Source organism: Scleropages formosus, chromosome 9 (assembly GCF_900964775.1).
Source record: "Scleropages formosus chromosome 9, fSclFor1.1, whole genome shotgun sequence".
Taxonomy (NCBI): domain Eukaryota; kingdom Metazoa; phylum Chordata; class Actinopteri; order Osteoglossiformes; family Osteoglossidae; genus Scleropages; species Scleropages formosus.
The window spans coordinates 6,890,859-7,035,037 of record NC_041814.1 but is presented as its reverse complement, the minus strand read 5'-3'; the positions used below and the strand labels follow the sequence as shown (position 1 = coordinate 7,035,037).

The 144,179-nt window shown below is 42.3% G+C and overlaps 4 protein-coding genes across 5 annotated transcripts; 1 reads left to right on the top strand and 3 right to left on the bottom strand.

Moving 5' to 3' along the window:
• Positions 1-21,216: 21,216 nt before the first annotated feature.
• plppr3b (phospholipid phosphatase related 3b) lies at positions 21,217-29,647 on the bottom strand. The gene is made up of 8 exons (XM_018745804.2): positions 29,194-29,647; positions 26,221-26,324; positions 25,783-25,968; positions 25,549-25,678; positions 24,997-25,192; positions 24,606-24,663; positions 23,929-24,102; positions 21,217-22,999 (listed from the first exon to the last, which is right to left on the bottom strand). The coding sequence occupies exons 2-8, from the start codon at positions 26,299-26,301 to the stop codon at positions 21,710-21,712; spliced, it is 2,115 nt and encodes a 704-aa protein (XP_018601320.1). The 5' UTR covers positions 26,302-26,324; positions 29,194-29,647; the 3' UTR covers positions 21,217-21,709.
• A 2,406-nt stretch (positions 29,648-32,053) lies between these two features.
• Positions 32,054-45,367, bottom strand: med16 (mediator complex subunit 16). Its single transcript, XM_018745767.2, has 15 exons — positions 45,286-45,367; positions 44,530-44,715; positions 44,272-44,379; positions 42,690-42,859; positions 42,119-42,550; positions 41,887-41,992; positions 39,740-39,895; positions 38,967-39,190; positions 38,512-38,718; positions 37,381-37,591; positions 35,457-35,590; positions 35,106-35,298; positions 34,698-34,914; positions 34,164-34,247; positions 32,054-33,858 (listed from the first exon to the last, which is right to left on the bottom strand). Exons 2-15 carry the CDS (start codon positions 44,669-44,671, stop codon positions 33,732-33,734), a joined length of 2,511 nt encoding a protein of 836 aa, XP_018601283.1. The 5' UTR covers positions 44,672-44,715; positions 45,286-45,367; the 3' UTR covers positions 32,054-33,731.
• A 1,722-nt stretch (positions 45,368-47,089) lies between these two features.
• tmem259 (transmembrane protein 259) lies at positions 47,090-56,196 on the top strand. Of its 2 annotated transcripts, none has more exons than XM_029254967.1 (11): positions 47,090-48,125; positions 49,809-50,096; positions 50,296-50,407; positions 51,538-51,648; positions 52,537-52,659; positions 53,159-53,259; positions 53,456-53,513; positions 53,717-53,800; positions 54,017-54,149; positions 54,510-54,609; positions 54,860-56,196. In XM_029254967.1, exons 1-11 carry the CDS (start codon positions 47,838-47,840, stop codon positions 55,562-55,564), a joined length of 2,103 nt encoding a protein of 700 aa, XP_029110800.1. In that variant the 5' UTR covers positions 47,090-47,837; the 3' UTR covers positions 55,565-56,196. The 2 variants fall into 2 exon arrangements, with proteins under 2 accessions (XP_029110800.1, XP_029110799.1); XM_029254966.1 differs by having other exon boundaries at positions 50,296-50,461.
• A 2,525-nt stretch (positions 56,197-58,721) lies between these two features.
• On the bottom strand, positions 58,722-137,373 carry grin3bb (glutamate receptor, ionotropic, N-methyl-D-aspartate 3Bb). The gene is made up of 9 exons (XM_018745794.2): positions 136,784-137,373; positions 76,503-77,131; positions 72,931-74,023; positions 72,662-72,807; positions 71,334-71,449; positions 67,173-67,324; positions 64,345-64,509; positions 60,061-60,128; positions 58,722-59,949 (listed from the first exon to the last, which is right to left on the bottom strand). The coding sequence occupies exons 1-9, from the start codon at positions 137,234-137,236 to the stop codon at positions 59,433-59,435; spliced, it is 3,339 nt and encodes a 1,112-aa protein (XP_018601310.2). The 5' UTR covers positions 137,237-137,373; the 3' UTR covers positions 58,722-59,432.
• Between the last annotated feature and the right edge of the window lie 6,806 nt (positions 137,374-144,179).

Genomic DNA, 144,179 nt, shown 5'->3' with positions numbered 1-144,179 from the left:
TTTTTTTTCTGCTTGATTTTGGTGAGGAGCTACTGGACATAGTTGTGGAGGGCTGATGAACAAGGAATGTGTACAGACAGGTGTAAAATTATGCTACACTTTAATATTAAAATTAAATAAGAAAAGTCTATTCTGCCATTCCCCTGACTTTCTAGGACAGTCTGCATCGTCTGCTGTGTTGCATCAGTTAACCAGCTCAGCGGTTGCCATACTGAGGGTCACTAATCTTAAGCAGCAGATCCTGCAAGAATTAAAGTATGTTTATAAATACAGCATTCCGTGGTGGCGCAGTGGGTTGGCCCGGTCCTGCTCTCTAGTGGGTCTGGGGTTCGAGTCCCGCTTGGGGTGCCTTGTGACAGACTGGCGTCCTGTCCTGGGTGTGTCCCCTCCTCCTCTGGCCTTATGCCCTGTGTTGCCGGGTAGGCTCCGGTTTCCCGCGACCTAGTATGGGACAAGTGGTTCTGAAAGTGTGTGTGTATTCCCCCTTTATGAAAGTAATATGTTTCTGAAAAATCCTTCATAAGGTGAACTCTCATAACTGAAAGACATAATGGCCAGTAGTTTCACTGGTGAAGGTTTTTTACATTCTGTAATCCCATTAAAATGGCCACAGTTATTTCAATAGTTAACATTAGTTATCAAAACACAGCATAACAAGGCAGTTTCCCTTCATAAATTACTTTATAATACTGTATGGCTGTGTACCTACACTCATTTGGCTCTTTCATGATTGTTATACTGTATACTGTACGTGTGTGTGCTACATTGCTGTACTTTTTAAATGTATAGCTGAATATAGGTTGTTTACTTTGGTGTATTAATTTATTTATTATTTGATTAAGGTATCAGCTGAAATCATGCCAATAACTATTGTCGCTTTGGAGAAAAGTGTCTGCTGAACGATTAAATATAAATGTAAATGTCTTATGCTGCTCAGTTTTTGGGAGGCCCACAAAATCCAAATTCGGCCCTCATAATTATAATCAAATTGTATGTTGGAATGTAGATACAGAAAAGATCATAATCTTGTGATCAAAATCAAATTCTCATAACTCTGGCATATCTCGGAGAATGATTATGGAATTTTAATGGAAAAGATACTTATGAAAGTTGACAAGGATGAAAGCATCAAAGCAGATCTGGTGAGCCTACATTCTTTCATAGGATATACCATATGTCAGCATTTATATCTTTGTATCACAAACCTTACATAATCAGTATCAACAAGCAGTTAAACTAATCTTAATCTCTAATGAAGGTTGATGTATTCATGCATTTCATGTTTGTATACTTTCAGCTGTACATCACATTGGAGAAAAGCATCTGCCAAATGCATAAATCTAAATGCAAATGTGTTTATTGAAATAATACAGATTTGTATTGTGGCCACATTCAATTCAGTTTATTTTTATAGAGCGCTCTTCTCACACAGTGACACAAAGCGCTTTAGCACAGACATAAAGCAAGAAAAACAGATACAAATAAAGAAGACAGTAGACTAATGGCTACCATAATGAAGAACTTATTATAGAGCTATAAGTATACCTACTGGCCCCTGGGGAAAGGAACAAAAACTCCCAACTGAAGGTTGAGGGAGAAAAAAACCTCTGGGGGTCCACGGGCCAGTGGTTGCCCACCCCTCCTGGTCATTCTAGAAAGTAACCATTTGTAAGCCAGTGTGTAACAAGTAATAATGATATTGTTGGTAAATGGCATCTTGGATCCCCAGCTCGGCATGGAACATCTCGATCGTCATGGCAGATGGATATCACCCTCTGTCAGGACAGGACACATGTCTCCATATAGTAAGAAATATATTGACTAATGGGACAGTAAGTAGTGTAGTGGTTAGAGCTGATGCCTTTGGACCCAAAAGGTTGGTGGTTCAATCCCCACCTCTGAATATAGTACCCTTGAGAAAGGTTTTCTTCTTCTTATGCCTTCCATCCCTTCTGGGACATAGGCTGCCAACAAGAGTTCTCCAGACATCCCCAAGAGCTGAGATGTCATGAGGTCTCCTTGCTGGTGTTTCTGTAGCTGGCAAGGTTTTTACGATGTGGGGTAGCTAGCCCCACGCCCAGCCCTCCTCCTTTCTCAACCGGGCTTGGGTCCATACATGGCGGAGTTCTTGAACAAGGTGCTTGCCCTAAATTGCTCCAGTAACATTACCCAGATGTGTAAATGGATAAATAATTGTAAGTAGCTTAACACTGTAAGTCACTTTGGAGAAAAACATCAACTAAATAAATAAATGTAAATATTTTGAAAATTTCTCATCTTTCAGCAGTTTGAATTGTATGTAAGATGGGAGGTGGGATCATGACACAGGGCAGGGCTGAGCTTACCTGCCCCATACCAGTTATTTTGAATGAAGGAAACCATCTCCCTCTAGTTAACTGTATAAATAAGACTAGTTAGTACAGTATACCAGGCAGCTAGTCTGAAGATGCCAAAGCTCAGGTTAGGTTTTAATATCAGACTCTGCATGGCTCTCATGGCAATTTTGGCATAAGCCTTTCCAGCAGTGTATATTCTGTTTTATGAAAGGAGCTGAAGGTTGAAAGAAGTTTTCTGTTTGTGTTTTTCCTTCAGTTTTGTATCAAAAGCCCTACTGTAGTGTGGATGTATTCCATGTTTTTGATTACTTTCATCTTGGAGTCACAGGTACCGTTTTTGGGCAATTTCACATTTTTTTCATGCATATTCTTATCTTGGTATGTAAAACCACATTTAATGAAAATTTTTTTACATGTTAATGATATTTATATTATTTGACTTGTGAGCCACTTACATGGCAGTTAAAATGTCTTAGGGGAAAAAAACTACTCAGAACACAATTTCCTAATTCAGAGGAGGATATACACACACACATTTTCAGAACCACTTGTCCCATACAGGGTCGTGGGGAACCAGAGCCAACCCAGTAACACAGGGCGTAAGGCCAGAGGGGGAGGGGACATACCCAGGACAGGATGCCAGTCCGTCGCAAGGCACCCCAAGCAGGACTTGAACCCCAGACCTACCGGAGAGCAGGACTGTGGTCCAACCCACTGCACCACCACACCCCCCTTGAGGAGGATATAATGAATGTGTAATCAAAACTGCCACAAGAGTCCCTTTCTCATTGTTATAAGTGTTGATTTCTCAAATGACCACATGTAACCTTTCCCTAAGAGGTTTCTGTTGTGTATTTCCTTCATGCATTTCTTTTTTATTAAACTTCCAAAAGCATATTATACCCATGGTTTCCGTCAATGCTCAAATTTAATTCATCCAATGTCACTGACTTGTCCAATATAGGGTTGCAGTGTTCTGAAGTGTATCCCAGAAGCATGAAGCATAAGGCAGAGTACAGAGTGGGTGGGTTGCCAGTCCTCGCATGGGATGCAGTTCATAATGATTACTATTCTCTTCTCAAAATCATACTTCAAGAAATATAAGAAGAATGACAAGTTAAGATCCTCATAAGGTATTTTAGCTAAGAGAACTCTCACACACACACACACACCCACTCCCTGAAGGCACTTGTCCCAAGCAGGGGTTGCAGCAAGCCAGAGCCTAACCCAACAATACAGGGTGCAAGGCTGGAGGGGACACACTCAGGACAGGACGCCAGTCCATCACAAGGTACCCCATACAGGACTTGAACCCCGACCCTCCAGAGAGCAGGACACGGTCAAGCCCACTGTGCCTCCACACCCCCCAGACTAATTGAAATGGTTTAGACTAAGATGTGTTATGGCTAGTGTTACATATTGAAGTGAATTTATCCTTTTTTATATAAAAAGGTGACAACTGAGTAGGAGGAGTGAGATTTGTGTGTGTGTGTGTGTGCTTTCAGATTACAAGGCCACTACACTACCACACAACTGCCCATCTCTATGGGGCATAAAGCATGGCATTCTTATCTACTGGCGGAGAAGGCTCTTGCTTCTGGAAAGGTAGATGGTCTGCAAAGAAAACAATAGATGGATTTGTAATCTATCATTTAAACACACCTTTTCTTAAGATGCACTTAAAAGTATCATAAAATTATGTAATATTGTATCATTAAATACAGATGCCTAGGTATTGTTTTGATTAGCTGCCAGTTTTATAATCTGTATGTAGGGTATATACATTTTGCCATTACTTTAAAATTTACTTATTTAGCAAATGCTTAAATGCAAAGTGACTTACCTGGCCAAAGCTTAAAGATACAGTAAATACATAATATAAAAAAAGAAGATAAACACGTATCAAGAAAAACAGATACAAGAGTACAATCAGCCAAGTATGTTTATACCCTATTATTTGCAACAGTTTTAGGTTAAATACCTCATTGACACTTCATGTAAATTATTTATTTACACTGCATGCAATTATATAAAAATTTGATGTAATAACATAAAATGTAAAAAGTACACTGCAAATCTGCACTTCTTTGTGTTTCATGTTAATTATTTTTTAATTGACTAAAACATGCATAGAATAACTTTTTTGATAACTAGGTTCGATGTGATCCTTTTAAGTTTCTTCTCAGATTTTGTTGTAGTTTACCTGAAGATTGTACCTTTCCTCCAGTGTTCAAATGTAAATGATGGATGAATCAAAACAACGGTGGGGGGGTGCATTATGGAGACAGTTACATGCCTGCCAGGTTTCCACCAAACATCCGCTTTGTATCAGTTCAGTAAAGACATGAATGCTCTTATATGTACAAAACATTTTTTAAGGATGCAAAATTATGTAAATTTTTTTGTTTTGATGCGTTTTCCCTTCTTACAGGTGAATTAGCGGCTTAGAAAAAATAATTCATTCCTGTTGGCCTTCTGTGATACCTGTCAAAGCAAATTGCACAGTGTATTTGTAAGTCCAGCTGTGATAAACTGAGACTTGCAGGAAAATTTGAGGCGCGTAACCCTATGTGATACTTGTGCGTGGATGCAGTGAGTTGACACTGAAGCTGGTTGTACCAGCACCGCGGCCTGGGAGCTAGGGGACTCTTGACATGCAATTCTCACGGCACCTGTAGATGGCGTGTGTCGCCGCTTCGTTCCAGCCCTGCATCCTCAGGGGACTGTGATGCCGTCGCTGTCCTCGGTAATGCTGTGCAGCAGCAGACATAAGGCAGCACAGGCAAAGGCAGGCTGAACGTATGCCCTGCATAGTGGTGTATGCTAGAGGACTGACCATAACAGCTGGGGCAGGCCAAGAAGAATGAGATAATGAATCCTCATGCAGCTTTTGGAAAAAAAAGATATTGGCTCGCTTAAGTCTGCCCTGCTTTTAGTGAATTATATATACAGTATTATAAAATCATTTACATTAAATTATTATTATTTTTTTTTTAATATGTACACTTTCTCTCAGTCTCGCTATCTGCATGGTGCAGTCTGCTGGTGTGTCCATGACAATGGCAGTGGCACGGCAAATCGGCCAGTTGGCACAGCCACATTAATGATCTTGTCAAAGAGATCCATCCTCTCGAGGGGTGATGGAAAGCTGCTTATTAGGCAAAGCTGGAGACCGGGCAGCCGAGCAGTTCAAAGCGTCAGGGATAAACCGGAATCGCAAGATTTCAGGCTCGCTGGCTGGTGGGGCTGCACTGCTGGTTTGGGTCGAACGTTGAACATTTCTTTGTGCAGAAGCTCTTTGCCATTGATGAAGGCCAATGCTCTCATTTGTTTATTGTCCGGCAGGAGTGGAAAGCTTGATGGTTGTGTGTGAGAGCCAGACGAAAATAGTCCAGTTATGCGCTGTGAAAGCAGGGGGCCCAGCGTGTCCAGGAAATCGGTCAAAACAAGTTGGCATCTCTTATTTCTGTAATGATTCCAACTGAGTAAAGCATAATCGAAACAAGAACAATGTTGAGTGAAAATGTTTGATTTTTCTGTTACATTTCAACAGGCCTCATAATTATGTGCCAAGAACACAGTGGACAGCTATAACAGTTTTAACTGTGTTGCGTTAAGGTGTTCAATGACAGTTCTCCATATTAAAAAGCTGTCCTCAGTGATTGTAGTGTCTCCCATTTCCTCCCAGCCACCTCGCCATCACCCCAAGTCCATTGCTCACGCATTTCTCACAGCTTGTGCACAGCCCCCAAGTTGGAAAGGCAGTTGCCGTGGTAACTCGACACATCTCCTCTTACTGTGATCAATGGGAATGTTCACATCAGCTCCTGGAACGGAGCCCATGAATTGGGGCTTCTTGATTTAAACTATGCCGACATAAAGGAAGGGCCTTAACTGCGAGTGGAGATTAAGGAGGTAATCCTCAGCCTAATTCTCTATTCACGCTGTAACTAGACCACCTTTTTTCATTTTAAGAAACAGCATTTGCACAAAGCTTAGGTGTAACGTGGCAGGATTATATTGGTTCAGTTACAGCACTCCCAGCATAGAGGAAACATCACTGAAAAAACTAATATTCTTGATTTATTTACCTTAAATTATATAGTTTTCATTTTGTGTATTTGAAACACGGTGGCATACATTATCCATGTACCACACTGTACTATATTTAGGACATCAGTACACCTGATATGTTTTTTTTTCCATAAGAGTAGGCAAAGAACTGGGGCAGTATAATGCAGTGACCATTCCTAAAGATCAGCAAAAATAACACATGCAGCACTCTAATGACTGAGCCCCAGCTGTAAGAGGAAAATGAGAAAGCCTTCCAACACTTGGGGAAGCAGGAGGTTGGAAGTCATTGTAAGAACATACCCAAAGGGGCCCTCTGCACCAAAGAGCTGGAGGCCAGCATGTGACTGCGTTACCATGAGCTTTTGTGCTGGGATCAATTTCAACTGTCGATACGAGGCCGCAAGTGAGTGAAAAAAAAAAAAACGGAGAGGAGCAATGATTTAATTATGTTAAGTCTTCTGAAGAACTCTGTAAGCCTTTTTAAGAGGAACTGACACTTATTTGTTGGTTTTGCCTTAACATTTAAGGCTCAAAGGAGGTAAACAAACAGGTTAAAGTTTACCACTTGAAATGTGAATTAAATAGCCAAGGACTCCTCCTGATTGAGCACTTCTGTGGGCAGAAGGAAAAGACTTTTTTTCAGTAAATCACAGACACATACTCAAGGGATTTATGCCTGCAAAGAAACCTCACAATATTCAGGCAATATTTGGATGATGCAGGCATTCATTATTTGTGTCAGGCGAAGGCTTGTCCCACTTGAGATTGATAAGGTATGGAAATTGTGAGGCAAGGTAAAAAGAAAGGCATCCTCAGAACTGCTGGAAATGATCTTTTTCAGACAATTCAAGGTTCTCTGGAGTCTCAGTGATGAGTCGCAACAAAGCTGCAGAATTTCACCAGGTGTTACCCATCAGAAATATACGCGCACGCAAAAGGACATACAGCCGCACTGATGTTCATGTGCCCATGTGTGTCCTATGTATGTCCTGTGTGTGAGCTGTGTGCTTGCAGCCCCCTCCAGCATGTATCTATTATGTTTTTTGACACAGCACGAAACTTACAGTACTGTGCAAAAGTTCTAGGCGCTTGGTTGGGGAAAAAAGCTGTAAAGTGAGAATGCTTCCAAAAATAATGCTCTTAATTAATAAACTTCCTACAAAGCTTAGTAACCATCCATCATCAACAAACACTTGTCCCGAGGATGACCGTCTTGTGTCTTGTTGCTATACTCACTCTTGCCATGGTGTAAGATCTGAGAGTTGAACTGCCACATCTGACAAAACCTCACATTTTCAGTGTGGTTTTCCCTCGCCCAGTTTTATTGCCTCTATACAGCTGTTTCTGCTTAATCGGTGTGCAATACAAAGACCTCAAGTTCTCTGTTTGCAAAGTGGTTTATGACTATTTTAGTTTCTGTTTTTAATGACATACAAAACCCTTACTGTAATAGGAAGCACGGTAGCACAATGTCTAGCACTGCTGTCTCACAGAGCCTTGTTGTTTCAAGAACATACGCTACTCAAGGCCTTACAGCCTCTATCCCTGGTCTGTGGAAAATAACCAAATAACAGAGGAATTCTCTAACTCTATTATGATTCAACACAGTCATTTGTATCTGAAACAAAAGATATCGTCACGTCCACGCCCACAACTCAACCGATAGTACCTGACTCTGGTCCAGCACCTGACTAACTGCTTTAAAAGACCCTCCTCAGCTCCCATTCCTTTGCGGAATCTCATCAGAGACAACCACCCTCCTTCATGACGTCCAGTGCACACACGACACTTATTCTCCGTTCTCGTCTTCCTATTTTTGTCCCTTCGCTTTGTTTCCCGACCTTTCACTTCATCCCCTGACCTCGTCCATGGATCCTCACTCTGCCTCCGACCGCCGATCGACCAATCATTCACCTGTCCTCGACTCCGAGAACTTGCCTTATCCCCTGAGTCCAGACAAACGACTCCGCACTTAAGTCCTGCCTTCCAGGTTCTCTCAGATACCATGCTGTAATAAATCTGTTTTAAATCTGAAAAGCAAGGTATGACCGAGTGAGTGGTGATTCCATGGAAGACAGCACTCTAACTATCTGCATGCAATGCTTGGTTTGGCTGAAGGTTTTTTGTTGATAGTTTTGGTGCCCAATACTTTCTTTGGTTGTGACTTGTATCTTGAAGGCAGTGTGAACCCTTCTTTATTGTTGAATTTTCTTGATAATTCTATAACAGGAATATATACGTAGATGGCTTCATAATAGGCTAAATTAAGTGGTCACTCTTAGGGAAAGAAAATGTGTTATTTTCTCTGGCACTGAGATTGTGTGGAGGAAAGAGTAGAGTACAGAGTGAAATGATCTGAAAAAACAAGGGTGGAAGGGAAAAGCAGACTTGCAGTTCTGCTTTAAAATGTGTGTGTGTTAAAAGGGGATTACAACGATTAAGTGGATAAGTGTCAGACCAATAAAAAGGCTCAGGTTTTTAGTAGCGTCACAATTCAGCTGGCTGTATTCTTTTTTCTGGAGAGACAACTGAATATCTCCTTTTCAGTACCCTCCGTTCTTGCGTTTTTTTTTTTTTTTTCCGTCCTGGCATCGGTACACTGCCTTTCGCTCTTGGGCCCTGTTGGAAAAGATACTCCATGCCCTGTCGCACCCAGGAGTCCTCTGCTCTGCCCAATTGTTCTTGGCCTCCATTCCCTTGTCGCATGGACATCGCCTTCTGCTGTTCTGCCCAGTGGCCCTGTTCTACTGCAGAGCTCGGAGTGTTAACCCTGTTCCTTGTAGCCCCCGCCTGAATGTGATGTGGACCTGAAATGCACAACTGCTGTTGCAAAAATAACGCTCTTTTGCAGCCATGAAAACACACTGAATAATATAGTGGTAAGTAGCAAGACAATCAGCTACATGAATTTTGTTTTTTTTTCAGTTAAATTCTCCAGTTTTTAGGCTACATCAAATGTTTTGTTAATCTGGAAAGCTACTGAAATTAAATTTACTTCCAAAAAGAGCTAAGGTGTTTCCTTACGGTATCTTACCAGTGGATAAGATTGTTTCCCAAAGCTACTATGGATATATTAAAACGGATACAAAAGCTGAAATGTTTATACCAATTTACAGAGAAAATACTGAAAACACCATATGAAAAAGGAGTTTAATTCTGAAGTAACAAAATCACAATTACAAATGAAACTGCAATGAATAAGCAGTACGCGTCAGCTATGAAAGAGGTTTGACTATTAGGACTTTGATTTGGGAGTTTTCAAAGCAACATGAAGCAATTTAAGAGAGTTTCAATGAGGCCAAATAGTCAGTGCACAGACTTCTACTCTTCCAGTCCAAAAAACTGCAAAATTATTTAATGTGTCAAAGCAAATGGTCTCAAAAATAATCACAGCATATGCCAAACATAGATAAATTGCATCCAAAAGGAAAACTGGTCACAAGTCAAAGCTCACCAATAGGGATAGATTGACAGGACAGCTGCCAAATGCCACAAAAGAAAAGCCTCAAAAATTACCACAGAATAGAATCAGCACCTCAGTGACTCTATGTCTCAAGAAATACTGTAGGCTGATTTCCTACAGCCAGATGGGTTTATTTTTGGAGAAAGACAAAGGAGACCTTCAAACCACAATGTTTGTTGTCAGGTGTTAAGCAGGGGTACCCGTAGTGTCATGGGCAGTCCCTTGTGGGAGTCGTTTGGTCTAATGGTTGCTCAGCATGGTTGTATGACAGAGAAGGAAAATGAAGCAATTTTACGAGACTAGGTACACCATATGGTGCAAACACTGCTCCCTCATGATGTTCCTATATCCCTGGATGACATACCCACACCAACACCAAGATGAAGTGCCTTCCATGGCCTCCCTAATCGCCAGATCGAAACATCATTGAACCTTTATGGGAAGTTCTGGAGTGCACAGGAGATTTCCAATTTCTTCATCTCCCAAAGATTTGGAGGCTTTTCTTCTTGAACAATGGTGTAATATTGGACTACACACAGTTCAGGACTTGCATGACAGCCTTCCAGGATTCTAAGCTGTTCTTGAAGGAAACTGTTTTGAAGGCAAAGAGTGGCTCTACTCTTTATTGGGTCCTTTATATTAATATATTTTTACATGTTTCCATTGTTTTGACCATCCCTGTTTCCTCATTACTTTTACAAAACCAAGTGAAGTTTTAGTTCTTAGCTGCAGTTTGCCACAGCACTTTGAGGGAGCTTCACCCTAGGCAGCTTGTAGGAAACAAAAACATATTGCTATATACTCTAAAATATACTGTAATTTAGAGAATACACAGAGAAGTAGGTAAATGTCAAGTTTTATGTCAAGCTGTGATGGAGCAATTGCTCACCATATATATTAAAGGTTATGTTTTTTACAAGAATATGTAGAAGTAAAGAGAATATTATGGAAAACATGTAATGCTGTTAGGGGGGTGCGGTGGTGCACTGGGTTGGACTGGGTCCTGCTCTCCAGTGGGTCTGGGGTTCAAGTCCCACTTGGGGTGCCTTGTGATGGACTGGCATCCTGTCCTGGGTGTGTCCCCTCCCCCTCTGGCCCTGTGTTACTGGGTAGGCTCTGGTTCCCTGTGACCCTGTATGGGACAAGCGGTTCAGAAAGTGTGTGTGTGTGTGTGTGTGTGTGTGTGTGTGTGTGTGTGTAATGCTGTTATGTTACAGAATATATATATTGTAACTCAATATGTATAGAAATGTGTTTATTACAGGGGGGAAACAAAGCATGTTTTAGCTTGGGTAAAATGGAACCAATTCCAAGATGGCAAAGAGGTATTACAGGAGTTCTTTATATCATGAAGAGTCCATTTGAAAATGGACGATATTATCAGATATTGCTTTATGGTACCTGAATTAAGTTGAAGAACATATGAAATACTGTCTTTGTAAAATGTCATTGAAGTGTTATACTGGTATAATTTAAAGGTAAGGTGGATATTTGCTACTGTAAACTGTTCAATGGAAAGAAAGAAAGAAAGAAAGAAAGAAAGGACCTTCGATATAGTCTTTGTCGGGACATTTTCCCTGTAAACGTCCATTGGGACGTTTGCTGAAGAAAATAAACCTTTGTGGATCCACTGTGAGCATGCGTTCACCTTGTTACTAGGGCAGCTGGACTACACAAGGATGAAATATTTTTCTTAAACCTGGATAAGACATCTTACATACGTAGGTACGTCTTCACAATACTATTTCATGATGAAAATATTTGTAATAATCACAAAAATCAGTGTCTGGAATGTGTCTTTCAATATCTTGAAAATCCGTGTGTGTGTGTGTGTGTATGTGTGTGTGTGTGTGTGTGTGTGTGTGTGCGCGCGCGCGCTGGCAATCCATATATAGTTATTTACAAGTGTGCATGTCACACAGGAATAGAGGCAGAGGATCTTGGCTGTACTGAACGGTAATCCCTATTGTTTTTTCCACAGGGTAGCAGTAGGGTATAAATTGTCAAGGACAATTAGGCTGCCGGCTGCAACAGCGCTTGGTAGTGGATCTGCTGGAGTTGTAAATGACGAAAGTGGATGGAAAACTCTGGAAAGCGAAGCCTCCAGGTCGAGTAGTTCTTAAAATCTATGGTCAGACTTAACTGCAGATTTGGAATTTTAATGATAGCAAATTCATGTAACTATTCAGAAACACTAAGGAAATTTTTTTGAGGCTGACAGGTGTGACTGCAAACATCGTTCTCCAAAAGAAAAGGAATTCTGTGAGGGCTTCCAAGAAGCTCAGTAATCTTTGAATAAATGTCATTAGTTGCCTCATTCAAAGCTCTTTCTTTTCCCATTTAGAGGAAACGTAGCATTCAGTTCATTTGCGGCACAAATAATATGTCTAAAGGTTAGATACAATGTACTACAAAACATAATAGAGAGTATATAAACGACACGGCTGTCTCAATTTGCAATGAGACTTTTGCCTTTATTAGTTATTTTTATGTAGATTGTTTTAAAAAAAGAAATATCACAGTCAGCATCCTCAAACAATGAGAGTCAAAAGAAAATATTATATGCAAAACCATGCAAAAGCTTGATTTGTTTGCATCATGCAAATTTAATTATTGCCACGAGCTGTGTTTGATTTGCCAATGTGCTCCCATGTATCTCCTCTACTCATTTCTCTGCACTGGCTTCCTATAGCTGCCCGAATCAAATTCAAAACCCTGGTTACTGTCTACAAATGTATCAATAGAACTGTTCCCAGCTATTTACAAGACTTAATCAACCGCTACACCCCAGCCAGACCCCTTCGCTCGTCTACTTCTGCTCGTTTGGTGGTCCCGCGCACGAAAGGTAAAGCTCAGAGGTTCTCGGTTCTGGGTCCATTGTGGTGGAATGACCTTCCCCTGTCACTCAGAACTGCGGAAACTCTGTCTACATTCAAGAAGGGTCTAAAAACTCAACTTTTCTGGACCCATTTTGCCCAAGATCTCTCTAGCTCATGTATGGTGTAAATGTTCATCCACCGTAACTTCATGAGCATCACCAGATAAAGCCTTTATTCAGCTACTACTCCGGAATTGTTTTTGTTTGCTTATGTATCTTCTAATTTTTTTTTTTTTTTTTTAAAAATTGGTAGGAAGGTATCAGGATTTGTCTATCCTGTGTTTTATGCACCTACTTGAACAATGAACATCAGCGCAGCAAGTGGTAGGTAACAAACCAGGTTTACTTGAGACTTTCATGTCTGCAGCCATGTCTCTCTCTCTTAATGTAATGCATAAATTGTACTTTTGCTGTGATGTACATCGCTCTGGACAAAGGCGTCTGCTAAATAAATGTAAATGTAAATGTAAGCCTCACCTACACTCCCCTAATAAAAAAAATTCCCTCAAAAATACAAACAAATCTTCTTTTTAAACTGACACATTACAAAAGAGTCAGAACAGTCCTCCACTACCACTTAGCCCAGGGTGCAAAAGCCCATCTGCAAACCATCATTCATAATTCAAACGCTGCTGTATCCAAACCCTTCGCATGGGCTTGCTATCATATGTCATTGTCACTGCCAATAGCCTCCAGCAAGTGGTGCTACTGACAGGATTCACAGGAAAAGTAATGCCTTGCATGTTTTAGAGTTTCGGCAGAGATGGGAGACAGTATTCACATTTACGGTTTTGAGTTCTAGTCCCAACTAATCTGTTTTTCCAATAGCAGGTCCAGAAGAATCTCTGAAAAAGATTGGTTGTAACTCTGGCTGCTGAACAACACAGTCAAATGTTCTGTCTCTAAAACATAGAAATATTGCTCCACAATGGAGGTTAGTGAAAACATGTATTTCACCTAATTCAGTAGGGATTCAATTTTTAAATTGAATCACGCCTGGTTGATTTAGAAAGAGTATGCGTTCATTATATATGTACAAAAAGCTCCAGTAAATGGGCTCAGATCATAAGTTAATCTCTGCATTTGACTCACAGAAATGTACATCCCTAAAGAATAAAAATTGCAATGTTTTTAAACAGTCAAAAATGATTGCAGTACTTTCTCATTTATACACTTAAGGCCATCATATGTTGTATGACAGTGTTATTTGCTGTTCTGTGAAAAGATACTTTCCTGGGAACCAAAATTTCCCCGGATCATTAATCACAGTGAATAGATATAGATCAATACCAAAACTTGATAGAAGAATTTAGATTGGGGTTTCACCACAGGACATAAACAGGTGTATTGTGCAGTGTAACAGCTGATGCAAAAAGTTTAAATGAATCTAGCTTTCGTTTGGTAACTGCAGAGCTGGTTCGATACTGTAAAGTAAAAATCTGGGTATTTTGCTGGCAGAGCTCTAATGCATCTTGGCTATCAGTGTGTTCCGCTAAAAAATTTCACACAAAAGAATTTAAAGATTTAGCTGATGTTTTTCGTCAAAGCGACTTACAATGTTAAGCTTCTTTACAAATTGGACCCATTTATACAACTGGGTAATTTTACTAGAGCGATTAAGGGTAAGTACATTGCTCAAGGGCACTACAGTTGGGAGGTGGGAACTGAACCTGCAAACTTTGGGTCTGCTATGCTACCAGTTGCCCAACTGCGGAAACAGGGAGTGGGACTCAAACCCACAACCTCGATATCATAGAGCTGTATCTTTAATCACTAGCCAAGCTGTTCAGAGAAATATCTGAATATGAATTTGAATAAACTGATCATTTGAATAAGGCTTAGCGTCCTAATTTAGGAAATAATGAAACAGTTTGCAATTTTTAGGTTAAATGATACTTTCTAAACGTCCATGTCCACAATCAGGTTTATGGGTTTCTTCTGCCAGGAGAGCGTTATTTTAAAATGCACTTTGAAAACTGGTAACCATTGCACCTGAAGATCAAACAGGCCTGAGACCTAATTAAAACATTTTGAAATTAAAAAAAGGTAATGAAATGCTGACATGCACAGAAATGGAAGCTGAGTGTAATTCTGCATAATGTATAAGTTGAATGTATTTCACTCCTGATAAGAAAATGAGGTTAATTATTTTTAAAACAGTAGATATGGGAATTTAAACAGTTGAAACATTAAACTGAAATCATTAATTTCTTTTTTTGCACCGTTTGGAGTAAAAAACTGATTGTGATGTACAAAAATACAGTACTTTCAGAAATCATGCTGAATCATGAAATGCCACAGTTCTGCCTAGCAAGCATGTTCAGCTTGCAGTTGTGGGAGTTTTTTGTCTACAAAACTGGATGATAAAACAAGTTCATGTCACTAAAAACAGCACAAAGGCGAATGGTTTGCACTCAGCTGATTGAACAACAAACATAAAAAAATGCCTACAAAAATGTCTTCAGCCACTGACTGACTTGAACATGTTTTTCTCTGCTCTGCAGAAATTATGGTGAAAATGAGTTTATTATGAAGATTCTAAATGCCCTAGAAAATGTTTGGAATGAAGAAGGTATTTTGTAAATTTTATCTGTAATGTCGATATGACTCAGTTTTTACAATTCATAATTTTTAGCTACTTGAAGCATTTTTTAGAGTTTTAAAGAGTCAGCATATGGTAAAGGTATTCAAATAAATAAGGTGCTGTGTACCATTTACATTATTTCATGGTATTTCCTCTCTAATGATAAAAAACAAATAAGTGGTTTATTCAATGAGAAAAGCAATCCTAGCAATTGCTTGATGATCAATATTATAATACAAATAAGATGGTATATATCATGTACAGTTTTTTACACAACCTTTGCAAATGAGGCATTGCACTAATATCTCAACTGAAATGGTGAATTGTAATACTGAATTTACTGAAACTTTTAAGACTGAAATAATAAATTATTTCAATAATTAAAATAAGTAACCGCAAAAATTACAATGTCACTTGGTCCTTAGAGATGAATGTGAAATTCTAGTTTCCATGGAATTGTACAGAATAATCAAAGGGATTGATTTTTTTGCATACTGTGTACCCTTTACCACCCCCAGTAGTCCCCCTCCCTTCCCACGCTCATGATCCTCATTAAAATGATAAATTGCTTCACACTCCAGGCACACACTGCTCAGCCACGGTCACCATGGCAACAACTGGGGTTGTGCTTGCCTGGGGGAGATATATAAAAATATATACATATATAAATATATATATATATGTATTAAAAGCAGACAGTCAGTTTTGCCTTTCTCTCATCTGTTCTTTCACATTCTCTAGGCCTTTGTCCTGCAGGGTAAATGAGCAGGCCCCTACGACGCGACATAAAACAAAGAGGTAGGGATGATCAAAAGACCAGCCCAGAGGGGGTCGTGGGCCCAATGCATCTGCTGTGAGAATCATACGCCAAAAGCTTAAAAACTGTAAGTTGCTCCAGGTTTTCGTCATCTGTGTTCTTGTTGTTGGCTGTAACTGGGGGCGGAATAATTCAAGTCAGTAATATCAATTTGGAAGCATCCACAAAGTTTCCTTTAACCATAGACAGCATAACAGAGATTTATTTGTTGTGATGTTTGTTCCTAAAACTTGCCCATGGCACTGACTAAGGTTAAATGTCTATTCAAAGCCTTAAACTTTCCAAGAAGAGCACGGTATACAATATAGGATTTTAAAAACGTTCTTCAGAAAAAATCTTTGATCCTCAAATGAATCTATACACATGTTCCAGTTGCTTGCCGTTAGTTCAAATTTTGGTCTTTATGTAAATTACCCCTTCTTTAAGTGGGATGGTAATGTGTGCTTTTCAGTCCCCATCAGTTTAATTTTGTTTCTTGCAATTTTCATCTCAAATTAATTGTTCCCTGTCAAGCCATCTGTAATGTCCCTGTATCAACCACAGTAACCCCAAAGGCCAGCATGCTGCGCCAGCTGCGTTCCTTGCTTTCAACTGTGTAACCCTGCTGACTTCCCGTAACAATAATGTCTCAACTGTAAGAGATAGACCCCACCCCCACACACAGAGACTGAAACAGCTTGTCCCGAGCAAGCCAAAGCCTAACCCGGCAAAACAAGGCACAAGGCTGGAGGAGGAGGGGACACACCCAGGATGGGACGCCAGTCCATTGCAAGGGGGGCTTGTACCCCAGACCCACCAGAGAGCAGGACTCAGCCAAACCCACTGCGCCACCGCGCCCCCTTAGACCCCACCCATGTTATATTATTTACTTTAAATTCTACATCATGCTGTTTACGTTTTGACGATGTTAACCTCATCTAAATCTGAAAAACAACCTTAAAAAGTCTTGAACCCAGCTGCCAAATTATCATCACATTTAAAATTGTTGACTCATCTAGAAAGTTAAACTGATATCAAAACTGGCAGCTTTTCAACTGCAAACCCCTAAGATAATCGAATGAGACATAAATACTCACAAATACACAAATTCATCTAAGAAAATGACCAGGTTACTATGTGATTGTGCATTTTTATGGTTCACACGCTTAAGGCAGCGTCTAGTGTGGCACGACCTTAAAAACGCCTCGCTCATTTGTACCAGCAAATTGTTTTATGCCCAAGTCAATTGCAATACTGGCAAACTCCAAAACACTGATAACGTGTTTGGAAAAACAGATTGAGAAGGAGAGACAGAGAAGGAAGAGCAGGTCACGACTGATTTGGGATCACATACGGATTGCTTTTCGCCTCAGCTTCAGCAGTTGCACCCTAACAAGCCTCATGTCTGATGTGTGATGATCAAGCCAGTGAAATTTCTAGTCCATCACAGAACTTAGAATTTCCCTTATCTACCTGCGTTTTGCTTCGAGTTCAAGTGCCTTTCATCCGCATCAACAAAAGCATGAGGAAACATCTAACATAGTCTCTGAGATACTTATCCATTTACACGGCTGATTAGGTGCTCTCCTATGACCCGCTAAACCTTTTCAATGTCAGTTTATTTATGATTTTTAGTAATTATTACCCTCAAATTTAGTACATCAATTTTAATTGTTCTGGCTCTTTGCTTGTCAGATTTCGTGTGAAAGTTTGTGCCGCTCCCAGAAAATGAATGCTTTTCATTCACAAGATTTGATTACAAGAAGCACGGGGTGAATTGAATGGATGCCAAGTGTGTTGTACGTGGTAAGTCTTTGAACAACCATCACATCAAATGAGTTGGTTGTTCGAAATCATCTACGGTCACTAACTGTACAGTATATGAAGTTCCACCAACAAAGGAGTCATCTTGCGGTAGTCTAGAGAAGAAGATATGGGCTAACACCATTCCCTCAAACCGCACCTAGTCTCCTCCTTCAGCCACATCCAAAGTAGTACCAGAAAGTTTGATTCTGAAATGTCCAGATGTTTCTAGATGATATTATCATATTATTATGTTATCTATCAGTTCCTTACTTACACTGAAATCTTGAGTGTAAGAACAGGAGACAAAAGATTGCTTGGCATTTCACAGAAACATGAAGGGTGCATGTTTAATTCCCGTGAGGGACCATTGCTGGGTGAGCAAGACACTTAATCTGAATTTCTTCACCAAATTATCTCGCTGAATAAACAATCGTAGCTGCCTGATTGGATGTTCCAAATACATACAAAATTAAAGGAGTGGTAATAATTTCTCACAAAGCAAGAAAGCCTCTCGACCAACTCTGTCACTCACACCACTTATCCTTCATTGGTGTTGCTGGCATAATTGCACTTTTTATGTGTGTTTTTCATTTCTCTCTACACATCTAACCTCTTTGAAGCACATCTGTGAATAACCATCCCCAATGAACTGAACTGAATTTTTTTTCCAGAATCTATGAAGACAATATGTCACACCTTTTTAATTACATTTAGCTGATCCAACATTTGTACTTGTGCCAAATCTCAGTGGAGGTTCTGAAATTTCTCAAATCTTTAATTATGACACATTTCCTATGAAAATCCTGCGACTGTACCTTGGCTCTCTAGTGCCTGACGATCTGAAACATTCTGTCTATAGTTCTTTGTTAAAATGTAACAAATAAAGATATAAATTAATATAACTATAAATATAACCCCAAAAAATATTACCAGCTTTTTTTTTGCAGTAATCGTCTACTGTTATTCCTGTACTATAGCATTCAAAAGGTGCAGCTTTTTGTTTACATTTAGCTGATGCTTTTCTCCAAAGCCACTTTTATTGTTTTATAATAAATAGTATTTATTCACCCCTTTATACAGCTGGGAAATTTTATTGGAGAACTTGAGGGTAAACATCTTAGTCAAGGTGGGGATCAAACCTATAACCTTCAGAGCCCCATGCAGCACCTCTAACCACTACACTATCAGCTCTCTCTTTTACTACTTGCCTCCATCCAGGTATTCCAGCAAGTGTCTGATGCAATACCCCCTTGGTTGTCTTTGCACATTCAGTGGAAGTGATTCAAAACCTACATATCAAAGTGGTCATTTTGCAGTAGGAGAAATATTGAATCTCATTGTTGTGACAGGAGCTCTTCAATCTCAGATCTTGCAACTCTGATTTATTTCTCTGTAAAGCAATGTGTCACGGTGCAGTCCTTATACTATCAGGTCACCCCGGTAAATTCTCATTTCCCCTTCAGCACATTATGCTTCCGTTTTACATGCAATAATATCAGCATATGTGATTAAAATTAAAACTCATCTTCTACATGTTCAGCTCCTTACTTCGTTATTCTCCAGTTTTTTCCTACTGCTAGTCACACACTTTCAGAAATGTACTTTAAATGTTTTGGATGGCAATCTGAGGTGGCATCTTATACTGTTCAGAAAGGCCAACAAATACATAGCTCCCATTTTTTCCCTTACGTTCATTCTTGATTAACATAATTCTTACTGGCGTACACCACAGTTCTGTTTTAGGTTCAGTCTCATTTCCCTTCTGCTTTAAAATGTCTTATTCCTATGAAAATGTCACAGTTAATTCTCTAATCCCTTTTCTGCATCCAGTTTTTTCTTGTGGTATTTTTGTATTAGAAGTCTCCTTTGCAATCTAAATATTTCTTTTCCTTTCAGTGTGGATTTCTTTTTTCTATTTAGTTTAAATCCTGCTATCATTCCAGATTATCCATAATGCATTTTTACCAGTATTTATCATTAGGTTCCGTCTTATTACCTCTTTTATATAAGATTCATAACCTTTTTGACAATGCATCATACAAAGCTCTCTGTTCAGTCCTCAACTGCTATAATTTCGCTTTTACTCAATTGCTGCAATTTTGCAACCACTTAAAATAATTTAGCCGACTGCTTTGAGGATGTTCTTGCTTCTTCCTTGAATCACTCTTGCAGATTCAGTGATTTCTGCTCTGTTCATCATCTCCCTATAGCTGCATAAAAATTCAATGTGCAGATCTGTATCTTCAGTCATTTCTGTTTTTCCAGTCACCAGTGTCTTTATAATCTCTGTTGGTTTGTCAGATCTTTCTTACCTTTTTTCATTTCCCGTGCTGTAAAGCAAATAGTTCACAGACACCAAAACACAATTTACCTTTTCTTATGAGGCCTAATTTCTTATAAAAATGCTGCTAAATTTCCTCTGTTTTGGTTTCTTACAAATACGCTCAAATTCACTTTGCTTGGCTACTATGATAACAACCCATGCATGGAATTATTCGTTGCCTTGCGTTTTGAAGATTTTTTTACTGCATGTATTCAAATGATCTTTCTAATTATTATTCAAGGTATTTTTATAGTGCAGTTTTTAAATTAAATCGCTATCTTTATAAGCTAGATGTTGGGTTGCTTAATTAACATTTTCGCTTCCCATGCTAAAACTCTCTTGGCTTACTGTCATTACATTATGAAATGATTGTGTAGTCAAGCACAGACAGGTGTTGCCATATTACGTTTCTCTTAGGATTTTTTACTGACAGACTTCCAACTTTCACAACCATGTACATAACATGCAAGAATCCAGTTGTATGTTTGGAACTGATTTGTATATACATACATTGCAGGCTTCACAGATCAGTACAAATGTTAAGAAAATTAAAAGGTCTGTGAACAACCATATCACAAAAGTTATTATATCCCTATTGCTCTGAAAATGTTATCCAAACTGAAAACTGCATTTCAGTCTTATATATTTTGTTTTTTAATTTTAATACTAAGAACAATCAAAACAGGCAGCAGGCTTTAGTCACACTGAAAATGAAAAATATTATTCCTTTTTCCAGATAGCATAAAATACAACTGATCACATTTTAAGTGTGTGACTCAAAGCCACTTTAACTTAAATCTGTTCATTCAGATTGGCTTAGCACAGAAGACAAATACTGATGAAACTTGTTTTTTGTTTGTTTTATAGTCGAAATCTGGATTTCAATTACAAATGTAAACCCAGTAGTCCATCTGAAAACAATCCTATACAAAAGCCATTCGTAAAGATGTGTGCACACACAGATGTGTTACTGAACAAATACAGTAAGTATTAAAAAGGAAAGGCCACAAAAAATTCCATCCATCAAATCATAATAACCAGACATAAAATGGTTGATAAACTGTGTTCAGGTTTTAAAAACTGCCTTAATAGCATGGCTCAGTAAATGGTGCTGTCACATTTTGCTCTCAATGTGAAGGCATTGATGTTCATTTTTCCTGTTTTTGGTATTGCTGTTTGGTTTCATTTTCTATATTTAGAGCCATGGCAATCTCTGCCTCTCATCCTTGTGGATGCTTAAGTCTCTCACTTCACCTACTTTCCACGTAAACCTGTGCTGTCACATTTATCCAGAAAAAACTAAAATACACGTCTCCCAGTCATGCTGCTTGGTCCAAAGTAGTCTTTCATTATGTTGTCATTCAGTGTACTTTCCTCTGTCCTTTAAAAAAAAAAACTAGAAATTATGGTCCCTCCAAGCTTTTTTTTGGATGTACGATTAATTCCCTGTTAGTTTTGATCTTTAAATCGTCGGTTAGTATGCAGTTTCTTGTAATAAGGATCTTGTTCAGTCTGGGTCTGACCGCCTTCCCTTTCCTGTACAGACACATGGGGCTTGCGACGTAGGGTGGAATCACGACTACGGCCATCCAAGGGGTGTTCTGGAAGAGGGAGAGGCAGTGGCTCCTGGTCAGGATCACTAATGGAGGAGCCAGGGGAAGTGCTTTTGACGGGGCGGTAGCCTCGGGCACAGTCACGGTTCAGATCATTGAGCTCATAAGACTCCTGTGCATTGCCATTGGCAGTACCCTTCCATTCCCAATGGCTCCCATTGCCTGAGGACACATGGACCACTGGGTGATGGGGAGCGTGGGCATCCACCGTTATAATGCTGGCGCTTTCACGCTCAGAAGGAGGCCGATAGAGGGGCGACTCAGTGCTTGCCGTCGAGGAGGTACACGAGGAGGACGTCTCTGAGGTCTTGGGTGTCACGGCGATGAGGCCTTGCTGTTTAGACATGGCGATGACCTGCATGATACGGGGCTGGTTAGGTGGCCTCATGGATGTAGGCACGGTACCTCCACTCTTCTCGGCGATGGACAGCCACTTGGCCCGTGTGCTAGCACTCTTGGGTGACACTGGTGGAGGTCCAGTGGACTCCTCTGGGATGTGCACCAATTGTGGAGCTCCTGGCCTCGGTGGCACAACAACTCTGGCACCCCCTGTAACCACACTGCTGCGGTTTGCCTGTACCGCGGGGTACAGTGAGGATGGCATCACCAGATCCTCATCAGCACACTCCTCCCCAACATCAGAGCCCTCCTCCTCGCTACCCTCCTGCCCTTCTTCCCCTCTTAGGCTGGCACTGCGCAGCTCCATGGACTTTTGCTTCCATTCAGATACAAGCTGCTTGGAACGCAGGGGGTCCAGTGGCACATGAACACTCATGTGGCGGCGAACGGGATCCTCAGCCGCCACATTGTTGGTACGGGGCAGCGTGTTGCTGAAGGTCACCATAGTCTCCTTGCCCATGGGGCTGCGAGGAGCAAGGAGCTCCACATCTACGCTGGCCCGCTTCAGACTGCCCAGGGAGGCCTTCTCACGTTGTACTTGGCGATTCAGCCCATCCAGGCGCTGGGAAGCCGACAGCTCATCGTTACTCTCAGATGTAGGACCTTTGTGGTAGACCGAGTCATGCCCCCTCTGGGTCAGAGCCCGCAAAGCATCCTTCTGGGGTGGAGGAGGGGGCCTTGGGACAACATCCTCTGAGGATTTAAAATTGGCCACAGCATGGAAAGCCTGTGACAAAAAAGAGCAATTAGAATGCAAATACAATTCTCCTCAGCCTTATCCAGTTTCCACCTTCATCCTAATGTTCTTCCTCTTGGTTATCATCTGCCTATGTCCACATTCCCCCAACCATAATCACACCTTCAGGTACATACAGAACCCAACGGCATCTGCAATTGTAAATTAATGCAATGTGGCTTAAAAGACGAGCATGAGCGTAGCCGTTTTGCCCGCAATTCTCCTGGAAGGCACTATGGGCAAACCACAAATCTTATGACCAATCTTACACACGTTCTTTGCAGAGCAAATTTGCAATAATCAACCCACTAAGTTATTTCCCGTGTATGTTCTTACTCTGGAAGAAAAAGTTTTATGAAAATATGCCGAGTCATCCCTGCCTCTCACTCTTCTTCAGAGTTAATGAAAGGAGAGACAGATGGAAGGATCACATACAGAAATAGAACCAAATGGAAAAGACCAGACAGATTTTCAGAAAAAAAAAAAAATGGAAAAGAGGAAAGCTACTTGCAGAACTTGATAAGATATTTATTCAACCTGTCCCTGTCAGAGACAAACAAAGAGCAGGGAGATGACTGGCATCCCAATAATTCAAGTTTATCCCAGGGGTTCTCTGAAGGGAGATACTTTTCCCAGGGCACTGATGTATGCAGTGCATGAGTGAGAGAGAGTGTGTATGTGGGTGTGCAGTCAAACGCATCTAGACTTCAGCAAAAGCAAATACTCCCTGGAATGAAATGTAAAGAAAACAAAGACAAAAGGAGAAGATTCGGCCGAGCTGGAGAGAGAGAGCAGAGAACTGCAGACTACTGAGATGCCGAGAGAGGAAGGAAGGTCTTCTAATTTAGATAATGTACACAAAGTAGGAAAAGTTGTATCCCGCTCTATGTTCGTCCCTAACAACCCGGTCATAAACTCACAAGGTAAGCGGCAATGCCCGCCCCGATGAGGAAGCCCACATAGACGTCAATAGGGTGGCTGCGGTACTGGGTGATTTGGGTCAGGCCAGTTACCGCGGCAGCGATGGCAAACGCAAACACCAGCACCGGTTTGAGGAGTTTGGTGCTGTCTGAGATGGTGGAATTGAAGTACATCTAGAGGATGGAGAGAAAACTGCGATCAGCTAAAAGAATCAACAGGGATGCCAGTAATCACTTTAACAAAACCTTTAAACAGAGCTTTAAAAAGCATCTTTGTACCTTATTATTGTTTTAAGTTTGCTTCATGCAAAGATTATTTTTTTATTTAATCCATCCCTGTGTGGTGATATTTTATTCATACATTTCATATATTTTGATATATTTTATACATATTTCATACATATTCATATATTTTATTAATATATTTCTTTGAATCCTCATGCCCAACTAAGTACATTTAATTGTATACAGTAAATTCAGTTTAATTCATTCATCGAATCAATACAATTCATTGTTTCATCACATGACATGCTGTCAGTAATGTTTCACTATCTCTTTCTAGTATGTACTATACACGTATCAACCTGCTACTGGTCCTCTGCAGTTTCTATGTCCGTGTGTAAAATTTTACAAAAATCGCTGCGAGGAACACACAGAAATAGGGACAGAACACTTACAGATATATACACTGCAGCAAAGGCAGACAGGGTTGCATGTTGGGAAGGAAACGTTTTCCTAATGTGAAAAAGGGGGAAAAAAATATCGAGTGAAACTATAAAAAAGATGTTTTAAAATGTCAAACCTTGCACAAGTTTTCATTTAGCACATGGAGCGCACCTTCACCAGCACAATCGATGAGAATGCAGAGGAATGGAAGAGGATCAGAAGGGCAAACTGAGGAAATGGTATCACACAGACTGTCAGCAGCAGCGCTACATCGCTTCAGCAAAGTACAGAAGGGATAGCTTGAAAACGGAGCTACTGTATCTGCCATAACTGGCAAAGAATGCCGTGTAACATCTGCTGACAGAACGTGATCTCTGCATACTATTTTTGTCATGCGGTTACCTGGCAGAGAGAATGGCATGTTGATCTGGGCCCGAACAAATATCTCGGGTGATGTAGGGATTTTTTTCGCAGGAAACGCCAGGGAGGGTGTAGTTGGGCTTGCAAACAGTAAGAAAGAAGGGAGCATGATATCCCGTAGCCAGCTGGATCACATCCGTAACCACAGCTGTGGCACAGAGTCCAAAGACATGAACACCTTGAGAGGGAGGAGAGGATAAGAGATGCTGGTCATGGCAGGTTTGTCCTGCTGCAAATCCTGGATGCTAAAAATATCTGGTATAACTTCTAATCTAATCTACAAAATCCCATCTCTTAGAACATCTAGTGATAAAAGACTAAATGTTCGGTTCTATCTCATAGCTAATTCTACATCTACATTCATTGACTTTTCCATCGATGACCATATGCAACAGACCGTAATGCCAGAAAAAAATGTAGTTTTCTTATGCCTGCTTTTGAACTGACATCATCTCTCTACTTGCGTGGCGTTGTATTTAATATGTTACAACTGAAGCCATCATGGAAGACATGGAAAGAGGAGGGTAAGCATACCTACGAAGCGAACAGTTCTACGCAGGAATGAGTTGAAGTTGCAGCCTCCAGCGTTGATGCTGCCTTCAGCGCCTGGGCGGATCTTTAGCCTGGACTGCATGCAATACACCAGGCCCTCTCCCATCATGATCTGGCCGAAAAAAAAACGTAACGCCGCATCATTTACCGAGCCCCTCACCGCAGGCACACTCACAGGTTCCATTCCTCCCCGCTCACATAGTACTCAGTACTCACGGAGGCGGCCGGACCGGCGAAGGCCAAGCTAAGCAGCATCAACAGCGGGATGAGCTCGTCACCACTGTCCACATATGGCATGCTGAGCGAGCGGTCGTGGCAACGGAATCCAACCTGCGCCGGCTGCAGAACATCCGTTAGCTCCAGGAAGTACAGGGACACCATGGAGGAGGCCACGATCGGCAGCTGCAAAGGAAGAAGAATCAGAGGTGTCAGGAAGGGATGAGAGCAAGAGGAAGCCGCAGATAACACTGTTAATAATAAGTATTCATAATTCAGTCTTTACTCCAGCGATGCCATCCATTCTCAAAACGCAGCGGACCTCAGAGATGTCAGAACAAGGAAAAGGAACAGCCAAAATCTATTTGCAGGGCACTAACACCGCTTTTATGTTTTATTTACAAGATGTCCATATTTAACAATTCCTTCACTACCCACCTCCACAAAATAGAAACAGGGCAACAGTGTCAAGCTGTCTTTGGGCGGCTTCTTCTTCGGCTTTTCCTTTGAAGACATCATACTGCCGTCTGACCGGAGCCAACCTGAAAGCATGCAGTCAACGAATTGGGAACTTCTGAAAAGCTTGTGATGCGAACAGCTCTGTGGGCTTTGAAGACATTATACAGAGAGGAGCGCACAAACCAGGTAGGAGAGAACGCGTGTTAAGAGCAGTTCAGCTCGTGGACATACGGATGAACACGATGTAATGGATATAGTTTGACCCTGTCGCTTCCTCTCAACACACAGGCCTGATCTGTGGGCAGCAGTTAAGATTGTACTCTAAGGCTGAAACAAAAGTAATCCGTTTGATTAAACAGATGGAAATAAAATATAGTGTCTTTTGCTGATTTAACAGATTCAATAACTGTTAAATTGCTGTTTTTTTTATCCCACAATTTTCGACAAGGCTGTGCAAAATGTGAAGGGAGGTGAGGGACAACATGCTGTTTGTCAAAATCCCTGCTAAAGACAAGAACAAAAGCCTTCAGTCTAGAGGTGACAAGAAATCAAGAAGACAGATAGCCTAGAAAGTCGGGAGTCCTCATCTGCATTGTGACAAAAGTTCTTGGCTCCTTGGGTAGGATGTACTGGCAGAGATTTTCCCTACTGAAAGGGATTACACATAAAGGGCTTGTGGTAGGAGATGACAGATTACCAAATGTATATATTCTTAATAAAAGGAGAAGATTTAACCTTGGCAGTATTAATTCATAATAGCATACTTTGCTCAAACTTGCTAAGCTTCAACTCTCCCTGGACAGTCAGACTCCCGCTGTGTTTAGTGTGGACCTGCTTGGCTGCCATAATGAGGTCCTTCGCTTGAAAAGTTTAAACAGAAAGGTCAGGGTTACACATCATCGACTCTTATCTTGAGCTCGGCTATGAAAACTACACAGACTAGGCTCAACGGTGTGGACAGCATAATTAAACTGCTTTTGTATGGAGCTGGGAGGATTGTCTGAAGGCCTGGTCACTGTTAGACTGGGGAATCACTCAAGCTATTCAAGCGAAATGGCAGCAGTCACTTCTTATACAAGAATTAGGAACGACACACTATATGTTGGACTGAATTCATTCATTAACGTGACAGTGAACTTATGCATGAAAGAAACATGTTGTTGAATTGAACACAAAGACCTTGTCAGTCGGAATAAAATCGTGCAACATGTATGCGAAATGAGTTTGAATGAGTTTTTGAATTAACATGTGCATTTATTCATTTAGGAGATACTTTTTGCCAAAGTGACACATTTCACAGAAAATACAGTTTGTGCATTACATTAGGAGAAAGAGACATAGCTGCAGATGTGTGATTCTTAAGGACAGTGAGTTTATTTCTTTCCACTATATGACCAATGTTCATCACACGAGCCGCTGCATAAAACTCAGAATATCGACGATTCCTGATCACCTTCCTAATAATTTTTTTTTTTTTTTTGAGAAACACATAAAAATTTACGTGGCATTACAGGAGCAGCTGCGTAAAGGCTTATCCGGACATGATCTTAAAGTTATGGTGCATGAACATTTACACTACAACTTTAAGATCATGCCCAGATAAGCCTTTACGCAGCTACTCCTGTAATTTACCTAAATTTTTATATGTTTCTCAAAAAAAAAAAAAAAAAAAAATTAGGAAGATATGAATGAGGTTTAAATTGGAGTAAGGAAGCAGCCTGCTCTCCTTGGAGCAATACGTGACCAACAGGGCACCTTTATTTGGCCTTTGGGGTGACAGGACACACCGCTCTGATTTCTTCCACCCGTACATTTACGTCGATTTATTTAGTCAACGCTTTTCTCTCAAGAAACTTACAGTGTTGAGGTTACAATTATTTACCCATTTATACAGCTGAGTAATTTTATTGGAGCAATTTAGGGTAAGTACCTTTCTCAAGGGTACTACAGCTGGAGGTGAGGCTCAAACCTGCAACCTTTGTATCCAAAGGCAGCAGCTCTAACCACTGCACCGCCAGCTGTCCCACGTATTTCGGAACATGTCAAACCCATGGTGTATCAGCTTGTCAAGTGTTAGGGGGAGCAAAAACATTATCAGTAGTATTCAGAGAGTCACACGTAATTATCAGGCTTGCTTGGACACCGGGGAAACCGATCCCTCCCCCACCCGAGCCTGACACAGCCCGTGGAGCAGGTTCCTCAAACACTGTACAGCGGTCAACGCAACAACGGCCTTGATTGATTTGTCTTCATTCATCGGTCGGCCAGCTGCGCCCATTCGCCGGGTGCTTCGAGCGCAGGTGAGAAGGGGCTGCCGCTCTGAACGTGTGGAGATTGCAGATCACATGTGGTATGTGGAAGAGGCTGTGGAATGGCAGGGTTTTGTCAAATAAAATAAAGAGGGTGCTAAAATTAACCGCAGATCAAAGGGAAGAGAAGAGCCCACAGCAAGGCGAGAACCTGGATGGCAATTCCACAAAGGAGCACTGTGACTGACACACAGGTTCTCCAGTGATAACTGACACAGTTACAGTGGCTGGAACAAAGTGGCCCCCCGCAGAGTCACGTGCAGTGCAATTACACACGTCTTCTCGCGCATTCCCACTCACTTCCTCTCATTGCGGGGATATTTGGCACGGAAATCGGAGACGTGCTTTTAAAATGTGTTTTTCCTCCTCTGTCTGGGATCAGAACTGTTTTGACAAAGCGGTACGAGTGCGGTTGAAAGACGCCGGGAAACATGAATCCGGCCAAAGAACCACGAATTGCTAATAATAATAATAATAATAATAATAATAATAAAGGAATAAGTGGAATTAATACTGACTGGAGCCATTTAGAATGAGTGCTACTTGCGACAAATCAATGTAAATATGAATCGATTAGCGCAGGAGCTCACGTTCATCTGCAGGATGATGATGATGATGGTGATGATGAGGACGAAGCGCTCACCTTTGGGGATGCGCGCGACCAGCCGGCCTCTTCCCTTCTCCTCCGCTCTCTTTCACCTGTTCTGGGAGGCAGGGCGCGATGCCGCGGTGCCGCGATGCGGGGGATGTTGCGCGATGCCGCGAAGCTGCGCGCGTCCCCGTCTCTGCGGCGCCTCGTCGGTCCGTTCGGAGCGGGATCGCCGAAGACGACGCCGGTGTGTGTGTGTGTGTGTCCGTCCGTGTACTGTGATGTGTGAATCTGTGTGGGGGTGCTGAGCACGATCTCCGAAAGCAGCCGAACGCGCGCACGTGTGTGAAGACGGAGCCGCCGAGGAGCGCTGTGCCGTGGCTGCGAATCGGGCGGCCGTGTGTGTGTGTGTGTGTGTGTGTGTGTATTGCACTGTACTGTGAACACAAAGACGGTGTGAAAGGAAGGGTGGAGGAGCTGGGGGAGCCGGAGGAGGACGAACCAACCCCCCTTCTCACACACACACACACACAGATCACTGCGGAGCAGAAGACAAAGACACGGGGCCGTGGGGGCGTGGTGGGGGGGGGCGGTCCACAGGGAACTGGGGGGGTGATGGGGGGGTGGGGGCCCAGGGTGGAGGGCTGTTTTTGTCTCACTCATAGGGGAATCTCTCAATGAGCAGTGATGCTGATGAGATACATTGTTGAATTTAAGTGCACATTTATTTAAACTGTTTATCTTTGTCTATTTGCTACTACAGCACACCACTCAAAGTATCATCTATGTTTTTCTTGCCTTTTTTTTTTTTTTAAACATTTAAATTATTCCTTCCAGTTCGTACAGCATGTGCAGTATGTTCCAGTGTCACTAGTGAGGAGTAACACAGCGCTTTCTCCGCCCGTATGCATATGAATGTTGGGTATGTAAAAGTACTGGGACTTTGTCACTTTGCTCATGGCATCAGTCAGGCCAAGGAGATTCAGATGACTTTAGAAAGTTTTTTCTTACCTGTCACAGAAAAAAAAAATTACCAGGAAAAAGGATTTTCCTAACAATCTAGGAGGGCATTGATTCAGAAACCCAGCAAAGCATTGGCTCTTCGTTTTCCTCTCGCCGTGAGGACAAAACACCTCCCCGAAGGCAGTCGGCCGCTCTCGACCGTACAGGGAGGCAGGCTGCCCTGCACGCACGAGCGACACCGCGATCGCACCGGCCACAGCCAACTTAGAAGCGTGTTACTGCTCGGACAGACTGCAGCAAACGGTCTTGTCACAACACTGCTGCATCTGTGAAACTGGGGCCAAGAGCAGACAGGATGGCCTCGATGCAATCGCACTGTTATGCCATTGCCCACGTGCGGCACGACCGTGCTCGAACCACAGCTGCAGAGCGGTGACAGAACCGTGCTTCGTTGAGTAGCTTTTCAACTAGGGTACAAAAACAGCCCCAGTCATAGAGTAGTGCCATTTCAGAGCATCTTCAGGTTCTTAGGCAAGAGAGACCCCCCCGAGTCAATTAATTCATTTTCTATACTGTCATCCCAATGTCTTTGGCAACCATACAAAGTTAAAGTGAACTGACATGGTAGTCCCTTGGAAGTCGCTTTGGAGAAAAGAGTCTGCTAAATGAATAGATGTAAATGACGGAATAGTATAAAGCGAGGAGGGGCGGCACAAAGACCAGAGTGAATAGCGCGTCCCATTCTTTGTGGGGGTGGTGGGTGCTCTCAGCTACAGCCATTGCTGACTCTGCGCACGCCTTTGTGCGAGTGTCCTGCACCGCTGCAAAGCAGCCGGTGAACAACCGGTAAAGGAGAAGCGATCAGTGGTCACCAAGGCCTACGTCTCCCCCGCCGCCTTGTAGCCGTTCTCAGCGCAGAACTATGACGCAAAAAAAGCTTCGCTTCCGTAATCCTGTTCATTTCGGAGGATGTCTCCATCCTGTGAAGTGGTAGCTTGGGCCGATTCTGCGTGTTTCTCTCGAAGATAACATTTACAGGTTTTATTAATTCCTGTGATTTGTCATCTGGGTGAGCATATTAAATATTCCCATGGAAAAACCCTTAGATGATCAAAACTCTTTTTTTCTCCCAAGCCTGCTTCCCATGGATATGTAGTGTGTTGGTACAGACACAAAATCTCAGCCAAGGTGTCTCAATCCCATCAGACACGGGGGACGCAGCAGCTCCCACACCTTTGTGCATTCCATCGGCATCATTATTTATCCCGGAATTGTACTGAAGACATTTTATACAATTCCCCACATGAGCTGCAATAGGAAAAACCCCTGGGGAAGAATCTCCATCTTCAGTTGATTAAAATGCTTTCTGACACGATTTTCCCGCGGCTGACCAAATTAGAGCCCAAATGCACTTCGCTTCTGTTTTTATGGTCTAATAGTGACTGATCGTTTTGTCATTGATTTTTTTTGTTTTTTTTTTTTTTGGTGCCACTGTAGTGCTCCTTAGCCAGGCTGAATGTGAGCTCTGTGCAATAAGGAGGGGAAACAGCTGTCTCTCACGCTTCTGTGGCTCATCCGCAAGCTTCCGATGGAAGAGCGCCAGCCACTGTTCACTGAGAGCAGTGAGCCTGCCCCTCTTCTCTGCCCACCCGGTTAGCGAGGAGCAAGAGAATAGCTGAGCCAGCTAAGCAATAAATGAGCAAACTTTCCTAGAAATTCTGACATATATATGATCAGTATACATAGAATCCATACATGTCACTGGAGGTTGTCTGATGAGGACTACACTGAAAATTTGTTTAAAAAAAAAAAAAAGGTTTCATTCACCACAGGCTGTCACAGACCGCCGCCTCCTGTAACGTACCTTCACCCACTAACTGACCTGAGACAGTGAAAAGAAAGTCACTCCATCAGATCATTTAAATTTTCATTATAGTTTTTATGTGTTTCAGTGGACATATTCCATGCATCATATTTCAATAACTGCTTGTGCTGAGCAGGGTCGCGGTTGGTGGACATACCATATGCTGCAATAACCACCACAGTTGCCCGGCCTGCTAAGATTATAGAGGCGCAGTAAATTATCCTATTGTATTTCCTACAACCCTACCTGTGTATGACCTTTGCAAACTTGCAGAAAGGGTAATTATACTGAGAAAGGTATAATTAGTGCAAAGAACCAAAAAGATTAAACAAACTTCCACTTTGTTGTACAATCTGATTTACACAGTATATAAACGAGACTCAATAACAGATCCTGCAAAAATTCCCAGCTGACAATCAGAAGTCTGGTTAGATGACATTCTTTTTTTTCCCCTCAGTGATGTAAACAAATAGGAAAACATCTTGCGTCTATCTTTCTGGCAGTAAGGAAAGCTACTGCAGCTTCAATTTATACACTAAAATTAAGGGTAATATTACGCAGTCAAACTGTAGCTTTACTGCATTTCTTCTGTGACTGTGTGTCACGAGGCAGTGATCCAGAGAAGCACTCAAGGCAGAATGATGCGATGCCAGGCGTAGACCGAGATGCGGTTCAGCTGCTTTTGGTAATGAGGACAGAATTAAAAAGCTACACATATCAGTATGAAAACTACACAAGTCCCAGTTACTGTACTTGCTTGTTTGTAGATGCTGGTTGCAACATTTGTATTTCAGACAAATTCATAAAATCCAGTAATAAAAATTTGGTTAAAAAAATATAGATATATAACTCCTCACTTAAGTGCCCCAAAATGTTGTAAAATGTCACCAGTAAAGAGTACTGTAAGAGGGATCACAACATTTTTTCAGAATAAGGCACAAACCAGAGGTATGTTTGAGAGATCCTTTCTTGCATAATGATCCCAAATCAGTGAGCCATTAAGACTGTGCTGTAGCTGTCTCACCAATCACAAAACCATCCACAGATTAGCACTACAGGTTAGACAACCACTTTCTCACACTGCATTTTGTCTTCGAGTACTGATCTGCTTCGACATTGAATTTAACACGGTCACGGGCATCATGTTCCAACTGTGATCGCGTGTACGGCTCAGTGTATTTCCTGTAAGTCCACAAATTAAATTAAAACTTCAAATCTCAATTTAATCAATTCTTCTTCACACTACGTCACTCAGGATGTAGGATTAAGATGTTCAAAAGCCCAGTCCTGTGTAGCCTTCATTCACAATCTTGAGAGGTGGAGCCTCCTTGTGGCTCCCAGTCCTCATTACATTAAAGGAAAAAGACAATTTCACAGAAGTACTGTATCTCGTTTCATTTTAGATCACCATTGGACTTGCGCTGAACTCGACACATTTGACACAAAATATAAAAAATTAAAATTATGTACTCAGGTAAAAAAGTTACATAATTACAGTCTTTCTGAAGTGTAACTGATGCATTTTAAATAATACAAGAGTTCTGTCTGCTTGTTCCTCCAAAACCTAAACGGAACAGATATTCCATTTTCCTTGTTTTCCAGTTCACCCATTCTTGTTTACCTATGCAGCATGATACCCTTTGAAGTGGTCCATTTCTAAAACTCCCAAAGCAAGACTATGATACAGACTATAGAAAAGATTAATTCAGCTGCAGAAGATCCCCCACACTCGCCATTTGACACCACAGTGCTGGTGCTCTATCTTTCAGGACACAGTGCTGGGGATCCTTCTCCACAGCCCTCCACAAAGGCAGTTTTTGATCCAGCGCTGCTCCCACTGCTTCACAGCGGTGGTCTTGTTGGGTGAGCGCAGCATGGTGACACAGCCACACCTGAGGACAGTGGAATACAGAAGACAGCTGTCATGACCACACCTGATGTGGTCCCTTTTCCTGCATTTCTGCCAAACAAAACAGCAAAGAAAAAGCTGCAGAACTTGAGACCATGAGGTTGTTGTTTGGAACCCTGGGATTAGAAGTGCACAACAGGAAATGTCATCTGAAAACAATTCTCTTCACATCTGTAATGCTGATGTGTCAGAACAAGAAAATTTGTGAGGTAACATCAACGGTACACAAGATCAATAACTACTAGTATTGGAAGCATAACAAGGGTGCATGGAAGAAAGTTCCCCTACCTGGTGCAGGCTTTGCTGTCCTCCGTGGGGCTGACGCCCATGTGAAGGCACCGCAGGTGGTCCATCCGCTGAGCGCCAGGACTCCTGTTAGGGAGGCACATAAAGTGCTAAAGGAATGGAATAAATTTACGTGTAAAGAACAGCTCCATAAATCATTACATGAAGGACTGCATACAAAACCAATAATATTGGTTTTTGGACAAGGCCAAAGGAAGTACTCACTGGACAAGCATGCAATGCTGGAAAGGCTTTGAAAAGCTCTGTATTTAACAGACCAAAATAAAAGTAGCTACAGGCTGAAATCACAGCTTGAGCTCCTCAAAGCGGCACATGAATTAGCAGCTAATAGAGGGAGCGGAAGAAAACAGTGGTTAATCAGTCCTTCCAAATGAACGTGAGTACTCACAAAGGAATTGTGAGTGAGTCAGAAGTGAGCGTTTAACTCGAAAAGAAGACAAAACCATGGTTAATTCAGGGAACTAAATGAGCTAGCAGTGCTGAAGGAAATGCAGCCGAGACCCCACATAGTCTCACCTGGAGAAGATCTCCACCTGAGGGCTGCTGCTCAAGCCCGGCAGGCTATACGGTTTGCCAAACTGCAGGCGGAGGGCATGCTTGCTTTGGAGCTTACAGATGACACCATCATTGATGGGCAGCCAGTCTAGGGTGGGCACCAGCAGCTGGCTGGGGAGCAGGCAGCACTCGTCTATGAGGGGCTCGTCTGGCTCCTGGGGGTGGCTCTCATCCCGCGCTGTGGTGGGGCAAGTGGTGGTCATGCTTGTAAGTGGAGGACACACTTTCCAGCAGCACTGTGGAGTAGTACTACCACTACAGACTAGGACTTTTTTATTGTGCGTGTAATTCCAAACTGCACTTTAATTTGATGCAGAGGGAAAAGCTCATCTAGAGATACACTTGGTAAAGCAAAAACTGCCCACGTACAGCAGAGCCACAGCTTGGTGAGCAAGCGGAAGAGCAACGACATGCTGTCCTGGTTGTCCGACGTAGCCGTGTAGATGGGCAGGCATCCAGGCTTCAGCAGGCCCCAGATGCGGATCACTACCATCATCTCACGCAGCATGCCCAGCGAAGCACCGTCCCGCAAGAAGCCAAACCCGGGTCGCACCACGGAACCCTGAAGGGAGGATGTGATTAGAAAAATAAAAAAATTACAGAAACTAATTTACTACATAATTCTCCTCTCAGGATGAAGGACCAAAACAAAAGATGTGTTGGGGAAATTACATTAAAATATGAAAACTAAGTGTTAAGATGAGGACAGGGATCACTCACCAGGTTGGGCAGGTTGGCAAGTAGGTAGAGCACAAAGTCACCCACCCACTGGATGAGTTGCTGCAGAGACTGCAAAGTAGAGGCATCCAGCACAAACTCTTCTGTCTTTAAGTTGATCATCACCTTGTCAATATCTGGGAAAAAAAACAAGAATTTTACATGGAATGGACTAGTAATAAGTAACACAGAGGACATGAGGGTGAGTCACTACTACAGATGTTAATGACTTTCTGCTATATGACCATTCATAAACAGAACCCACTTAAAGTCAGCAGGTAAAATTTTTATTTATATAAATATACTGTATATTTATTAAATATGAATATTTATATATTAACATTTATTAATTTAGCTGACGCTTTCTCCTAAATAATTTAAAATGTCAAGCTACTGATAATTATTTACCCATTTATGCAGCTGGGTAATTTTTTTTTTTTTTTTTACATTTACTCATTTAGCAAACACTTTTCTGGGAAGCAACATCCAGTAAACTTTATGTACCATTATCAGTCAACACGCCTTATTCACCAAGGTCACTTACACTGCTAGATACACTACTTACAATGGGTCACTCATCCATACATCAGTGGAACAGATGCTGTCTGTCACACACTACGGGTGAACCCGAACAGCATGTCTTTGGACTGTGGGAGGAAACCAGAGCACCAGAGGAAACCCATGCAAACATGGGGGAAAACATGTAAACTCCACACAGACCAAGCAAGGTTCGAACCCATGTCCTCTCGCATCACCCAGGAGCCATGAGACAGCAGTGCTACTCACTGTGCCACCGTGCCACCCCAATTTTTAGGATAAGCACCTTGCTCTACGGTACTACAGCTGGAGGTGAGATTAAAACCGGCAACCTTTGAGTCCAACGGCATCAGCTCTAACCGCTATGCTACCAGCTGCCCAACAACGCAAAAGGTTAGTCTGACAGTAAAAACTTACTACAAAATACTCCTGGGGCTCTGTTCTAAGCACAAGGCTTTTCCTTAGCATTTACCTAAAATTAATTAGGTACAGCTCTGCAACTCTTGTCTTAAGTCTGCAGGATAAAGAAATTTAATTCCTTCTCAGTGCAGACAATACGCGTCTTTTGTAAAGCACAGAACAAAGGATTAAAGCCGAGTGTGTAGCCGTTAGAGCGGTACTGTCAGAACAGGCCATTGACAGTCCACCTGAGCAAGACATGATGTATGGTATTCCTGCAAAAGCTGTATCTCAGAGAAACAGGTACTGGGTAACTCACTGTGTATTTCACTGAGAATTTTAATAATGCCACACACAGTGGTGGAAAAGGAAGAAAACCTCCCAGCTGACATCACCAGGTGACTGCCAGAATGACAGGAATTAGAGAATAATTGCAGGCATTGTTCAGTACAAGTGGAGGCAATAATCATATTTTGTGCAGCATAGATACTGGGGTGTAACAAAAGCCACTACTATTTAAACCCAAATCGAAAGAAATGCTGATGAAAGAGCAGTCAAGTCTAATAGGCATAGAGAATCCTGGGAAAAAGAAAATCCCTCTGGACACTAAAATGCACAAGAAACTACAACATCTTATTCAGACTAAACAGGTTTAAAAAGCATACAAGAAATGCACACATTTGTAAAGTGTGTCATCTTGTCATTTTGTCCCAGTGACTCTATTACATGTCGACGTAAATAAAATAAGCATCGAAAATAACATTGCTTTCAGGCACTACGGTGTATCCCGGCCAAGGGACACTATTCTGCGTAGAACAGTTTGTCAGCCTACCACGGTGATGGGTTTCCCTTTCTTCATGTTGAAGTCAGATTATATATGAATATTCACTATGCAAGCTCACAGACCACGGTAATGTGAACATTTCTGATGTTATTGTCAAGGTCAAAAAAAAAAAAAAAAAAACGAACTACATAAGCATGTTGTTATTACCAGTATCTGTGATCTTGGCACATATCTCAGCCAAGCGATCCCCAGGGCTCTTGTCGGGGGTGTTCAGGAGGTGTGGTCGCAGCAGCGACTTGAGTGTGGAGCTGATGGCGATGAGGAGCAGCTTAGCATGGAAGTCACAGGCGCGAGCGGCCGTGGCCGAGGACAGCTTGCACAGGGATGCCTTCACAGCCACAATGCGTGTTGACAGTACCTTGGCAATCAACATTATACTGCATTTAGGAAACAATGACTCAAGCAGGCCATAAGCATAATACACACACACACACACAAAATAGGCATTTATGGGTGATGTATAAATGCACACTAATGTAATTTATTTGTGTGCATTTATATAATATACATAAATACATGTACACTGACTCCTCGGGTTACAAACACAATTGGGACAAGAGAAAAGTTCATAATTCAGGACAGCTGGTATTGTAGTGGTAAGAGCTGCTGCCTTTGGACCCATAGGTTATAGGTTCAAATCCCACCTCAAGCTGCAGTACCATTGAAAAAGTTAATTACCCCAAATTACTTCACTAAAAATTACCCAGCTGTATAACTGTCAATAATTGTAGAGAGCTTGAGGCTGTAAGTTGCTTTGGAGAAGAGTGTCAGATAAATCTAAATTTGTTCTGTTTTAAACTCCAAAGTCACTTTTAACAGTTACAATCACCAAAAGCTTAATGATACAAATGTTCATTTATTTATGTTAGGCTCTCTAAAAATCTTGCCTAAAGCTATAATAGTTTGAGAGACTTTTTATTAATATTTAGCTGACACTTTATTCCAAAGCAACATATGATGTTAAGATAACTACAATTATTCATCCATACATACATCTGGGTAATTTCTACTGGAGCAATTTTGGGTGAATACCTTGATCGTGGGTACTACAGCAGTAGGTGTAGGGTTCAAATGCAATCTTCAGATCCTCCAGCAGCCATATTCATTATACCACCAGCTGCCCCTTACACCTTAAGCTTCTAAATACAATAAAATCAAGACCAAATGAAGAAGACTGAATAAAAATACACCATCACCACAAACTACAGTGCCAGGTGTGGCCCAATTTATCCCATAAACAAAGTCAGGAAATCCCCCAGAAATGGCACAAATCCTTACCTGCTGCAGGGCCTGGTTCTGCCGCATGTACTCCTCATGCAGCTTCTCCACCAGGTTGTGCACCATCCCCGGCTGCACGTGAAGCAGCACATCCCACCAGTCATAGCCCGTCACCATGCAGTACTCCAACAGGAAGAGCAGGTGGCGCAGCAGGGTGTTCATATCCAGCATTTGCCCCATGGAAGGAGACACCCGGATCATGTGCAACTGAGACATATTAAGAGAAAGACGACAGTAAAAAGGAGAGCGATTTATGGAACAACAGTAATGAAGTAACTGTTCAATGAAAATAAATTTAGCTCTGATTGAGTGTTAACATATCTCAATTGGCACAGCCAAATTCATATACCCTGGTCTGGAGTTTCTATGGCACAAAACTTTTATTCATAGCAGCAAATACCACTTGCTGTGCCTTATTCTTTTACATTAATGTAAAAAAAATGAGAGAAGCTCACCTTTCCATGGTTGTCAACCCCAACTAGCGCCAGGGAAGTCCATGAAAACTGCAAGGCCTTGTAGTGTATGGTGGGGCCACCAGTTCGCTGCCGCTTGATGGCTGTCTCATCACCCACCCTCTGACCAGTTCCCGAGGATGCTGAGCCATAATAGACACCCATCATGTGCAAGGACAGCCGATGCAGGATTTGGATGCTGCCATCGTGGAAGGCGAGCGCAAGGCCTAAGCCCAAAAGACCAAAAAAAAAGAAAAAAAAAATCCTCTGATGAAAGCTCAATGACGCAGTGTCCAATGCTGCTCTAGACTTAGATGTTGCTCCGTACTCACATAATCATATTTTTGTCATACCTGTCCTTGCACACTGAGCCCTGATGATCGTGCTCCTTCTCTACTACGGCTCCGAGACGCGAAACGTACCTTCAACTACCTGCAACTATTCACACCACTGAAACACTTGCGTAATTCTACCACAATTCTGTTTTCTCGCTCAAAACATCACACTTCTTTTTGCAAGACATGATTCAGGGGAATACAGTCCAATGATAGTATAGCTTCTATAAAATAACCTGTGCTGCTTATTACTTGCTGAAAACAAAATGATGACGTTAATCTCCCTTCATTCTAATGCAATTAAGAGGCTACCATTTGAAGATTACTGATGCCCCACTAAGAGCTGTCCTTTAATTTGAACATACACAGTCAATGCTCCAATGGCATGATATACCATCTGAAAAAGCAGTAAAGCAAATGGACAAAAAAAAGAGCTCATACCAAGACCTGGGCAAAACTTTGTGTCAGATGCCACCTTGAGATCAGTGCTGGAAATTGAGATGGGCAGTTTTGGGAGAGCCACGGCTGACACACGCTCCAGATCGTTAGTGGCTGAGAGGATCCGCCATTTCAGAATCGTTGGCTGCTTTTCTCCCACTGTCGAGTAAAACAGAAAAAGGCCTGTCCTTAATAAGCACATGTCAAATGTCAATAAAATGTTCCTGTATTACAGAACTGTCAATCCGTGACAAAGCCAAGAAAGTTCTTGCATGAGCAGCGAGTGGCAGTTATTCAAGTTTTAGAAACTCCAGGACAAAATCCAAATGTTTGAATCTGCTCAGAACTTTACAGTTTGACAACAAAATTAAAATCATGTTCCTCTGGTGCCCACAGTTGGCAGAAAACCTTTCTGAATCCTTTGAAATTCATTATTTATGCATGAAGTGTTCCTAAAATATGATCTGATTTTCATCCAAGTTATAATACAGCATGTTATTTAATAAACGCACAACAAATTACATTTACCTCTTTACAGAACAAGTTATTTAAACAATCTAGGTCATTGATGAATTTAACTAGTAGAACTGCCTTTACTGACAACTTCAGACCCGTGGAGCAGTTAAAAGGTATGATGACTCATTCTTCTATATAAAACTGTGTTTAAAGTTGGTGTATATTTTTGGGATGCCTTGCCTGAAGACACAGACACAGACACAGACACACACACACAGTCTGAAACCACTTGTCCCAAGCGGGGTCACCGCGAACCAGAGCCTAACCCAGTAACACAGGGTGCAAGGCTGGAGGGGGAGGGGACACACCCTGGACAGGAGGCTAGTCCGCCACAAGGCACACCAGGCAGGACTTGAATCCCGGACCCGCCACATAGCTAGACCCGGCCAAACCAGCCACACCTCCCCTTGCCTGGACAGTCTTTTTCAAAGCACACCACAGTGTTTTAAAAGGTTATGTCTCTGACATGGTCATTCTGAAACACAGATATTGTTTTGTTTGTGCCACTATGTTGCTGATTTACTGTTGGTTTGTGGATTGTTGTCATCATTGCTTTGATTCAATTTTTTCAGAGTTTTATATCACAAATGCCTTGATATTCTGTTACTTAATTTCCTGACAACTTGTAACTCATTGGTCCCTCCAACAGTTGCAGGTTGTCCAGGCCATAAGGTAGCAGAGCAGCCCCACAACATTATATTCCTTTCACCGTGCTTCACAGCTGAGATATGGCTTTGGTGTTGGTATGGAGTGTTTTGTCTTTTCCAAACAAAACACTGCATTTACCAAAAAGTTCAACGTTTGCCTCATCTGTCCACAGAACACTGCTCCACTAGTGCCTTTAGCAAACGAGATGTGCAGCAATATTTTTTTTTGAGGGGCTGTATTTTCATCCAATGGTGCGGTGGCGCAGCGGGTTTGACCGGGTCCTGCTCTCTGGAAGGTCTGGGGTTCGAGTCCTGCTTGGGGTGCCTTGTGATGGACTGGTGTCCCTCCCCCTCCAGCCCTACGCACTGTGTTGCCAGGTTGGGCTAGAGTTCACCACGACCCTGCTTGGGACAAGACTATGTGTGTGTGGTTTCATCCATAGAAACCTCACTTGAACACCACTCTTTTTCAGCATTTTTCTTATGGTAGACTCATAAACAGACATTATAAGGTCCAGGAGATGCAAATCCTTAACTTTTACCTTAGGTTTATTTGTCACTTGTACGTCATGTCCTTGCACTGATCTTTGTAGTATGACCGCTAGTATGGAGAGTAGCAAGGGTACCGAATTGTTTTAACGAGGTCCTCCGAAATCTCTTTGGATCAAGTCACATTGCACTTCTAAAGAACAGATAACCAAAATTCTCTTTTTTTAAATACACAGTGGGATGGGTCAAACCATCATCTGAACTGTTTGGAATACCTGACTCCAATTACCTTCTTTTGAAGGTAATATCATCCTCAATGTTTCCATCAATTAGCTTCTTTTTTTAAAACTTTTTGTTCAATAAAGAGACATGGCAATGTAAAATCCTGTAAGGATTTGTTACATCTTCATTTTCATATATAAAAACATATAATTCTAAAGGATTACAAACTTCTTCTTACCACTGTTTTCACATCCCATGTTGAGTCTGATGACATACCTGCAGGCGAGCGATGTTGGAAGATGTTATTGACAGGAAGACCCTCCTTCCGAAGGGACCAGCACTCCACAATACTTCCCATCTGACTGGAGGCACACAGCAACACCTTCAAATATATCCAAATTTCATTAATCGCACAGCCTTGCAGGGCTATTATAAAGTTTTTGTTCCTTGAAGTTGCATAGATTGGCATATAACACCTTCTCTTAACTTCAGTGTTCATGATCCTCACCTGCTCAGAGTTTTCACGCGTCAGAAACTTGAGATGTGTGACAGCGGGGTACTTGTCCCGACGGACAGGGTCCGTGGTGCAGCGCATGAAGAGGGAGGGAAGGAGCTCTGTGTCAATGCGGCACTTCTCGTTCACCACACTGACACACACCTTGAAGAACTGCACCGGTGAGGAGCTGCTGCCATCTGTCGCAGCCACTACTATGTTTCCCCCACTTGTGAAAGCAATGTCGGCAAGTGCCACACGGCCCCTGAGGCGACAAAGGCTCTCGCTGGCTGTCAAGAGTGCACCGTTGGGTTTCAGCAGCGACACAGTGACTAGCCCACTCACAGTCACTGCCAGCCAACCCTCCATGGGCTTCCCACCGAAGAGTGTCAGTGAGGGAGAAAATTTCACCCGAGAGAACTTCTCCCCAAAGTTGGTAGAACCAGACTGTTGCAAGGAAAAGAGGTAAACCAGTAGATAAGTCACATATTTATGTTATGGTGAGACAGCAAACAGTTCCAGAAAAGTGTAAAAGTGGACTGAAAATAACCCAAGACAATGCTGTTTGTTTCATAAACTGACTTGCCTTTTCCACATGCAGAGCCAATTTAACACCATTGTGCAGCCATGAAAGGGCCACAATGGGGTCTCCTTCAATAGCACTGCCCAGGTTACTCTCCCAGCTGTTCACCAGGTGATCCGCCATGCACCAGCATTTGATCTGTCCATCTCCATCAGCAGAGAGTAATCTGGAACCTATCTCAAGCAAACAAGTGTCTTACACTGACAGGCCACATAGTAAGACTGCCAGTAATGTCTACTGCAACAGGTTCTACTGTTTCACTAAATATGTTGTATTTGTCTGAAAAATCCCAAATTCTGCTTTTAAAACTGAACTCGACATATGTTCTTGATGTTTCATACATTTATGAACAAATCTAGCTGTTTGTTCAATAACCTGTAAAATTCAGCAGAACAGCAATAAATTCTATGGTGTCACTAAAGACGGTGTTTACCTGTATTCCCAGGAATTACAACCAATTTGCACCCATTGTACTTGTTGCACTTTGAATAACTGAAGGTCTTTTTTTTTTTAATATACATTTTGTGTTTTCTTTCCCAATACTGTATGCCAAAAACACAGAGTGGCAGGTAAAAATGGAGGACAAATTTGTTCGAAACAAAGACCATAACAACCATAGTTGAAAAGGGTGAGAAAACAGTAAACAGATATTTACAGCATGAATGATTAAAATTGAGATTAATTAAACAGTTCACATATCCATGGCATAACGGGGTTAACTAGTTTGATGAACTCACCCCGTTAGGCAAATTCTCATTGTGAGGTGATGCTGGTTTTGTGTTACAGACTTCAATACCAATGTTTGAAGATAAAAGGATTTTCCAGCTAATTTATTAATTTCATTTTCTTTACCGATCTGTTTTCTAAAACTTATGTCTACTGCAAAGTGAAAACAACCTGTGTTTCCACACCCAGCCATAAGCTGGCAGTAAAATGAACTTACACAAAATGTAAACAGAAGAGTGTTTGTCTTCATCCACAAGACCTCTACAGAGGAGCTGCTGAGTATCAACGATCAATAAGAGTTTCATAAACAGTTGTAGCAGTTTTTCATTATGCAAGACGAGCCCACTGCTGCACTTTACATATTATTTATAAAAAAAGTATATGAAGAATTTTTACTTGTTCTAATTAGCCTTACATCTTTCTTATCTTTGTAGGCACCGGCAGCAAGACGCACCCGAGATCAACGCTCTAGCCAACCCTAAATAACTCATCTATGCATTTTTGTTCGGGCTATTTTTTTCTTTTGTCTTAAACCTGACTGGTTCATGAGCTCTGAGCAAGACGTAGATATGGGCCTATCGGGACATAAATATCAGTCCTTTGGGAGGTATTTCCTCTTGAAGAGCTTTGTGACTTCCTACTGCTTGCAGTATTTTATGTAGAGCATCAGTTGAATCTCAGTTGTATTAAACATTTTACTTTATTAGTTGCAAGGTCCTTGCAATTCTTCCACACTAAATAAAGGCATATAAATAGCTGTCTGGTCCTAGGTGAAGATGCACTGCACTTATTTGAGTGTGTTCACATACTGCACATTATTTGCAAAATATATCATTTTAAGATCTATAAATTAACTCACCAGACTGATCCCATTCTAGACAAGAGATGACCTCAGTGTGGCCTGAATTTATGGAGTACACATCCCAAGGGTGCTCTGTGTCAATAATGTGGATCATATGGCTAAGATCTAAAATGAAGAAAAATTAGATTCAATTTTTATTGCAATGGGAATAATGGGGAGGGGGAAAGAAAACAAAAATCATCACATCCAATGTTTGCTAAGAGCTAAAATACAAAACTCCAATAAGCAGACAGTCAAAACTCAATGTTGGTATACCTTTCTCATCTTCCTCATTTTTGAGGTCGGTGGTGAAGGCGATGAGATTCCTACATGACCATGCACAAACCAAAGGGATGGATGGACAGTGATTGCTTTTGGGTCTCTTCTCCCACTCACACACATAGGCGACATCCATCATAAAAGGGGGTCTCTCAGGCACTGATGTGCCTGCACCTAATAGATCTGATTTGACATCAAAATCCACATCAGTGTTATCCTGCCGCTGTCTCTATCCTAGGCTAAAGCATCAAAAAAAAAAAAAACCCAATTCCAATCAGCTCACAAAGTCAGCAAGTCTACAAAATAGTGCAACAATCATGCTCGCAGCATAAGCATATTAAATATTTTACTTATAAAGAAAATAAAAACACCAATAAATAAAGTAGTATCCCATTACCCTGATCTTACTTAGTTAATGTGAAAATACCTGGTATTTCTTAATTTTAATTGAGGCTTGCCTTGATGTATTTTAAGTACAAACTTCTCATAAGTATTTATGCCTAAAGGGGTTTATACTTCATTCATCAATTTCGTCCTGCGAAAAATCTGCCAAAGTTTTTGTTAAAATATTTACATCAGAAAGAAAACATCATTCATGATGTGTCTTGCTACTGACTCAGTCAGACTGCAGGCAGTCAGACACAGAACAGCTATTGCATAGCACAGCATAGCAACGCACTGCATAAGTTAGTTTTCCTTTATACTGTAAAATTGGCATTATAACCAAATAATGTAATTAAAAGCTCCGCTTACTATGTTTCCAGCGTCAGTCTGAGCGTTCTGCAGTTCGAAATCTTCATTCTCCCTATCACCAAACCGTTCACTACCACCGACCGGAAACTCTCAGGACCCCGATAGCCCCACATAGGCGTCTATCTTTCTGCCTTTTTTTTTTTTTTTTTTTTTAAAAACTTCATTAACAGTCTCAATAATTAAATTTGCATCATGTACAGAACATATAATCAACACTCCACTGGTACTTGGATTACAGTAAAGAGAAAAACTAAAAATACACAGCTAGATAGCTAGACTTACAAACAGGAAAAAAGGTACTTCACTACTCTGCTTTTAAAATTGACAATACAGTTACAAGAAACAAAATCAAAGAACTAAATACATAAATTCTAAAACAATGTCATAGGGAGTACAAACTATTCTTCATAAAAAGAGTATGCTGTCAACAGAACAAGTTTCTGTAACTTGCGGGGGGGGGAGGGGAATGTAATCAGCAAATACTTTAGACTACTGTGCTTCTTTTTTGGAACAAACTTTATTGACAAAAAGAGCAATTACAGACATTTGGATCATAAAGAAAACAAGGAACCAGATCCAAATATTACAAACAAAAATGCCAGAGGGAATACACAGAAGAAAAATGATACATACATAAACAAACAAAATAAAAAGTAAATTAATACATTCCACCTTACCAGTACTCCTTCCCTCACCATCCATAACTGCTTAAGGTAGTTCCGGTGGTTCAGGGTCTGCCACAGAAACAAAAGGAGCAAGGCTTGCTTACTGAAAGGGGTTTTTCTTGCTAGTATGGGGCTCTCTCCAAAATGCTATTGACAACAAATTTGGTCAACAAGCCTTTGAACTCCTCCTGTTTGGAGAGAAAAAAAAACACCATAGCATGGTGTTTCATTTATCATGCTTAACAATAGGGAGGGTAACACCTGCATGATGGATTGAGCTAAATAAGTGCTTCACTTTAAAGTCAAAGAGCTCAAGGTCATTCTTATCAGACTACAGAAACATCCCCTAGAAGGTCTCTGGTTCCCTCGCACAGTTTTCAGTAGCTCGTAAACATGACTTCACATTTCCCTTTCTCGATTGTGCCTTCTCTCCAGCTGCTTGGACAAGATGTCTAGCTCTGTATATTACTGTTCAGACTGTTGACCTCTGGAAGATGTTTCACAGTTCAGACAACGAGCTCTGCATCTCCGTCCCTATCACAGCTGACCTCTCGATCACATCAACTGCTGTTCTCATCCAGCCGCAGGGCTCCTATCAGAAGGGCTGGGCTGCACTATTTTACCCAACTGAATTCCACACCAATACATGTGAACCATGTTTCACTTTTAACATAATCCAGAAGATAGAGCACACCTGGTCCAGCCTGGACTTTTCATTTAAAGCTTTTTATGCAATTAATTAATTTTCAAATTATTGCTTTGAATGAATGAATGAGATGAGCCGTCCTGTCAGTGCCGAACTGTATTTAGGTTTCTGATATAGACATGATGAGTTCCACTGTTCTGGTTATTGTATTGCTTGCAGTTTTTGTGACAGATATCTGCATTGTCTCTTCTACATACTAAAATGTGTTCTTTTTTTTTTTCTATATCACTGCCACTCCTGTGTTTGGTATCGATCTGTGAGGTCGCGCTGCTGTCGTTTCACACCTCAGGAGATGTTCAGCAACAAGATCGCAGATGAGAGCGAACACCATGTATACGTCACTGCCTCAATAACCGGGTACTTGAGCGCGGTCATCCGGGCCACAAGAGGCGCTCTTTCACGCTCAAACAAGAACTTCGTGCTTTAAGCCTTACTGGGTTTTGTCTTTGGGTGTTTCAGCTGCGTAAGGGAGACGCTGTGATAATAAAATGGCTGTAGGAACTGGGCTCGGTGAAACTACCTGTCTAGGAGGTGGTTCCTGAGAGACAGTAGCTGGAGTTAAAACGCTGTGTATCTAGGCGATATAAATAAAGAAGTCTGTGTTGCGAATACAGTTTTAGACAAAATGGCGCCTGTTAATGATTAATGTGTCGCTTGGACTCGAACCAGTCCTAAGTAGTTTGTTTAGCTGAGGCGGTGTGTGTGTAAAGAAACCACGGGCCAATAGAATAGCGAGCTCGCTGCGAATGCGCTGTGTGTTCGTTGGCGGACAAAATTTTCAGCTAGGCGCTTCCAGAGAGCCGGGCCGAGTGTGACCGCAGTACTAGGCGGGTTGACGTGCTGTGAGTGTGAGCGGATTCCGAGCAACCAGCTCAGCAGGCCCCATGGCTGGGTGGACTCGGCGTGTCGTGTGGGGGGAAATGTCTGAAAAGAGCCATTAAGCCCCCGGACAAAAGCCGTTACATCTTTCAGAAACTTGAGCCCTCTCTCTGCGGGAGAAGTAAAGCTCACGGTATTGGGCTGGGGCCACAGCGGGACCCCCGGAGCGCCTCTCCACTCCAGCCAGCGGCCCCGTCGGAGGCCCGTCCGGTCGGCAGTGTTGCCGCGCTGGAGCCGTGACTGATCAGCGCCCGCGGGCTCGCGCTGCCGCCCTCATATAGAAATCAGTAGAGGAGCCAAAGATGTCCGAGAACCAGGCGAACCCGAACAACAACCCGAACGCGAACAATCCGGCGGCAGGAGGTGGTGGTGGTGGTGGTGGTGGTGGTGGTGGAGGAGGAGGAGGAGGAGGTGGTGGTGCTGCGAACCGCGTGCGCAACCCTAACATGAACGCGAATATGAACGCGAACCCGCTGATCAACGTGCGCGACCGTCTCTTCCACGCGCTCTTCTTCAAGATGGCCGTGACCTACGCCCGCCTCTTCCCCCCCTCCTTCAGGAGGGTCTTTGAGTTCTTCGTGCTCCTCAAGGTCAGCCCCGTGTGTGTGTGTGTTTGACTGAGGAAGAGAGATGAAACTTGGGGCTCCGAAGTTTTTCCCTTAAGAAGGGAGATGCCTGTACTACACTTGACTCTCACTATTCAGGGACAGTTGTCACCTGTCCCTACTGTACTGTCTTGAGTACAGCTGTAGTGTAGTGATCAGAGTTGCTGTCTTTCTTAGGTTCTAAAGATTACAGGTTTGATCCCCCACCTCCAGCTGTGGTACCTTTGAGTGAGGGGCTTACCCTGAATTGTTGGTCTGGTAAAATTACCCAGATCATGTATGAGTGAATAATTGTATGAGATGAGCTGTCCTGCTAATTGTACATCAGTACATTACAATAAGTTTAAGCTAAATGAGTAAATGTAAATGTACTCCTCTATAGTCTATTCCATTTAACTAATTGGGTGATTCTGCAGGAACCTGAAGTGAGACCAGTTTGACATTTGTTTCTTGAATCATCAGAAGCTGTTCTTCAGAACAGTGTAAAACAGATGAAAAGCTTTGATTCAAGAGTTTGTCACGCGTACAATAAAGTTTGTTACACCGTACAATGACATTCTTACTCTGAATCCTCTCAGCAGCCTACGACATAATAAATTGTAAGGACATAAGGAAAGAAAAACACAAGGCGTAAATCAAATTTACAAAAATTACTATTAGTGCAAAAATCCAAGAAATGCTTTAGACACAGGATTATTGAAGTGCTGTCAGATGAGGGGTTGCTGTCTTAAGGCACATGGCAGTATTTGTTGCTCTCAAAGTTCACAAGAGAATGTTGCCATCCAGGTGCCTGATTTACATTTATTCATTTAGCAGACACTTTTGTCCAGAGTGATGTAAATCTCAGTAAAAGTACAATTTATGCATTACATTAAGAGGAGGAGACATAGCTGCAGACATGAGTCTTGAGCAAACCAGGTTCGTTGATCTGGGAAGCATGCAATAACTTTAAATTATAGGCTGAGATGTCTCCTAAATCTGAACTGTTCTTAGCTATTAGATCTCAGATACTTGAGTGTTCAGTTCTGTTGTGCAGCACATCTTTACAATGATTCTGTGTCATCTGAGAGTGGCTGCAGAATTATAGTGGAAGCTGTTTTCAGCCTTGGCATTTTTTTTTTTTTTGGTTCCCCTTTTTTTGTGATGTTTCATTGCTATTTACAGAATGGTGCTTTTGAGGATGACTGCAGAGCAGGGAGATGGCATCTTCACTTGAAATTCAGCAATATAAAGTCTGTACTATGGATATACAGACAAGAATAACTGTGGAGGACAAATGGCTCCTCTTGAAGTCTGTTTTGCAAATATTGGTGTATGTTTGTGAATGCATTTGGTATATGAAAATAAATGGGGTTTTTTTGCTATTAAGTTGTGTACACTAACATGATTTTGATTGAGAATGGAGCCACATCACAATTTGTGGGTAAACATCTCATCTTTAATCCTCTCTTCACTCATTTTACAGGATTTTGTCCTTCCACGATATCGTCGTCGTGCACTCATTTTTCCTGTAAAAACACATACTAGCGGTTCTTTATACTGCAGTATTTTCCTTATTCAGTAAACTTTCTAAAGGTAAATTCTTTCTTTCAGACTTCTCTGCCCCCCCCCCGAACACCTTTTTTCCTGACCCAACTGTACTTGACCCTCTTCTCCTCATTCCCCCAGGCACTGTTTGTGCTTTTCATCCTGGCGTACATCCACATTGCCTTCTCCCGGTCTCCCATCAACTGCCTGGAGCATGTCCGGGAGAAGTGGCCCCGCGATGGCATCCTGAGGGTGGAGATCCAGCGCAACTCCAGCCGCGCGCCCATCTTCCTGCAGTTCTATGAGACGGAGGGCCTCCAGGGCTTGGTGAAAGAGCCGGAAGATGAGGAGGGGGGGCTAGGTGCTCTACACCAGGAGGAAGAGGAGGAGGAAATGACCATGGAAATGTTTGACAACAGCTCTGTACAGGTTAGGAGAGTTGGGTGCTGTGGGCCATCTTCTACTGTTGAATACTCTATTTTAAGACTACAAAAGCAAACTCTTCATGTGGAACAATCTGATATCAATCAGAATACAGATTTAATTGCAGGTTAAAGCTGAACACTGAAAACCTGTATGTAGTACAAGCATGGCAAACTGACCCCCCCCCCCCCCCCCCACTGTGTAGTTTGAGCTGGACTTTGAGCCACGCCTGAAGCCCTCACTGAGGAGCAGCAACAGGCCAGGGGTGGGTCTCAATGACTCACAGGACCTCTCCTTCAGCCAGGCATCCACTAAAGGTATGCAGCCCCTGAGGGAGACCGTCTCCGAGATTGAGATGCTAACCCGAGCAGGTAAACTGTCACATCTTCACATTGAGACAGATAAAGTAGTGACCCTTGAAGGCCCTTCTCCTTGCTTCTTCTCCTGTGCCACCTGCATTACTCTGCCCGTTCTCAGTGCTGCCTCGCTGTCCCTCACTGTCTACTTCTGTGGAATTCAAACTGAGGCCTTTGCTGGAAAATCATTTAGCTTTAGAACTGTTTTAGCCGTTTTACATGGAAAAAGACATTGGCCCTCTGACTTTTGGAAGCTTCTCTCCCTGCTTACCCCTTTAACATTATAACCTCTGTGTTTGCCCCTTGCTTGCCTTCACTGTTGCCCTTTTTTATTTTTTTTGGAAATAAGTACACTACACTACTGTGGGTTAAATGGCTGAAAAAGTTGCTGTTTAAAATCCCAAAATTGTGCAGTGGACCTGCGAAGCACTAATTATGGTTCAATTTTCTGGTTGTTTAAATTTGTCACTTCCTATTGATTCAGCCTTAGTTTCAGAATGGCAAAAATGTGCCACTGAGGTCCATCTTGCCTTAAGAGCTGATAGCTGTGGTAGGCAATTTGTTATGCCCAGTGATTTTAAACATTTCTTAAATTTGTGTCTATGAAGTGTGTTGATAATGTTATGACTTCCATTTTAGCAACCAGTGTAATGGGCAAATTGGTTGGCTGGCTTTTTGGGCACCTTCACTGGCAGATCGTGCAGCATAGTAATACCCGCAGTGCTGTCAGAACCAAACAATGATTGCATTGTGTTGCACACTGTTCCCTTGCTGGGTGTACAACATGCATTCCAGTGGCTTTGGCTGGCAGGGACAGCAGATGTCAGCGAGGGCCTGCGTACTGCAATGCTGGCTGAGAGTGACCAATTCCTGTTCTGTTTGTAGTGCAGTATGCCAGAAGTTCCTAGCATTTTTTTGCATAAGCAACCTTCTAATCAGACAGCTTTGAGGTGTGTATTATTTGGAAGCTCGTGTGTATGCGTGTGTTCTATGCGTTTAGGTTTCAGAGCACTGTTATTTACGTCCTGCATTGAGTTGAGCAGATGGGGCCAGGTCTCCTCAGCAGGGCTGTGTGTCTTGTCTATTTGCAGTTTGGCCACAGGAGGAATATATTGTGGAGTACTCGCTGGAGTATGGTTTCCTGCGTCTCTCTCAGAACACACGCCAGCGCCTCAACATCCCTGTCATGGTGGTCACTCTGGGTAAGCAACTGGAGCTGTAGTGTTGCATTGAAAGCATTATGTAGCATACCTCTTTCCAGCTGTAATGAGAGCTAACTAAATCTCTTAAGCCAGAAGTACTGTCTTTGACCTGGCAGCACAAGAGCATTGGTTTACAGTAGTCTTGATGGTTTAGAAACCTAGTAAGTACTGTGTGTGTTGCATAGTGACAACACAGTGGTCATGCAGCAGTTTAAAAATGCTGCACAAACAATGTTGTATGTGAATTAATTGGCTGCTCAACTTAACACAATGTGGAGCAGAGGTCTTAATTTTTGTCCTTTTGATTTTTTTGTGAGATTTTCTAAATGTAAAGATGATAGCTGTGGCAGATGGCATGTTCTGCACTGTGAAGTTTTAAACGTTAATTAAATCTTGTCTACCCCATTGATGTATGGAATAGGTTTTGTAAAAATGTTAAATTTAATCGATTTTATAGTTTAACATGAAATGACATACATTGTGATCACAAAATGTCCAAGGTTGACTGATACCGCCCATAAACATACACCATTTGAAGCCATGTTATTGATCAGAAACAGGTGTAAAGCACTATTGGAAGTGAGTTCAGTGGTACCTTTACTGATTCCTGTCTGCTGGGCACATGAATACAAATGACTTTAGCAAGTTAGAAAGAAATGTTCTAAAATGAACAAGGAAGAAAATTCAATTCAAGTTTTGCAAAATGCCTGTCTATGAAATGGCAGCATGAAGAGACAGGATACTTTTGTGCCATCTTAAGTACATTTTTCTTCTGTTAGAAAGAAACAATTGATTCCTCCAAAACTGCTCTATCCACTACCTATGTGTCTAGTTTTAATATCACTTTGGAGTTACCAAGGAAACCAAGAATCTTGCTCTTTCTCTCAGACCCTATGAAGGATCAGTGCTTTGGAGATGGCTTCAGCCGATTTCTGTTGGATGAGTTCCTTGGTTACGATGACATCTTGATGTCCAGTGTAAAAGCCTTGGCAGAGAATGAGGAAAATAAAGGTACTTTTGCACTTTGATCTGTGATTCTGTAACTGTCTTGTATTTTCTGCCAAACTGTTTCTTCAGATGGATTTTGTAGGCTTCTGTGTATCTCACCACAGTTTGGATGTAGTAGCTTGAGTTTTGTGAGCTTGGAAATCTGAACTAACATTCTTGGTGCTAAACATTCTGCTAGAGCAGAAATGTCCTTCTCAGCTGAGGTCAGTTCAGACCAGACTGTGTCAGAACTGTTCTGTAGTGATGTCCCTAGTTCCCCTCTGTGGCACCAAATGTTTCTTTAAGCTACAGTGCGTAAAGAAAGCAGAAGTCTCGAAGTGAGTCGCACATTTTATCCTCCAGTCATCTAGGTGGGAGAGTGGCACTTTTACATGTGATAATTTTGAAATGATTTGAACTTGGGGCAAGGGCACATGTTAGGCTCAAACATACCATTCAGTTTTGTTCTGGGGTGGTGGTGACTGCGATGGAAGGCTGGGGTGTGACAGGATTGTGTCTGCAGGGTTCCTGAGGAACGTGGTCTCTGGAGAACACTACCGTTTTGTCAGCATGTGGATGGCACGTACTTCTTACCTGGCTGCCTTTGTCATCATGGTAATTTTTGTAAGTACTGGAAGAGTGGTTAATATGTGATATGATGGGGCTTTCCCGTAGCATATTTTATTGAAAGTGTCGTCGCAATGAGGTTGTCTGGTATGTCCATATGTTATGTGATCACATACCTCAACACCCAGAAATGATTCCAGGTCAAACCTCCTGTTTGCACTGATCCTCATTGGTTTACGCTTCTGCTTTTCAGACCCTGTCTGTCTCCATGCTTCTTCGCTACTCCCACCATCAGATCTTCGTTTTTATCGGTAAGGTCACACCCCTCTCTCGGTCCGGTCATAAACAGACAGCTGCCTTTAATTCTGTTTACTCTGACCTTGAAGGAGTTTGTGTAGTCCTCTTCAAACTGTAACTGATGTAGATTGGGAAATGGTCCAATACAGTGTTACAGGACTGTGGTGTATGTGGAGTATTCTGTGAACTGTAATGTGCTCCTTTCTTCCATTTCTAGTGGACCTGTTACAGATGCTTGAGATGAATATGACCATTGCCTTCCCTGCAGCTCCTCTGCTTACAGTCATACTTGCCCTTGTTGGTAAGACTTTTGTGATTGTTGTAGGGCCATATACCTTCTTCCTCGTAGTAACTTATTTCAGAAGGCCTATATGTTTCTTCTGTATAGTAAAATATTTTGTTCAGAATTCACTTTTTTTGTAAACTTTTAGGTAAACAGATTGAAGGTATTTCTGATATCTGGACATTCATTGTAATTCAGAGGTTTTCAGCTTCCCCCCCCCTTCTTTCCGTATAGGGATGGAAGCTATAATGTCAGAGTTCTTTAATGACACCACAACAGCATTTTACATCATCCTCATTGTGTGGCTGGCTGATCAGTACGATGCCATCTGCTGTCATACCAACACAAGCAAACGACACTGGCTGAGGTATGGAAAGTGTTGGCGTACATGCAGTTAGACCCTTATTAAAATCATTCATATTTGGTACCGTCAGCTTCATCTGGAAGTTCAGTTCTCTAGTTTTCTTCCACATATTTATTGTGGTGAACTGTCTCAGTCATGGCCTCACCCAAAGACCCTGTTATGCTCCTTCCTTTTTAAATTAATTCTTAGTCATCTTGAGTTCTTGTTGAACTTCCTCTTGAATCCCACGCAGTTGCAGCCTCAGTTCTTGAACTCCTTTCCTTTCCATTTTCCTCATGTCAGAAAATGGAAACCAGAAGAAGCAAATGCATGCAATTATGAACTGACTCACCTTGGTCTCTGAAAATAATTTCCCCCCCCCAGGTTCTTCTACCTGTATCACTTTGCCTTTTATGCCTATCACTACCGGTTCAATGGACAGTACAGCAGTCTGGCTCTGGTTACATCCTGGCTCTTCATCCAGGTTAGTGTGCCACCACAGCGGACCCCTCTCTTGGCTAATTTGGCTGCAATTTTAGACAAATCCGGGTGTTTAAAACTGTAGTTGATTATTTCTCACACAAGTCTACAAATTCAGTGTTAACTGCAGTGAGACCTTATTCACTTTTATATTTTGTCATCTAGAGGAGCAGCAGCCTTACACAGCATGGACTGTTGTGCATATTATGCTGTTAACAACCCCCTCTCTCTCATGCTCTGACCTTTCTGTCTAGCACTCAATGATCTACTTCTTCCATCACTACGAGTTGCCGGCCATCCTGCAGCAGATCCGCATTCAGGAGATGTTGCTACAGAACCAGCAGGCAGGCCAGGGCAACCAGACCACCCTGCAGGACAACCTGAACAACAACACCAGCAGTGTTGCACCAACCATGAGAGCAGCCACAAATGGGCAAGTTCGTCAGTCCACCGATGCGTCGACTCAGGATGACTCTCAGGCCCACACCCACACGAATGGGCCGTCCAACCTGGGTGCTGGTGAGGTAGCTGGTGGCTTGGACTGGGTGGCAGGTACTGCAGCCATCATAACGGAGGCGCTAGCTAACCCACAGCTCGGGGTGTCACTCTCTGAATCGCCGATGGCACAGGGAGTAGACGTCCCAGGGTCAAGCCCTAGCCTTGTGGATGAGCCCCAGGTGACCGGAGCTGCGGCTAAGGAGGACGGGGAAGGTCTCAGCCAAGCTGGCCCAGTGACCATGCAGGTCAGGCCACGGGGCAGCACCTCAGGGGTGGACTCGACCGGCAGTGCCTCACAGGAAGCGGAGGCCAAGTCCTCCTCAGCCCCCACCCTGCCTCACGTAGACTGTAGGGCTGGGCAAGACGGCAACAAGCGGAGCGACTCGGACTGTGATGTTAAAAGAGAAGAGGACTCCCAGGCCAGCCAACCTGGCTCCGACCCCCATCCTACGCCATCCTGAGCTCTTAACACATGCATAATCGTGCCGATTTCTTACGTCCTCCCTCTCTTGCGTTCGTCTACACAGAGTAGATGGTATTCAAGGGTCTCTTAGATGTGACTTTTATTCATTTTTATCGGAAAACAGGTGTGTGCTGAGGCTCAGTAAAAAGAAAGCCTGTTCCCATTTTCACACTGCAGGATGTAGGGATTGTAAGAGCCTGCTCTTCCTAAAGTGGGCTTCTGTCACAGTTTTTTTCCGAATTGTTCCAAATGGGCCACATGTAAAGACACAGGTTTGGAGAGGCTTCGGTAATTGACTGGTGATTTTACATGTAATCTGTGATTTGGGGGTAAATTCAGGTTGTTTCAGCGCAGATGGTGTTTTATATCACCTTGGCAGATTATCAGGGTGATACCAATATTTTTAATTGTACATAATAAAGTTTCTGAAATGTTTTGAAGTGATGCTAATAGTGTCTGTATGAAATTGAAACCGAAGGTGATGGGAGGATTTTCCAGCAGAGCATCTTTTATGTCTCTTTTCCCTCCTTTCTACTATGGCTACAGTTTAGTAGGGACTTCATGTCCTTTTCAATTCTGTCTTGTCAGTCTCATGTCTTGTCGTCTCCAGTCAGTTTGTTCTTTGCATTTCTGTCCCAGACTTCATGTTCCAAGTGTCATTGGACAGCCCAGTTACTTGTTGTACTGTCTGTCGGATGACTTGCGTGCTGCTTCCAACAGGATCTAACACTCGGCTCTATTTCAGAATATCTAACCTGTTCCATCTCAGAGGTTTTATCTGTAATCAGTTTGGCCGTCATTTGGATGTCTGTTGGGTGGAAGAGAGCAGAGCTGTGCAGTGGTCACTGTGCGGGAGCCCAAAAGTCTCACCAACCCTACTTGAAAACTCTGGCATAACTGCGCTCTTTTGTGTCCGAGGCTTAACGATCGCAGCCTCCTGTGTGCAGTTTCTCTAGCTGGAATCCATTTTTGATTCAAATAAGATTCTAGTATTCAGAGGTGATGCAAATTATAGAGGAATACCTTGGGAGGGAAACACCTTGCTGGTTGTTCAGGTTGCTCATTAAAATTTAAACAATGTAAAGTTTGTGCTTCAGCTATTGCCTTAATCCTTGTGCAGTTCACCATAAGCTGGACTGTTTTGTTCTGGCGTCCAACCTGCGCTGTTCCCATGTTGACTAGATATCTAATAAACAGGATTTCTTTGCAAGCGACTGCATGACACAGTAGCCTTAAGGGGAGGAACTCATGCAGCATCTGTCAGCTGGTTTTTGCCAGATCTGCACAGATGTAAGCACCCCTGTTAGGTGGGTGAATAAGCGCTGGAGCAGGATTCAACATCCCTTACACTGAAAAATGAACCTTAGAGACCTTTAGTTGCTGGGCAAACAATGTTTATGTTCACTGCTGAGGAATTCATAAATCCTCTTAAATGTCCTATTTAATGTTTTACTGCTAAACTACAAATTTTGAAAAGATTATGTACATAATGTATAAGTGATGAAAAGCCCAATTCTAAATTTTTTTTTCACATTCTGGTAATTATACTTTGTACTTGCTTCAGAACTTTGGAGGGTGTTTCTTAATGTTAAGGCTGCACGGACAACCGTGTTTCTCTGGTTGCCTGGCGATGTAAGATGTCTAAGAGTAAACTGACGCCGTTGAGTGAACGGCGAATTGCTGCATAGGTGGTCGGCACCTGCTTGGTAAAAATGTCTCAGGTTTGACTTGTGCGCTGGTTTAGGAATGAGAGGGAGGTACTTTTTTTTCTCTTCTTCCCTGCCCCCTAAAATCAAAGGGAGGATGGGGGGGGGGGTGACGTCTTCAGAACAAATGTGGAACGGAAAGCTGTGAGGGAAGTAGGGTTTGCTACATGTGCCTCTTATTCATATGAAAGGCTAAGCAGAAATGCAAATGGGTGAAAAAGTTGTATATAAGGAGCTTTTGCAGCTCCATTGTTGCTTTTAGATTATGCCTTACATAATTCCTGTTGAAGTCAGATGGCTTTTTTTTTTTTTTTTTTTTTTTTGAAACAAAACATCGTGCATTACAAAATGACAAATGTCAGTAATGCCTATGCAATGGGCTCAAAAATGTTCAAAACTGTTGGGTAAGAAATTATGCAAACTGTGCAATATGACATTTTCTTTGAAAAAGCTTGTTTTTAGTAAAGAAAACTAATATGAATAATGAGCACCCCTAACAAGTTTTAAGACAAGATGCCTGTGCCTATTTGTCATGTAAGAGAAAGCAGGATGATTATAGCCTTGCAAAAGTTGCTGTTTATTGTGGAAGTTACTTAGACAATGTAATGCAATCCTCATACCTGTGATGAATAACCTTTCCTTTCTCCTTCAGATGTATTTAACTTAAGTAAAGACACCTTGTGGAAGACAGTTATCTTTGTACAGTTATGTGTTTGTCTTTTTTCTGTTCCTTTGTGTGTTTTAAATGTGTTCACAGTTGGGTTGGAGTGGAAAAGACATTTCTCCATAGAGCCTCTTTTTCTGTAACCTGTTGGAAAAGCTGCTTGTGTGTTAACTTGTTTCCCAAGAGCCGCTGCAGGCGGTCAGTCCGCAGCACTGACACAGCCCAGCTACTCTGGCAAGTGATCCGTTTGGGAGAAATGATTCCCTTTTCTCTCCCCATGTTTTTGCTGTGGCTAAATCACAGCCTCTAACATCATTTGCTCTAGTTTCACATGGATCCTTAATTAATTAATGCAAAATAATTCTTGCTCTTATATAACATTTCTACTTTATATGTTAAAACATGTGCAACCAAGTGGCTAAATCCAAAGTGATACAAATTTTATTTTGTGGTCCAGAGCACGTCTGATAGAAGTAAAGACCCAAAACCACGAACCAAAAAGGTTTTTAAACAGTTTTGGTATAGTGGAAAATTCCTAATGTACCGCAAAGCTTGGGCAACCTTTCCCTGTGCGCTGAATAAATATGTTACCTCATTCGTCTGTCAACGTTCTACAGTTTTGTTTGGGGTGACACTCAGGTCAGAGCATTGACAGCTATCCTTTTCACTGGATTTTCTCAATTTTTTCAGCTTTACTTTTCAAACTGTTCCCTGTTTGTATTAGATACCATGTTAGTACAAGGATTGCAATGTTAACACTATGCACAATACAATTTGCAGCCGATTAAGTCAAAATTTTATTTTTACTCATACTTCAGTAAGACAAGATTTATTTTTGAAAAAAGTAGTTGCCAATGAACAATACCAATCCAGATATTACAGAATTAAATAATGGTAACACTTAAAAAAAGGTTCCAGAGCCATCTGCCTCCCGTCGTCCTTGTGAATCCAGTTGCCAGTTCTGCTTTTACTCCGAAGAAAGGCCCGACTGTCGCCTTCTTTGTGATTGCAATTACGTTAATTTCAAGTAAATCCGTAAAGTAGGCCTTACCCGCTGTCCAATGACATTTGAAACAAAGATGAGAAGCAGGTTGCTGCTCTGTCCTGTATTTTATGAAACGAGTAGGTCCAGGGTATTGTGTTCCCCAGCGTGACAGCAGGGCTGAGGGGAGTCAGTGGAGGAGGTACAATAGTAAGTGTAACTCTGTCCTCAAAGCGGGCACCTTTGTAGCTTCCTGGAAGCCCTCTGGTCCACACGTCCATTTTGACATGAGCTCCTGTGCAGAGTCTCTGAATGGGGCAAATTCCAGCACACTGGCAGCAAAGCAGTGTAATGCAGTGTAAGGTGTCCATGAGAACTCCCGCAGGGCGGAGACCACGGCACGTGGCAGCCGTACCACCGAGCTTCCCACACTAGTGTTCCTGACCAGCTGGCTCAACAGTCTGCCGCCTCTTAGGCCCTCTGGTCCAGGGGCCGAGCCTCGGTCCTGTAGACATCACCTCTTTCCATTGCTCTCTTTGGCTGGCGCGGGCCGCAAGACGGGAAGCCTCACCGGGGGGCCCTCTGTAACCGCCGTGGCGTGGGCTGCCTTCTCTTTGGCCAGGCAGGTCTGCAGCTCGGCTCTCCTGGCCAGAGCCACCCTCAGCTGGCTCCTGATGACCTCAATCCTCTCCTGCAGCTCCTCAAGCTCTCCGTCCTGGGGCGGGGAACCGGGAGAGGAGACCGAGAGGGATGGCGACGACAAGCTCAGGACGGGCGGCGGAGCTGCTGGGCCGCCGTTCTCGCAGACCCGCACAGCCAGTGCCCCCCGGGCGTCGCCTCTGTCCCCTTCAGGCGTAGCACGAGCCAGGAGACGACGGCTGTTGAGCGTCTCCAAGTTGAAGTGGACCCGCTTGTTGTCCTTAGGCTCCCGCGAGACCTTACTGGACTCGTTGTTCCATTTAGTGGTAGCACCTGTCAGAGGTGCAGGTGGGGTCGGCGTTGGGGATGACTGCACCTTCTGGATGTTGCAGCTGGACAAAAGAAGATAGATGTGGTGACAAGACACAATCAAAAAACTAGATGACTTTTTAAAAAAAAAAAAAAAAAACTTGCTGGCTTGAAACAATAGTTTTTTCCTGTACCTTTTTTCAGTGTTGGCCCGTTGTTTCTTCACATCTTCGTAGGTCATGTTTAAAGCTCTGTGGATTTTCTGCAGAACACAAGACAACGCTGACTTGGGTAGGAAAGTGCGCAAGCCAGACATCGTCACCATCATAATTTTCCTAATCAACACCATCCTGTACTTTGTTCTCACTTTTCCCTTCATGTGGTCAGCTGGTAGCATAGTGGTTAAAGGTAGCCAACCTTTAGCCCCACAGCTTTGAATCCCACCTCCAGCTGGAGTGCCCTTCAGCAAGGTTCTTACCCTTAGCTGCTACCGTAAGTTACCCAGCTGTATAAATGGGTACATAATCGTTTGTAACTTGACATTGAAAGTTGGAGAAACATGAGCTTGTTAGACCCCCACTGGAATAAAGTGTGGCAGAAGAGTGGCAACTACCAGCGGGTGGCTGCTGTAGTTCGTTTCGTTACGCACTAGATGGCGGTCGCTGGAGTTCTGGCCAAAGAGTCAAAACGACCAATGGGCGAAAACCAGGGAACCTCGAAGCTGCAGGGACTGTACTCCACACAGCCACGTTAGAGGTAAAACAGTGCCTTAATTGCGGTACATGTGGGAGGCTTGGGAACAGGCTTCTTCCCGCACATTCCGGGTGCCTTTCCGGGATCGATCCGGGACTCTGCGTTTCCATCAGCTTAATCAATATATTCATCACCATTTTGCTATTTAATCTGTCATTCACTCCTTTCGCTACCGACCGTGCTTCTTGCTTTGACCTGATCCTCTAGAGACGCTCGCATAACGAGCCCAAGTCATTCCTAAAAATCTGCTTGTAAACTGGATTTTTGTAAAATGAATTCCTTCATTACATTTACTTTAAATGATAATAAAAAAATGTAAATAATAAATAAATCGGACACAAAAGCGCCATCCCTTTCTTGACCAGACTTGGAAAATTGCTGACTGATCTCCAAGTCCAGAACATCAGAACTACCCTGGACACCTTTAAGGCTTAAGACCGACATGTTCAAAATCTCATACATACTTGCACTCGTTTTTTTTTCTGTCCTCTTTACCTCTTTCCATCCAGCCATTTATGACACCTTTTTTGTTTTGTTGTTTTATTCTGCTTTTTTTTTTTGGAGGCATAGTGAGCACCGGTGGTGCCTCACAGCTCCTGTCCTGTGGGTAAGAATCCTCCAGATTTGAATTTGCTCCGGGTGCTTCCGTTTCCCTCCCCACAGACCAAAGATGTGTTTTAGTTGAACTATTGACCTCAAACTGTGTGTGTTACAGTGAATGAGTGTGTGAGTTTGCCCTGTCGAGGGTGTACACTGGTGTACGCTGCCCTGTTTCGGAGGTAGGGTCTGGTTCCTGACAATGGATGGATATTTACTGCAGATTTCTTTGGTTTAGGGTTGTAACCCAAGTACCTTTCTTCTTTAGACACATATAGATAGGTAGTGGTTAGACCTGCTCCCTTGCAACTGACTGAGTTTGGTTCAAATCCCAGCTCCTACTGCAGCACCCTTGAACAAGGTACTTACCCTGAATTGATACAGTAAAATTACCCAGCTGTAGAAAACTTGAATGATCCTGACAAGAAACTACACAAGGTTACAGCAGCATACATACAACAAAACAGTGAATGGAGATACTGGAATGAATGATTAAATAAATACTAAATATCACATTTAGATGAGTCTTAAATTGAGGAAATAAAAGTGGTACAGGGAGCTCAGTAGAACTCGGGCAATAAGCAGTCCGTACGACCTCGACAGCGAGAGGATTGGATTTACAGCCTAACAACTTCAGGTAGTGCTCCTCTCTTTATCCAGGGCAGCGAGCAAAAAATGAAGTTACTGTCCATGATGGTGGGACTTTGTTTAGAGTCCTTCTCTGTCCTACTCCCCCCAGAGCCTCCAACCCAACTCCCACAACCGAGGCAGTTTTTCCTCATTTGTTCATTCACTCTGTTGGTGTCTCATGCACAAACGCCATAGCCGCAGTACACAGCTACTTGGAAGATTACTGTATGCCAGCTACAACTTCTTCTAGAACATCTGTGGCAGTGACCTGTGTGCTTAAAAGGACCTAAGCCTGCTCAGATAGTGAAGGTGCACTGTCCTTTCTTGTACAGCGCTTCTTCTTGCAGGTTCATTGCAGCCTGCGTACCAGGTACACCGAACCCTCGAGCCTCCTGAAGTCCTCCAACCATCATTTAGTCTTTCCAGGACTGAGTTGTAGCTGATATAGTTTCACCACTTGACTTGAAAAAGTCCTTCACCATGTTACTGTACTCGTCCTTCTGCCCGCGTCTGACACACCCAAAAACCGCTGTCATCTGAGAACTTCTGCAGTCATGACTCGTTGTTGTACTTGGAGTCAGAGGTGTACAAGGTGAGCAGGAAGGGAGCCAGGACTGTCCCTTGAGGGGCCCATGTGCTGCAAATGTCCGTGTCCTAAATACAGCCCTGTGCCAGCCAGGGAGTCCAGAATCCAGGACACAACGGATGGGTCCACCTGCATGGACCAAAGCTTCTCTCCCAACGGCCCAGGCCAAACCACATGATCCTCACAGTGCTGCCTGCCTTTTCCTAGTGGGGGGGATGTGTTCAGCAGGTACATGACAGCACTGTCCACTCCACTGTGGTCATTGTAGGCAAACCAAAGAGGGTCCACTGTAGTTCTGACCAGAGGTCTGAGAGGCACCTAAACCAGCATTTCTGGGGTCGGTGTATAAGGTCAGAGCAGCCGACTGATGGTCATTAAAAGCTCTTTGCAACTGAAATCAAGCCAGGTGTCTGCCATTCGCTACGGCCCTTTTCAGGCTCCGGCTCAACGCTGGTGGTGCAGCAGGTGGCATAGTGGTTAGAGACGTGCAATCAGGCTTAAATTCCGAACTGAAAAATCTGTTTTCATGAAGCAATTGTTGAAAGTGTGAGCGGATAGCTCATGATGGGAATTTTAGGGTGTAAACTGCGAAGTGCTCGGAAGCACAGGGTCTCATCAGCATGACTTATCCAAGGGAAGACTGCTCTTAATAAAGCATGTGCTATTTGAGTGCAGAAAACATAATAAGGCCTATTTCTAAGGTAAAACCAAGAGTTTGCAAAAAAGTATACCATCTTAATCAGCTTAAGAACAGAATTTAGTCTGCATGCAAACCTTTAAAATTTATGTGGGCTGCAACATAATTTTGTCTACATTAAAAGCTATTTTTTTGTTTTTTCACAAGGCATGTAATGTCATGTTTCCCTTTAATATGATTACTTTGAAATTTCCATAATTAGGGTACACGATGTGCAGAACTCAGAAACAGAAAATTTATACATGCAATACTGTTTTGAAAAAGGGGATTTTAGTCTGCTTATTTCCTGGGTCACATTTTTTCTTTCAGGAGTTGTACAGGAATGTTTTTTTAATTTAAACACTTTTAATGCTACATACTGACAGGGTAATAAACTATGTTCTACTTTCCTTACAAAAGGCATAATAACTGCATCTGGGAAAATATGAGGCTGTTTTTAAAGTACCTTGGGAGCAAGAAACCATTCATTGTGTAGTCTCTAGCAATGGCTTTTCACGCAAGTAAATACTCCTTTTGACTAAAACACACTTCTGTGATTGTGTTGGGTTATAAAGTTTTATCTAGGACTTTGAATACAGTATTAAAAAAGACTCCTGATAAAACACTTTCCTTCATTGGTCCAAATGAGAGATTTGTTTTGTGAGCATTTACACAGTACGTACATCATGTATTGCATTTAAAATCAGAAATACGAAAAAAAAAAAAATTGAATATTTTGAGAGAGCAGAATTAGAGGAATGTATCCACATGCAGCCGAGGCAGGTCGCCTGGTCTCCAGTAGGTGGAAGAACAAAAAGGAGATGGATGACAAGGAGCGGACGAGGCCTCGGGCGCTCAAGTAGCCACTTGACAAACGCAAAGTCACGATGGTCCAGAGCCAATTCCAGGAAGCAGAGGGGGTGATGCCGAGTACAACCTAAAGAGGACACTAGTCCACAGCAGGGGAGTCTCACACACAAACACACACACACAAAGAGGCAATTCAGATTCCCAGTTCACCTGAAACACATGTCTTTGGACTGAGGGAGGAAACCAGAGCACCCAGCAGAAACACCTGCAAACACGGGAACATATACAGTATACAAACTCTGCACAGACTATGCAGTACTTGAAGCAACAGCCCAAGAGCTGTGAGGTGCCAGCACTACCTACTGTGCCAACTGTGCTACCCATACAGCAACAACAACAACAACAATAATAATAAGCAGCACTCACCTGACTGGTATGGAGCCAGTACTTGAACTTCTGCCGTCGACGGATGTGTGGCAAAACAAGGCGGTAAAAGGCGTGTTCGCCAGCCAGAGTGAGCAGAGCCCCGGCCACCCCCAGACACAGGAGCACGAACAGCCCCGAGAAGTGCCGTATGCCCATCTGCAGCGTCTGCGGGCCGCAAGCAGAGACGAGATAAGGCTGAGCCGTGCCAGCAGTGCATCGCCAGTCCTGCTGGAGCACGGTACCACCCTCTGCTACTTACACCTTTACGATCCAGGACGTGCAAGGGCCGGAGCAAGGGTACGCAATCTGGGGTCTTTGGGGTTTACAGTCTTGAAGGACTTGCTTTCCAATTATCAAGTAACTGAACACGCAGAGTGCGGGAAATTAGGCTTCTGGGTTTAACTTTGATTAAAATTAAGAGGGGATGTCGAGGAATATCCAGTAGACTCCAGCGGCCTTCAAGGACTTGGCCGCCCACCCGCAGGCACTGAAGTATCACTGGGGAGAGGAAGTTCCTAGCTGTCGGCTCCAGGGGGCACTGCAGACCTGTTCTCAGAGAGGCTCAGCAGGGCTCCTTTTACCCTGGGCCACTGCACTGACTTGGGGAGGAACCTTCTCCCTTGAGTGTCTGTGGCAGAGCGCTCTGCAGGAGGAATCCCACTGACTGAATCTAATTGGGATTCAAAGGAGCCTCTTCATTAACCGAAACCAGAGTCACGGTGCAAAATGAAAATCCCGAGCTGTTTGGGGCCTTTATGCGTATGGAGCACAGCCGAAAAGGTGAGACACCAGCATCTCTTTAGAGTAATGAATAGGCCCAAGTGCCGACTTTGTGTAAAGACGAGCAGCTTTCCCTGCCACATACAATTTTCCATAATGACTTGTTAAATAACGATAACGGTAATGGTTTTCTCGACTCGCGCTTGTTCAACAATTTACTTGAAAAATGGATAAGCGGCGCTCTTCGCAGCGAAAGGGTTTTAGAAAACACCTGCTGTGCTCATTTATAATCTTAGTCAGCGAGTTTAGCATGCTTATTGGGGCTTGAACACATTTCCAGAAAATCTACTCTTGATGTCTTGACGTATTTTGAGAGAGCAGAGCTATAGGAGCGTATCCACATGCACCCGAGGCAGGTCGCCTGGTCCCCAGTAGGTGGAAGAACAAGAAGGAGATGGATGACAAGGAGCGGACGAGGCCTCGGGCGCTCACAAATAGACGAGGAAGGCGCGGGTGACATGTGAGTGAGTGGGGGTAGCACTTAGGAGGGGTTCCGGAGCACCCCTGCTCCACACCCCAGGAAATTACACTCAGAGCCGAGACGCAGAGCATCCAAAGCCCGGTCCAAACCATCCCCGCCATTTAATCCTGGACAGACTCCATGAGACGCTGCCAAGAGCACGACAAGGCGCGGTCTATCTGTGATATAGGGCGCTGTTCGCTGGAAAGCAGCCATCCCATCAGCACTCGGAGTGTGTGCGCTGCCCCGGCCCGTCGCCTCCGCTTAATAACGCATACTTCCCACCCTGTATTGTTTTTAGGCTCACAACGCTTCGCCCCGTTGTACTCGAGTCCCTCTTCCTGCCCGCGATGTTGTACGGGTAAAAGGATTTAAAATGGAAATTAGGAATAATCTTTTGAGTGCAGACACTTTTTGCTAAACAGTTACAAAAAGGAAGTGCCAGAAGTGATGGCCTTTCTTCATTCTGTAAACTGTGTCTTTGAGAGGGCAGAAGAAGGCTATTAAAGCCGTGGATATGCTCCCGTAAAGTCTCTGTCATTGATGATTAAGGGTTTTTAACGTGCACCTCTTTTCCACGCCATCCTGCCAAGAAATCAAAGCTTTCATTTCGAAATGTACATTGTTCCACCGAAAATCTGAGGGGAGCTTTCCAAAGCCGATAAAAGCCTTTTAAATTATTATATGTTTCTGTGCAGTCTGTGGGCAGACACTGATCAATAAGTAAGAGGGCGACGTGGTGAACTTCTCCCTATATAGCTGTCGAGAGAGAAGCTGTCACTGCCTTTCTTTGCCGTGCAGCAAAGCTGAACTGAAGAGCAACTTTCATGTGTATTTAACACTATCATACTCAATTTTTCCATTAAAAAAAAAAACCCTGGTGATGATTTCATAACGAGACTGCTGGGAATGGTTCTGCACAGGCGGAGAAGCTGTTCTGTGGCCTCAGATGTTTTCTTATCTGTGCTACAGGTAGAGCATTTGAAGTCCAGACCTGCCTAGTTCCTCCCTTATGATATGATCCCAATTCCTGTGACACGATCTCCACAGTCTCTCTGGGAACCTGAGCCGAGGTAAAAACACGACCGTCATCTTGGCAGGAGCATCCCAAGAGGCTGGACCGTCAGAGCGGCAGTGCAAAAAATAACATTGTTTGATTAGATTAGGCCACCGGTTATCTACAGGAGAACACAAGCCATTGGCCAGGGAAGAGTGGCACCAGGAGTTCTGGCAGTGGGGAAAAAGGAATCAGGATGTGATCCTGCGATACCGTGTCTGTCCTTTGAATATGTAGCTGAAATGCACAGAGAGAGCCTTTCATCGCAGCGATTAGACATGTGAGCTGACGTACTGAGTTTAAGGATGTAAAGGGCTAATTGTGATGCAAGCTGATGCAACTGCATATCCTACAAGCGAAAGGCACAGGCTTCCGCAGACGACAAGCCCAGGTGGACGATATTTCCTTTCTTCCATTAAAATATTCCAATTTTGATTTTAAAAGCGTGGATATTGTAACGGCTAATCCGTCTGCACAATGCCCAACTGGTTTCCACCCACATGAGGAGACCGCTCTCATGCAATGCCTCACCTCTGTCACAGCGAAAACCCTTTTCCCACAAGGCACCACCTTGTACCACTTGTCATGCAGCATGTCCATGTAGCCATCTGACTTGTAGCGGCTGATGAACTCAGACACGTTGGAGGTAAGGAGGGAGTTCTGGGGCAGTCCGATCCCGTAGCCTGAAAACGGACAAGCGCGGGAGCTGTTGAAGTTCACACAGTACTAGGAAATTCAAAGAAACAGAAGCTTTACAGACAAGAGCACCCAAGGTCAAATAATGCCGCACTTGAGATTTACTTCGAAAATTGTTTAGAGCTACGTCGGGAAAATGTTTTACCTTGTTAATTCTGTGCAAACACACTTGAGGTAGGAATTTTGTTTCAAATACTATTTCATAGATTTATATGAGCGTATCCAAATGAGGAGTGCGAGATCTGAAAGTGTGTAAATGTGACTCATACAAGGTGTGGTATACACTAGATGTGAATATTGTCAGAATAATATGGATCTATGAAATAAAACAGGATTATTACCATAAAACAGCTAAGCCAACACTGGAGTAAGATGACTTTTAGATGCAACCTAGTATCCTAGGGCAGCGTGAGGATATGAGAATGGTCATTGCAGCTGAGAACAAATCTACACCTAGCAGTGTTCAGATCTTAGCAAAGTCAATTTGTAAATATGCATAGGTCCCATGCTTCAGTGAGCTCCATGTAAGCCACACCTTAAGTCAACGGAGATTACTGTGGTATGTTTTTTGACTAAGACATACAAAAGTAAGGTAGTAAGAGGGGGGAGAAGTGGAACACCTGAAGAAAAAAGAACAAAGAGGCAATGGCAGGGGTACTTTGACAAAGTAATGACGAGGGCTATTCTACTTGACTCCACCAGCGCGCGGAGCTTTGGACTGAATAACTAATCAGGCGCCTTGAGCTGAATTAACGGAATCAGAGCTGATATAACGGAAATGTCTCCGCTCCTCAGGAGGTCAAGCGCAAATCTGAGTCATCAGTTGGTGAGCCCTCCACTATTAACATATGTCAAACATCCGCACCTCTCAGGTGTGAGGGGTGCCCTGACACCAACTCGCATCCTCTGAGTAGGTGACAGAGAGCATCTGCGCACAGCGGCCCTGACACATTCCTGTTGGGTTGGGCCGGAGGGGAATTATCCGCAATACGGTGTCCACATCCTCCTGATTAAAGCCCATTTCTCTCGAACCTGTTGGGACAAGCTAATCTGTGATTTGGAAGCCTTTAGGAGAGGAGAAACTTTCTGCCTCAGTGCAATATTCTTAATGGAGCAAAACCCAGTCAGTGCTCATAAACTCAAGTCGTGTCTCATAAAATCACAACTTGAAGCTTTTCCACCAGAAAGAGCTCCTGGTGGTTCAGCACTGATGAGGATGTAGTACTTAATAAAACAGTTCTTTTATCTATAGCTATTAAATTCTCCAGTGTTTAGTTACAAAATCTGCAGTTTCTTTAAAGATAAACTTTGAGCTGCCCAAGCCAATTGCTCCATCTCATGGTGCTCCACTGATATCGGTGTGCTGTCGTCAAGAAAGCAAAGTCAATAAACTTCGGGGTGGCATGGTGGCACGGCGACACAGGGAGTAGTGCTGCTGTCTCACAGCACCTGAGTGGTGCGAGAGGACATGGGTTCGGTCCCTGCTCAGTCTATGTGGAGCTTGCATGTTCTCCCCATGTTTGTGTGGGTTTCCTCTGGTGCTCTGGTTTCCTCCCACAGTCCAAAGACATTCTGTTCAGGTTCCCCCATAGTGTGAGTGACAGAGAGAGTGTGCACCACTGATGTATGGATGAGTGACCCATTGTAAGTAGGGTATCTAGCAGTGTAAGTCATCGCGGTGAATAAGGTGTGTGGGCTGGTAACACTAGTTCATTGGAAGTCACTTTGGATAAACGCATCTGCTAAATAAAAGTAAATGTAGGCATACTTGCATGTCCATGTGATATATGTCCCCTTAACAGCTCATGCGGTGGAAGACTGGCAGCGCTACAGTAAAGTGTCTGTGGTGGGACACAGGGTTAAACTCTGAACGCTGAGCACTCAGTACAACCCTATGAGAAGCGGGCAACAAGTGATGCAATTGGCATTGGGGGGAGATGAGTTATGAGAGGTCTAATTACAGTAAACCTCAATTAATTCTTTAATATGGAAGCCTGTCTGGAGGTCAGGAAAGGAAACTGAGAAATGCCCAACCAGCAAATTACAGCAGGAAGATTTTTTTCCCCTCCCGTTTTTTACATTTTTCCATGAGAAATTGCCTTATACGGAGGAACAGCTCTTTCCTCGGGTCTCGGAGTAAATGCAACAATCTCGGCCACAAAGGAAAAATTGCTGTTTCTGAGACTTCTGAAGAATGAAAAAGAGCAATGTGCTAATGGGCCAGGAGATTATGTTACACTGGGGCCAAGCAGCATCATGGTTCTCACTCAGACATGAACATGGGAGAAAGAGGGGCACACAGAGAAAGACCTTTGAACAAAGTTTCTGTCGAAATGAGACCAGCTGCTGGGTGGAGCAGACATCACACATGGAATCTCTTGAAGGTAACCCTAACCCTAACCCTAAACATCCCACAGGGGATTCCACATGCAAGCACTCATCAAACCAGGACTGTAAACTCATCCCCTGAGATACACTCATTCGAGTTACGCATAGTTACGAGTTTCATTTAACACTCCTGCTTCGGCTTACCAAGTGTTTCTTTGCGTTTATGAGAATCAAATTTGGTTTTTGCACACCTCCGTGCAACTGAGCAGTGCAAGATATTTACATTTATTAATTTAGGAGATACTTTTCTCCAAAATGATGTACACTGATTATTATGTAGTATTTAGGTGACACCTTTACCCACGGTGACTTACAGTATTAAATAAACTGTACTAAACTCCCTTCAGTCATTCAGCCATCTATACAGCAGAACAACACAACACACACACACATTACAGGCCATTTAGAGTCACCAGTTTACCTGGAACAAACCCCCCATGAACATGCAAACACCACGGAGACTGAGCCCATATACAAGCACAATGGCCAGGCACTGTGGGACCCCATGTCAGTTTGTTCGGTGGATCTGAATTCATTTGTATTGTTTTCATTGATTTGTTTTGTTTTTACAGCTCTGTTCTTTGCACACACACTGTCTGAAAACATTTCACCCAAGCAGGATTGCAGCGAACCAGAGCCTAACCCGGCAACACAGGGCGCAAGGTTCGGGGGGGAGGGGACACACTCAGGACGGGACACCAGTCCATCGCAAGGCACCCCAAGCAGGACTCGAACCCCCGACCCACCAGAGAGCAGGACCCAGCCAAACCCGCTGCGCCGCTGTCACTCTTTGCATTAAAGGTTAATACATAAACACGTAACCATCCTGTTTGTGACTGTTAAGTTTGTGTATTAGCTTCAAAAAACAGTCATACAGAATTATAATTAGTAATTACTAGTAATTAATGAAGGGAGGCTGCCTTGTTATGTTGTGTTGTGATAACTAATGTTAACAAATAAAGTAATTTTGATAATTGAAAGAAATTATAATTACATCATTGAGTTTACAAAGGATTTTTTAGTAACGCATTACCTTCATCGGGTGGGGGAGACTGTACTCTACAACTTTGTGTTCTTTGTACTTACTCTGTTCCCTTTAGACAGTCACTACCAGCAAGAGCACGAGGAAGTTAAAAGTTAGAAATATAAGTGTATTGATGTGCTCACCAAACCATGTTCAATTACGTAATATATCAAATGTCATCTACATTGTATAAATCCAATGGTCAGGTATATATAGCAACGCTTGTCCAAAATGTCTAAACCCCAATCAGCTGTCATAATTCAGCTAATTCCATGTGCATAGGAACACTTTCAATATGTCAAATGATTGTTTATTTACTGTAGGAGGAAAACAATGGATACAAGGGAATAGAACATCCAAACTCCACAGACTGGGATCAAACTCGCATTCCTTCCCACCATCTACACAGTCTAATACTGAAGCACAATATCCAGTGTTTCACTGTGTCCTCTCCCAAAAAAATACAATATTTGAATATTGGTACTTCACCCATGTGACAAGAATCTTACAATCTGTGTTTCCCAAAGGACTATAACAAGATAAGGAAGAACATGGTGAAAAGGACAGAGCATGTTGGTCCTCACCTTCGATGGCAAAGGGTTTGCCTACGGTTAACAACTTGCAGTCAGCATCAATCGAGACCTCATAGTCCAGCAGAGCTTTGTCCATGATGAAGGCATCAAGCTTGGGGGGATCTGACCTTCAGCACACCGGGGTGGGGGGAATAAATGTGAAAGATGCTCGGTGAATAAACACTTTCTAATCTTTATTTCACATTCAAAGCACGTGATAGATGATCACCATAATGACATTCTTTATATTGCCAATATCTTCTTGTATCACTGCTCAAGGAAACCTACATTTGGCCAGGGGAAATAGGACAGTTAATCAACACTCTGAAAAAAAAGATTAGATATCACTAAAATAAATGCAGTTTGCATTAAGGAAAAAGCCAGATGGAGTCAAGTACTATCAACACTGAATTCACTTCATTACTTCATTGACCTCTGCTCTCTACAGATCATTTCAATTATTAAATGATTAATAGGAATGTGCCGATTTGAATAGAGGGCAAAGATCGCTTGCTGTTCTTACTCCCAATAAAAGCTTCACAGCAAGTTTGGGGTCTGCCAGCTTTGCCCCCTGTTATAAGCATTATTTCAAGGGTATACAAAACATCACTTTTGCCTTTAAGTGACTTGTGAAATTATAGCCCTTTTAAAGTTTATCTAAGGAATGAACTTCAGTGTAATGAACTGGAAAATTCTACAGCCTTAAAGGGCCTATGTGAGCGATATCACAGGAGTAAATACATAAAATGTGTAAAGTGGGTGTAGAGCTCAATTTTCCTTCTCCCCTCTGGTAATTCCTTCACCATATGGTACCTCTCTGACTATGAAATACTCATGTCAGTAGAACTCCAGAACTTCCCAGTACTTTCTGGAATTTATACATATTGGTTTTTATTTTTCTACAGCGTGTAGTTTTTTTCTTCCTTTATCCCCTCCTTTTAACAACAAAAACACTGGCTCTGATTCAGCACTTCACCTCTGCCCTTTGGCTAGTCTTCGATACTATGACAGGTCTTGCGCTGCATCTCAGAACAAACTGAGCATTCCTGGGGGAGAGAGCTGAAAGGGATCTCAGCCCTTTTCCTGATCACTCAGAAGCAGAATGTGTTACTCTCTCCTCTGGGTAGCAGCTTTGATATTCTCCTTCTGTTCAAAATTGGTTACCCTCCCTATGCATTTTCAAACAGCTGTCCCTACTACCAGTTGTTACTTGTATTCACATGTGTTAGACCAATGGGGACATTATTGACATGTGGTCACTAAAAGGTGGCCCTGTCCATCGCAGTCAGGACACAGCTATTTATTACAGCCGGAAGCAGGCGTGACGAATGCCCTCTTACTTGAGCGTCTCAACTCCATCAGGCGTAGTTGGTTCATTGAAGCGTCTCATGTATTCATGCATCTCTGGAAAGCTTTTCTTCATGTAGTCCTCTGCACTGCTTTCCCGGACTGTGCCGAACCGGAAGCCATGTGAAGGGTGGTGGAGCTAAAGCCAAAGCAGAGAGTGAGAAACTCCATATCCACTTCTGCTCTAAGAGAAGTTTACATTAAATATAGGAAGCGAAAATATAAACTATTTAATTGGTTGTTTTATTACTGAGGGAAGCACCTTGGCATCATGAATCCCAGAGAGTTCTTCAAAGGTCTTCTCGCCCACCATGACAGCAGCCAAATTGGCAGTGTAGCTGGACAGCACCAGCAGACAGAAGATGGCCCACAGGTTCATGAGGAAGCGTCCAGTACAGCACTTTGGTGTCTTGCTAGAGACTGTACGGCCAAAGAGGATGGCATAGCAGAGGTTAAGCGCAGAGGAGTAGGAGAAGACCTTCACTCGATTGCGCCCGTGGGGTGTCATGCCAAAGGGGCTCTTCCACTCGTACAGGGTGAGGAAGAGTGCAGTGATGTGCAGTGCAAGGAAGATGCCCATCCACATGGACCAGTGCAGTGGCCACATGAAGGCACCGATGGGCGCAGCTGTGTCCTTGCTACGTACCAGGATCCCCAGGCTGGTGGAGAAGAAGGGGCTAGTGAAATCCATGACTTTGCTGCGGGCAGAGTTGATGCTAAAGCTAGTGACCGCCATGTCAGCCATGCCGTTGAGCAGGTCGCCAACTAGCCCCGTCCAACGCCCGCCCTTCCACGCCCCATACTTGCCATCTCCCACAATGTAGAGGTCAAACTCAAAGCGCATGTCTTCGGCCAGTTTCTCCAGCAGGTCGATGCAGTAGCCATAGCAGCACTTGCGATATTCGTCAGGAAGAAAACTGTTGTTGCCCTGCGAGAGCTCCCGGAAGAGGCGGTCCAGTATGTCGGAGTTGTTGGTGCGTGGATCTAGGCATAACTGTCCTGCAGGGCAGTTCCCATCTTCGTCCACCTCACGTGTGAACACAAAGGGGTGCTCAACCAGCGTCACCACCCTCAGGCGGCTCCCTGCCACTGGCAGTGAGGTGTCCCACCGTCCATTCTTTCTTCCATCTTGTCCCTCAGCCCGCGGTCTTTGGGATGGCCCTTGCCATAGCCCCTGCTCCTCCACCTCCAGTTTCCCGGCTTCCCAGCTACCCACCGTTACCCAGGTGGGCTGTCCCACAGCATCGCGCCGCAGGCTCCAAATATGGGCACGCTGGGAGGTGAGGACACGGGAGATGTTCCGCTGAACCTTGACAGGACCTGTGTCCCCAATGAAGGTTGTGTTGGAGAGAAACCTGCAGGCCAGAGACATAACACGAGAACCGTGGTGACCCTTTCAAGTTCTATTTAGGTTTGTATTCACTGTGCCCGCGACACCCTTATGCTGCAGTTCAGTGAAGGTAAACAAGGGATAATCAGCAAAAGATTGGCTTCTGTGTAAGCCAACATAATCCCTACCTCAGCATGGCAGATTCTAAATGTCATTGTCAGTGTGAGTAATCGGCGGGCACGGTAGCGTGGAAAGAATTGCTCATGTTTGTGAACGATATGTTTTGACTCCTTGCAGACTATTTATCCGTTAGCCCTCTTGCTACAGGTACGTTCAGATCTGGAACCTGTCTGCATCCATGAGTTAGGACTGGACATTTAGTTGTTGTTGTGCCTGGGTGCAGACAGGGTCACTAAGCGTAATACAGATCTCTCACTGCTTGGGCGATGTCTTGACTTGAATTAATGACAAATGCCGGAGGCTATAAATAAAGCAGGTGATGTGTAGCCACTGCTGAACTCTTTCGTAAGACATAAAAGGGGAGGAAAATACAGGATGTAATTTGGCCCAAACCTTTGGATCATTCATTTCACCTGTCTCTGTCTGTAAACTGCTCCCCTTGCAAAGAAAGCTATTATACTGAACAGGGTGGGCTGCTTCTCAAAAAGACAAGTTTTAATTACTTAAAAGCAAGCTCTTTGTTTTGTGTCATGCTCTCCACGGTGTGTATAACTAAGAAAAATCATATTTGTAAATTCAATGTTACATGCTTTGATATTTCAGTAGTGGAGAATATGAGAATTAAAAACATTTAAAAGCTGTATCCAAAGGGATATAAATAAATATACACACACACACCCACACACACACATAAGCTGAAGCCACTTGTCCCAAGCGGGGTTACGGTGAGCCGGACCCTAACCTGGCAACACAGGGAGTAAAGTGGCTACACCTAGGATGGGACGCCAGTCCATCGCAAGGCACCCCAAGCGGGACTCAAACCCCAGACTTACCAGAGAGCAGGACCTGGCCAAGCCCGCTGCACCACTGTGCCCCTAAATATATATATATTTATACACACATAATTTTAGACCCATTTTCAGATATGGCAAAAAATAGGAAAAATACCATTTATAAGATGTAGGGAAAACACTGCGTTTTGTAAAGAGGGTTGCAGATAATAACATATTTTAAAAGAGCAATATTTCAAAAGATCTGCAGGTCAACGCAATGTTTTTCAGCTGAGGCCTTTTTTGCAGAAGCTTTGCATCAAGTTGTCTAAGGATATTGAGCAGTACTCAGCTGTCTTTGAGCTTTTGCCTCACGTTAAAAGACAGAACAGAAAATGCTTTAGCAGTTCTCGACTGCAGCCACCGAGTGTTCTCAGGCCAGCACTGGCATCTGCACAAGGATTGCCCGCCTTTCCTATAATCAGAACATGTGCAGACAGTTTGGAATCAACATGTCTCAACACAAAATACATTATATTCACAAATCTGCTCCCAGCACAAGACAAATTGATGCAGACAGAGCAACCAGACGACACCTAGTACAGCCCATTTGAATTAATCTGCCCGTCTCGGACAGCGCCGGTGGAAGTCAAACCAATCATATCAAACATAACTATTCTTCGCAGTTACAAGTTGGAAAACCAATTCCTATTTGTCGCAGAGCAATTTGCTGAAGGACAATCGCCATAATAACTAAACAATTGGACCGTGTTCCACAACAATGGCGAACCGCCTAATGCCGCATCTTTTGATTTCTGCTGCTGTTGAATGTACAGCTCAGACAAAGTGCACTTGGCAGAATAGTGGCTCACCCTATTGTCCCTCTCCTCCAACACATTTGAATGTGGCTCTGTTGCCACACTCTTTCATTCGTGCTTCTGGAAGAGATAGAGGACATAAAGCTCTGTGGTGATTTGCTCTGTGCTGGGAGACCGAGCGGAGCTGTGCTACGGGTTCCTTTGATAAGAGCTCTCCTCCCTGGCAGGAAAAGCAACTGAGTAAAACTCATGAATAGCTTAAAGCCCCCAAAACGTGTCTGTATTCCACTTCTGTGTTTGTAAACTCTCGGAGCATTTTTCAAAGCTGAAACAGGGTGCAGTCCGCTGCTATGGGCCGCGGTCTCAAAGCTCTCGGTGCAGACCCTGTTCCCATGGTAGAAGAGCTACTCGCACTTAAGGGAAAACCGAGCATCCATCCCTTTACTCATCTATGTGTAGAGAGAGAGAGCTGAGCACCAGTCAACACTGTAATTGTTTTTTATGATCACAACAAATAATTGCTGCAAAATCTAAATTACAAAGAACTTCAGAGACCTGCAAAAGTGCTTTGATCTCTCCAAGGGAATGTGTTGTCAAAAATAAGCTTATTATTCTTAAATAAATAAAAAGACTGCAGAGAACTTTATTTCGTTAGCAGAGTAAATTCCGCAGACTGAATTATTTCATTCTTCTATCATGTCTTTTCCCCCACAGATCGAGGTTACAGCAAGTTTACCTGGCAAGGTACTGTCCAGAGGATGGAACTTCGTGCTTGTTGGGTTTGTCGTAGCAGTTGACCATATTTTGAATCAGAGCCAGGTCGGGTCGCACCACCGTGGCAGCAGAGACGGCCCGGCTGACCAGCTGCAGGGCATCACGGATATATAAGTCCAGCGGTTTTTGGTCCACTTCCCCGTAGGCAAGCAGGCCCAGCGGAAGACCGATGGAATGGAGGGAATCTGGGCTGAGTGGATGTCCCATGATCCAGTGCAAGGTGGGCAGGGAGAGGCCCAATTCGTGTGCACTGCGCAGGACTGTGGAAGCACACTGCGGGTCTGCCCCGAAAAGCAGCACCGAGGTCGGGGGTGGGCGGGCCTGCCGGAAGTGCTTGGAGAGGAAGTCGTGCACCTCCATCTGTTCTTCCTCAGCCTCTGTCAGGTTGAGGGCAGCATGGAGGTGCCAGCGAGGCTCGCCCCAGCCCGACCGGCTCTGCAGCTCCAGAAGTTCCAACACCCCGGCCTCCTGCCAGCCCTGGCACAGAACAGCCATGCCCTCGTGCCAGCCGCTCCGCCGCAGCACCGTCAGCAGCATCTCCGCCAGCCCCGATGGAGGGATCCGCGTCAGCATCTGCAGGTGGAACCGGTTCTGAAGGAGAGGCCGGAAGATGGACCGGGAAGCAGGGAGGAAGAGGCAAAGTGGGATGAAACGGAATAACATAAAACGTACAGGATGACATATATATAAACGGTACCAGTTAATAATTAATACCAAGGTGATCCAAAAGCAGCTGTAATTTGAGATTCAGGAACGCATCTAATCATATGGACAAGGACAACGTGTTACGAGGCTAAGACTACGGAATGAAATCACTTTAATGCAGCCTTGCTTTATGTAGCCTTGAAGAGTAGCTTCTGGCACCGTGTGACTGGCGGGCAAACTTGCACCGTGAATCAGTGGAAGTGTGAATCTGTCACTCATTTTATTTCTGCTACAGTTCAGCAGGGCGTTTTTGCAAATCAGAATAACCAGAATCGCAATGGGTGCGTTTCACATTTGAGATAGTGCCAGGAATGATGAGATCTACTCACTGCGAACAAAACGGAAACCATGCATTGCAGCACCGTTCGTGCACCGCTCGTTCACAGCTTACAGTGAATGAGACGCTATCACTCCAGCCAGGGAAAATAAACAGATGCACTGATTTCACTGTGATCCCGTAAAACACATTACACCTGAGTGTGTAGGTTGTGACGAGAGCTCCCTGACAAATCAAACGGAATGTTGGCCCTGTCCTGCAGTCCTGAGCACTACGCAGTATTTCTTCTGCCCTTCTGAAAACCCCGTCTGATTTGGTCTTTTAAGGGACGGCACTAGAATCTGCCTAACACAGAGGCGCGAGGAGGACAGCTCAAGGTTAACGCAATAAAGACGTCAAACACAATAACTTTTGTTATTGCTATTATTTCAATAAGAAGAAGAAGAAGAAGAAGAATTACTACTACTATTATTATTATTATTATTATTATTATTATTATTACTATAGCACCCTTCTTTCTTACTTGACACCTTCATCCAAGACAAGACAAGCTCCGGGAAGTTACGAAAGCGCAGAGTTGAGAACTGAAGACGTCGGCACAGAGCATTCCGGTGACATTAATCAAAACTTGATCTTCACAACCACAGATGGAGAACACGGCAGATTTTCATTGGGGGGAAGACAAAAAGCTTTGTACTGTCATTTACAGGGAAGCGGTTGCTCATTGGCATTAAAGAAGATGTCATCTGTCTGGCATGACCGAATTTGGATTGCACTGAAACGGCTGGAGTGGCGCCGTGGTGTGCGCTGTCATCAACCATGAAGCTCAGGGCTGGCAAAGCAATCAAAACCACTATTTCTGTTTCAACAGGAAAGAGTGCTTTATTTTAATTGTTAGAATTTCATTAATAAATAACTAAATAATGCCTCTTTAATCTTCTCAAAGCTGCATGTTATACTGAATACACTGATATATAGTGAATACTATACCAATGTACTGAATATAGTGATACTGAAGCAATTCAAGGTAAGTGCACTGCTGAAGGGCACAACAGCAGTTCTCTTCCAGGGACGTGAACTAAAAACCTTCACGGTGACCTTAGCTGCTCCTCTATGCAGTTCCACTCAATCTCTAACACAGGAGCTGGACGATAAAACACAGAGATACTCATGTCGTTGTGGCAAAGAGAGATATATGGTATATGCACCGTAGGTGACATCTCGACTCACTCACGCACTCAGGGGCACTTGGGGACAGTGATGTGACAAGGTGTCCATACATATTTATATCCTACACGAGATACCTCAAATGTCTTGCACATAACTGTCTGCTACAGGCTGCTAATGTGTGAGCTCTAATCCAGAAATCAGAAGTCTAAAGCATGAAGGCGTTTTAAAATCCAACAGCAGGTGCTGACAAAGTCATCATCATTCAGGGTGGTTTGTTCTGGAAGGTGTTGAAGTGTTTGTGGTCATTATGCGTATATATTGATGGCACAAGCGACAGAAACAGAAATTAACTTTGAAAGGGGGCAAAGTGTTTGAACTCAGCAGGGGAGAAGAGATTTAACAACAGCATAACTGGAATATAATACATACAACAGAGAGGCTCTGCCTCAAAGCTATCGTTATATCACACTGTGCACATTAAAGTTATCTGACGAGATGAGGGAATATAAGATGTTTTAGTAATTTGGTAAACATTACACACAGCGATTTCAGCGTATGATTGCTGTATAAACTGAGACCAAGACACCATCTATTATCTCTAAACGTATACAGATTTACCAATGACCAGAATATTCAATGGCCATGGATAATTAAACGCACCTTCGCACAGATATGTCTTTAGATGAGCTTCGCATGAGCAAAATTTGCACAAAAATCCACTGCAAGCAGGACACATTTGCAAGTAGTTTTTGGTAACTTGCCGACGACTTTGAATAGTTTTCACCCATTTCCAGCCCTCTGTTTTCAATACCCGTTTATCCTGCTCAGGGCCACAAAGCCTATTCCAGGAAGCATGCAGTTAGAAGTAGGATACTGTACATCCAGGGGTGGGGACACCAGCTTGTCACAGAGCAATCACACATAGGCCATTAACTCAAAAACACAACAAAAGCTCAGCTGAAAGCCACTGATTCACACACCATCTGAAACCGCTTTTCCATACCGGGTCGCGGGGAGCCGGAGCCTAACCCGGCAACACAGGGCGAAAGGCAGGAGGGGGAGGGGACACACCAAGGACAGGACGCCAGTCTGTCGCACGGCACCCCAAGTGGGATTCGAACCTCAGGCCCACCAGAGAGCAGGACCTGGTCCAACCCACTGCACCACCACACCCCCGCCACTGGGTCACCTGAAACAAATCTCTCTGTACTGTGGGAAGAAGCCAGAGGATCCAGAAGGAAACCCATTTGAAACCAGATCCAAACCCAAAGAACAGCAATGACGAGGTGTCGGGATGACCTGCACTGTCCCACGTTTTAAGTTCAGGTCCCACAAAGTCATAATGGCATTGTGACCAGTAACAGACCTACAGAGAAAACAAACAAGGTGCTGAAGCAAAGGGCGACTCACTGCAATTCCAGTTTGTCAAGTCGCGATGCTCGTGGTGGCACCTACCGAGGAAAACCTCACAGATGGTACGACATGTCTTCCTGGAAATGACACAGTGGCAGTGACACAGGTCTACCAGCCAGTGGGACATGGTCCAAGAATGCCAGCACCCATTTCCATTTTAATCCCTCTTTGTCTCCATATATCTCCCAGAGGGCTGAGCCCCCCCCTTCCCCCCTCCCCCGCCAATGCCTCACCCACAGAAGGCCATCTGAATTCCACCTTGGAAACCCCCTCGCTGTTTGTCAGGTCTGTCACGTTGAAATAATCAGCAGCTACTTAGCATTCCTGTCGGAAACCCTGTTGTCATCCAGCATTTAAAGCGGACAAATCTAGGGCAGAATTAGGGGTGGTGAGCAAGGTAGGGTGGGAGGAAACGGATTGCAGGGCACAGCTGTCACATTTGGGACGTACGCGACTGCGGGAACTTTGGCGTTCGTTCGATTTTTTTTCTTTTTTTTTTTTTGCTTTTGCACCTCATTCTTTATTCACCTTTTCGTTTGTTTGTATTCTAGCATACAATTGTGCTGCCAGTGGTGGGAAGTCAGCTGTTTGCAGAAAGAGGATCTTCCTTTCAGGTCCCATTTCCATTTGGACTCCTCTCCTTATCAGTTACAGTATTAACAGAAATGCATGCGAGGTTCTGTCAACACCAATAATACCCACGCAGCTGTTGAGCCGGCTGAGGCCAGTGAAACAATGCTGTTACAGTGAGCCCACTGCCACATACATTTTTTTATCATCAGTCTAGACACACAGTATACAAGGATAAACCAACCTCCCTGCGGCAACTGCTTAGTTAAGACGTTGCTTTCAGGATGTGTTTACATCACCAGTTCCCAAAGGGATCGATGGGCCCAGATGACTGCAGAGCAGCACCCAAGTCTGCCAGCCCGATGGCTTTGCCTACAGCAGGTGTAGAAAAGCAATGAGACGGTGGCGTGTGTCAAAAACAACCCAAAGTGACAGGTTTGTAAACAAACACTTTGCAAGCAACTCCTGGAGAAACGTTAGATAAACCTGCTCAACAATTGCTCCCCCCTTCAGTTTGATTTGTGAAATCATACATTTATCAGACCTTTTACTGTCTGTGTGATATAATTTACCGCCTTTCCTTCTCGCGGTCTCAATTTATTCTGCACCGTGTTCGACAGCGTTTATCGGCGTGCACCTGTCCGCCAGGGTCAGCTCTTTCTTTTACCGTTCATAAAGTTTATGGATAAGTGCCAACACACGCTCCTTATGTATCTTAATACTGTATGTGCGCAGAAAACTAGGCCTTTCAAGCCCTTGGAAAGCCACGGCAGTGTCTTATGTGCTTCCATCTCGAGCCCATGTTTGTGTGTGGGTTCACATAAGAAATGCTTTGCTGTTTTAATTTGCTCACATTTGCACTTTTTAAGCTTAAATCTGGGAAAGAGGCTTTAAGGGAGAGTTCAAGTATGTCAATTAAAAGTGAAAATATGGTTTTACTTTCCTTCCATGATATTCGCACACACTGGCTGGAGGGGGAGAGGACACACCCAGGACGGGACGCCAGTCCATCGCAAGGCACCCCAAGCAGGACTCAAACCCCAGACCCCCACCAGAGAGCAGGACCCTGCCAAACCTGCTGCACCACCATGCCCCCCTCCATCATATTCATTACTCAGTAAATACATGACACCTCATAAAATCCCACAGAATTGCAGCACATAAATTATACTGAGGTCTGTGTTTGGACTGAACCCCAGGGTAGCATTGACAGCTGAAGCTACAATGGAACAGCAACACTGGGGCACAATACAGACAGCTGGGAAGGAGGCTATTGTGCATTCTTTATCATCTCCCCTCAGCTCTGACCTAAAGACAAGACAAGACAATTGACCTCGGTCTGAATAGAGTACTTCAATTTGACAGCATGTTACCATGTGAATAAACCTAGAGGAGGTACAGGGAGTCACTCATGATTGAGATAGAAAAGATTTTTTCAGGTACGATCAAATGTTTTTTTCTGGTCATCTGATTTAAAGTTCATGATTTTATGTACGAAAAACTAAAAATTCTTAAAACTTGGACATCTGTATCACGTTAAATCATGTCTGACCTCCTGTTATGATATCGCATTCTTTTTGCACATGTCAAGGGGTTTGACTGACAGATGTTATACACTGATTATGTATTTGTCACCATCAAATCAAATCAGCTGATTACGTGAGGTTAGCGCAAGGGGAGTTGTTTTCTTTGAAAGCAGTACGATTGCCTTTTTCACAAGGTAAGCCATGTGAGCCCTTTGCAGCAATGTTTTCTCACAACCACTGTGCCAAGGTTAGATTAAACTTTGCTGTAAAAGTTTTTTAAAGTAAGAAGTTCCACCTTGGGCAACAGTGGAGATAACACTTCTAACAGTTAACCCTGAAGCAACATCCAAAGCAAGGTTACATACAGGTTTTATACGAAACGTTTTTTGTGTAAAACCAACAGGACCAGGACACGGGCATGAATTAAAAGACCTACAAGCTTCCTGCACACTTCCATTATTTCACTGTCATATTTTTGTCACATCCGATATGGAAATTATTTAGATGCCTCGTGATTTGGCAAGATGAAGATTATAGTGTAAAATTAAAACTGACACATTACATTTAAAGTGACACATAAAACTGGCACTCCAATCACATTTCATTAATAACTTCAAAAAGTCATTGTAGCAGTGTCCCCTTAGAGTTTAATTATAACCAGACAGCATCACCTTTACTGCAGATACTGATCGAAAATAAACAGCAGCGATAGTTAGTGCGTCAGATGTCCAGTGCATTGCAAATGTCAAGCCTTGACTCTTTGTCTGAACTTGTTTCAACAGCCGTTATTTTATTATTCAAAATAAAGTAATTCAGAATTATGAGTCAAATCCTTTCGATCTGCATGCACTTCAGAGCTATACCGTTGAAAATGGACTTCAAAATTATTATTGATGTTTCTCAACCACAACAGAATTAGTTTGTGTACATCAGTTTTATTTCACCAGAAAAGACAAACTGGCAGATTCCCTGAATATTCATAATTATCTTCAGGCACTTCAATAAAAACAGCATTATCATCAACACTTCAGTCCTTCCCCACTTCCTTTTATTTTTTTAAAATTGGATGGAAAAAATGTAAAATATATGATAGAATTTACATTGGAGGGCATGGAACTAATAGTTCTAACAATAATATATTACACGTCAGCTTTTAAGAATCGGCTTTATCTCTGCTTGCCCCAGATGGATCCATCCCACAACACAACTCCTATGTCTTCACAAGTAAATCAATGACCTTCTCAAAAAAGATCAGATCAGTGCTGGAGGGAAACCAAACACTAGTTATTATGTTTTATGACTTGAGTTAATTTCTACAAACACGCCCCTAAATTTAGGCAGCATGGTGGCACAGCGAGTAGTGCTGCTGTCTCACAGCACCTGGGTGGTGCGAGAGGATTGTGGGTTTCATCCCTGCTCGGTCTGTGTTGATTTTACATGTTCTCCCTGTGTCTGCGTGTGTTTCCCCCAGGTGCTCTGATTTCCTCCCACAGTCCAAAGACATGCTGCTCAGGTTCCCCTATAGTCTGTGAGTGACAGAGAGAGTGTGTTCCACTGATGTACGGATGAGTGACCCATTGCAAGTAGTGTATCTAGCAGTGTAAGTCACCTTGGTGAATAAGGTGTGTGGGCTGGTAACACTACACAGAGTTCATTAGAAGTTGCTTTGGAGAAAAGCGTCTGCCAAATATGTAAATTCATTTATATTAATAAAACCATATGTTCCTGCTGACATTTAGCATAAGGTTTCAAGTTATAATTTTTGTTCTACTTTTAATTGTATTCTTACTGTCAGAAAAATCTGAAACACATGAAGACATAGACATAAAGGATAGGATATTACTTTATTAATCCCTGCAGGGAAATTCACACACAGCAGCTTAGCATGACACATAACAACATACATGACACAAAGTACAATTATCTGATGAATAATAAATAAACCAAATCACTTTGTCACTCACCATAACCACAAGTGCACAAATGAGCAAAGTAATAAAAAAGACAAAATAAACATTTACAAGTTAGAGTTATACTAAACCAGTGCAATGACTTGGGTACTTAATGTATCTCCCTGAATCACAGTGGCAAGAAGCTAACAGGCTTTTGACTGTCATTGTGGAGGTGGTGTGAAGACTTGTTAAGAAGAACCCCCAAAAGTGTCTCTCTGCACCATAACAGAATGATTTGGTGACTAAACGAGATCCTGCTTTCTTCTCAAGCCTGTCAAGTCTGTGGGTCTCGGCATTGGAATTTAGCTGAATTTCTACATTTGCAGAATGCAGATTTTTTTTACTACTTTTAATGACATAAAGCTTCTAAGAAACGAACAAAAAAATCTAAAAAGGAGCAAATGAATGAAAGGATTGGCTGAACACTCCTTCTTGAACCGCCACCTTACCGTGGTGGAGGGGTTTGAGTGCCTGAATGATTTCAGGAGCTATGTTGCCTGGGGCTATATGCCCCTGGTAGGGTCTCCCATGGCAAACAGGTCCTGGATGACAGACGAGACAAAGTGCGGTTCAAAAGCCCCTTATGATGACAATGACAATCAAACCAAGGCTTTCGTTTACCCCGCCCGGTATGGGGTCACAGGGGCCCCACCCTGGAGTCAGGCCTGGGGGGGGGGGGCTCGCATGCAAGCGCCTGGTGGCCAGGTCTATGCCCACAGGGCCTGGCCGGGCTCAGCCTGAAGCCATGACGTGGAGCTGCTCTTCGGTGGGCTCACCACCTGCCAGAGAGACCGTAAGGGGCCGATTTGGGCAGTGGTCGGGGCCAAGTGCCCGGCCGACCCAAACCTCGGGTGCCAACTCTGGTTTTTGGGACTTGGAATGTCACCTCACTGGCGGGGAAGGAGCCTGAGCTGGTGCGGGAGGTTGAGAGATACCCTCTAGATATAGTCGGGCTCACTTCCACTCACAGCTTGGGTTCTGGAACCACTCTTCTCGACCAAGGGTGGACTCTCCACTATTCTGGCGTTGCCCAGGGTGAGAGACGGCGGGCCGGTGTGGGCTTGTTAATAGCCCCCCAGTTCAGCCGCCATGTGTTGGAGTCTACCCCGGTGAATGAGAGGGTCATCTCCCTGCGCCTTCAGGTCAGGGAACGGTCTCTCACTGTCGTTTGTGCTTATGCGCCTAGCAGCAGTGTAGAGTACCCGGCCTTTTTGGAGTCCCTGGGGGGTGTGCTGGAAAGCGCTCCCACTGGGGACTCTGTCGTTCTACTGGGGGACTTTAACGCCCACGTGGGCAGCGACAGTGACACCTGGAGGGGCGTGATTGGGAGGAACGGACTCCCTGATCTGAACCCGAGCGGTGAGTTGTTATTGGATTTCTGTGCTAGTCACGGTTTGTCCATAACAAACACCATGTTCATGCATAAGGGTGTCCATCAGTGCACTTGGCACCAGGACACCCTAGGTCAGAGGTCGATGATCGACTTTGTAGTCGTTTCTTCTGATCTTCGGCCATATGTCTTGGACACTCGGGTGAAGAGAGGGGCTGAGCTGTCAACTGATCACCACCTGGTGGTGAGTTGGATTCGATGGCGGGGGAAAAAGCTGGACAGACTTGGCAGGCCCAAACGCATAGTGAGGGTCTGTTGGGAACGTTTGGCGGAGGCCCCTGTCAGAGAGGTCTTCAACTCCCACCTCCGGACAGAGCTTCAACCAGGTCCCGAGGGGGATGGGGGACATTGAGTCCGAATGGACTATGTTCCACACCTCCATTGTCGGGGCGGCGGTTCGGAGCTGCGGCCATAAAGTCTCCAGCGCCTGTCGCGGCGGCAATCCTCGAACACAGTGGTGGACACCGGAGGTAAGGGATGCCGTCAAGCTGAAGAAGGAGTTCTATCGGGCCTGGCTGGCTCATGGGACTCCTGAAGCAGCTGACGGGTACCGACAGGCCAAACGGAGCGTGGCTCTGGCAGTCGCCGCGGCAAAAACTCGGACCTGGGAGGAGTTCGGTGAGGCCATGGAGGAAGACTTTCAGTCGGCCTCAAAGAGATTCTGGCAAACCGTCCGGCGACTCAGGAGGGGGAAGCAATGTTCCGCCAACACTGTTTACAGTGGAAGTGGTGCGCTGCTGACCTCGGCTGAGGATGTCCTCGGGCGGTGGAAGGAGTACTTTGAGGATCTCCTCAATCCCTCCGACACGCCTTCCGTAGAGGAAGCTGAGGCTGGGGACTCGGAGGGGGACTCGTCCATTACCCTGGCTGAAGTTGCTGAGGTAGTCAAAAAACTCCTCGGTGGCAAGGCTCCGGGGGTGGATGAGATCCGCCCCGAGTTTCTCAAGTCTCTGGATGTTGTGGGGCTGTCTTGGTTGACACGCCTCTGCAGCATTGCGTGGAGCTCGGGAACGGTGCCTCTGGACTGGCAGACTGGGGTGGTGGTCCCTCTTTTTAAAAAGGGAAACCGGAGGTTGTGTTCCAACTATAGGGGGATCACACTCCTTAGCCTCCCTGGGAAAGTCTATGCCGGGGTACTGAAGAGGAGAATCCGACCAATAGTCGAACCTCGGATTCAGGAGGAGCAATGCGGTTTTCGCCCTGGCTGTGGAACACTGGACCAGCTCTATACCCTCACTAGGGTGTTGGAGGGTTCATGGGAGTTTGCCCAACCAGTCCATATGTGTTTTGTGGACCTGGAGAAGGCATTCAACCGTGTCCCTCGTGGCATCCTGTGGGGGGTACTTCGGGATTATGGGGTTCAGGGCTCGCTGCTACGGGCTGTTCGTTCCCTGTATGACCGGAGCAGGAGCTTGGTTCGCATTGCCGGCAGTAAGTCAGACCTGTTCCCGATGCATGCTAGACTCCGCCAGGGCTGCCCTTTGTCACCGATTCCGTTCATTATCTTCATGGACAGAATTTCTAGGCGCAGCCAGGGAACGGAGGGTGTCTGTTTTGGTGGCCGCAGGATCTCGTCTCTGCTTTTTGCGGATGATGTGGTCCTGTTGGCTTCATCGAATCAAGACTTACAGCATGCACTGGAGAGGTTTGCAGCCGAGTGCGAAGCGGCGGGGATGAGAATCAGCACCTCCAAATCCGAGACCATGGTTCTCAGTCGGAAAAAGGTGGATTGCCCCCTCCGGGTTAGGGGGAGTTGCTCCCTCAAGTGGAGGAGTTTAAGTATCTCGGGGTCTTGTTCACGAGTGAGGGAAAAATGGAGCGGCAGGTTGACAGACGGATCGGTGCGGCGTCCACAGTGATGTGGTCATTGTACTGGTCTACTGTGGTGAAGAAGGACCTGAGTCGTAAGGCGAAGCTCTCAATTTACCGGTCAATCTACGTTCCTACCCTCACCTATGGTCATGAACTCTGGATCATGACCAAAAGAATGAGATCGCGGATACAAGCGGCGGAAATGAGTTTCCTCCGCAGGGTGGCTGGGCGCACCCTTAGGGATAGGGTGAGGAGCTCAGTCACCCGGGAGGAGCTTGGAGTAGAGCCGCTGCTCCTCCGCATCGAGAGGAGCCAGTTGAGGTGGCTCGGGCATCTGTTCCGGATGCCTCCTGGACGCCTCCCTGGTGAGGTGTTCCGGGCATGTCCTACTGGGAGGAGGCCTCGAGGCAGACCCAGGACACGTTGGAGAGACTATGTCTCCCGGCTGGCCTGGGAACGCCTTGGGGTTCCCCCAGAGGAACTGGAGGAGGTGTGCGGGGAGAGGGAAGTCTGGAGGACTCTGCTTGGACTGCTGCCCCCGCGACCCGCCCCGGATAAGCGGAGGAAGAAGAAGAAGATTGGCTGAACAATACAACAAAACACAAAAATATTCAAGTGTGGGATTTGAACAATACACACTCACTCTTGATAAGTAAGGGCTTGTCATTTACAGTGTGAGAGTGGATCAGGGCCTATCCTGGAAGCACAGAACATCAGAGAGTAGACAATCCACTGCAGTGGAATCACACACATTTGCTGAAGCCGCTTACCCCAAGCAGGGTCACAGTAAACCAGAGCCTAACCCAGCAACACAGGGCATAAGGCTGGAAGGGGAGGGGACACACCCAGGACGGGATACCAGCCCATCACAAGGTACCCAAGTGGGACTCGAACCCTAGACCCACCAGGGAGCATGACCCAGCTAAACCCGCTGCACCCCCTTACATGGTTAAACACGACTTGCATTTCAGAGCTACCAGTTGAGCTAAAACACGAGTTTGGACTGTGGGGAGAAACTGCAAACACCCAGACAAAGCGCACAAAAACATGAAGACTCCACAGGGTCAGGGATCAAACCCCTGTCTGTAGCGCTACCTTCAGCACTATAGTGCCACCAAACAACAGCTACTACATATTTCCAGACTATTTCAGAATATGACATTAATGACTAATAATGAATCTGATTTTACATGTTCAAGAACATCATATGAATCACACATCATAAATTTTAAGTTACCCAAGCTGCAAAATGTCACTGCTAGTATATACACTGCTCAAAAAAATTAAAGGAACAATTTGAAAACACATCCGATCTCAATGGGGAAACAATGATGCGGCAGGCTAGTCCATTTTGCTGAAATTTCATTGCAGCAACTCAAAATGGTACTCAGTACTTTGTATGGCCCCCACGTGCTTGTATGCATGCCTGACAACGTCGGGACATGCTCCTAATGAGACGACGGATGGTGTCCTGGGGTATTCCTCCCAGATTTGGACCAGGGCATCACTGAGCTCCTGGACAGTCTAAGGTGCAACCCGGCGGCGTCGGATGGACCGAAACATAATGTCCCAGACGTGTTCTATTGGATTTAGGTCAGGCGAGCGTGGGGGCCATTCAATGGTACCAATTCCTTCATCCTCCAGGAAATGCCTGCATACTCTCGCCACATGAGGCTGGGCATTGTCGTGCACCAGGAGGAACCCAGGACGCACTGCACCAGCGTAGGGTCTGACAATGGGTCCAAGGATTTCATCCCGATACCTAATGGCAGTTAGGGTGCCATTGTCTAGCCTGTAGAGGTCTGTGTCCCTCCATGGATATGCCTCCCCAGACCATCACCGACCCACCACCAAACTGGTCATGCTGAACGATGTTACAGGCAGCATAACGTTCTCCACGGCTTCTCCAGACCCTTTCACGTCTGTCACATGTGCTCAGGGTGAACCTGCTCTCATCTGTGAAAAGCACAGGGCACCAGTGGCGGACCTGCCAATTCTGATGTTCTATGGCAAATGCCAATCGAGCTCCATGGTGCCGGGCAGTGAGCACAGGGCCCACTAGAGGACGTCGGGCCCTCAGGCCACCCTCATGAAGTCTGTTTCTGATTGTTTGGTCAGAGACATTCACACCAGTGGCCTGCTGGAGGTCATTCTGTAGGGCTCTGGCAGTGCTCATCCTGTTCCTCCTTGCACAAAGGAGCAGATACCGGTCCTGCTGATGGGTTAAGGACCTTCTACGGCCCTGTCCAGCTCTCCTAGAGTAACTGCCTGTCTCCTGGAACCTCCTCCATGCTCCTGAGACTGTGCTGGGAGACACAGCAAACCTTCTGGCAATGGCACGTATTGATGTGCCATCCTGGAGGAGCTGGACTGCCTGTGCAACCTCTGTAGGGTCCAGGTATCGCCTCATGCTACTAGTAGTGACACTGACCCTAGCCAAATGCAAAACTAGTGAAAAACAGTCAGAAAAGATGAGGATGGAAAAAATGTCAGTGGCCTCCACCTCTAAAACCATTCCTGTTTTGGGGGTCATCTCATTGTTGCCCCTCTAGTGCACCTGTTGTTAATTTCATTAACACCAAAGCAGCTGAAACTGATTAACAACCCCCTCTGCTACTTAACTGACCAGATCAATATCCCAGGAGTTTAATAGACTTGATGCTATACTCTGATTAAAAAGTGTTCCTTTAATTTTTTTGAGCAGTGTAGTTTCATCATGCTTCTAAGAGATAGATAGATAGATAGATAGATAGATAGATAGATAGATAGATAGATAGATACTTTATTGTCCCTTTCCAGGGAAATTTGTCTTGGACACAATGACACTGCCAGTGCACAACATTGGACTCACATAAAACAATACACGCCCTAACATACAATTCAAAAATGAAAAATAAATAAAAAAAAAAAAAAAAACAACATTCAAGTTTAAAATCCTCTACATACCAGTCTAAAACCTCAGTTTTGGAATTCCCTATTTAATAATTTAACCGCAGTTGGCACAAAAGAATTCTTATAACGATTTGATTTACACATCAAATTCTAAATCGTCTCCCTGAGGGCAACATGTTAAAATTCTCATATAAAATGTGTGTGTCATCAGCCATAATTTTTTTAGCTTGTTTTAAAATAGATGCCTCGTACAACTCCTGTATGGGTCTTTTCTCTTCCCACCCTATAATTTTTAGAGCAGTGTGTACTAGTCGTCCAAGTTTCGATTTTAATTGGACAGTCAAGTTTCCGTACCATGCTGTCATACCATACCTTATCAAACTCTCAAAAACAGACTGGTAAAACAAAAATAGAATCTTCTGGTTTACCCCAAATACTTTTAACCTTCGCAAAAAAGTAAAAGTATATAAGAGGACCCAGATTGGCTTTATGTATAAAATGTCATAGCATTCAGAGTTCTGGTTAGAGCATACAGTTGACTTTCCCTTCCTGACGTCAACATTCACCATTTACCTGGGCATTGTACCAGTGGTCAGTGCTACGTGTCATTTGGCAAGACAAATTCACCTGAAACAAGTGTCGTTGGACTGGGGGAAGAAGCTTGATCGCCCACAAGAACACTCGAGAACATGCCAGCTCCACACAGACAGAGCAGGGATCAAGCCCATATTCTTGCACACCACCGCAGTACTCTGAGACAACATCACTACTCGCTTCCCTACTCCAACATGCCACCTTCTGACACACAACTAACAAGAAAATTACAAGTTGCAGTACCATAGAATTTGGGAACCAATGTAAAATAATAGTCTTAAACGATCAGACAGCTAGTACTGTAGCAGTTAGAGTTGCTGCATCTGGCTCCCAGTGTCACAGGTTTGAATCCCACCTCCTGCTGTGTACTTACTCTATATTGCTCAAGTAAAAGGGCCCAGCTGTATAAATGAGTCGTTACCTTAACATAATCAGTTGCTTCAGAAACAAGCATCGATTAAATGAATAAAGACAAGCTGTTCTTCCCGATATAAAATTCTCACCTTCTTGTTCCTCAATGAGTATGGTATCAGCTGCTCCCAGCACCCTAAAGAAGTGTGTGTGGCACTGTCCTAGTCAGTATGGTGTTACTGGAAACTGCTTGAAGTCACACGACTATAAAAAAAATAGCACTACTTAAGTGGGAAATATTGCTGGAGTGGTATTTTGACAGCTTCATGATTTATCTTTGTTGTTAAAAAGCAGTGGCCTTCTGCTGTAGGACATATAACTATAGGGCTCTGCTTTACCAAAATAGAAATGGATGTCCATGGGAAGGTGCTGGGGCTCTTCCCTTCTTCCCCTCTCAGGCCAGACAAGTCATCCTAGCATTCAAACAGTCCTCAAAGCTCGAAGGCTGCAGTAATCACCAAACTACAGTGTCTTGCAAAAGAAATGAATAAGGTAAGCAACAAAATCTAGACATATCATTCATCGGAGAAAAACTCAATTCTGGTATGCATTATGTTTTAATTATAGTCATTTTACATAAATCTGTGACAAAATCAGTAGCGACAAAGACAAAGGGTATACATAAATATTTTATTGCAAAGAAGCATTAATTTTAAATACAAATGCACACATTTTGTTGAATTACTATACCATCATAAAGTTGTAGCATTGCATCTGTATTAGTATTTAACAGCAGCAAAGAGTAAAAACTGGGATCACCTTTCTTTTTTCTCTCTGTACTTTGTTTATATACTCAGCAGGAGGAGTCCATCTGTTTAGTTACTACCCTGAACAGTTTATTTTTTTCACTGTTGTTCAATTTTCCTTGAATGTCTTCAGGCAATATGGTCATCCCCCATAACAACTCCACTACTATCTAAAGATAATAATATTTAATTTCTATTTGTTGATATGGTTTTTACTACAGAGTTGTAAGAAGTAGGAGGACCTTTAAAAGGGTAATATCCCAATATTGAATATTCTATAAATCTTATATCGTAGAGAAAATAAATTTCTTGTCACAGGTACCGCTCTAGCTTGAGATGCAATCATTTTCCACTTCACATTTGCCTCTAGGTATGATAACAGCACTAATAAAATAACTTTCCCCAGGTCATTTTTTGTAATTTGGTTTATTACATTTTAATACAATAATCAGAATAGGGAATGAACTAACTGTGATAACATATAGCTACTTATCTAAGTTTGCAAAATGTATCCTAATGTCATTCATATACTTGGAAGAAGAATAAATTATTAAGCTGAATAACATAATGGCAAATCAGTTTAATTATCTGTTGCAGCTAGTTGAGTGTCATCTCTTGGGTGAGGTCAAACCTAGTTATATATAACTGTAAAAATTTCCCTCAGCCAAAGAAAATAATTAGGGTGCATTATTCAGTGTTCCTTTTTCAATAAGGTTACATAAAATCATCATTTAAGGGACAATTTTAACTGAACAATTTAAGTTGTTTAATTTAATTGCCCATTGGTTCAGACTTGATAAGTTAATTGTTTTCCATTACTGCTGGAAATTACTTTTGAACTTCCATCCATTATTAGATCCATTACCTCTTACACAGAAAGTTTCAAAACATATCAGATTGCTGCACATGGAAAATGTTTCCTGCCTGCACGAGAAGACAATTTTCTGTGTGGACTGACGCTGATCTACTATCTTCATGGTTTCTGAGGGAAAATGATCCCGTCACTGTTTTTCTGATATATATGCTGATGCGTTTGCCCTCCAGTTAAACTACTGCACAGTGCATGGAAAAGTACGGTTACAGTATGTACAGTACTATATCAAGTACTTTAGGGTTAGTCGTGCTGCTGAGGAGGAGATGGAAAGGCGATGCCTTCACTTCCAAATTGTATAGCTGTTTCATTTTCTTTAAACATGGTTGATTTTTCTTACATTTGGAGATATGGATGAAAGATGTCTATTGTTTATTGTGGGTCAGCCAGAGTGGAATGATACAAGGGAACAGTCTGATAAATGCAATAGCATCATGTTAGTAAATACAGTGATGAGTTAAGGAAAAAGCTTGATAAATCACAGGATATTGCTGTTATAACTTATTACTGTGATGAGACAGTCAGAGTCCTGATAGAGAAGAAAACCCTTTGTCAATACCTGCAGCACCAAAGCATACAGTTATCCAAAGACACTGAGAATTTTCCTCACTGTTCACCTTGATAGCTATTTAGGTGTTTGTTCATTAGTAGCATTCTGAGAAGTGGTAGCCATGCTACTATTACCGCAGTGGTTAACCCATTATATCGCAGGTTTTTAATCCCCCTGGCAGTAATGTTGTTTTTATTTCAGCTGTGTCCTTAGTTAAGCACACATTGCTCATTACATTTACATTTATTCTTTTAGCAGACGCTTTTCTCCAAAGCGACATACATCTCATAGAAAAGAGAGACTTAGATGCTGACATGTGATTCTCAAGTAGTTAGTTTGTTCCTTTCCAACATATAAGCCAAATTACACAAATAAATTTACAAATATGACTACACAAATATAATTTGTTTCAATAGGCATGATAGCTGCAGACTTGCCATTTTAAACTGTTAAATTCGTGATAGTAAAAAATATGTGTAAAGGGAAGCATTGTTTTTATCCAGCAAACTAAAGCAAAAGAATCATTTTTACTGCTTTGCAAGATCAACAACGCACTAGCAACTCCAGGCATGAGTACCACACTTAACCTAATCTCCTTCATAACCTGAGTTCATCCTATTTAATTTTTGAAAGTCTAATTAACTAAAAGACCGATTAATCCAAAATGAGGTTCAATAATAATCCGTTCAGTTTAGTTTCAGCTGTAGGAATGCTTAAAAATGCATTTTAATGGTATTGGCACAGTAACTAACAGTTTTTTTTTTCAATATCAGTCTCCTGTTTGTAATGCAGTGTCATTTCTGTGTACAGTGAACCGCATTTTTGATTTTGTGGTTTATGAACCTTGGAAAGTGTTAGTTGTGGTTGTGATCTTACCTTTATCCTTTGTCCTTCTAAGTTTGGTACAAGCTCATAAAAGTCTGTCTCGTTTGCACACTTCTTTCTTGAAGTATGTTTACAATTTTAAGTCCAACCCACTCTTCACTTGTTGACTTAATGACTCTAATGCATTTCAGCATTACTGTTAGTCACGGTAAAATCCCCTTTTGAATTTAGTTGGGCTCCTTCTTAAATGATTCAACCCTCAAAGCAGAACCATTTTTTCAACCTCAGAACAGCCTACATATTTATCTTAGATGTACTTCTACCTTTACCATTGAGATTATACATTTAATACTATGTCAACACCTGGGACACCACTAACATCATTTTCATAACCAGTTAACAAAGTCTATTCCACTGCACTTCTACTATGTTCTGCCCCAAGGAATCAATTGGGCTTATGCAGGCCAACTGTTTAACTCTTTACAGTTCACTAGAAAGAAACTGAAGATATACACCAGAAATATTCTGGAAAAATGTAGTGTTTAATATGAACATAAAAAGTGAAGTCCATACTACATTATGCGTGTACTGTAGTGACTACACTCTACTTTTTTGACTTGTGACAGAACTATGACTTGAAGGCTGGGCTTATTTCTCAAGTTCCTTAGTTGACTTGCCACAGACACACATCTTAATCCTTATTAACATGGTTGGAATCTAATTAAAATACACACACATACATACATACATACATACATACATACATACATACATACATACACTTTCTGAACCGCTTGTCCCATACGGGGTCACAGGGAACCGGAGCCTACCCGGCAACACAGGGTGTAGGGCCAGAGGAGGAGAGGACACACCCAGGACGGGACACCAGTCCATCGCAAGGCACCCCAAGCAGGACTCGAACCCCAGACCCACTGGAGAGCAGGACCTGGTCCAACCCACTGCGCCCCCTTAATTAAAATAGAATTGAATAAATGCTTGAAGGTTTCACCTTCTTATCTGAGCATTTGAGCATATTTATTACAGTACACAAGACACAACACACTCTACCTACTCAAGTTTCCTTTACCACTTTGGCTTTTCCAGCTCTTTTAAAGATATAACTGTTTCACTATTAGAATCCTAAAAATATGGGTTAACAGTATGGGTGTTGTCCTTTGGAAGTAAGCTAAACTTGGTCACAAAAGTGAAGCATTGACTATTTCACTAGTTTATGCACGATACTTGCACAAATCAGACCTGACCTTACACTTTTGGAATCAACATGGTGTCTTGTGTATGAAGGCACTTGTATATTGGAGCAAAACAAGTGTATCTGCTTTTGTCTCATTCAATGTCTCTGCTTAGTGCACATCTGCTGCAGTGATCCTCACATTTGGATCTCATTACAGCCTCCCATCTTATGTAATCAGAATTCCATCACATCTAGGACAAGCAGAATTTCAGCCACCCCAAGTAGAAATATGTCACCTGTCATCTATTGCTTGCAGGTCATTTCAGTTTTCAAACCTTGGTGCTTATTTGCCAAGCAACAGATGGCTTAAGAAAGCAGTATCTCCAAAACTCACTGGCCCCTATACCTTAAGCATAGATTGCTTTGCTCAGCATCATCTAGCTTCTCAGTGTTTCCTACTCCCTGAGGCTGTCCTTCCAATTAAGTCAACTTTCTTATCATTGCGCACACCCTTAAGCTCAACCTGTTAACTCTTTGGACATCCAACAAAAATTAAATTCCTTCTGTTCACGGTAAAATGTTGTGGCTGCTGCTGTTGAGCGTCGTTGAGCTCATGCCAGCTCTTGGCGACCACTTGGCAACCATATAGATAGATAGAATCCTTGCAGTATGTTCTTCTTTTGTCTCATAAATATTCAAAGGAGTGTGTCAAATGTTGAAATTAGATTTTTTGCAAGCAAAGTTCAACGAAACCATAATAGTAATAACTAGATGTCATGATCAAGTTAGAACTCATTTTACTTCACTGTAACAAGAGAACTGCTGCTATTGTTGACAGGAGCTACAGACGCCCCACGACTTACAAAAATAGACCATTCTTAAACCAGTTATATAAGTCAAAAGTTACGTATGTCAGATTCTAGCATCCGTCCCTATCGTATTCACAGTTGATACGGCTAAACCTTGTTCCTGTGCTATAGACGATAATCTTTGTCCATCTTCATAATTCCTTATTATTTTCAGTTTCATCCAAACCGATTGCTGTATGCTTGCGAGATGGTTCTCGCTTTCCTTCAGGTGCACGTTTACCACCAGGGATTGTGAATAGTGAAATGGGTAAAAAAATATGCGAAGAAAGCACTACACTAATGAGAGGGGATGTGTTCACGACTCAAAACACATGGGAAGTGGGAAGATGCAGTTTTCTGCCTTGTACGTATTTCACATATTTCCTGCCTTGTACGTATAACGCATTTTCAGATGTTTTGCGTAAAGTAAAAGCACTATCCATACAATAATGCATAAGGAAAATTTTTTACGTAAATCCAGATTTACGTAAGTCAAATTTACGTAAATAGAGGGGTGTCTGTAGTCGCTGAATATAATAAAAGGATTTTAATTTAGGCTGGGAGTGAGCCTACTAGCAGCAGAAACCAAATTCAAAAGACCTTCAGAAAATGTCCTAACTGAGTTTTGAAGGCAAGATCTCAGCACAGTCTCAGAATTATTTTAGGTCACTGCAGTGTGGTTTACTGTGGTAAAACAAGTTAGATTGGTTTAATCCTGAAAGACTGAAATGGTGCAGCTTTGCGCTCTAACAGCAACAGAAAAACTATAACGATAAACTGAAAACCAGTCACACTGCTGAGCACTGCTGCCTTACACATTAAGAAAGTGTGTGTAACCCAGCTGGTTCAAATAAAGTACACAGACTCTCAGAGCAACACAGAGCAAACAAAAAAGTAAGACATGCAAAAGTTTTTTGCATTGACAGCTTAGTCATTAAGAAAAGAGATATGACTACACTGTTACTTGCCTACATTCTTCTCTGAATACTGAAGAAGTAAAGTAAAAAACACTGCCTTTAAAAAAAAACATCCTTTTTGGGGGGGAAAAAGAGATGTGTATACATCCACATATCGGCATCGTCACAAAGAAAGTGCAGTCAACTGAGAATTAAAATAGACCTCATTCTATTCTGGGCCAGTGTTGAGAGGCACAGTAAAGATGTGCATTTGCGTTTCGCTGTGAAAGACGATTTGAGGCGGATTTTCAGATTTTACTTAAAAAAAAGCATTGCATTGCGTTTTTCTTTTTTTAACATCATTTGAGGGATTAACTCAGGAGCTGAGGAAGTACTGCAGGAGAGGAGAAAATAATGCCCCTCAGCAGTTTTGTTTCAATTTCAGATTCACAAACATGACAGGAAAATAAGTCTTACTTTGCAAGATGAGATAGTTACATGCATTCGTGTTTGCGTTACCATTTTCATTTTTCATGGGGAAATTAAATAATGTGCAATTTATCTGTCACTTCCAGAACGCTCGGAGAGACAAGCATGGCTCTGAGAAGAGCAAGTCTCTACTGCTTCATTTTACAAAGTGCAGTTAGTTCCTGCTTGTCCATGTAAATTGTGTTTATCTGCCCACAACAGGCAGCTCTTCTACAGTCTTTTAAATGTGATGTTTTCTGTGACAAGTGTGTCTGTGGGGAAAAATGCGGGGTAATGTGAAAAGTCATAATCCATGTAAAATGTGAAGTACTGAACTGGATATCGAGAACAGGTAATATGAAACTTAGCCCGGATGTGTAATCCTGAGGTTACATATACAGCACAGAGCACAATGCTGTATTAACGTTTCTCTTAACCAATGCATGAAATTTAGGCTATAAATCATTATTTGCATTATTTGTATAACTTGGATGGGTGGCTACCAATTGCATAAGATCTATGCAATTTTATTTAACACTTAAGTGAAGTGAAAACATAGGCCCCATATTTCCATGTACATTATGTGTCCCACCCAGGTCAAGCAAAGTTTTCACAAAATCGGTTATTTTTAACTTTGATGCACAAGATTCAAATGTGCATGATACATTTACTCATTTAGCCATTGCTTTTCTTCAAAGAACTTACAATGTTAAGGTTACAATTACAAGTTTACAATTGTTTACCCATTTATACAACAGGATAATTTAACTGGAGCAATGTAGGGTTAGTACCTTGCTCAACAAACCTACAGCCAGAGATGGGGATTGAATTTACAACTTTTGGGTCCAAAGGCAGTAGCTCTAACCACTATGCTACAAGCAATCCCCTTAAGATCTAATTTCGGAGGTGGTTGAATGATAGTTTAACTATTACCATCACTGAACCTTTAAAAGAACAATATGACAGTAAGATAACAATCATTATCACAAAGTCAATTTATAACTGTTCCTTCCCTCTGAGGGTGTCCCAAGCAGTCCGAAGGTTCAGCCCATGTCCCACTCTGACCCAAGAGTTGTGGTTATAGATGATAATAATGTGCTTCAGAATACGTAAGTGAATTTATCACTCATCATGTCCTGAATGTTACATTAGTGAAGCGTAACATACAGTGACTAACTCATACATTTTAAAGTGGCAGGGCTTGCCTTACGGGAGAAAGAGGACAGGGTATAAGTGATTCCAGCTGACAGGAGGTTAGGAGATCTCTTCCTCTGAGCCAGGGACTTGATTGCTCCTCTGAATGAGAGCTGGCCTGTGTATCGTCTTTAAACAGTGAGCTGTGATTCAACTCCCTGCTCTTTCAGTGCCAGATATGTTATAGAGGTCACTTGGAAGAATCTTTTGTTCAATTGATTAGATGCGTAGAATGAAATATTGACAAAATCTATCTTTTAATTTTTTCAGATAAAAATACTGGATGTATTAGATGACTGAACCACAAAGAACCCCTTGCTATTTATCTTCTCTGGAAATTGCATTTACACACATGTATAAATCCATATACATGTCCAGAGCATATATTTCACTTGGAGCAAAGATGGGAGAGCACACCAAAGCTATTAACAATTATTTTACCCATTTATACAGCTAGGTAGTTTCAGTGGAGCAATTTGGGATAAGTACCCTCCTCAGGAGTAGTACAGATGGAAGTGGGATTTGAACCCACAACCTTTCTAAGGCAATTTCTCTAACTGCTACACTACCAGTTGCCCCATGCCCCATTTTCTGGGATGGACACACTTCGGTGGGAAGCCTTTGTTAGCATAGCCATATGTTGTAGACAAAATGACATTTGTACACTTGTAAGATCATTATATGGGAAATACGGCATACTCAATGGACCAACAATATGAAAGCGGCACAGTGACAAAATGCAACTGAGAGCAAAAAACAAAAATATACCTAGAGAAAAATACACCAAACTAAATGGATAATCAGAAAAACCAGATACAGAACAACTAAATACAAGAACTTTTTTTCTGATACATTTCACATATAAATTTAAGCATATATACAGACACATAAATATGCAGTTTTTTAAATTAAAAAAATGCAATTTCCATGTCCCACTGCTCCTATTTCCACCACACATGCATGTCTTGAATGGATAGCTAAATCTCCAGCTGTCTTCTGTGATAACAGGGTTCACCTCATGGTCCACAACTGCCCCCCATTCATTTCAGTGGAATGTGCCCAATCTGTTCTATCGACCTCCACCAGCCGTAGAGCAAGTGCTCCCCTGTCTTCTATAGGGACGATGCTCAGTGGAGGTGTCTAGGTAGATCTTTTTATTGGTGTAGAACACTGGTTTTAAAGCTGGTCCTGGCAGACCCTTTTGTGTTATGTACTGGGTTTTTAATATGATAGCAGATGACTGAATGAAATTAAATTTATGTAGTCTAGAAAAATAAAAGACACATGGTAGTAAAATAGTATTAGTGTATTTGTTCATTCTTGAAACTTGAATGTGAATTAATCAGTATTAAGCATCATTTGGATGAATCAGTCTGTTAGTTCCTTTATTCTTGACATTCTTAATGATGAAGAATGTAATCATTGTAATAACTTACCTGAAATAACGGCTGTATTAATTATTCTAAAGGAGAAAATTAAACACATATTATTAATAATTTTACTATTACAGCTATTACTCAAAAAATGAAGGCACTTATGAATGATAGTGAGTTTTCAGTTAATGTGTTTGGTTTAACATTTTTTGATTTGGAAATTATATTTAGAAAAAGCTCAGTCAATCATGATTATGAACTCAGTTGCAAAAATGCATATACCGTGGTCTGCGAGGACCAAGGCTAAAAACTAATCAACCGATTTCAATAAGAGCTTGTCCCAAGCAGGGTCATGGCAAGACAGAGCCTGTGCCGGAGACATTGGGCACAAGGCCGAGGGGGTAGAGGCACACCAGTCCAGTATAGTGCCACAACTATTTATCCAGTCACAGAGCCAGGCAAAGGTACTGGAGCAATTCCAGGGCAAGCACCTTGCTCAAGGACACTACAGCCAGAGGCAGGGATCAATCCAGCAACCTCTGGAGCCAAAGGCAGCTGCTCCAACCACGATGTTACCAGCTACCCACAGCCAAAATCCAATATTCTACTCATTAACCAGTTAGACGTAAGCCTCTCAGAGCAATTAACAGGTTCATAGGTCAATCCCATTTACAAACTTTTATCTGTAATCATATCAAATAAACACTAATTTTTTTCATTTATTTGTAAACAATGTAAACATCAAAAATATAAAATGATAAATTACGATGTACTGTAAATAGACAGGATTGTAGATGACAAGTGGCAAATAATTCCTCTAGGATCACACAAACATTGGGAGCAGTCCTTTTCTAATTTAAGGAACACAGAGAGAATGAATGGAGATATTAGTCTTCAAAGCATAAACAACCAAGGCATGATGAACACTGGGAGGCCTCTGAAATCAGTTTAGTTTTAGTAATACTTTAAGACCTTAAAAGAGAAGAAATGATAAGGGAACAGCATGAGGCAATGTTTAAAGCAAATCACTTAATCCTGTAAAGCTATGTTTTTAGCCAAATGTACTAGTCACACTCAACCTTGTTCCTGTATTACTCAAAGGCCAAGATCTTTTTTTCTAACTTGGGGGATGTGGCAAGCCATGAACAAGCCATGAACAAGCCATGAATAAGCCATGAACAAGGCCGTACTTGAGGTGGCTGTACCTGAGTACATCTTACACCACCAAGGTACAGTATAACAGTGTAAGAAAGACAGGGCAGCTGAATCTCAAACTGTTGACTGCTGTGTTCCATACTGTTGTTTTCCAAAATATGTTGGCATAACTAGTCGGGGGAGTAGGAGGGCAAGGCGAAGGGGGACAAGACAGACAACCAAAGCACCCCTGCACACAATGCATATTGTTATTTTTTTGTCCTTCACTGTCTTGTATATTGCGATAAGGTGTCTCATGATTGGCGGCGAACCACAACCAATTCCAGTATGCTACAAAGTGGCAATAAAGAGTTCTAAGCTTGGAGAAATGCAATCACTAGCCACCTATTGAAACCTTCTTCCTGCAGTAGTAGTGGCTGATTGATCATCAAGACTCAGAATACGCCATGTCTGAGTGGGGTGCATGCACACCCGGAGCTGACCCTGCGCTTTCACCAGAATCCCCCATCGAGGCCCTTGTGTCTGTAAATGTCACAAATAAACTTGTTTGTTGCACTTGATCCTTAGTCTGTGCTTCATTTTGCCTGAACCAGACAACCTTCCCACAATGTGACCCCAAGAATACTTGTAGTACACATACACAATGACTCAATTGTCAATTGGTGTAGACAATTTGGTACAGTTTTGGTGCACTGTGACATAATGTGTAGCTCTCTTTATACAGCTCTTTATTCTGCGTTGAGTGTAAAAAAATACTTAGGTAGTCACAATACAGGCAAGCAGGTAAATGATAAGTGTATCAGTTGCACTTTGCATTAAAATCCTTCCTTTGAAAACTACCTCATAATAAAAGCCAAATGTATTCAATAATCTGACTATGAAAAATGTTCATACTCAAACAAAGTTGTTCTTGTGAAAGTCATCCAGCTGTTAGTGACTGCTCATTTCTTTAATACAGGTATGCTGTGGAGTCTATTATCTTACAGAACAGAATGTCATTACTAAGAAATATAGTAATTGTGCAGTAATTTCTGGCCAAGGTAGTGCTGATGCATATTCCACATGCAAGGCAGGTAAAGTACAGTGGGGCACTCTTTCCACATTCTGTACTAGTGAACCTTGTCCTTCTCCTGTGCTTCTGAAGATATGTACACCACTGAAAGGATTCTCTTGCAGGTACTTTTGTTTTGAAGCATTTTTTATTATTCTTTGTTTGGCTGACACCTTTGTCCAAGGTGAGATATTTTTATGTTTGTGTGTTAAGCCTATTATTATTATCACCTATTTATAAATTGTAATTTTTAGTTGAGTTATTACTGCAAGCACTAATTTGAACCAGGAGCATTCAGACTGCAATCACTATGTACCACTATGCTTTGCTGAAGGGACACTGAAATAAGTGGACCTGGGTTAGTCAAGCATACACATTAACTAATCTCTATTTCATATGTATTCTGTATGTATTAATAAATTGGTAATGAGTAAATGTACTAAAGTGCATCTTTTAGTGAGTAGATGCCAGTTTGTGCACTTGGCTGTGGGCAGATCCACATATGGATTTTTAAACTGGCAAGGTAAAAGCAGCTCTACATTTTGCACAAAAATTGGCAAAACTATGGTTTGTATGCTTGTAGATGAGCACAAAAATTGAAAGACGCTGAAGTCCACTGAGAATTTCATTCAGCCTTTTTTCCAACAACGTCTGAGGCGCCATGTCCTGTAACCATTACACAATTATGATGTCTGTAATAAGCATCTGCATATTGTGATCGTCGTAATTCTATGATGGTTTTAGAAAACAACTCCCTGACTCTGACAGTACCTATCATCATGTTCTTTTTAGCGCAAACCCAGACATTCCCCAAGCGTCGGCACAATGCGAACCAGGAGGTTCTTAACAAGAACACCATCTGGAGTGCCTGCCACTGAATAGGACACTGAGGTCTGATGTTCAAAATGAGCTGGTGGAGACCGTGCCCTCACTACTCATCCTCAAGATCAAAGCACAAATACACAAGGAATCCAATATACTACATGATTCTGGAGGACAAGTACTGATGTCAAAAAGGGAACTACTGGCAGTTTGTGTAAAGTACCTCCACAAAAAGATCCCTTTCATAAAAACTGGTGACATGGCAGTGAATGTAGTGTCTGAAAAAAACTCAGCAGATGTGCATCCACCCATCACATAACAGGGATCTATGTAATGAAGCCACAACGGCTTGTGATAACACACTCTTTTCAAAAACATATAAATGGGAATATTTTTATCCACTAGCATAAATAAAGCCTTAATATCCTAATCATCCACACACACACTGACCAAAATTGCTTGTCCCAAGTCAGGTCGTAGTGAGCCAGAGCCTAGCCTGGTAACACGGTGTACAGAGCTGAGGGGGGGTGGGGAGACACACCCAGGATGGGATGCCAGTCCATTGCAAGGCACCCCAAGCAGGACTCAAACCCCAGACCCACCCAAGAGTAGGCACAGACCAAGCCCATTGCGCCACTGTGCCACCACACCCCCCCTCCCAATCATCACCTAACGTTAGACAATTTTGTAGAGCTCTAATAGCATGGTGCTCACAAGACCGTGATCTTGGAAAATTTATTACAGACATTGTTGAACATTGTGAATTTAGCAATGAAATGCTTGACAGATAAATTTCCAAACTTTTACAACAATATAATATAGGATCATGAAGGCAATCATCACAGATTGCAAAGTGGAGACAATTTTGGCAAAGATGCAATGATGTATACCATGTGTCCAGAAAAAAATTTAGGGTGCCGAATTAACCGTCTTTGTACAACAACTGAAACAAAAGGTAGCAAGAGGGAGTTACTACTATTACTACCCCACAAATAATTATCAGTGTTAATGCTATTTTGAAGAGTTTTAACCACTTAAAACAAGATGCTCTGAGGAATGGCTTCTCTACACAGCTACCTAGAGGAGAAGCAGCATAAGGGAATCCATGCTTATTTCTAGACTCAACTTTTTGACCTTTAATTCCGGTCAATGTGAGCTGATGGAGTCATTGGACTATGAAGGCATTATATCACAGTTCAAAGTGAAGCCTTGACATCTTCTCCTGCAACATCAAAGGTATGAGTTATTTGTCATATAGCAGAATCTATGTCAACTGTTATCTTTCAATGACAACCACTTTGTTATCCTTGCTGGTGCTCCTGTCAATGTTTTAATTAATAGTGTAGAGTCCTTGTCAGCATTAGAGATTGGTCTTCACTCCGACTTTTTAAAACTGTCCGTACATTGTACATAATGTATACATGCTATGTCACAATTTTTTGATTAGATGTTATTTAAATGTGCTGATATGGTTAAATTATATCATCATTTCAAAATCAGATGGGGCACAATCATTATTCTACTGTTTTTTTTATATCAACAAAAACAAAAAGTTACTCAGAACTCTAAAATTATATGTAGACAGTTTTGTAACAGTATATTGAAATAGTTATCGCCATCATATGCATTTGATTCTGTATGCATCTGAAATTTATTTAGAAGAAATTTAGAACAAAAATGGTGTCTCTTACTAAGTTAGACTTTAAGCCTTGGGCCACATAATTTTTTCCCAGGCCCATCTGTTTGTATAGTCCTAGTTATCGGCCTGGTTTGCTTTTGTCTTGTGTTCCAGAATTAAATTTTGCCATTAAAAAGGCTTTGCCTTTAAAAACAGGAATCCAAAAAACCTTAACCCAGCATCTGCCATATCAGATCTCTACCAGGTCACACATGCCACAGTGCTTCGCTCTGGGCAATCAATACGTGCCCATGCTGGCACATCGAGGAAGAAGTTTATTGGATTCTGTCATTTTTGTCGTAATGAACCTTGGTTAATTAGAGGCTACTGCAAGACAAATGGATGCTTGATTCAGAACTTGTTTATTTGGTACCCATACAAATGTAAATCAAAATGTGTTACAGAAAGAAACTACTATAGACCATTCTATACTTTCTTGTAACATTTAATTTAAGTTAATTTAAGTTAATTTAATTTAATTTAATTTAATTTAATAACAATTTTCCTAATTCAGGATCACAGTGGTCTTTAGCCTATGCCGAAGACAGAGAGCCCTAGATAAGGCAAGGTACACTGCAGAGGGGACACCAGTCCTTTGCAGGGTAACAGTCAAGCTTTGCTTTTAAAACAGCAACCCAAGAAACAAATGTACAACTGTTTCATGTGCCACATTTACATTTCCCATGGAAAATATTTGAAGCAGATTATGTATGAAAAACAATAGTGTGGTTATTACTCTCCCACCGCTACCCAAATCTGTGGTGTATGCCCTATTTAAAAATCAGCTTCACTCTGGGGGGAAATCAGTCAGTATAAACTTCAGACATTTGGAAAAATTGTGTCAAACAAAGTACAAAAAAAGACTGACTTGCTTTCTTCACATTTTCATGATGTGTTGCTGTTGTTATGATAATAGGAGACTGTAAAGGAGTAGTCATCTCACAAACACGGACAAAATGTGCAGTAACACTTACAATAAAGAAACATTAATTTCAGAAACTGCATTCTTCGTACTCACATTGTTCTGGATTAACAGTCTAACAGATCTCAAGCTGGAACATTCAGTGAATGGACCTGTGTACACGGTGCCCATAAGGTAAATAGTTTCTAATAATGTTCCTCTTCCCTTGTGGTCCTCTTCTTGTTCACAATGATGCACAGTATAAAACTGATTATATCATATGAATTATACATTCACAAGCTGAAGTAAGACCTAGTTTCAAATATAGGCTTACACAAACCTGAAAGTGAAGGAATGGCTGATGTCAGACCTGAGAAACACAATAATCAGTCTGATTATTTACACAAGAAATACTCTGTGCCATACACCATATTAATCATTTCAAAATAACAACACAAATTCATTTGTGGAGTCAGCAGATACGTCAATAAACCGAGAGTGCTTAAAATTCTAAATAAATAAATAATAAAAACCTTGTGCAGCATTTGTTTTTCCCTAATAGATTCAAACCCTTTTAGAGTAAATGCATGGCAAGACATTAGGCATTAAGGCTATCAGGATGTAGAAGCCATTCTGTATATGCACACAATTTCCACAGGGAGTGAGTTAGAAACCAAAACTCAATCAGGAAAAAAAACAGCCCCCAAGGATGCACTGCTGAAATGTCAGCAAAATACAAAGATATTCTTTACAGCCCAGCCAAAAATAACAATGCCATAATGGAAATTTGGAGCTTTTGGAAAAAGAAAGATTTGTTTTTGGACTCATATTAGAAGTGATCTCTCACACTTGGCTTTATAAGCATTTAAGGATACCAAACCCCACACTAACCAAATAAAACTTCAATAATAAAGCTATTTAGGGACAAGGTACTGCCGACGATACATTTCTCCACATGACCAGCCTAAATGTAAGCAATGACTGAAACTCTGTCAACACATGGCTCTGCACAGTGCAATTCATTTATTCAGCTATGAAATGGAAATTCTGCAGCTGTGAGGCAAAGGAAATAGTGTGTTTATATGATTTTATGTATGTATACCTGGATGGTACATAAGACAAATTGCCTAGAAAAGAAATATCCTCAATCAGCTATAGCAGCTCACAGTGTTAGAGACTGTTACACATGATCTCATTCATCTTATTGACGAGAGCCTTAAGACAGTAAGAGTTTAATAAGTCAGTACCACATATTACAGTCAACATCGCCAGAACTGAACAAGCAACACACAGTGAATATTCTGCTATAGTACCCAGTAGTTAGGAATATGATATAGAGCAAATACAGATGCATTCACCTGAAACCAGTTCCCTGAGGGATTCTGCTTGGAGAAAACAATACAATGGTAATACCCTTACCATTTGCACTAAAGTAATATTTTGAGGAATGTAACAAGGAAACAAACAAAACACACTTTATTTTCCTATCGTGAACAGAAATTATTTCTAATATTTTAAGAAACAATCAGTTTTAGTCTTGACTACACTCATTTTAAACTGAGGTCCACTCTTTTTTCCCTTCAAACCTTATATGAAGAAAAATGCACCAAAGTCTGTGCTGTTTTCGGTGCAATTTAACTTGTAGTAAAGCTGCAAAACTTTATAAAACAGAGAAAAAAAACAAACAAGCAAACCCATCACAACCACCTGTCACATGGCATGAAGCCATGTCTCCTTTCCGAGTGCCACAGCTGTCCCATATAATCATGGCTCTCTTGTTAAGAAACAGGAATCCGTCTGTGACTAATAGGAAAGCGGGCTCAGACAGCAGGTTGTGGGTGACACGCCTTGAGCATATAGCCACAGGAGATATATTTGTGCTGTCTCATGTTTGAGGCAATGTACATCCTCAGACTAAAATATTGGGCAGCCACAATTTTTTTCATCAACTTAAATCACATCCAGTACTTTTTCTTCTGCTCAATTCGTAAGATTTGAGTGACTAAAGCTTTTTGTGGAAACAATATCAGAAATGTTTGAATATGGAGAAGATTATGGACAAAATTCTGAAATATTTGCATTTATAATTGCGTGAGGCATTAAAGATGGTAAAGAGAAATTCTCAGAACAAATTGATTGGCCTCAAGCGCAACGAGACAAAGAAGTGGACGCATCTAGTCACTACTCTAATGTGAAATCAATTATATATCTGATGTGATGTGATGAATGCAACTGTCCAGAAATTTATCATCAACACAATTAATTGTTAATTACTTTTCACATATCCCAATTTTTAGGTTAAGGATAGGTTTTAGAATCTCCTGTCATTGTCATTAATTGTAACAAATTCAGATCTCTTTCTATGACTAAGAGCAATTTTCAGAAATCCCTAAAACTACATCACAATGTTTATTGTTATGCTTCTTTTACATCTGGAATAATGGTATCTGGTATTAAGCTTAATTTGACTCACCTATTTAGCTTTCCTTTTAATCCTTTTTCATTTTGTTTGAACTCAGTCATTTTCATGTTTTTCATGATCATTTTCAAGTGTAACTGAATGAGACCATCACAGAGTATGTGTTTGTAATGCAACATAGAACAGCGAAGAGAACTGGAAAGAGGCCAAACTGTCAGTGCCCAAACTACATGTGCATAGGTTATAAAAACTGCTAAATTGTTTACTGCAACAAGGAAAGCAGTGCTGGAAAATCTAGACAGCAGAAGTGCGACAAGGAAAATCTTGAGTGGAAAAAGAAAGTGTTTGCAAACATTAGCATGTTGATGGGGTTAGACGGAAACTTAAGAGGATAACAGTCTCAAAAAGCTCATTATAAACTCATATAAACCAAAAAAGCAATTTGCTTTATAAAGCATTTTTTGATGGCAAGGTTTTCACTGAAAACCATGTGTCCAAAAATAACGCAAAGGAATACATACCTGAAGCAATATGCACAAAACCTACAATGCTGAGCAGCAGAAAAAGGTAAAGTGGTTTCATAAGTGGTGTTTTTTAAAACTGGAAGGGTTTATGTTTTGATGAAGCCAAAAGCTGTTGAAACCAAAAGTTTCTCTGTCGCCATTTCTATAACAGTGTTAAATCTCTAATGATATGGACAGCTGTCTCGTGGAAGTCATTGCACCCACTGACTGTTCATCATGGTCATGTAACAACTAGGTAATATGAAGTAGTTTAGTTGATCAGGCCCATTCTATGTCCAATCTGTTTCTTCACAGTGTTGGCATATTCAAAAATAACATCCCTTCACATGCTGTTATACTGATTCAGAAGAACATAAGGATGATGTTAAAAATCTATTGTGGCTTCCAAAATTACTACATTTAACCATTAAAGACTGAACATTTGAATGTAATTCTGCAATGCAGAGTAGATGTCTTTCTACGTATCTACTCTACCCTATATACATAGTTACAGCCCCAGGATGTCTTGGGGTTTAAGGGTGTAACATTAGAACAATTTGGAAACTGATATATTGCAGAAAGGGGCAAAAGAGTGAAAGAACAAGGAAATGTGATTGCAGTTGGGTGTGGGGATTTAAAATGTACTAGTGGATATGTTTAATAGGGGATTATATGCTGTATATACAAACACACCAAGTTACACAGGGAAAAGAAATATGAGTGGTATCAAAGCAAAGAACATGTCAAAACCACAACATTCTCAGCACAATCTGACCAAACTAATGAAAACAAAACACAGAAAGAAAAGGTCTTCCGCATATTCACGCAACCTAACAAACCTACACTAAATAGCCAAACTGAAATACAAGGGTAGCACTCGCCCCTAACGTAGTGTGTTTAGACAACTGAAACAAACCTACACGTGTGCAAGGTGTGTGTCATGGCGATCTTACCTGTTCACTTTTCCCTCGAGACGCACAAAATCACAGTGAATACAAAAGGCATCACAGCCATGAATCAAATGACTAATATTTGCAGTGAACATGGAACACACAAATGGAGCAAAGGCAATAGCAATAATTATCAAATAACTTCCACAAATCGAAACAAGCACAAGCCAAACTGACTGAATATGCAGACAGACACATAAATGCTCACACATAAAAAAAAATCTGTGCACAGCTTAAAGAATTTAAGTGTACAAAACCCCACTGCAGGCCCATGTACACTTCTCTACTTCCCATAGCAGTAAATTAAGTGGTGGTGGATTTATTAACAGCTCGGGCTGTCAAACCTCACAGATGTTGAACAGAATTGAGACCCAGTTAGTGACCATTACCACTGCAGTAAGTTGAACTGAACATTATGTTCCCAGAACCAGTCCTAGAAGATCACACTCTTGAAGGAATCCATGGATGTATACAATGTTGGTATGCAGTGATGCATCTCATTGACAAAAATATTCAGATGCCCTTCAACCAAACCCCAGTAAACCCCAGATGACAGCAATGCTGTCATCATCATCCATTTTTCACACAAAGCAGTACAGTGTATATCAACTATGCCACATTCTAGCCTCTTAATCAATGGAAAGTAGTCAAGGGTGAAACAAACCAAACAATATTTTTACAATCCTCTTTTCTCTAGTGTTCCTTTAGTTCATTGCAACCAAACCTGAGGGCTACGCGTTTTTGGTTTCGTTATTAACAGGAGCGGAACGCAGTCATTGTTCCTATATACCTCCACGCTAAGGTACAAACGATGAGCTGAGAATTCCGATGTGTCTTCTGTCACTACCATTGTATTCAGATGCTAGTTCACTGTAGACCGTCTGTTACTCTGCACATGGAATCAACCTCAGTCAGCCTTTGATCTGAAAGCAGATTCCCACCATGACAGCATAACTGGCTGGCTAGATGTTCATTTGACTGCTACACGGTTCTTGACATGTACATGACACTATAATGCATAAGAAGGCCAGCAGTGCTTTAACTTATGATAGCAATAATACTAAACAGGTGATGTTAACTATCATATCATGTAAACATTCGCTTACCCATTTTACCTTCCAGTTGCACACATATACAGCCCTTCAGCACCTCACATGAACTGTAAAACCTGCCAGCTGAGGATGGTCATGTTAATTATGATCTCACATTGTAAAGGAACATATAATTTAAAATGTCTTCTTAGAAATCTTGACTTAAACTCTGCAAATCCAGCTCTATAATTAGGTTGTTTTTATCCCTCCAGATCCTTTTGAAAAATTAGAATATGATTTTAAGAGCAGGTGTGGTGGCGCAGTGGTGCAGCGGGTTTGACTGGGTCCTGCTCTCTGGTGGGTCTGGGGTTCGAGACCTGCTTGGGATGCCTTGCGATGGATTGGTGTTGTGTCCTGTCCTGGGTGTGTCCCCTTCCCCTCCAGTCTTACGCCCTGTGTGTTGCTGGGTTAGGCTCCGGCGCACCGCTACCCCGCTTGGGACAAGCGGTTTCAAACTCTATGTGTGTGTGGTTTTAACAGCACAACCAATAGAAAGAACAACTACTGATTATAAAGAAAACAGATCTGCTAATAAACCAGACTTTAAACCATACCAACCAAATGCATGCATCAGATTTTAAACAGCATTGGTAATTCACAGTTTGTGTAACACAATCACGAATAACACTGTGTGTACATCACTCCATGTGTGTTTTCATTTTCCTGCTGATTGTACCCTATTCTGTTAGATGCTTTTGAAGCTGTTTTTTAGAAATTTTTGAGGTCTCCATTCAGTGCTCTGTTTGTGTGAAACTTTCTTTGACATGACAGTCTTCGTAAAAACATAGAAAAAAGTACATTATGGCTTTACTGTATGGGTTGACAGTTATGCCCTTTGTGGCATACATTATCAATTCTTCACAATTTCACAATCTTGCAAAAAACATGACTGCAACTTTGACATCAGTGAACACGCACAAGACCAAGCGAGCCTCATTTTTGGCAACATCCATGAAGCACCAGAGGACATTTCTTCTTGAGTTCAGACAAGAAGGCCTGTCAGAGGATGAAACCTGGGCTACCAGAGGGCTGCTGAGGTTTCTACTGGCCAAATCCTGATACGAATAAAATATGGGGCTTGAGATGGTATATTGAGGCTGAGAAAACCAGTTGTTGGGCAGTGCAATTACTCCTGGAGAAATAGAGCACAAGGTCCAGAGCAAAGAGTGTGCCTGATTTGCAGCTGACATTTATAACGTTTAAAGGTTTTCCAGTTTCCAAAAGCAGCCACAAGCACTGGCTCAAAAGTGGCTCAAAATGATCGGCCAATCCCAGGACTGGTCACGGACATCCGTTCCACCGTGACTAGACTCAACAGTGCACCTCTCCTGCCAAAGGGAACTCACACACCACAACATCTACCATCCACAGTCCAGATTTCCCTCCCCATTTGTCCATTTCAGAATTAGACAAGCTGTATGCCAACATCGAGCACTCTGTGCATTGTAATGTTTTATTCTAGCCCACATTTACCCTAAAGGGTATTATTAATATTGAGAAAAGCCCTACGACAAGCTGTGATGGTTTGGCATGCTGCAACAAAAAGACTTATAGACATTCTATTTTTTTCACATTCTATAAAGTGTATTTTATATTCTACTGCTGCAGACACGGAGAAAAAGACGTGTAGAGCATATTGAAGGAGGTTCATTAGATATGTATACAGTTGGTTTTCCTGCCACCAAAAAAGGATGAGTCCTGAATACTATCTCTACACAGACTGACAGTGGAAACTCAAGTCACACGGGGAATTGCACTGCATTTGTTGCTTGCTTCAAGGCTGGAGGAAGCAATAGTATTCACCAGACCCTTCATGAAAAGGAATGGTAATGAAAATGTAGTCTGTCTTTAGAAAATCTCTACATGAAAGCCACAGGGACTTGTACTGGTTTAAGCAAAAAAGGAATGAATGAATTAATGTAAATGACAGATAAAATCATTACATATTGTAGTTCCATGAACTCTAAAATGGCAAATATCTTCAATCTGTCTCCTAACAATTTTATTTTGTTTTACAGCATGAGCTTCACATTTTCAAAAACACATAACAGTAGCCACGAAATGAAATGTAAAAACCAGAACCAACTCTTAATGAGTAAAACATTAAACTTAGAACAGCGGACTCAGTAAAACAAATGATTCTCATCAGGTAACAGCAACTTCATTCCTCAAAATAAATGGATATTCATACATCTTACATTGTCATATTCTTGTACCTTCTGGGTAGATGAATGACCAAAGGGATTAAAAAAGAAAAGTGAACATTTTTGGTGTCTTTTTATAAATCCGCAGGATAATTGTTCGAATAAAACATTTTCACTTTAAAATACAATGAAAAGAGTGGGAATAGTAACAACTATATAAATGACTGAATTAAAAGAGTATTGAGACAAATTATATTTTCATTAAGCAAAACATTAGCAACATCGTGGAAGAAAGATAAAAGATGTGATCAGACAAATCATGCTCAAAACAGAAGGCAGCACAATTTAGACAAACTAGCCAACTACAATTTCAAGTATCAATAACATTGTAATGATAATTACCTTCTTCAGAATGCCCACTGCAAGGAAAAAATTAAGGTGATACCAAGTTCCCACATTTGTTTGTCTCTATTTTCTATACCTGTAGATAAAATTAAAGAATTTACAGATCATTTTTGATACTATACATGACTCTACAATGATTTGTAATAAATGGTACAACTGTTGATTTGAACACACTTGTAACTGCTCAGCAACTGTATCTGTAAATCTTTAATATAATTTTAAGTGACAAATGCTGGACCAACCCTTTACACACTGTGCAAATGATGACTATTGCACAGGAGTGAAAATATGCTGTAGTCATTCTGCCTAATTTATGTTGGCAGCATGATTATAGTACACCTGTGGGCCATCATTTTCTGCAGACTTGTGGCCTTTATATAGAAACAAACAGAGAGAGGGGGACTATGTGAAGCTATGTATCAGCAAACAGTATTGGAAAGTACTCACACACTGTTTGAAAGCACTTGTCCCAAACAGGTGCGGGGCTGGGGGTGGGGGGCACACCCAGGGCGGGACACCAGTCCATCGCAAGGCACCCCCAACAGCACTGGAACCCCAGACCCACCAGAGAGCAGGACACCAGCCAAACCCACTGCACCACCACGCCCTCCCCATTGGAAAGTAATACTTTGGTAATGTTAAGTTATTGCCTTATAAAAAATAGGTGACACTCAAATCACAACTCATGTTATATGTGTTTTAGCTTTAAGTTTTAAAATGAAACCATTGCACTTTTTTGTTTTACATTTCATACTTAAAACTAATATTAATGGTAATACACTGGTAATGCTGGGTATTCTATATTCTCAAATCCACCAAGTAATTTTTCCCCCATGGACTCAAATCACTTGTATCCTAGAATTTATTTTTGTCCTCTGAACTTGTGTCTAAATAAGAATATTCCACAGAAACTTAAGTTTTGTTAGTCATAAAGTGGGAAGTCCTGCCATGGAGCCCATATGTAGAATAAGTGCTACTGCAAATTCTGTTTTTCATCAGGAAATACAGAAAAGTTTAACAGACATCAGTGGGATTTTCCAAATATGGAGCAATTTCAGGACAGCGAGTAGCGTTGCTGCCTCACACCACCTGGGATGTGGATTCAACACTCGCTCCATCTTGCATTCCCGTTGTTTGCGTGGGTTTCCTCTGGGTGTTCTGGTTTCTTACCACAGTCTAAAGACATGCAGTTCAGGTGGATCGGTGATGTTAAATTGTCTGTACTATATGGAGCAGAATATGTTATACAAATTCTCTTTTAATAATCTCAAAAAAAATTCTTTATGCAGCTACCTTTACATAGCTACCCATGTGATACACACTGGTTCATATGATGGAGTGTGACAAATAAACTGTATTCTCCAATCACACACACACACATTTTCAGAACCGCTTGTCCTATATGGGGTCGCGTGGAACCAGAGCCCACCCGGTAACACAGGGCATAAGGCCGGAGGGGGAGGGGACACACCCAGGACGGGACTCCAGTCCATCGCAAGGCACCCCAAGTGGGACTTGAACCCCAGACCCACTGGAGAGCAGGACTATGGTCCAACCCACTGCGCCACCACACTCCCGTATTCTCCAATCACACATCCAAATTTCTACTTCTGTCGATGTAATGCATGCATATTTTTCTCTGAGATGTACGTCACATTGGAGAAAAGTGTCTGCTAAACGAATAAATGTAAATGTAAATGTAATGCACTCTTTAAATTGTTCTCTGACTTCTAAATCTTTTTGGAGACAAATGTCTGCTAAATTAATAAAAGCAAATGTAAACATAATTCTTTGACGATTTTAGCTGATAAAAAAAATCTTCAGATTAGGGCAGTGTGTCATTTACTTGACTTTTACTTGCAGAGAAGAGATTTACTTTCATTTACTTGCACAAAAAACAGTCCTAAATTGGAGTGGAAATACTACTATCTTATACTACCTTCACTTTTCTACAATGGTTTATTTCTACAAACGTTCTGTAAGTTTGGCCCTGATGGTTTTTTCCTTTCTGTATATGTGAGTTTTGTTTTGTCTGAAAGGTACACACAAACTATATTTAAACATTTTGGCAGACTGTACAGGCAACTTTGCACAAGTTTTTAAAGAATTTTGCATTGCATTTACATCTCTCTGACTGTAAGGCACAGTACTATACTATCCTACTTGTCAAGTTACTTGGGCAGTATAACAGAACACAGACTGCTGAAACAGTAAGAAAAAAACTGAGTATAAATACATATGGAGACTGACATATGTCCAAAAAAATGCTTTCTTGCATTTTTTTGCTTCTTCAACTTACTGAGAGCAACACACTCAAGGAAGTGGGTAATATGGGTGAAAAATGCTTAACTTTCACAAATTAACTAAAAATATTAATTTTGATGACTGCATTGACTTGGATAAGTGTTTTTTAAACCAGCAGATGGGAAAGATAAATTAGCACTGCTATCATTTCTGAGCCACATCTGGTGGAGCTGTGGGGTTCCTCATAACCCTTAAGTTGTCTGATTTATGGGTATTAATCAAAAGTGTGGCTGCTTTGCAAAGTGCAGGTAAATACAGTAAGATGCCAACCTTTTGTCTAGATCAGGACCACTTGGCGTTCAAAACAGATCCACATGTGATAGCGCAAAAAGACAAAGCATAATGTAGAAGTTAAAAGTAAAAGGCATATGGCAGTACAAAACAGAGTGACAAAAGGTAAAAAAGTTAAACTAAACAAAATGAACTAAAAATACCCTCTTAGGACAGTGTCTCAAAAGGTAACAGTCGATCCTTCAGGAAACCTTCTCAAGGTGATGCAGAATAATACATATGCTTTTATTGCTCTGGGAAGAAAGGCTGACATCTAGACGATCAAGATAGCCGGGGTTAGTGATTCTCCTCCCTAAACACCACATCTAAAGAGATAAAGGAGATTTAATGAAAAAGATTCACCTTACCTGTTTCAACACATATTCTTTGGGGGGCATTTTTTGATAAAGTTTTAAATTCAGCGGAGAACGAATCAAGGGAAACTTGAAGAGGGGAATGGTGAGTGGCACAACAAAGGCAGTTTTAAAAGATTAATTGCCAGTAACATAAAGCTCACAACCGACAGGACACAGAGAGGGGTCTATCAATAGAATAACTATAATCTGAGAAAATTCTCAAAAAGTCAGAGGATTCAAACTGGCTCAACAGTGGCTCAGAACATGCGATCAAATCAAATGAAGCCCAGAGTGAAGAAGAATGCTCTGAGTCTATGAGGAAATACTGACTTACAGAAGGGATCCATCATTTTTTAAATACCAGTCCTTCGATGCTTCAGGACAGCTTTTCCAAGCTAGAGGTCCTCAGGTATTTTTGCTGGAAAGTGTTGTGAAAAGCAAGGTTTGAACACTGACACCGAACCCTAGCTAACAGTAGAGAGAGGACAGTAGCAGACTCACACTGCAGAATTAATCCATGGACTGTGCAGAATAAAATCAACGTTTTCAGAGGTGACTGAAATACTGATTTTGTTGTGCACATGTCGACATTAGCAAAGGGTGCGGGTGAACAGAAGAATGCGATCAACTGGTGTGACCCGCTGCTCAGGTCCCAGTCATATGCCTTTGTTTCCTCTGTTGCCTAAAACAGATGGCTTGTGCATGATGCCAAAAATATGTTACTAGGAGTGAATATAGACTGCAATTAGACTGTAAATAAAGCAAGACTGAAAATACAGTGAACAGTTTCTGGCGAAGCTTAAGAAGGTCTGAAATGGAAAACTGAACAATGCTTTGTTTTGGTTTGGAGTTTGGTGCATATGGTGGAAAGAAACAAACTAACTGTACTTAAGAATCGCACATCTGCAGCTACATTTCTTTCTCCTAATGTAATCTACACATTGTATTTTCTATGAGATATATGTTGCTTAGGGGGTGCGGTGGTGCAGTGGGTTGGACTGGGTCCTGCTCTCCGTTGGGTCTGTGGTTCAAGTCCCACTTGGGGTACCTTGCGATGGACTGGCGTCCCGTCCTGGGTGTGTCCCCTCCCCCTCTGGCCTTATGCCCTGTGTTACCAGGTAGGCTCCAGTTCCCCGCGACCCCGTATGGGACAAGCGGTTCAGAAAATGTGTGTGTGTGTTGCTTTGGACAAAAGTGTCTGTAAAATGAATAAATGCTTAGTCATACAGGTACAGTACTGGGAGACAGATCCCAGTGTCACTCATGTCACAGTACAGTATTTATTTTGACTATTACAAGACCTGTGTCTTAAACTTTGCTCAAATTAAAAACATCCTGAGCTATGCAGTTCACTAAACTCCACACCCAGGTCACTGGATAAAGAACAGCAGCATTACTTAACAATCTACAATTTGTTAATGCAGTTTAACTTATCCAGTTCATTACATTAAATCAGGTTTCTCCACTAGTGTCTCTTTTAAAAATGCTAATTAATGGAAGTGCACCTAATGTTGGAGGTAATTCTAATTAATTGCTCAATTTTACTTCCATTAGAAAGTTTTATAATTTCACTTTTTCTATCTGACATGAATCTATGTCCTACATTAAAGATAACTAACTATTGTCTTACTCATAGTCCTCTTAGGGTATTTAAATGAACCTTCCTGAAATCAAGGGGAAGAATAGGCAAAATTAGGCTATTCATCCGTGTGTTTAAGATATCCATAATGAACATAAAAAAATTTAAAAAAAATGTTACAACTATAGGGGGTGCGGTGGCGCAGTGGGTTGGACCGCAGTCCTGCTCTACGGTGGGTCTGGGGTTCAAGTCCCGCTTGGGGTGCCTTGCGGCGGACTGGCGTCCCGTTCTGGGTGTGTCCCCTTCCCCCTCCGGCCTTGCGCCCTGTGTTGCCGGGTAGGCTCCGGTTCCCCGTGACCCCGTAAGGGACAAGCGGTTCTGAAAAATGTGTGTGTGTGTTACAACTATCCATAGTACTGTTGCATATGTCATCCTAGTTTGGCAAATATATTCGTTTTTGGGCGATGTACTAAAGTTGCTCCTACAGACAGGAATCGTAAATAAAGCATCAGCAAATGCTGGACTACCAAATTAATTTTTGAGTGCATCTGTATAACAAGTAGCACTCAAGAAGGCCTCTGCTCAGTACATGTTCCTTCAGTGTTTACCCACTCTTGAACATCTTCCGGAATGATATTCATGTTTGCTTTTTAAATGAAAAAGATTATGTACACTAGTGTTGGGACTATGTTAGATTAACTGTTGAACACAAAGACAGAGGTTAATGAATGGTCCTCGCATAGCTGTGTATTCATATCATCCCCACTGTGTGTTCTTGTGCTCTGGTGGATTATCAAGCGAGTGTGGCTTGTGCAGCGGCTAGCAGAGGCGTCATTCAAGTAAGGCGGGCAGCTGTGGCTGAGTGAATATGGAAGCAGGCTCTTTTACTGCGGTAAATGAACAAGACCTTTGCTGCCAGAGTTTGATGCCTAGTTGTTTGAAACAACGGGCCATGGCAGGTTATTTGTTTCCCACATGGGGAGACCCCTCTTTTAAGGGACAGGGAATCAATTTATATAACACATAACTGAAATGTAGAGGAATAATCTAAGGGGAAAAGCAGGGAAAGAAAGAAGAAAATTCCCATTCTTCATTAAAGCTATAAGTCATTATAAAACACAAATACATTCTCATTTGCAATCCAAACCGAGTCTGACATGTTGTTGGGCCAGACAAATGGCTTTTATTTCTGAGGTGTTCGCTTCCATTGCGTGTTTTTCTTGCTGTTGTGTATCAGTGGATCAAACAACATCTTTCCCTGTTTTTTCTCTCTTACATGTGTTCTGCAAGTTTCACTGTCATCTCAAGAAACAGAAGAGAAAAGAACACATTTTCCACACACCACTCCTGCTAAAAATACCACAGGGAACCACACTTGGTTTGATTGGGCAATGATATGAGAATTAGGCATTCATTTTTCAACTGAACACATTTTATTTGAGTCTAAATCAGCAGGAAAGGGGGAAAAAAAGCATTCCATCTGATTTCTGTGTCCTGCATATAGATTAGTGCTGTCTCTGTCTATAGTATCATTGTCCCTTCTCTAATCTTCCCACTATTCTTTCTGTTTACCTTTTCAGTACAAGAGCATTAATTCTGTCTCTAACACTTCAGATTAAGAAAAAAAGGACAAATTGACAAATACCCTATTGATTATAGATCTGTCATCTCTGTAGAATGACCCTGATATTGCCACTTACAAGGAATGCTCTTTCCCCAGTTAAGTATCTGCTTTGTTTGAAGTAGGATAGGGAGACATTCGTCATCATTGAAGAAGGACCGGACCACTGCAACGAGGTGAAATTCACTCTGCATTACAGTATAAAAGCAGAATATTTTATACTACGGTAACAAACTGGTGTGTGCTGTCACGTCCAGTTTTCACTATAATATTGCATAATTTTTTTTTTCATTTCCATAATGAATTGGTGTGCTTTTCTGATATCCTCTAACGAGAATGAATGAATTAATGAATGAATGAATGAATTAATGAATCAATGAATGACTCAATGAATGAATGAATGAATGAATGAGCTTTATTGCCAAGTATGTTTACACATAGAAGGAATTCGTCTTAGTGACAGAAACTTCCACAGCACAGACAAAATGATAGTGACAAGACACAGATAATAAAAGTAGAGTGGGCAAATAAAAGGTAAAAAAGTAAGTATTTTATGGAAATAGTAAGATTTTAGAGAATTTTGATAAGAAAACACAAAACGTTAAAAGACATGGACAAACAGAAAGTCTAATTTTCAGTGAAGGATCTAACATAATTGTTAAGGTTAGTTTGTTAATGTAGTACTAAAAAAACTGACATTACCAGGCCATGTTAAAAATTATCTGCAATATTAAAAATCTGTTAAAAGGAAAATAGTTTCAGAGTGTTTTTGAATTATTGTCACATAAAGGCCAATGAACGGCTTTATCAACAATTTATAATTGGTAACACCTGAGGTATTATATATGGTAAGGTAAGGTACTTCATACGACAGATTTTTGCGACTGTGCAAATACTGGACAAAGTGAGGGCATAAAGACACTATTTCATTTACAAGACATACTAATAAGCTCAGTGTATTACAAAATAGATGACTGACTAGGAAAGAAAAGGTTAGCTCCACTGAGAGAAGCAGCACTAAAAGCATCAGTAGTATCCAGCGTAAAAACCCGAGTGGAAAGCTTTCATTATTTTTTTAGCCTTTGATCTCAGCTCTTTTTTTCAACGTGTTCTGGTAAAGCAGTTTTCATAGTTTCTTGTTTCAGCAAAGATGAAAATTGGGATCACAGACAATATTCACCGCTATTCTTGTTGTAATTCTAATATTATAACCACGTTGTTTAGAGATTCTCGAAATCAAAGTGCCTCACATCTATTTATGCAGCAGGGTATTTTTACCAAAGAAATTCTGGGTATGTAAATGTGCTGGAGGCCATAACAGAGTTCTGCAGTTCTGGACTTGACCCTCATATTGTCACAGATCACATCCAGTCTCCTAGGTGTATGTCGCATTTTCCTTATGTTTACTTATTAATGTGCCGATCACAAGTGTGACTGCTTCTGTGGTTCTCAAGGTCTCTAAAGGTTAAGGATTTTTAAAAAATTGTTTCTACCCAATAGGGGGGTGCGGTGGCACGGTGGGTTGGACCAGGTCTTGCTCTCCAGTGGGTCTGAGGTTCGAGTCCCACTTGGGGTGCCTTGCGACGGACTGGCGTCCCGTCCTGGGTGTGTCCCCTCCCCCTCCGGCCTTACGCCCTGTGTTGCCGGGTAGGCTCCGGTTCCCCGCGACCCCGTATTGGACAAGCGGTTCTGAAAATGTGTGTGTGTGTGTGTGTTTCTACCCAGTTATCCATTTCTATGTCTCCCTCTTGACACACATTACTTGTTCCAGATCACAAGGAGTCAACAGAAGCATACACTTATTTTGTTTCACGTATTATGAATGCGATGCTCCTTTTCTCTCCACAGCCTGCAGACTTCGTAACAATGCTGAAAGAGAGCACTATGTGCCCAGTTTCATCTGCAAACCTGTAAATGCCTGGCAGACCATAGGTATAAGCACCGAGGAGGAAAGAAACAAAGACAATTCACCCTCCCAAGGGAAAATGGACCATTTTATGTTCCCCTAGTCTTTTTGTCCGGAGTGGAACAACAGGGCTTGGAGAAGCCCAAAAACTTACACAGAAGGACAAAATTTTACAATCAACTGACAGGACCATTTGACATAGTGAGAATAAAGTTAATCAGAAGCACTGTATTTCTGATGCTCTCATTGAAGATGTTCATATTTGAATATCTTTTAAAATAACCTTTTTACTGCCATTTAAATTATGTGGACATATGCTTCTAAAATGTTTGAACGTTCTTCCCAAAAACCTAAAATTAGTTTTGTGATCATGTTATTTGGTCATTAGTGTAAATATTCAGTAAAGAACCCAAATCCCTTAATTGCACATGTAAATGGCGCTCTCCGCTTGTCCGCTCAGGCCAGGCGGCCACTTCACACGAATCTGTGCAGAACAGCAAACATTAAATGACATCTGATTACCAAGCATACTGATTAGTGGGAGAATTTAGGAGACATTGGCTTACTGCTTTAGTGAGCATAAACACCAGGGTCTGGGATTATCAGCTCTTCTAGGTAAGATAATGGCTGTGGAAGCCAGCCACCCAGATAACTTATCTCAGCGATTGCAGGCTTCCAATGTGCTCATACGTCCTTTGTGGTACTTTTTTGACATAATCCTACCAGATGCTTCAGCAGTGGAACTCAAATCAAACTTTTGCTTACTTTACGGACTCAGGTATACTCTTAGAGTAAATGAGTGTATCATTCCAGTCTATACCAATGTTTATCTTTTTATTAGAAGCCCTTATACTGGAACTATGTTTAGACAAAGAAGTCAGGCAAACATGTTATGCAGTGAAGGTTTTGACCGGGCAGTTCAAGTCAGAAAAGCAATTGGTTAATCATTACCTTCAGCAACAGTCGTCCGGTTGCACTGTTCCGCAGAGCAATACCTGAGGTCATCGCTGCCAAAAGCCATTAGGCTCTACATGGTATAATCAATAAGGTCTAAGACCGACTACCATACGAAAAGGCTGTGCCAAATGTGCCGATGGCTTGCAGCCACAACAATGCCACACAGCAGACAGTTGCAAGTTTCAACCTTTGTTGACACATGTACTCAGCGAATACAGTGAAATTCTTGTGCTACAGCTCTCTCTTCCTGTGGTAATGTACAATGGGGGCTGGGGAGTATGAAGGGGGCAATGTAGGGTTATATAGAACAAGAAACAAAACAAAACAAAGACAGCAATCCAATATAGCTTCAGAACTTAGTGAGAGTACCACAAATAATGAGTCCTCTCATTGTTAGGGTGGTACTGAACTGTCAACACTACATATTAACATTTTACTTATTTGCATACTTTCTAATTGCACTCTTTTAAACTTATCTAACTGTGGTGTTTATTAATTCCAGTGTCATTACAGTGTCTTTTGCCAATGCTTTGCAGTATGTATGCTCCTGTTGCTTGTGTAATTTCCTTCAGAATCAATAAAGCTTTTATCTATCATAAATTGACTTTTTTCCCTCTGATCCTCTGAAAGAAGGAGGCAGAGTACAACCCCTGAAACATTTTCAGGTTGTCATACTTTCTAATGTAAAGAAAAAAGATCATTCATCAGTCCACATGGATGAAACCCAGGATTTCATTTCAAAGGCTGTGTTCATCCATTGTACACCTTAAATTGGCTTTGGCTGTTAAATGGAATTATATTTTTTAAAGCATGACAGTGAAATCAAAACAGTTCAAATAGCGATTGCACATTAAAGACTCAAAAAATCCATCAAAGGGATACATCACTACTAAAGACAAAAACTTGAAAATGTTTTTAAAATGTTTTCTGACTAGGTGTTCGAGGCAGTTCGTCACAGACCTGTTGTTACAGAAATTCACTGGAATTCATGAGTTAACTATTGATTTAATGCACTGGAAATACTATAAATGTTTAATAAACATCAAACATTCACTACTCAAATTATCAGTAAGAAATAATAACAATTCACAACATCAAATTATAGAGACCGGCACTGGAAGAAACATTTCATTAGTTAGGGCCTGTGCAATGATGACCATGGCTCACAAAATGTAGGTTTTTAATTATGTTTAACATTTACTTCACAGACTTGCAATGAGAATGCCATGAATTGGAGTACACAGACACACACACACTGTCTGAAGACGCTTGTCCCGAGTGGGGTCGCTGCAAGACGGAGCCTAACCTGGCAATGCAGGGTGCAGGGACGAGTAGGGAGGACACACCCAGGGCGGGGCGCCAGTCCGTCACAAGGCACCCCCAAGCAGGACTTAAACCCCAGACCCACTGGAGAGCAGGATGCGGCCAAAGCCACTGCGCCAATGCGCCCTCCCTGAATTGGAGTACAGCATGTTTAATTTTTTAATATAGAAAGTCAATCAGTATAATTAATAAGGTAGTCTTCAAAATGTGTTAAAGTAATTTTACTCCAAGGTATATTCCTAAACTGCATAAACATATCCAACCATCATTTTCCTTTATATTTTCATTTTTACTCTTCAAAAAACTGAGATTCTGACAATGGAAATATCCTGAAGCGTGTGTCTGGAAAATGCACAATAAGCACATAAGTGGCATAAGCAAAGATAACTACTGCTGAACCAGTACACAAAACACTGTCTTTATCTTTAATTGTACAGTATGAGACTTGTGACCTTCTAACCGGCACGTTTAAAATCCTGTCTGCTTCTGATACGCATCACAATAAGACTGTCATTTACCTTGACTGCCAGGATCAGATACAATACATCAAGCAGAAGAGCCTTTTCCAGACCTGAAGTTTCTGCTTACCTACCCTTGATTGACAGAGTGACACCATGAAGAAAAGTATGAATGTCACTCAGCGCCTTTTGGAGATGGCTCTGTGCTACACAACCGCAAAAGCAATCCAGATGATTTCCATTCTTGTTTTTCGGTGGTATTTCCTTTTTGTCCTGCTCTCTTTTTCCTTTTTTATAGTTGTTCGTACATATGTTGCGATATTTTGCAATGATAAGACTTCATAGAGAATGCAGTTTGCATTATGCAAGAGTTAAAATTCCTTATGGAGATTAATCCTGGCTGCATAATGAATCACTTTACTCGTCTCCAGGCTTCTGTGTCCTTCTATTTCTTTTTCTAATCAATAGCAAGGGTAAGTAAGTAATTTTATTGTCTGTTAAATTTCTCTTAACAGTAACCAGCTGTCTATCCAGTGGCTTATGCTTTTTCTCAAGCACAGCTTAAAGAGATAATACAGCGGATATAACGAACTTAAAAACTTACAGTTTGCATACATTCTGAAAACTATAAATTTATAAGCTCTGAAGTTCATCTGCAACTGCTTACCTGCAAGGCTCTAGGCAACCGACTACGCGGTCGTTTAGCAACTCAGCAGGGTTTACAGCTGTTAACATGACCTGTAATTAACAGAGTTGCAGACTAATTCTAATCTACCAAGGAGTTCCACCAAAAAATAATCACCTGTAATGTTTCCTACAACAACAAATCAGTTAGTATGTTCATATCTGAAACCAAAGTCTGGTTCTAAGTTTATAATCTTCAAAGGTATCTATAGCAATGCACGGTACAATATGGAAGGCATCCAGCAAATCCTCCAGTCGGACTGGCTGCACTCAGGCATAAGAACTGAAACACGGACCATGCTGGGGGGGCTAAACATTGAGGAAGCACTGAAAGTCTCTTTTGTTTGAACCTGGAAGGGGTTTTGTTCGTAAAACACCGGTGAACCATGCCCAGAAATGGCTATCCCAACGTTCCTTGCCTCAATTGCCCTTGAAAAGTTCGCTTTTCTTTTCTTAGCATTACAAGAAATACATGTGCTTGAGCCTACTGATTGCTAACACTTGACTGTGTGATAATGTAAGGCATTGATTCTGAATCCATCCATATTTCATTTGCCCCAGAGGGTATTTCAGGTGTATCGGGGGCCTTAGGCTGACTTTGCATCCCATCAGTTTTGTATTCACCTGCAGGCTTCAGCACACACAGCATCAAAGTGCTGCACCTCAGCACTGCAACGCCAGGCACCATGTCTAACAGGTGCTTCAAAGAGGAACTGTAAATGATTTTGTGGAAACATTAAAATCGCAGGGAAAATGAAAAAACTCTCATTTGCTTAACCTTAAACAAGAGTGGCCGTACAGAAGTAAAGTTTCCACAGTCATACAGAATGTACAGCAATATAACGTTCACAAAAATGTCTGCAGATAGAGAAAAAATGACAAAATGAAGAGTCACACATCCCTTAGAATAAACCAATTGTCAAGTTTATTTATATACTTAAGTGCACTTAGACATTTAAAAGAGTTCTTTCTTGAATTGGTCGACTTACAGTATACCTTCAGTGTTTTTTTTTTTTGTTGGTTGTTTTTTTGCAATTCCTATAACCACTTGTCCCAAGTGGGGTCGCAGCGAGCCAGAGCCTAACCCGGCAACACAGGGCGCAAGGCCGAAGGGGGAGGGGACACACCCAGGACGAGACGCCAGTCCGCTACAAGGCACCCCAAGTGGGGCTCAAACCCCAGACCCGCCACATAACAGGCACAGGCCAAACCTTCAATGTATTGCATCTGGTAAATTTCTAGTATACCAACATGATGCCCTCACTTTATTTTTAGGGTACAACCTGAAATACCCTAGTAGTAGAATATGATGGCAACTATCCTATCTATCACAACACCTAATCCCTGTTACTAGCCTGTTAACATTAGTCTCCAAGCTAGCTTCCATAAATTCCTTTCAATCTTACAAGCAACCAGGACACAGCTAGCTTTGAAGGAAGTCAAGTTTTATCACAAGGTCTTAGCAGGATTTTTCCTAGAATAATTATCGCTCCAATTTTCAGCTTTCTTTCTGCCTGTACAGTGCCATTTAGATAATTGTACCAATCCCGCAATTATTGAGATTTGGACATTTATTTCTCTGCTCAAGCAGTAACATTGGTTTTAATCACTCATTAAATTTGTTCTATAAACTTTCATGTATCTCTCTGGTAATACAAAGCAAGTATCTTGTCCAATGTGAGCTACACAAATAACACTAGACTATAGGGAAAACTGAGCTTGCAAAGCTTAAAACTAACGAGAGGATAGTTAGCATTTCTTCACTTTGCCCTCTTGGTTACCCGTGCAAAAATAACAGGATTAAGTGACTGGGAATTGAATGTTGCTGTGCGAAAGACAAGACTTCAAGTAATTAGTCCATTCAGTATACATGGCCATTTTAATGTGGTTCTGCACAGGAAGTGAGAGTTCACTGAATGGGACATGGGGCTGCTGAAGGACATGGTAATAATTTTCCCAAAATGGCGGAGCTGATAGAGAAGTATTACGCTGCAAATGAGCCACAGCAATACTGGTGAAGGTAGCCGGTCCACTAGCTGCTCAGCAGAAGGCCAAAGATTCACAGAGGGCATTTTACAAGCTCCAGAAATTCCTGCCTTTTTCAATACAGACATCGTAGGCGTTCTACAAAAATTGAAGCTTACGGCAAAGCCTGATCATGAATATATTTACATTCATTCATTTAGCAACGATTTTTTCCAAAGTGGTATACAATGATTATTATGTAGTACATACACTGTTCTAAACTCCCTTCAATCATTTACCCATCTATACAGCACGGCAATTCCACACAAACACTCATACACACAATGTGCAATTTGGAGTCACCAATCCGCCTGAAGCACGTCACTGGAATGTGGGGGCAAATGTACGCACGAAGAGGAAACTCATACAAACACGAGGAGAATATAAAAACTCAACACGGACTGAGCAGGTGTCAAACACACGTGAAATCGCTCCTTTCAAGTGCTCTGAGGCTGCAGCATTGTCCATGCCAACTAAATACAGCACTAAATACCGCAGCTGTACAGCCACTGTATGAGTGCTTCAAGGTCCCCAATTGTTCAACAAATTTCTTTTTTCAATGCTCATATTGCTTCCCTGACACTTAAAAAAAATACTTCAAAAAAGACAAGACACCCAATTTGAGTACTAGCATCACTGTGGGGGGTATCTACACATGTCACATTTATATCATTCAAAGTGAATGACAGCTACATTGTTACACTCAACCTGGCTGACCCTTATTGCTGTCAAGAGAAAACTGCTGACTTTAGTAGAGGTCTATAGATGACTGTGGCCATTAGCAAACAGAGAAGACTGAAAAACCTAAAGCCAGCAAGCCAGACTAGTAATAATGATCCAGTTAGGGATGAAAGGAAAAAGTCCTTTAAATAAAAAATATATATCATGAATCTAGATGCCTTACTGTAACTCAGATGTGCATTTTCCTACCAGAGGGTAATCCTTGTCCAAAACCATGTGTGGGTAAATATGGGAAGCAAATGGTAAATAAGGTTTATCAAGAGTTCAGCCGGTGCCTGCTGTGTGGTGGGTCTGGGGTTCGAGCCCTGCTTGGAGTGCCTTACGACAGACTGGTGTGCCGTCCTGAGTGTGTCCCCTCCAGCCTTGCACCCTGTGTTGCCGGGAAAAGCTCCAGCTCGCCATGACCCAGCTCGGGGACAAACGGTTCTTGGTGATGGATGGATGGATGGATGGTTTATCAAGATTCACTCACTTTTATTAGTCAATACATTTTGAGAATACGACAGTATTACTCAGTCATCATGTAGACTTTTCTGCATGGTTCTACACATGCATATGTTCACAGAAGTTTCATGAAAGAGTAAGATGAGCAACTTTCAGCAGTGACTTCGGAATCAGACAGATGGACTGACATCCATCCCGGAATCACTGGGTGCAAGGCAGAGAGGGAGTTGACCCTAGATGGGAACCCAGTTTATCACAGGGTAGCCACATGCACACACACCGACTCACCCATTCACAAATTACAGGCAATTTAGCATCATCAAGGATGAACTGACAGTAAAATTAATTGCATAATTTAGTCTCTACAGAGGTCCACCTTGAGAAAAAGTGGTAGCTTACTAACATTTGAAGTTCAAAAAGCGATACGCAAAATACAGAGTTGTCATCTAAAAATGACTGTACCTATAAAGCAGAGCTCAGCCATTACTAAAATGATCCTGGGCAGCTGTACTCTGAATGTACCTCAATGGGAGATATAGAGCAGTGGTTTTGTGAAACATAAAAACAGAACCCAAACAGGACTCTTAAGATGCTCGTTGGGTTTTCATAAAAATCATCATATTCTTTGAAATTAAGCAGCACTGAAGCCATTGTGATGTATTGTCTCTTTGTGGATGAAAAAGACTACAATAAGCATGAGGAAGGGGAATGCTGAATTCAGGAAGCACTAGATACCATCCATTATGTGAAGGAGATTAATGTGTACAGTTGCCATTATTTACAGAGTCCCACATGTACTGCAAGTAAAAGCTATCTATCTAATACGGAAACTCAACTTATTTTGCTTCTTTAAGAAGGGACAGAACAAATCAGACACAACAAGCTTAGAGGAGCACCCATGGATGGCAGTGGACTGAGAACAAATGCTATGAGGCTGTTTACAGCAGTCATCCACTGAAATCACTGTCACTTGTCTAACAGCTCCACTAATCTGATGCCAGGATGGTGCCCGTCCAATCCCAGCACTGTGCCCAGTTTGCAATTCTGCAGGCAGCCTGATGAACAGGGGTGCCAGATGATGATGAACAACATGATGTTCAAAGGCTTATTAAATATAATTTTTTTTTATCTCACTGTGGAAGAAGGCTTGTGTAAATAATGTGTTGAGGACTAAGGCACAGCAGCCTTCAAAATAAAAAAATCATCAGACTTTATAAACAAAACTTGTGATGGCAAGTGGCCTCATCCTTATAATATTATAATATTATAATATCCTTATAATATATTAATATTTTTAACACTGTAGTGCCATCATGATTACACCTGATGTGCCACAACAGGTGTGTGACATACACTGGGGTTGCAGGTCCAGGCACATCTTGACATATAATATCACTCTTGACACACATGTACAGTACACACCCTTTCAAACAGTACTAAAAATTTTTTCGCTCCTGGAAGACCAGTTGTAGTGACTTCTCTAAGGAGCCCTCAACCGAAAAGGTAATTCTGCCTATCGCAGTCCCGCACCTGTGAGCCATTACAGGTTATTTCCCACAGGTATTTCACACATTGTACATACAGCTCTCACAATGGAGTTATTAGGGCACGAACGGTCATGAATGGGGTGAAGGACTGCTATTGTAAGGGATAAGCAAGTGTGTGAGTGTCTGCCTGTAAGTATGTATTCTCAGTATGTGGCATGAGTAAAATTTGCCAGGTGAGGTATTGCTTATCAATCAAATGAGGACATTGCACTCTCTGAAAGCGTGTTTCCCAATCAGCACTTTATCTGACGTCCCAAAAAAATCTCGGACAAGCAACAAACATACCGTGACTTATAAAGTTTAGAGACAAATTTCGTTGCATTGCAAAACTGAATACCTTCATATACGAGGGTTAGAAAGATGGAATTAGGATATCTCCTTTCCTTACTAATCACATTTGCTAGACATTTGTGACGCTTACTTCCTTTGATGACTCATCTTTGCTAGCAATGTGCCAAAGTCTAAGGAAGATTCTGATAGCAGCTCCTTGTCTTTCTGTGTCCTCAGAGCACTGAACCGGGCCAGTTCCTGTTATGAAAGGCCCTTCTATCTGTGCTCTTCAGTAGTGCAGCAGAGCCAGACCTTTTTCAGCACGGCAACAACCAGCCACAGCAACAGCAGGAGCTGAGCTTCTGCTGCTGACAGCAAATGTCGGATTGATGAACAGACACCAGCCTAAAAAGAACTTCCACAAAGAGGTTATTTCCAGGCCAGAAATCTTTGTGGGACATTACTTTTTCATAATCCTAATTAAACACAATCCTAAAATAAGTAAAAAAGAAAATTTAACCTTTTTTTTAATTGAGTATTTGCACTGAGCTGCTAGAGAGAGCAGTGGTACATATTGTAACCAAGGGGCAAATCCAGCCATTCATCTTTAATATGCGTGTTTCAGCCTAAAAACACCATCTCTCCAAAGCTTGAGTTTCATTAAGTACAATAACCTTCAAAGAATATGTTCAATGAAGAAGCACTAAGAAACAACATTCACTGATGTCTGCAGATTAGAATGTAATTTCATTCAAAGAGGAGAACTCTATTTTTGCTTATATCAATCTCCCATGCTCTCACTTGCCTTTAAAAAAAGACACTGGCAGTTTAAAAAGAGGAGCAAGTTAATATCATCAAAGTTCCCCAGTGGGACAGGAATCAACTGGCATGAAAACTGCCTGAAAAGAAAAAGGCTTTAATATTTTACTGAAGAAAGAAAGCAATTTGCAGATGGGATAAAGGAATATTTACTGCATTCCTCAGTAGCATTAGTAGTTCTAGGAGTGTCTTCAAAATCAAACACAATAAAAAAGGAAACTCTTGGAGCGCTGTGTACTGAAAGCATGTCATGTTAACTCAAAATGCTTGCTTTAACCAAATGAAAGGACAGGGAGTTCACATAATTTCTATAAACAATACAAACAGCATTTTTTACCCAACTGCTGCTCTATAGTAACACCCGAAATTGTGGAATACCACTGCTACACATCTGACATTTTAAGTAAAGCGGTTGAGAACAATAATATACAACTGTGTGAGTAATTAATTATCTCCCTATGCACTTGCAAGCAGTGATAATTAACATTTTGATCTGAAGACAAGGTGTTTGTATTCATTACATTTATTAAATGTTGTTCATTCAGTAAATTATCTTCTCCTTGCAAGTATGCTGCAAATGGGACATTCATTCTTCAAAGAAAGAATCGCGGATATCCCTTATATGGAAATTCATAGCAGATAGAAAAATATAAAAACTTTGGTTTGTAATAAGAAATACGCTGCTTATTACTGGAAACAGTATAGCAAAATTTCAGAACAGAACGCAATAGCGATCCCAGAGTGTACCTGGTTTCTCAACACCCAGTTTATCCAGTTAATTACAAGTGACTCTCAAACAGTGTACACAGAAGTGTCATATTTCTTCTTTCTAAGGCAGAAAGTGTTAAATTCTTCCTTAGTTCATCTGTTTTCCTACCTCTTTTTAGTAAATTACATCCATACATCAGTGGAACACACACACTATAGGTGAACCTGAACAGCATGTCTTTGGACTGTGGGAGGAAACCCACACAGACACAGGGAGAACATGCAAACTCCACACGGACTGAGCAGGGATCAAACCCACATCCTCTTGCATCACCCAGGCACTGGGAGACAGGGATGCTACTTGCTGTGCCACCCTGCTGCCCGACAATACACACCAATTGTACATGAAACAACAATCACAGCCACAGAATTAACTATTCACTAGTTTTCAAGTTGAAGTTTCCCTGAGAAAACCCGCCATTTATGCAATTAAAACATTTTCCGAGTGTTTCGCTCATTTTTGTCAGAGTTCTGAAAACCTCAGTTTAGCGTAAAGTGATAATTCTGTCGTCAGCTATGAAACCTTCCAAAGTGATTTTAATGAGCCGGCATTAAACAAGATAAATGTGTGCACTTTCCCTAGCTGGCAGTAAGATTTATAGTGTGTGATTTTTTTCTCTTTTAATTTGTTAAAGTACCTTGTGATGTAAGCCGTTTTCAATTGGTAAACCCTGCCAAGGCCACTGTAACACACGCACGCACACACACACCGTTCATCTGCCAGGTATTAAAGCACCAATAAGACTTCCTCCACATGTATATCTGTAAAATGGAAACATAAAAACAGTTTAACGGGGAGCGACAAACATTTATTCCTAGTGTCAGAAAAGCACTCTGCATGGACAGACACACAAAGCGACATTACTGGTGACTTGTGTCCTTCCCGCGCAGCTCCTGACAGCCGTGTCGACACAGGCCCCAGGATGGCAAAACTGCTCTGTATGCAGGAGCCTTGCATCAGATAGGTGTACATTTCATGACTGAGTGCTTGCGGCTACCGGGGAGCTGTCGGAAGAATTCTTAAACCTTCTAATTCCTGGACAGGTGCAACCGAAGCAGCTCAGTGTGACAGGCTCTGGGAAACACTAGTGCCAAGAAACAGAAGATTCTACATGTGCCCTGTGAGGGGAAGTATCTCATCCATTATTAACATCATCATCATTATTATTATTATCATTGGGTAAATGCTCTGCTTTGCTGAAGTCTTCATGCAAAACAGCATAAAAATTATAATTATTTTCATTATCTGTGTAGCCAACATCTTTATGCAAAACTGCTTGGAATTTTTAACCATTTACACAGCTGAATATCTGCCTGTAAGGACCAGGGATCCAACAACTTCTCAAGTACCGGGGGACTGAAAAAATGTAGTAACAGTATACACAAATATTCAGTGGGACACATGTTGGCACACACAATTTGCTTGAAAACTTACATTTACTATTTACATTTATCCATTTAGCTGATGCTCTTCTCTAAAGTGACTTACAATGTTACGGTTACAATTATTATCTACCCATTTGGAGCAGTATGTAAAAGACGACTGTCCGACTTGAACCAGCAAGCAACAGCTTTTAATCTCCTGTGTTACCACCTTAAAAAGCTTTTTTCAAGCAACAGGTTCAAATAGAAGTTAAACTGCTGATAAGTGTGTATCCATATGCGTGATTTTATGATATAAAACAGGCACTTTGGGACAGCAGAGTGGCATAATGAGTAGTGCTGGTACCGGACAGCGCCATGGTTGTGGGTTTAAATCTGGCCTGGGCTCTGTCTGTTTGAGTAGAGTTTGCATGGGCTTCCTGCCACAGTCCAAAGACATGTCATCATGAACTGATGATCTGAAACTGCCCTTAGAGACTGAGCAGGTACTCCAGAATGGACTGGAATCCCATCCAGAATGGGTCTCACCTCATGGAATATGCTTCCCAGGATTGGCTCTGGAGCACTACAGCCCAATGCTGAGTACTGGTGTGTGAAAAACAAATGGAAGGACAATTACAGGACGAATCAAGCACAAAATAAACCATTTACTGGAAACTATTTTTTTACGAGAAACTGAGTTAACAAGCTTGAGCAGAAAATGAGCCGACTTGTCTTTTCAGCTGTTCTGCTGAAGTTCTGAGATGTACGACACCTGAGGGTTACTTTGCTCTCACTCTTCTGTCCATTTGGTACCATAAAAGTATTTCTCAGGTGTACTCACACTTTACGGATGTATACAAATAGTGTAAGTCTTCACTTCTTGACTCCTAATAGGTAACAACAATTTTGTTTTACGGTGGAAAAAAATTGTTGACAGACTCTTCAAGGAACACACACACACACACACATTTTCAGAGCCGCTCGTCCCATACGGGGTCACGGGGGAACCGGAGCCCACCCGGCAACACAGGGCGTAAGGCCGGAGGGGGAGGGGACACACCCAGGACGGGACGCCAGTCCATCGCAAGGCACCCCAAGCGGGACTCGAACCCCAGACCCACCGGACAGCAGGACTGTGGTCCAACCCACTGCGCCACCGCACCCCCTCTCTTCAAGGAACATTAATGTGAAAATAGTTTTACAGTCTTTATTTTAGTGCAGAGAAACTTCATGCATTTGGTGTAATCTCTTAGTGAATATTCCACAGCTGAATGCATCACTGTGGAAAAGCAACTGTTTCTCTTGCATTGAATATTTACACTGGAAACATAAGGACACTCTTCTTGAGCAATATTAAAAATGTAACACAGCAGCAACAAGACATACACCTTTTGATCTACACCACTGACTTTGAAATCAACATGACATTCTCTTCTTTGTAGTTTTACCAAACATGCATACTTATTAGCTTCATATGAAGCTCATGTAAATTTGATACTATGCACATATGCTTTACAGAAGATGCTTGACATCTGTAGATATTTCACTGTTTGCAGTCTATTGACATAACACACAAAAATGATATCAGAAACAGTTTATACGAAAAGGAAAATCTGCTGAGTACTTGAAAAAAGATTAACTTCCTTTTTAATATGCTTGATATAAAATTCTGCAAATTTGTTTTTTTTCAAGCAAAACAGTATGCACATTTAATTAACAGATTTGTTACTGGGCTATTAGAAAGGCTTCGTGTGCTCAGTTTATATACTTCTCCCCCAACAGCCACGAAATTAAATCTATTCATTAAATAATATCTTGTTAGTTTGCTTGGTAATGCAGGAGCTAAGGCTAGTTTATTAAACTAAAGCATCAATAGTATAATGCAACACTGTATGAATTCTGACATAATGCCTAACCCTATCAAAATGTTTCAGAAAGATGTGTTTGGTATGAAATATAAAAACTGTTTCCTGTGCAATGTCATTTTTAAAATACATAATTACATCTTATTATTGTCTAGAGTAAAGAGATAATTTAGGATGACCATCTCCATGTTACATCCCGTCCTGGGTGTGTCCCCTCCCCCTGCAGCCTTGTGCCCTGTGTTGCCAGGTTAGGCTCCAGGTCACCACGACCCCACTTGGGACAAGCGGTTTCAGTCAGTGTGTGTGTGTGTGTGTGTGTGTGTGTGTGTGTGTGTGTGAGATCTACATGTTATACACTAGTTGTGGTGCCAAATAAACACTGAGCTCCCATACCAAAGGCATGGTTATTAACCACATGACCTGCACCTTCCAGCCATCCAAAGGGAATTCATTCAACCTGGAAATGATTTTCATCATTCAAGACAGAGGCATTTCTCAAAAAACGAGGACGATTGATAGATTGTAAAATTAAATCACCGGGACTCAACAAAACGATGAAGATTAAATGTTATGATAAAAAAAAACAGAAAGAGCAACACCCAACCCAGCTTGACTTTAACAAGGGTATTAACTGCAGGGCAATAATGTGACTCTCTTAAATGATCGTGTTTAATGTCACTGAGGATCATCGGGGATACCCACCTGGGACAATGAATGTCATAGGATACCTCACTCATGCAATCTGTACAGTCTGTTCAACAATGGTTTAATTCGCTTCTGTTATACCTCTAATAATTAAAACCATTTTGATTAGAACATGTCCTAAAGAACTGCATATTGCACACTTTCAAGCCCATCAACATAGCTTCATAAGGTGATCTGATAAAAATGGTAAATTGACATTACAGTAGACAATGTGTGTATGAAAGTGTCTTGTTTGGGCACCAAAGAAGGCCAATTTTGCCGTGGGAAATTGCTTTCTGCGAGGCTGATCTTGGACATTTATATGTTATTGTACATCACACTATTCGCGCATTCCAGCCCGTCCAGGGCAGACACTGGTTCTTAAATCAAAATGGGAAGGAAAAATCGATACATTTTGCACATGCAGAAAATTTTACGCAGGAAGGAATTTAAGCCGGGGAAATAACTTATAATAAGTAATTACACCGTGAAGCCAACAGCACGTGCGACGCTTATGAGCGAATATTCATAAGTGAGTGTCTGTTTGCATTTCGTTAAGGGCCGACTGTCGCCCAACTAACACACATATTGATATTACACAAACACACACAGCACTGTGACAGCTGCACACACCTGGTGCAAGGACCTCGCAGCAAGAAGAGCAAAAAAAGGAAACGATGAGAGCAAATTACGCAAAAAAAAAAAAGACCGAAGGGCTCTGCAAGACATATAGTATAACTCGAGTAAAAGGGGAAAGTTTAAAACACGTTTATTGGCACTGAAATAACGGATCACACTCTAAGTGTTACGAAACATCTGTGGTGTCATTGGTTGCAGGTTCGATCCCCACCTCCGGCTGTAGTTCTCTTGAGTCTCTTGTCTTGAGCGGCAAGATACTTACCCTAAATTGCTTCAGTAAAATTACCCAGCTGTATAAATTGGGTAAATGACTGGAAGCATGTTGTGACCTTAAGTTTGTAAGTCGCTTTGGAGAAAAGCGTCAGCTAAATCATCATGTAGGTGATACTTCTCTCCAGCGACTCGGTGTGTTTAGCCATTTAGAGCTGCGTAATTTTTACCGGAGCAAGGCAGGGTAAGTACCTTGCTTGCTCGAGGGAGCCACTGCGAGAAGTGGAATTCAGAACCTGCGACCTCCGAGTGTACAGAGACAGGCGCGTCCCAAAAAAGCACCGCAGCGGGGATCGGTTCGGCTTTAGCGACTAGAAGCACATCTGGAGCGCGCCTTCGCAGCGACACCGTCCACAATCCTCGTATTTTTCGCCGTCGAAATGTGAGTCGTGGACACACAGCGACACGCCGTTCGCACCCGAAAAACGTGCTCTTTCCCACACAATCATCATCAATGTGACGGCAAACGGGACGTGTTTGTTCGCTGCCACGTGTTCGTGCGCAGTGGAGAAAGTTGCGCGCCAGGCGCTGCCCCCTCCGCTCCGGCCACTTACCTGCGTGCTCAGCGGCTCTCCGTGCTCAACGATGCTGATGAAGGGGATTTCCAGAAAAGTAGCCATAAATTCCACCTGTACGAGCTCCTCGTGGCTCTGCGGGAAGGCGAGCACGGCGGACACCCCCTGCACCACTACCGCCTGGCACACGCACCTGAAGAGCGTCTCGGGGTCCCCGCTCGCCGGCTTGCGGGTCACCATCTCCAGGCTCAGGTTGTAGGGCAGCAGGTTGTCGCCGGAGCGCGCGAGCCCGGCCAGCGCGCGGCTGAGCGCCGCTTGCACCCTGGCGGGCTGGCGCGCGGGCAGCAGGGCGCCGAGGCGCACGGTGTGCCCTATCTGCGCCAGGATGTGGCACGGCTGCGGGTGCAGCGAGCAAGGCACGACGAAGGAATGCAGGAGCACTTGGAAGCCGAAGTAAAAGTGTGCCGAAAAAGTGCAAAAGATTAAATTCATCCTGCTGCGCTCTCAGTCGGATTGAGGCATCGTCAGTAGATAGCATTGCTTGTCCTTAACTTTCCTGCCGCTTTCCCTCCGTCTTTCCGTGGCCTTAATTCCTCGTACCTGACGACGCCTGGAGTGGAGCGAGCGCGTGCGCGGAGTTGCGCGAATGTGGGCGCCGCGGAGCGCCGCGCGCGAGGGGAGGGCGCGCCGCGGGAAGGCGGAGATGCCGCCTCGCGCCCGCGCCCGCGCTCCTTTAACAGGGGCGAAGGCGCGTGAGGCGGGCATTTCGACAGAGAGAAGCAAACGCGCGGCGTCTCGCCTCAGACTCGGTGGAGCGTGGAAACGAGGCATAAAAAACACGCGACCTCATATAAATCACGTATACACACGCACTGGGAGTACACACATAAATGACGACTGGCGTGTAAATAAACGGCAGATTTGCCAAAGTGATTTGCGTGTGCGGGTGTACGTGTTCAGTGTTCCGTTCCATATATGAAAGATAATAATGTTCATTCTGTTTCGAAACGCAGCAATAAAACCAATAAGAAATGAAATAGAACAATAGCAAGAGTTGTCAACAATTATGAAACGGGCGCAAGCTCTTTTCCATGTGGTTTAATGAGGGTGCCTGAACCTGAGGTTAATTTTCCCTCCATTTCCTCACAGAGCCAGCTGTGAAGCACGACTGCAGTGTTAATGGTGCGAGTCCTTGGAGAAGTGCACTTACACTTACTATTAGCATTTCTGCAGCTCATCATGGCACCCCTCACGTTTACTGAACATCTCCAGGCCCTCGTCTTAATTACATCTCTTCGCTTCTTTATTGTCAACCTTTATTTCGCTGAGGGATTTGTCGGAGACGACCCGCGGTGCTAGATAATCAACTTTACAATAACTTACACAGCAGGGTATTTTACTGTACCAGTGCAGAGCAAGTACCTTTATCAACGGTGTAAATGCACGAGTGGGATTCCAACCAAAGAACCTTCAGGCTCTAAGGTGATGGCCGCACTCCGATGTCACCTGCTGTCCCATCACCGAAGATCAATAAGTGTTGTATCTGTGTTTGTATATGCCGCTCCACACAGTTTTTTGAAAGCCACCTTTCTAGAACACTTGTCTCAGTGCAATGAGTGAAATTCAGACTGACGTTAGGACAGCATTTAAATATATTATTCATTTATGGACTGTTCAAGTGAATGGGTTACATCACATGTTTAGTTCTCTTATAAGAAATGTGCTCATGAAAAGACTACATGCAACTGAGCCCAAACAGCATGCATTCTGTGTAATGTGAAGAGGAATCAGGGCACAGGTGAGAAGGTGAAAATCTGTTTACTAATCTGAAAGTTAAGATTTTGAAATGGTTGTTACTGGATGTCTTAGAGGATGTGAAATACATAAAGTGTTCCATCAAGGTGGAGTCATTCCTACTTACCATCATTAACTTCTTTTTCTATGGCAGGGTCATGGTGGTCTGGAGCCTATCTGAGAAGTGCAGGGTGCTAGGCTTGTCAGTGTACACCCTGAATGGGACACCGGCCCATCATTAGGTAACCATACAAACAGACCCACTATGGGTAATTCCCCATAGTGTGGCGAGTCCCCAGTTAACCTGAAACATGTCTTTGGACTGTGGGAATAAACCTGCTGAAACACAGGGTGAACATGCAAATTACACACAGAGTGAGCTGGCATAAAACCTGTACCAAAACTGCCCTACCCATTGTGCCACTCACTGGAGTCAATCATTTGGTTCTGATCTGGTCAACTAATCTTAATCATAAACCTACAAGTAGTGTTATGGTAAAGGGCAAGGATTATAACCTGAGCATTGCTGGCTCAAGTCCCAGAAAGACACACTGTCCGAAACCACCTGTCCCAAGCAGCACAGGGAGCAAGGTTGGAGGGGGAGGGGACACACCCCGGACGGGACACCAGTCCGTCGCAAGGCACCCCAAGCAGGACTCGAACCCCAGACCCACCAGAAAGCAGGCACAGGTCAAACCTGCTGCACCACCACACCCCCAGAAAGAGCTACCGTTTAAAGCATCAGCTAAATAACCTTTGGTAACTGTGAGGCTTTACTCTGTCAGTTTACCATAAAGGTACATAAAAGCAGTAAAATACACCAATAAGGGAAAACATACTTGTCAATTAAAGATTCATCCTTTTCATAAACTGTCAATTTTATTCATAAAGACTAATATACACACACACACACTTTCAGAACCACTTGTACCATACAGGTTCGCAGGGGAACCGGAGCCTGCCCGGCAACACAGGGCGTAAGGCCAGAAAGGAAGGGGACACACCCAGGACGGGACACCAGTCCGTCGCAAGGCACCCCAAGCGGGACTCGAACCCCAGACCCACCAGAGAGCAGGACTGTGGTCCAACCCACTGCACCACCGCACCCCCTTAAAGACTAATAAATGTTTGTATTACAAATAGAAAACTGCTTCATAAATAATTTAAAGTTTAAGGAATTTCCTGAGCTGTTTAAATATATTTTACCACAAAAAATCACAATACAGCTTTTCTCCAAAGAGGTGTACATTTCACAGAACATTGCTCTTCTAACTTGCACTGTAGCAGGATGTACAATTATTATTATTATTATTATTATTATTATTATTTTATTGGGTTCATGTACAGCACAGAGTCTGAACAGCGCACAGATAGACCATGCACTGAGAAATCAAAACGTCCACATATATAGTGTGAGGGCTCCGGGTCAAAAGGTTAAAATCTATCCACCTATTGCAGAATTCCATGGAGTTTTCATGCAAATAAAATATCAGTTTTTCAACTGGGTGGAATTTAAACACTACTGTTATCCACATGTTTACAGAGGGAGCTTCTGGGGCAGACAACAGCATTAAAATACATTTCATGGTCAAAAATGTCAGAGTAGATAGTCTGTGCACCATAACATCAAGAAAGGAGTCTGGTTTGTGATTTAACAAGAGCGTAGTTGGGGAGAAATTAAATTTCTTATTAATGGCTTCTTGGATCGTTGCATGTACCCCAGTAGGGTAAACTTGTATCTTACCACGTTCCCAGAATAAATGTGTCAAAGTCCTTGGAGAGGCTTTGCATTTAAAACGCAACGGAGACGCCCCCGGGAACATCCTGCGAAGGCAGACTGGAGTGAGATAGATTCTGTAAATGAACCTGAAGTTTTGCTCCTGGATGCTGAGGGAGGTGCGGGCAGGGAAGACTTTAGCGCATACTGTATAGACGACCATTCACAGTTGCTGAAAGAGCGTCGCAGTTCTGTTCTGACGTCTCCCTCAGTGTGTCAAAAGAGCCACTACCGACGCTGCATGAAATAGTATTTTCTTGGACCGCAGCCACTGAAACTGCTGTAGACTTGTTAAAAACACTTGATGTGATTGCAATTGCTAACAGAGTGTTAAATATTTAAAACTACATCCTGAATTTAAGAAGAAAAAACTCATCTGCATGAAATCAGACCATGCCACACCAGACACCAAACATGTAATGTGGAAATTGTACCACTGGAGCTGTTTCTCAACTTTTGTTCATTCTGTCCATAACCTGTTCTCCTTATCTGGGGCAGCAATAAAATGATCGAGCTGAAGATATTTATAGAAGTCTGTATTCGGTAGGTTGAAATTATTTCTTAAAAGGTTCAATCTCACCATGATTGATTTTGCAAATAAAAATGAAAAATCCAACACCCCTTCAGACTGTCTTTTCTGGAGCCCAATTTGGTAAATAGTTAGGGTAGATCTGGAATGAGAGCAATAGGAGACTAGAATGATAAACCGTTCAGCGTCCCCAGGTGTCTCTTAACATCTTTCCAAATGGGAAACGTGTTGAATATGACAAAATTTTTGGATAAAGATGGAATCTTACAAAATTTCTGAATGAAAGGTAAATACTAAAGATACAGTTTAAATGGGAAACACCAAGTAGAATTAAGAGAGGTATAACTGAGGCGAGGGAGTGAGAGATTAATCTTATAATATGAAAGTCTGCCATAGTAGGATATCACCTCAGTACAGCTGGGACTGAGGTTTCAGGGTGACTCAGGTATAATAGTACATCATCAACAAATACAGAAGTGCGATGGTCCTCTTTGCCACGCCCACACCGCCGAGCCGACACGGAACACCTGGGACGCAATGCAGACTGGGGCATAAAAGGCTGCGTCCGACCAGCAGCTGATGCGGAACCTTATTCAGCCTTCTCGTTTGCGACCTTCTAGCCAATTCCTGTTCCCGAACGCCTTCCCCGATCCCGTCCCTTGTTCCCACGATCCTGTGCCTCTTTATGATCCTCGACTTCTTGCCTGTGTACCGACCTTGCCTTTTGGATTCTCCCTGTTACGACGTTTGCACCTCGAAGACCAATCGCCTGTTCTCTGACCTCCTCTCTTGGATTTCCCCGAAGACACCACGTATACCGCTCCGCACTTGGGTTCGCCGCTTCCTTCCAGAGCTGGACATGACACTCTTCACCCTAATATGGGAAATGTTTTGATTTGTCCTAGGTTCTGCCAAGGGGTTGATCATGAGTGTGAAATATATTTTACCCTTCTTCACAATACAGTTTTGTTTTTGCGCAAGTGAAATAAAAAACAACTGCAAAAATAACTTTATTTGACTTAAAAATGTCTTGGGAATTTTTTTCTTTTACAAAATGCTGAGTCATTTCACTTTTATCTAGTGGTTTACTGGAAGTGGTGGACAAGTCATACCAGTTTACCCACACACTGGCTCAAACTGCTGGTCCCAAGCAGGTTTGTGGCAAGCTGGAGTCTAACCTGGCAACACAGGGTGCAAGGCTGGAGGGGACACACAAAGGACAGGATGCCAGTCCATCACAAGGCACCCCAAGAAGGACCCGAACCCCAGACCTGCCAGAGAGCAGGACCCGGGTTGGGGTTTGAGTCCCACTATACCAGTTTAGAACAGGTGTAATATCATCCAAAACAATAGTATAATCCATAGCTCTGTTTTACAAATGAAACACTGTACAAGTGTGTGTTCAATGTAAGAAGTGGCTGGTAATGTGCATGCCTATTTCTTCTGAACTCCTCTGTAGCAGTATGTACAATGATGTATGTAGAATCTTGGGAGAATGCTATTCTAATTAAAAATGGCGTGGTCACAGCAGTTTAATTAAATATCTGTGCTTTGTGTTTATTTATTAAACTCAATATGTATCATGCAAATTATAGCTGTTAAGAATGTCAAAGAAATCATATTAAAAATCCGCCAAATCTTGGATCTTCTGAAGTTGTGTTCCCAAAAATCTAAAGAAAGTCTTATTTTTTTTATTCCCAGCAGGAGTGTAGACGTCGTACCTTCTCGGTTTTAAATCTTAGCTTTGCTGGCATTTGTGGAACTCAGATAATGAGGTATATCTGCCCAAGTCATTTAACTGTATACTTTCTTTGCAGTGTCAAATTAAAAGGAATTTTGGAGTACAAAATATATTGTTTGGCAGTGATTAATTCCAACCCAAACATAACATTATACTGCTGTTTGATTTTTGTTGTAGTAACTTTACATTTTAATGAATGTTAAGAAGAATTTGATGCCTTTCCATAAATCTGTAATATTTAACATTTAAATATATCTGCAGTGTACTTGGCAAACCTGCTCCAGATGTGTCATTCCAGCACCTCCAGTATATGTGGCATGCTGATATTCAGCCTCCAAAAATTCAAAAAAGTTCTTCCCTTTTCCTCTCAACTCAGTAGGTACTGCTGATGACATGCACCAGGTTTAAAATGGTAACAGGCGCTTGCCTACTCAGCAGCCAGGGACAGAACCTTTTTGTACCTGCAGACCAATTACCACACTCCAGCCTGACACCAGACCTCTCTATTCAGCAACCTATGATGGACTGACTTCTTTCAAGGTTCGGCTTCCTCCTTGGGCCCCTTACGATTCCCAGGGAAAGAACAAACTACCAGCCTCCTTTGGGTTTGGAATCATCGAGCCAGTAATCATTTGTACATTTATGGTCCTAATCTTGCAGAGTGCAGTGTGGACTCAAACTCCTCATGCCATACTGCCCTAGGAGAGTATAAGCGATTCTGTACTGCTCCCCAGTGTAAGTCCAGGACAACATTTTCTACTTGCATAATTAACTTAATGCAGTTTCACATTATTGTATTGCCTTTTTAATCATTATTTTATCAGTGTACATTTTGGACCTACAATTTTCAGTACTGCATGGACAAGCCGCTCAATTCGAGAATAAAATGTTATATTTAAAAATGATTAGAAAACAAAAAAAAAAAACACATTTTAAAGTAAATTAACTTAATTTTGAACCATATTTCATCCACAACCTCATTTGCAGAAAGTAATGGGTAGGATTTTGAAGATGAACTGCAGATAGAAAAGTATGGTGAAGGTATTAACCATGTGAACCATGACATAATGAGACTCATTGACCTTGCTAGGTATTAGCTGGCTGTACCTTGAACAATGCTGAATCAGCACATTTCTTGCAGACAGGTTATTACGCATTCAGAATAAACACTTTATTAGTTCTTTAGAGGAAACGGAGAGTAAATCTTTAGAGGAGATACTTGGGAAAGCCCCACTTTATGTGTATTACACTAAGCATGTGACTGCTGCACATGGAGCGCATTCTCCCTCTGCATTAGAGCAGGTCTACTGCAGAAATCTGACATCCTTGCGGCTTCAAACTCCCACCGCTCTCAACCCACCACCTGACAGAGACGCAGAAGACTCAGCTTCATCCCAGTGCACAAACATGGCTAATTCCTCAAAGTGACATTGCGCAACCATGGAGCCATTAAATCTTGTTTCCCCAATCACACCCACTCTACCTGAATACGTAATGAGGAGCTTCAGACAACATCCATCCGATGATGCTGAAACAAAAACAAACACTCAAAGCCATTAGAGGTGCTGCTGTCATCTCTGTCAATGGAGTATAT

Excerpts from the sequence above, each read along its gene's own strand:
- plppr3b (XM_018745804.2), bottom strand. The coding sequence starts at position 26,301 with ATGATGTCTTCAAAGGAAAAGCCGAAGAAGAAGCCGCCCAAAGACAGC. Across the intron at positions 25,193-25,548 it reads TAGAACTGTTCGCTTCGTAG|GTGTTCATGTCTTTGGACTC; the intron begins GTATGCTTACCC and ends CTCCCTCTCAAG. Across the intron at positions 23,000-23,928 it reads CGGGCATTGCCGCTTACCTT|GCTTTCCATGCTGTGGCCAA; the intron begins GTGAGTTTATGA and ends TTTTTGTCACAG.
- med16 (XM_018745767.2), bottom strand. The coding sequence starts at position 44,671 with ATGATGGATGTCGCCTATGTGTGTGAGTGGGAGAAGAGACCCAAAAGC. Across the intron at positions 41,993-42,118 it reads CGCGTGAAAACTCTGAGCAG|GTGTTGCTGTGTGCCTCCAG; the intron begins GTGAGGATCATG and ends ATATATTTGAAG. Across the intron at positions 37,592-38,511 it reads AGAACCAGGCCCTGCAGCAG|GTACTGTCAACACGCATTGT; the intron begins GTAAGGATTTGT and ends TTGATTGCCAAG.
- tmem259 (XM_029254966.1), top strand. The coding sequence starts at position 47,838 with ATGTCCGAGAACCAGGCGAACCCGAACAACAACCCGAACGCGAACAAT. Across the intron at positions 50,097-50,295 it reads TTGACAACAGCTCTGTACAG|TTTGAGCTGGACTTTGAGCC; the intron begins GTTAGGAGAGTT and ends CCCACTGTGTAG. Across the intron at positions 54,610-54,859 it reads CATCCTGGCTCTTCATCCAG|CACTCAATGATCTACTTCTT; the intron begins GTTAGTGTGCCA and ends CTTTCTGTCTAG.
- grin3bb (XM_018745794.2), bottom strand. The coding sequence starts at position 137,236 with ATGAATTTAATCTTTTGCACTTTTTCGGCACACTTTTACTTCGGCTTC. Across the intron at positions 64,510-67,172 it reads GGGTTTTCGCTGTGACAGAG|ACGCTGCAGATGGGCATACG; the intron begins GTGAGGCATTGC and ends TGCGGCCCGCAG. Across the intron at positions 60,129-64,344 it reads ACTGGCTCCATACCAGTCAG|AAAATCCACAGAGCTTTAAA; the intron begins GTGAGTGCTGCT and ends TGTGTTCTGCAG.